This window comes from Aquarana catesbeiana, linkage group LG03 (genome assembly GCF_042186555.1).
Source record: "Aquarana catesbeiana isolate 2022-GZ linkage group LG03, ASM4218655v1, whole genome shotgun sequence".
Classification (NCBI taxonomy): Eukaryota; Metazoa; Chordata; class Amphibia; order Anura; family Ranidae; genus Aquarana; species Aquarana catesbeiana.
The window spans coordinates 409,022,793-409,166,971 of record NC_133326.1 but is presented as its reverse complement, the minus strand read 5'-3'; the positions used below and the strand labels follow the sequence as shown (position 1 = coordinate 409,166,971).

Sequence of the window (144,179 nt, the reverse complement as noted above, 5' to 3'; positions counted from 1 at the left end):
GTTTGCCATCCAGCAACACTTCCCGCTGCGACCAAAGACTCAGGATCTGTCTGTATACTTAGCTGATGGTTCCCTCCTCAAATCTGGACTAGTCACCCAAGAGACATCACCTATGCCTGTAACTACTCCGGCTCAACATAAGGAGCTACCAAGTCTGGAGGCTATCTCCTCTCCACTATTCCCCATCATCCTAGGCCTACCATGCCTTCAAGCCCATAACTCTCAGATCGATTGGATCACGGAAGAGGTAAGGTTCCAGTAACAGCACTGCCAGGAACACTGTTTCCCTCAGACCCCGGAAGGTCCCACCATGCTATTATGCATGAATTCCGACCCAGAGGTATGTCAGCCAGTTCCTCAGGACTATGAGAAATATCAGGATGTCTTCAGTAAACGAGGAGCAGACACACTGCCTTCTCATAGAACTTATCACTGTCCCATTGAACTCCTTCCTGGGGCTGAGATTTCCTTCGGACGTATTTTCCCCCTGTCGGAACAAGAGTGGGAGGCATTGAAAGAATACGTAGATGAAAACCTAAAGAAGGGATTCATCCACCATTCTACATCCCCCGCAGGAGCTGGAATCTTCTTCGTGGCCAAGAAGGACCACTCTCTACGACCATGTGCCGATTATCGGGAACTAAATAAGATCACGGTTAAAAAACAATATCCTCTTCCCCTGATGCCTGAGTTGTTTCAAAAGTTGAGAGCGACAACTATCTTCACCAAGCTAGACCTATGAGGAGCATATAACCTGGTCCACAACCGTGAAGGGGACAAGTGGAGGGCGGCGTTCCGCACCAGGTTTGGTCACTATGAATACGTGATCATGCCTTTCGGCCTCTGTAATGCCCCAGCCACTTTTCAACACTTTATCAATGAAGTATTACGAGACTTTCTGGACATCTTTGTCATTGTATATCTGGATGACATCCTGATTTTTTCCATGTTCCTGGATTTACACTAAAGACACATCAAGAGTGTCCTGCTCTGACTTCGCCAGCACAGGCAAACTGGAAAAGTTTGAGTGCCAGAGCATTCAGTTCCTAAGATTGAGGATTTCCCCAGCAGGAATCAAGATGGACCCACAGAAGGTCTCGGCCATACTAGACTAGCCCGCACCCACCGACAAGAAGGGAGTAGAACGTTTTGTGAGTTTTGCCAATTTCTATTGGTGGTTCATCAACGGGTTCTCTGCAATAATCACCCCCATCACACAGTTGACTAAACTACACATGCAATTCAACTGGAGCCCGGAAGCACAAGAAGCTTTCAAGGCTTTGAAAGGGCTATTTACATCAGCACCTATCCTGGGCCACTGTCATAAACCAGATGTGACCAGAACTGTGTGACTGCGACAGAGTGAACCGGACATAAACAGGTGAAAATAAATAAGTTTATTAAAGTAAATGCATATAAACGTGAACACCACCAATACAGAGTGAACAAACTGAACAACCAAATAGTGATAATAAAACCAACATATATATATATATATATATATATATAATCTATCAAAAGGGAGTACCAGAATCGTAGTCAAGCCAGGCCAGGGTCATAAACAGGAGATCAGCAGATGGGGGGGGCAGGAGTAAACAGAAAGGGAACAAGAAGGAAGGAATCAGGCTGCAGGGCAAGGATCCAGGAATACAGGAACAGAAACAAACAGGATCAGGGTTCAGGATACAGGAATCAGGGTTCAGGTCCAGGATCAGGATCACAGATAAACAGGCTGCAGGTCAGGGCACAAGGACAATACAAAAGCAAGGTGTGTGTGTGTGTGTGTGTGTGTGTGTGTGTGTGTATGTCAGGAAAAGCCTTCTTGCAAGCGTTCCAGCAATAGAAAGTTTAAAAGAATGCCTGTGCACAGAAGCGCCATCTGGTGCACGTGCATGCACAATAGCGCCAATAGCGGCACACGGGCGCGCGCGCGCTCCCTGTGACAGCACTTGGTGCCAAAGATAGGCTATTTAAAGGGGACTGTTCCATTGCTGCCTTGCTGTCTGGTCTACAGCGTTCCTGAAGACCCCTACTGCCTTGTTACCCATATTCTGTACTTGCTACCTGCTACCTTTTGGACTGTTCTTGACTACCCTGTTTGCTGCCTGCCCTGATCTCGGCTCTGGACTTTGACTATTCTCCTGGATTTACCTTCTGTACCTGATCTGCCTGCCTGTGTTTGACCCGGCCAGCCTGTACCCTGCTGTCTGCATCCTGCTGCTGGACTACAGGACACCTCCCAGCTGACTACCAGATCCAGCCCTCTGCTCCAGCTTTCCAGTCAGGCACTTGTGCCCCTTCGCACTCTCGAGCCCCTGTCATCACTACCAAGGGTTCCCGAGTCGGAGGTATATGAGAGGCCGTTCCCTGCATTCCGGGCTCTACCTACCAGGTACGTGACAGTGCAGTTGCCGGGTATCTATACTATAGCTGCTATCAAAGTCAGATGATGCCTAAATGCAGAAGGTAATGCCTGCTCCACACTGCCAGGATCCATACGCTTTGTCATCTTTGGGATGCCAGTACCAGCAGGAGAAAGCTCTGACCGTTCCAAACTTCCAGGAGACACCTGTTGGTGGACCTCAGTACTGCACACCAAATGATAGATATTAACAGCAGAGGGAACCTTTCCTGACAGCCACCCTAATCCAGTGTTGCCAACCTACCAGACTGAAATTTACTGGCACGACACCCAAAATTTACTGGCATATCCACAAGCTACAAAATTACAATTTTAAGTGCAAATTTCAGTATTTAAGCTACAAACAAGTACAATATATAATTAGAAATGCGAGTTAAGGTAGATATTAAGGTAAAAAAAAAAAAAAAATTCTCATGTTTTTTGATATAGTAAGGGCGGGTTATTATAACCCATCAGTTTTTGTCCCCTATGCCCACAGAGATCGACCGCTTTGCATTTGCCCCCACAGTAAGGGCCAAGAGAGCCCCTCAGCCAGTCTGCAGTGCCCACAAAACAGACCGCTGACCCCCCAAACCGTTTCCTGGCTCAGGAAGGGCATGATATGGTGCCTGGGCCCCCCTGGGCACAATATGAAATTGACTGCCTGCCTGGACGTTGGACCCCTCAGTGTCAGTGACAGTTTTCAGGCAGGTGCCAAAACCCCACCATCCCCCGGCTCAGAGACAGACAGGAAGGCAAGAAAATAGACTGACAACATGCACAGATGATGATGACACCTGAGTGCGACTCACTGTGACCTCATCAGACCAACATAAGCGGCACACACGTCCCCTCCAGTGACACTGACAGTTTCTCTCCACTAGTCTAGATGGATGGCACAGAGTGAGCAAATCAATCAATGATTGGCCGAGACTAGCATACAAAACTACCTGCCACTCAAAGGAGAAATGAACAAAAACAGGCCTGTTGTAATAGCACAAGTCTGTCTAAATTTACCTGACATTGTAAACCATCAAAAAGGTCACCTACCCAAAAGTAGGTGCCCGCTACATACACCCCCCACTTAAATCACAACTGTCCCCAGTTGTGGGGAATGAATTCAGAGTACCTCCTTAAATTTTAAGAGGGAAAGAGCATCTCATTATATCAAATGGAATGGGGAAAAAGGAAATATAACTTGAAGAACAATAACATCAATATCTCTGTACATAATGACAACATAACATATTTTATACAATTTAGATGGCCTGACTGTAGGTCCCTACAGCTAACATCCCATACAAGCGGAACCAAAGCACTGCTCCTGCGGGAGGTATACTCTGCTTACCACAGGCCTTCATCTGTGAGATAGACAGCCGTCATATCTTCAATATTCCTAAAAAAAGAAGACACAAAATATTTCTTACCAAACAGAGGGGGTTATCATCCTCTACCGGGTAATTGAACAAATATACAATTCTTTATGGCATGTACGTTTCTGTTGGGATAATTGCTCCCTCAAAAGGAGTCCAGCAGTCCACCTGTAAAGCGCATCCCAAACAGACATGCTCAGCAATTCAATCCGTCTGCCCGTTGGCAAATAAACTTTGTTTGGCTCTTAAACAAGAGTTCTTATAGGAGTACTTATGTAGCAAAGGGACTTAGCAAAGACAACACATCCTAGTGTCCATAACTTTGTCCTTGTTAGGCACCATGAATGTGAGTCTCCTGCTGAGCAAAGTATTTGGGGAAAACCCACCCTAACCCATCTGCCATCCTGCAGTCAATCTGGGCATAAAACACATTTGTGAATACACTTCAACAATCCCACTCACAAATACCTCGGGTCAGGCAACCTTTTCCGACTGTCCCCTGGTCCTCTCACAGAAATGGAGTAGCTACGGGTATTGTGTCCAGCCTTTACTACCAATACTCTATCTTTATGAATGGCTCTTCCAAGTCTCCACTCACGATGATTGTCTTTAAACCAGACCCAAACCTCAGTCAGGTGTCCTGTTTGGCTTAGGAACGTGGAGATAATCCCACACAAGATCGTCCTCACATGCTTCCCGGGAACTTTCAATAATTTCCATAATGTGTTCCATAACATAGGGATAGTCAAAGCCCCACTCCTGAGCTACTTTTCTCTGAACCTCTCTTTGGAATCTTGAGAGTCTAGGCAAGTCTTTAGCCTTTCCTCTACCAGGCAAAACACATGCATCAGTAGCTCTGCTGACCCATTGTTGAAACATAGCTGTCCTAGTAGGAAAGGTAGTACTCAAAACAATAAACAGGGGTACTGGAGTTTAAACTGTACCAGACAACTTTCCTGACACTCCTGTGGAAGCCTCCACTGAAGTTGAACTTTCCAGGAAATATTCCTCCTCACTACTTGAATCAAACTTTTCTGGAGATGACCACTCGAACAGATTGTCCATAGATCCATATTTTTGCAGAATCTGTGGCGATCCCCAATCCACAGCCCGGCCTCCGTCTACCCTGTCTGGCTCACCTGAGGGATCCCCCTCCTGTAACTTAGGCTCCTTCCGGACGGGCAAATCAAAGGGCTTACTGCTAACCGGCTCCTCAGGGGTTTCTTCCAAAGACTGGGCAACAACTTCAACAGTTCCTGGGTCCCCAGCCAGGCTACAGGCTTTTCCATCAGATCCTACCTGATCTTCTGGTGGCTCTGATTCAGCCGAATCAGATGGGAGCTCCTCCACTGCTGCAGGCGATACACGACCCTCTCTGGCCTTCCGAATCACCTGTTCTTGCGGCAGACAAAGTCCCATTGTAATATTAGCAGAATAAGCATACAGAGCCTCTCCACTCCGTCAATCACTCCTAACGCCAGTCCTCCGGTTAGCTCCAACCGAACACCGGTGTCAATCAGAACCCGGTCCTGCAAATCAGATAGCCACTGCATGGCAAGCGTATTCCCAACACCCTCCGCCATCTTCCTCCGCCTGTGTCGCTCTGGCGCGTGGCACGCTGAATGCTGAAAACTTTTCCTCTGGGGCGTGGCTCCACCCCCCACTTGTTGGTTCAGCGCGCGAGGAACTGTAGCTGCACATCCCCTGGTGGCAGGTACTGTTCTACTGCAGGCTATCTTGGCAGCAGTTACTGAAATGCAGACTTCGTTGCTATGGGGGTTGGTTAGTGGCAAACGTGAAACAGATATCCCGGACGACGCCCCCACATGTAGCGCTTACCCCCGAAGGAGCGGCTGAATAATTGTTATATCTGTGATTCACGTTTACCACCTAACTCATTGCAGCCCATAAAATCCAAACAGTCCATAATGCTTTTTCTCTTGCTTTGATAAATCAACATGAACTGGGATGGGAGAAGGACTTCTTTTGAGATGCTCTTTCATTACATTATCATCTTTTCACTGTCTTACGGGAAAACTAGAATCATTTGCGGATAATTAGGAAATCACTTTGTGTGATTTCTTCAATCAGGGAAGATGGAAGTAGATTTGATAGAGAATAATTGATAAAGAGTCACTCTGAATAACTTCATCTGCATGACTTTTCAAGAACAGTCCGTATCTCTATATGTGTGCTTGCAGCTTCACCACTACCTTTTTACCACTACTTCCTATCTGCATGGTACTTCCAGGTTGAGCTGAGAAAGAGTCACTCTGAATAACTTCTCCCCCCCGACTGATTGGAATCCTGGGGTATCGCTGAACCCAAAGTCACAGGCCGTCACTGCCTGTCTCACTGACTTGCGTACCAATATCCCTCAGCCTCTGGCAGTACCCTTCCCTTGGGATTTCACTCACGTGATCAATAGTCCATGTGCCACTCAAACGATCGATCGCCCAGTTTCCTTCCACTTTGTTGCTACTTCTCCCGCAATGATCCTTAGTTCCTCTTCCTTCTTTATGGCCCGCTCCTTTCCCCGCAGGGGCGGCCAACGACACCAGTGACTACATGCTGTAAGGTGTCGTCTCTTCCTCCATGGAGACCCATTCCCCACCCTTCTCGCAAGGGGGAGAGCTCTGTTGGATCCCCGGAGGGGGAACCTCTCCCCTCCAGGAACCAGGCTGGCTTCTCCACGCTCGAACCGGAAGACTCTCGCTCAACCATGTGACCCCGCTTTTATATGAGAGTCCCGGGCATTACCAAGCAAATCAATGATTGGCCGAGACTAGCATACACAACTACCTGCCACTCAAAGGAGAAATGAACAAAAACAGGCCTGTTGTAATAGCACAAGCCTGTCTAAATTTACCTGACATTGTAAACCATCAAAAAGGTCACCTACCCAAAAGTAGGTGCCCACTACACATAGTAGGCCACCCACAGTCCTAGCCTATAAAAAGGCAACATCCTACCACAATGGTGCACATCCACATGGGAGCTTTAAAATATATACAGTAAAGTTCAGTGTACAAAGTGTAGTGGTTAGCAGTAAATGAGGTACAGCAAAATGTACAGGATGAGGAGTATATAATGCACAATATGCAGAATAGAGCAAAGTGAAGTGCAAAATTTGTATACTGAGTGGAGTGGCTGTGCAGTATAAAATATACAACACCAGAAATTGAGTGCAGTGGTGGTGTTCTGTATAAAAAGTACAGTATAAAGGAGTGGTGTGGTATATCCAAAGTGCGTTGTATAATTGTAGTGGAGGTGTCAGAGAACAGACCATACAGCACAGTGCAGAGTGGAGCCATTCTGATTATTGAAGGCATGAAACACTGTACAGTAGCCAAGTCATGTGGAGTACAGAACAGACAGGTCATTATCTAGAGCAGAGTGAGTAGTAGAGAATATATCATTCCTTTTAGCGTGGTATTCATCAAGGTTATGGGACAAGATTTCCAGGAACAAATCTCCACAACATGGGTATATTGCAAATTATGTACATTTCAGCACTTACTATTTGCACAAAGGTATAATGGCTCGAAGAATGAAAGATATCTAAATGTGAAAGCCAATTCCACAATAACTTTCTGCCATCTCCAGAAGTCTTAATGCCATACCTTGCTTGTATTATCCCTGAGTATATACAGTCCAGTCTCCCATGCCAGCCAGGACAGGCGGCCACTTCTCCCTCCAGAGTCCAGTGCAGAAAAGTACTGCCAGTCTGCCACTGAGTCACTGACTCGCTCGTCTGTCTTGGCTTGCCTTGCTGAGCTCCTGAGACGTCTGGTCCTGTCCATTCCTCACAACACATGAGGCCACACTCTTCTTGGCTTCTGAGTCCTGGGGGATTTTTTAGCGGCTGGATAGCAGTAGTTGCAGGAAGTGCACCATAATGAGGACATCACGCTTGCTCAGGCACCCGCTCCGACCACCTCTATCAGACCCACCTGCACCGAACACACCACAATTTCGTCTGCCCGCATCTTCTTGTCAAATGTGGCAGGCTGCAGGAGTAGGGCGGGTTACAGTAATGCTGATTGGCTGAGAGGCGGAGCAATTATCAGAGGTGCAGATCGGATCATCTCGGCACTTGGCTCTCGGGCATCTCCGGGAATTGCGCATGCGCAGTTCCAAGCTGAGCTGGTCACAGCCATTTTTACTGGCACTTTTCCCATGCTACGGACATTTACGGGTGGGGAAAAGTGCCCTATTTTTACGGGCGGTTGGCAACACTGAGTGAGAGAAATGTACATTGGGATCGCTGGGCCAGAAATTACATTGGAAAACGCTTCTATATATTATGAAAACTGAAATTCTGCCTGAAAAGGTGAATTTATCCTTAAAACTATATTAATCGCTTCAGCCCAGGAAGATTTTACCCCCTTCCTGACCAGAGCACTTTTTACAATTTGGCACTGCGTAACTGACAATTGCTAGACTTATTTATTTATTTATTTTTTTTTTAAACAACAAACATGTTATACTTACCTGCTTTTTGCAATGGTTTTGCACAGAGCAGCCTAGATCCTCCTCTTCTCAGGTCCCACACTGGTGTTCCTGGCTCCCCCCTCCTGCCGGGTGCCCCCACAGCAAGCAGCTTGCTCTGGGGTCACCCAAGCAGGCACGCTCCTGACACCCAACTCTGTGTGTCCATTAACACACAGAGCTAAGGCTTAGCCCCGCCTATCCATCTCCTGACTGGCTGTGATTGACAGCAGTGGGAGCCAATGGCTGCCAAATGCCAATCAGGAGTCCTAGTATCCAGAGAGGCTAAGCTTTATTGGACATCGCTGGATCAAGAGGGGGCTCAGGTAAGTATTAGAGGTTGGGGGCTGCTGCACACAGAAGGTTTTATTCCTTCATGACCACTTTTAGGCATGCAGTGAACATTATATCCCTCATTTAACATACTCAGAACACGTTGTACTTTTAGCTTCTGTTCAAATTACATGGACACCTTTCTAGACCTATCATATCTAGGGGCTAGGCAAGACTGTCCCCTATCACCATCAGACTTCTTTCCCATTTGTTTGGAAGGATGATCATATTCCTTATCTAGGTATTCATCTTAAATCTTCGACTACTCAATTATATCGCTTAAACGATCCCCCTTACATACAAAGCTAAAGGAGGATTACAAAAGTGGACGGTATAGAATCTGTCCCAGATATGCAGAATTAATACTGTCAAGATGACCTGGTTGTCCAGAATTTTGTATTTTTTTCTGCTCGTTACCTATCATTTAATCAAAGGAAATACGTTATGTTTGGGGTGGAAAGGGACATAGGTTATCAAAAAAGAATTTATTTTCCTCGAAATTATAAGGGAGGCCTTATGCTACAGTATATGCTATATTATCAAGTTGCCCAGTTGGCCCACCTGTCATTTGTATACTCTTGTAGAGAGAAACTCGACTGGGTTACAATGGAAAGATTTCTATCCCTATACCATAGATTGCCTAAATTAGAAACTAACAAAGCAAAGAACACCATTGTTCAACGCTCTGTTTACATAAGCGAGTACATGTCAGGGCTGGGCTCAGCCCTTCCTTCTCTAAGCTGGCCGCTCAGCTGTCGGCTAATTGCCAGCTCCTATCTCTCCACAGCTACTCACCTGTTGATATCCTGCTTGTCAGTCCTGCCTACGTAAGCTGTCCAGCCCAGAGGATCTCTGCCTTCGCCTTGGTCAACATCATGTTTAAAAACTTGCTTGGCTGACATCCCTTCTGGCTCTAGATCCTGCTTGCTGTTCCACTACACTGATCCCTGACTTTCTGGCTTGGCTGACTGTTCCAGTTACCAAACTTTGGCTATGTTTTAACTATGTTTGTTCTATTTACTTTTATTATTAAACTAGTCTGATTTAACTGTACTTCTGTCTCGGTCTGATTTCATGGTTTCTGACATTAGGCGAAGGCCATAAATTCAGAAGATGCAGTCAATCCACTTGTTGGTAATATTTTTTCCAGATTGGATGAACAGGATCACCGCATGGATCAGTTTGCCATGGCGTTGCAAATGCTCCTGAGTCGCACGGCTCACCTGGAATCTCCCACTGTGGTCGCTCTGGTACAACCTGTGTTGCAGGCCGTCCCTGCTGCTGCTCCAGTCTCTGTGCAGGCACCCACCTTGAGTATTACCTCTATAAGAGGTATGTCTAGTTCCGCTTCCCCAGCGATTTGGGGGTGATCCAGTCCGATGCAGAGGGTTTCTCAACCAGGTTGAGATATACTTTGAGATGGTGCCCCAGGTTTCATGATATCTTTGCTTTTTGAGAGAGCCTTGGCCTGGGCAAACCCTCTATGGGAGACGCAAAAATCTGTTGTCTTGAGTTATCCTGAGTTTGTGGCTTCGTTTAAGAGGGTATTTGACGTTCCCACATGATCCCCTTCTGCTGCCAAGTGCCTCATGTCCATCAAATAGACTACGAGAACTGTTGCCGATTACACCGTTGAATTCCATACTCTGGCAGCAGAGGTTGCTTGGAACAATGAGGCCCTCACGGCTGCTTTTTCTCATGGTCTCTCGGATACCATTAAGGATGAGATAGCAGCCCGAGATATACCCACTGAGCTGGAGAAGTTGATCACGTTTGCCATCCTCATTGACTCCAGACTCAGAGAAAGACTCTCTTTTAAGGAGTGCTTGCGGAAGCCTCCTGTACGTTTGTCTCCGAGCTTTGCAGTCCCACCCGTGCCTCCCTCACCTCCCATGCCTCCTGGTACCGAGTCGGTCAGTGAAGGTGAACCCATGCACTTGGGTTTCATGCGTCTCTCTGCGGATGAGAGAACCTTTAGAAGGAGGGAGAGATTCTGCCTTTATTGTGGCCAGGCAGGTCACTTTTCCAAGTCTTGGCCTACCCACCCAGGGAACGCCTGAACCTTAAGGTCCTGTCATGGACAGACCTTAGGTGGCATTGTTTCATCCCCAGTTATCCAGAAGGATAAGCCCCTGGTTTCAGTTTCCCTTTCTTGGGCTGAGTCGTCCATCGAGATACAGGCTCTAATCGATTCTGGGGCTGCAGGCCTGTTCATTGATGCTGCCTTTGTATTGAAGCACTAGATTCCGCTGCAGCTGCGTGACATTCCACTTGCCATTGAAGCTCTTGATGGGAGATCTCTACAGCCTGCCCATGTGACTGATGACTGTTCTGTTGTCCATGGCCGTAGGGGTCTTCACCATGAGATAATCCAATTCCAAGTTATTTCCTCGCCTAAGTTTCCGCTGGTTATTGGCTATCCTTGGTTACAGAGGCACAACCCCTCTTTTGATTGGCCCGTGTTCAGGTTCTCTCCTGGTCGCCACAATGCAGTAAGACATGCTTCCAGAAGGTAGCCAAGGTCCTCTGCACCTATTCACTCTCATCCCTGCCGGAGGAGTACCGCAATTTTAGAGATGTCTTTGACAAAGGTCAAGCCGGTAGTTTGCCTCCACACCGGTCGTGTGATTGCGCAATTGACCTTCAACCTGGTGCCATACCCCCTTTGTCGGTCTTGGAGGAAAAGGCCATGAAGGAGTATGTTGCAGATGCACTTGAGGTTTAATCCGCAAATCCTCGTCTCCTGCTGGTGTTGGTTTCTTCTTTGTGAAGAAGAAGACAGGTGAACTGAGACCTTGTATTGATTATAGGGGACTTAATCTTTTCACGATCCAATTCTGTTGATTACGGAGTTATTTGACCGCCTTAGGGGAGCATCGGTTTTGTTGCAGTTATGTGTGGTGGTTTATCTCAATGATATCCTCATGTTTTCCAAGTCCCTGGAGAGCCACCACACAGATGTCTGTCGTGTGCTTCAGAAACTAAGAGAGAACAATCTCTATCTCTATTGTAAATTGGAGAAGTGTGAATTCCATCGTGAATGGGTTAAATTCCTGGGTTATGTCATTTCCACTGCTGGTTTTTTCGATGGACCCAGAGAAGCTTTCAGCAGTCCTACAGTGACCCCGACCCATGGGCTTATGTCCTCTGCAGCGTTTTCTGGGCTTTGCCAACTATTATCAGAAGTTTATTCATAACTTTGTCTCTGGTCAAGCCCCTGACTGATATGATCAGAAAGGATGGTAGCCCGCAGAGTTGGTCTCCAGGATCTGTTAAGGCCTTTGAGAATCTCAAGGCTGCCTTTGTTTCTGCTCCTGTGTTGGCACATCCTGATCCTACGTTACCTTTTATCCTTTTTTTAACCTTTTACCCTTCTGTCTCAACGTCCTTCCTCTTAGAACGCTATGCATCCTTGTGGCTACTTTTCGAAGAATTTGTCACCTGCAGAGTGCAATTACGAGATTTGTGACAGAGCTGTTAGCGAACATTTAAGCCCTGAAAGAATGGAGACATCTCCTCGAAGGTACCACTGTGCCGGTTCTCATTCTAACTGACCATAAGAATCTCACATTATTGTCTGAGGCTAAACGCCTCTCTTCCAGAACAGCGCGATGGACTCTTTTCTTGTCAAGTTTCAATTACATTGTCTCATTCTTACCCGGTACTAAGAATGCAAGGGCTGACGCTCTGTCACAACAATTTTCCTCCACTTCCAAGATGGAATTTGTTCCGGTTCCTGTGATTCCTCCTGATCGTATTCTGGCTACAGTTCGCACCAGTCTCACTTCTCCTTTGGGTGACAAAATTCTTGCTGCTCAGGTCCATGCTCCTTCTGAGAAACCTTGCGACCGCTGCTTTGTCCCAGAGAGTCTCTGTACTGCCGTGCTCCAGACTTACCATTCTCCCAAGGCTGCTGGCCACGCGGGGAAGAATCAACTCTTTTGGGCCATTTCTCAACAATTCTGGTGCCCTAGTCTATGTGATGATGTAACCGCCTTCGTAGCTGCCTGTTCCGTGTGTGCTCAGAGTAAGACTCCACAACATCTTCCAGTGGGCCGCCTACAACCCATACCCAATGGAGAGAGGCCCTGGACCCACCTCTCTATGGATTTCATTGTGGAGTTACCCAACTCCCAGGGCAACACAGTTATCCTTATGGTGGTGGACCGGTTCTCAAAAATGTCTCATTGTATTCCACTTAAGAAGTTGCACACTTCTTAGGAACTGGCTTCCATTTTTGCTCAGGAGATCTTTCGCTTACGTGGGCTACCCAAGGTGATTGTCTCGCACAGGGATAGTCAGTTTGTGTCCCGGTTCTGGTGAGCCTTTTGTGCACAGCTTGTTTTCTCTGCGTATCACCCGCAGTCTAATGGGGCCAGAGAACGAGCCAATCAGTCCTTGGAGCAATTCCTACATTGCTATATTTCTGACCATCATAACAACTGGTCAGACCTATTACCGTGGGCAGAGTTTGCTCACAATAGTACCTTGAATTCTGCTTCCCGATTGTCCCCATTTATGGCAAACAATGGTTTCCAACCTTCCATGTTGCCTGACTCATTTGTTCTGCAGCGTATTCCTGCATTAAAGGAGCATCTCCGTGGTCTTCGTTCCACTTGGGCACAAGTCCAGGAGGCTTTGTGACATGCTAATGATACAGACTCCAGGTACAGACTCCATGCTGACCGCAGACGCCTGCCTGCATTACCAGGTTGGGGACAGGTTTTGGCTGTCATCTCGCAACCTCCGACTCAGTGTTCCCTCTCTGAAATTTGCACCTCGGTTTATTGGGCCTTTCCGCATTCTTCGCAGGATTAACCCAGTGGCTTACGCATTAGATCTTCCTTTTAAAATGCGTATCTCAAATGTATTTCATGTCTCCTTATTAAAACATTTTGGTCTGCAACCACTTTACCACCTCGGTGCCACATCCTCACCCTGTACAGGTTGAGAACCATGAGGAGTATGAAGTACAGTCCATTGTTGACTCCCATAGGTTCCGTGGGTGTATACGGTACCTGGTGCATTGGAAGGGGTACGGTCCGGAGGAACGCTCTTGGGTCTCATCCTTGGACGTACGTGCCCCTGTCCTCCTCTGATTTCCATAGACGTTTTCACCTCAAGCTTGGTGGTCCTCCGAGGGGGAGAGGTCATTGAGAAGGGGGTACTGTCAGGGCTGGGCACAGCCCTTCCTTCTCTGAGCTGGCTGCTCAGCCGTCAGCTAATTGCCAGCTCTTATCTCTCCACAGCTACTCGCCTGTTGATGATATCCTGCTCGTTAGTCCTGCCTACTTAAGCCGTCCAGCCCAGAGGTTCTCTGCCTTCGCCTTGGTCAACATCACAGACTATCTCCTGCATTCCTGTTTAAAGACTTGCTTGGCTGACTTCCCTTCTGGCTCCAGATCCTGCTTGCTGTTCCTGACTTGGCTGACTGACTATCTGTTCCGGTTACCAAGTTTTGACTATGTTTGTTCTATTTACTTTTATTATTAAACTAGTGTGATTTAACTGTACTTATGTCTCGGTCTGATTTCATAGTTTGACAGTACACCCCTCACATTTTTGTAAATATTTTATTATCTTTCATGTGACAACACTGAAGAAATTACACGTTGCTATAATGTAAAGTAGTGAGTATACAGCTTGTATAACAGTGTAAATTTGCTGTCTCCTCAAAATAACTCTACACACAACCATTAATGTCTAAACTCCTGGCAACAAAAGTGAGTACACCCCCAGGTGAAAATGTCCAAATTCGGACTAATTAACCATTTTCTCTCCCCATCGTCATGTGATTCGTTAGTGTTTCTAGGTCTCAGCTGTAAATGGGCAGCAGGCATGGTAAATATGGTGTTATCACTCACATACTGGTCACTGGAAGTTCAACATGGCACCTCAAGACAAAGAACTCTGAGGATCAAAAAAATAAAAAATAAAAAATAAATAATAATCGTTGCTTTACATAAAGATGGCTTAGGCTGTCAGAAGATTGCCAAGACCCTGAAACTGAGCTGCAGAATGGTGGCCAATATTATACAGTGGTTTAACAGAACAGGTTCCCCTCAGAACAGGCCTCGCCATGGTTGACCAAAGAAGTTGAGTGCATGTGCTCATCGTCATAATCAAAGGTTGTCTTTGGGAAATAGACGTATGAGTGCTGCCAGCATATTGCTGCAGAGGTTGAAGGGGTGGGGGGGTCAGCCTGTCAGTGCTCAGACCATACGCCGCACACTGCATCAAATTGGTCTGCATGGCTGTCGTTCCAGAAGGAAGCCTCTTCTAAAGATGATGCACAAGAAAGCCCACAAACTGTTTGCTGAAGACAAGCAGACTAAGAACATGGATTAATGAAACCATGTCCTGTAGTCTGATGAGACCAAGATAAACTTAATTGGTTCAGATGGTGTCAAGCATGTGTGGCGGCAACCAGGTGAGGAGTAAAAAAAAACAAGTGTGTCTTGCCTACAGTCAAGCATGGTGGTAGAAGTATCATGGTCTGGGGCTGCATGAGTGCTGCTGGCACTGGGGAGCTATAGTTCATTGAGGGAACCATGAATGCCAACATGTACTGTGACATACTGAAGCAGAGCATGATCCCCTCCCATCGAAGACTGGGCCGCAGGGCAGTATTCCAACATGATAACGACCCCAAACACATCTCCAAGATGACCACTGCCTTGCTAAAGAAGCTGAGGGTAAAAGGTGATGGACTGGCCAAGCATGTCTCCAGACCTAGTCAGCATCTCTGGGACATTCTCAAACGGAAGGTGGAGGAGCGCAAGGTCTCTAATATCCACCAGCTCGGTGATATCGTCATGGAGGAGTGTCAACCTGTGAAGCTCTGGTGAACTCCATGCCCAGGAGGGTTAAGGCAGTGCTGAAAAATAATGGTGGCCACACAAATACTGACACTTTGGGCCCAATTTGGACATTTTCACTTAGGGGTGTACTCATTTTTGTTGCCAGCGGTTTAGACATTAATTAATTAGACTGTTATACAAGCTGTACACTCACTACTTTACATTGTAGCAAAGTGTCATTTCTTCAGTGTTGTCACATGAAAAGATATAATAAAATATTTACAAAAATGTAAGGGGTGTACTCACTTTTGTGAGATACTGTATAAAGAATGGCCAGGTTTCCACTTCAGTTCCAAGACGCATACCCTATGAAGAATGGTGCATGCAGGATTTGGGTCAGAGGTGAGGATTCTCTCTAAACTATGGGCTTTTACTAGATACTCCAAGTAAGCTATCCTATATGATGGAGTGGGAAAGGGATCTGTCATCCAATAAAGTGTTGGATTACTGGCATCAATTTTATCAATCTTCTTTTATGGCCATTTTAAATGTTTTGGTAATTTAAAGTGGTTGTAAAGGCAGAAGGTATCTTACTTCACTGCATTTTATGCAGTAATATAAAAAACCTTCTGCATGCAACTCCCCCCACAGCCCCCCCCCCCCCCCCCCCCAAATACATTTCTCGATCCAGCACTATATTATAGTAAAATGTTTGATCAACATTTGGATCAACCACATGCCTACTGGACACTTTTGCCCCCTTCCTGCCCAGGCCAATTTTTAGCTTTCAGAGCTGTCACACTTGAATAATTGAGGTCATGCAACACTGCACCCATGTAAACTTATGATTTTTTTTTTACACAGATAGAGCTTTTTTAGTGGTATTCAATCACCACTGGGTTTTTTAGTTTTTACTAAACAAACGAAAAAAAAAAGACCAAACATTTTGAAAAAAACCCACATTTTTCATAGTTTGTTATAACATTTTCCGAACAGGTAATTTATCTCCTTTGCTGATGGGCACTGATAGGCTGCACTGATGATGCGGCACTGGTGTGCACTAATGAGGTGGCACTGATGGGCAAGGATAGGTGGCAATGGGCACCGATGGGTGACACTGAAGGGCACTGATAGGTGGCAATAATAGGTGGCACTGATGGGCCCTGATAGGTAGCACTGATAAGCAACACTGATGAGGAGGTACTGATGGGCACTGATCGGTAGCACTGGTGGGCATTGTTGTGACTGCACTCATAATCAGGACACTGTCCCTTTAACACAAGCCGGTTATCGGCTCTCTTTTCCCTTCCTCATGCTGTCAGCGTGAGGAAAAAAAAAAAAAAAAAAAAAGCCATGATCAGCTGTCATTGGACACAGATGATCACGTGGTAAAGACCCGCTGTGGTTGGCCTTTTACTCCATCACAGAGCGCACCACCGCGTGGGCAGCAAGATCGGGGGAGGACATATACACCATGAGGTTGATTGTTGGCAAATAGATGGTTTACTTAGCAAGGTTAGTTTCACTATGCAAGGGAATTTGCCCAAGATATTAATAGATGTGGTGATGTTTCACTTTGCAAAGGTTACCCAGTCACGTGCAAGGAAAAAGACAAAAACAAAACAAATCGGCATTTTTGCTTTTATTTGATTGGATGATGCAAGTCAGCAAAGTTTTACCTCATTCATTTAACTCTGGGGCAATTTCCCTTTGCAAAGTAAACAGCTTATTTGCCTTTAGCAAATCAACCAACATGCCTCTAGTGAGGTTGGACACTGTAAATTAAAGGTACTTTCTGTTGTCCTCTCTAAATACTGAGCATCCGGAGTAGCAAACGGTGAAAAAAGTGATAACACAGCATAAAGTTCTTCAAAAAAACATTAACTGCAAAGCCACGTACACGCGATTGGACATTCCGACAACAAAACCATGGATTTATTTCCGACGTATGTTGGCTCAAACTTGTATACACGGTCGCACAAATGTTGTCGGAAATTCCGATCACCAAGAATGCGCTGACGTACAACACATGCGACGGCACTATAAAAGGGAAGTTCAATACCAAGTGCGCCACCCCTTGGGCTCCTTCTGCTAATCTCGTGTTTATCTCGTGTTAGTAGAAGTTTGGTGAGAGATGATTCACGCTTTTCGGCCTTGTGCTTTTCAGTTCGTTATTGCTCTTCAGTTTGTGGGTTAGTTTTTCAGTACTTGTAGTCAGTTTGCATCTGGTTTTCAGTGCGTGCTATTTATAGTACGTTCTTGTTTGCTCCTTTCTGATTTTCAGTTCGCTCTTCTCAGGCCTGTCTGATTTTCAGTGCGTTCTGTTAGTTCATTCTGACCAGCCAACCGTTTTGAAGCCATGTTGCGGGTACATACTCATCGTAGAGTTCGTGCTGTGCGGGGGCTTGGTGTTGGGGTTCTTTGACCCAAGCCCAGTCCATGAACAGGGTGGGGAGGAGTTCATGGACCAAGAATTGGTTGCTCCAGCGTGACCAATTCTCTCATAGGCCTTTGTTGCGTGAGAACCGTGAGAATAATCCTGATGATTTCAGGAATTATCTCCAGATGATGGACCCCGCTTTTCACTATTTGTTGACTTTGCTGTTCCCTTATATTATGAAGCAGGACACCTGCATGCGGCAAGCCATCACAACTGAACAGAGGCTAGTCGCCACGTTGCAGTACTTGGCAACGGGGAGAAGTCTGCAGGACATCAAGTTCGACAGGCATCTCCCCCCAGGCTCTGGGGATCATTATTCCAGAGACCTGTTCTGCCATCATACAGGTCCTGCAGAAGGACTATATTAAAAGGTAAGTTTTCTCCTTTAACATCACATTCTATGCATTTAATGTTTGCTAATGTATAGTATTTCTTTCATCAGTCCCTAATTACCATGATTGTATTATGCTGTAAATGTCCTCTTTATCCTCATGCATGCCGGAATTTTTGAAAGTTCTTTTTGTCCTTCATGCATATTTGCCTTCACTTACCTCCCCAGCATGCTATCCTGGGCCCATACACACCTAGCCTAGTCACTTAACAATGTATTTTGTCAGCTCCATAGTAGTACTTCACCCTAAACACCCCCTAAAATGTGTACAAATGTTATTTTTGTCCTTAAATTCAGGCAGAGTGCAAGAGGCTTTTTTTTGGGGTCTCAAACTCATTTGGAACCCTCACTCCCCCCCAACCGCTAAGTCAACCAATACCAATCCTCTGATGACTTTCCTAAACCCATACACACTATACCTACCTCTTTTGTGTTCATATTTATGGATGAATTCACCAAAGCATGTAGTGAAAGGGCCTGCCTGAATACTTTCAAATGGTACTGTTTAAATTTTGTTCTCCTAGTATCTTGATAGGTAATTGCAGAATGTAAAAATGTGCTTCAATTTGTACAGTGTGCATTTATATTTTTGTATTATGACACTTCTTACCTGTCCAGTGGTCTGCCAATAGTGTAAGTAAGGAGGGGCTGGCCAAAGTAAAAACACATTATTTATGCATTCAGCTCTCAATGAAGTGGAGTTACCTGGGTTACCTGTCCAAAACATACCCCACCCCACCCCACCCCCCCTCTAAAATTTTTACAATGGGCCATCAGAGGGGGTGAGGAATCTGATAAGTGTACCTTATTTTTTTGTCTTTAAATACTCCTTAAAATAAATGTTATACTGATGTCGGCCAAGAATGTTTGTGTCTAATCTGCTTGCAATGTTATGTGCAAAAGTACTATTTTTTTTTCTTGTTTCCCCCCACAGTTTCCTTCAACACCACAGGAATGGCAGACTGTGGCTTCCCAATTGGCCCAGCGGTGGGACTTTCCCAACTGCGGAGGGGCAATCAATGGGAAACACGTCCACATCGTCCTACCCCCAACTCGGGGTCATACTATTACAATTATAAGGGGTTTAATAGTATAGTGATGTTGGCGGTGGTGTCGGCGACATGAATTTCTCCATGTGGACGTGGGGAAGAATGGCTGGATGTCAGATGGTGGAGTCATCGCCCAGACCGAATTTTACAGACGGCTCCAGAATGGTGGCTTGGGATTGCCACCTCTGGAAGACAACGTGGGCTGATAAAGCGATTGAGCTTGGTGAACACCTGATGCATGAAATATAAAAAATAAAGTGCGCTAATTATATGAAAATACACACATAGATGTGAATACATGTGGGTGGTAGTAAAAACCCCAATCTACTGAGAGCAAGTAAATGACTTCATGAGTGGTAGAAATATATAAGTGCAAAACATAAAAACTCAAAGAAGAAACAAAAAATGTGTACATGTGAAGTACAATGATATTAATAGCGTGAAAATCTGAAAATCAAACAAACTCAGTCCATGGGTTCAAACATAAAAAGTTCATCAGTGAAAAAAAGCTTCCATCCACTATACAGCTCAGCAGCAACTAATCCCCCTATGAGTGGATTGACAAAGGAGAGAGATGTGCAGGATGGTGCAAATCCACTGACGGTGACTCCAATAAGTGAGAAAGTGATAAAGGTGGACTCTTACCCTCTGTGTTGGACCCCCTCCTTGGCAGGGTCTATCAGGCATGCAGATTTTTGCCCTCTGCAGGGACCGTGTAATGAGAAGATCTCCCCAGCAGCTGTCAGGAATGTTGTCTCCGATCCGGGCTGGTCCAAGTGAAACGCCTGGGTCGTTAGCTCTGTCCGCTTCTCTCTTAGGGCACGGTGACCAGGGTACATCCTTAGGAGGCGAAGATGTGAAAAATGGCACCATTCGTATTTTTCATCCTCCTCAGCAAGCCTTCAAAGCCTTCTCAGCGGTGATTATTCACAAACCACTGGGGATGAGAGGTAATTAGGACCGTCCGCTGTAGCATCCAGCCTCTACCAGCACTGGGCTCCTCTCTGCTGGGTGTCTGGAGGTGGGCTGGAAGCCTCAGGCCATGTATCCTTCACCAGGAACAAAGTGCACAGGAGGGTCAGGCTCTGCAGCATGCAATGCCAGGCTGGCAGGTGAAGGGCAGTGCCCAGCTGTCCCCTGCTTGCTTCTCGAACACCTGATGCGGCCATTCCCCATGAGGACCCTCACCTCGGACCAGAGGGTTTTTAACTACCGGCTGGCCAGAGCCAGAAGAGTGGTGAAGAATGCTTTCGGCATAATGGCCAGCCGGTTCCGCCTTTTCCTGATGCCAATCAACATATAATATAAAGTAAACCATATAATACTTGCATGCTGCATTATGCACAAATTTCTCAGGAGAAATGCTATGAACTATGTGGCCTCAGTTGGGCCTGATTTCCAGAACAAACAACCCTGACGGCACTTGAAGCTGGCCGTCCTAGCTTGCCCCCCAAAGCACCCATGAGGTCCGTCTAAAAATATATGGAATACTTTGAAGGTAGAAAGGCCATTGATATGTCAGCAAATATATTTGAGAAATATTTTTAAAATAAATTTCTTTTAAACTGAAATAATATTTCATTTGGGGGTGACAATCTCTTCTTCAGCTAACTATTATGTTGTGGGTCTGCTACATACACACCTTTTTTTTTGTTAATGTATGTAATGCATTCATGATAAAAAAAAAAAAAAAAACACATCCTTTTCAGCACCATGAATTAGTTGTTTTGAGTCCCGAAAATGGCCTGATTGGGCAAATTTTAGAGCACTGTGGGGGTTATTTACTAAAAGGAAAATCCACTTTGCACTACAAGTGCACTTGAACATGCACTGAAACTGCACTGAAAGTGCCCTTGTAGTGCAAAGTGGATTTGCCTTTAGTAAATAACCCCCATTGTCACTGTAAACACCAACTTACTTCAAAAACTGGTATTGAAGCATTGAAAGAAGAAGCCACACATTGTTGAGTAGAAAACATTTTACTCTGTGCACATTCACATGTGCGTTAGAAAAGGGTTTTTGAACAAATATTTGTTGTATAACATTTTTAAGTTTGACAGTACAAATAGTCTTTTTTTGGGTTAAACAGGCATGTTTAAAACCATAAAACATACACAACTCAGGAACTTACAAAGTTCAACTTTGACAAAGTGAAGGCAATATCAGACATTAGTTTGTAGCAAGAGATATACAAATAAACCGCCCCTGAATCTCTTACTCCACTGCGCCAAAGAAAAGTGCAAAGCTATATCAAAGATGTGTAAATGAATACAAAATATGTGTACATACACAGTGTACAGTGAAAAAAAGCTGCCACTTAAATACATAAACTGATCAAAATCCCCAAAACTATACCTCACACGTGTACAGATAGAGATAGCGGCACTAATATAAATTGTGTAAAATAATGGGTCAGAGCAGTATAATGCCTATGACCCTCTACTTATGCATAAAAATATTAATAATCATAGTGTCATGAAAAATATTAATTTTATCATGAAAAGAGATTTCTTTAACACCCAGTGAAAAGTGTCACTATAAATAATAAATTACAAGAAATGAATGATCAAGTTCAACAGTTGTTTTTCAATCTTCTTGTGAAAAATCTTCTACTCTTCCACCACACCACCGTGATAGTGACACCACTCCCTCTGAAGAGCGCACTCACCAGATTGTATAGCCTCCCACTCTCGTGTTTGGCAAAACAGCAATTGAACCACACCTGGGTTGCATGTGATGAACCGTGACTCCAATCAAGCCAGCTCCATATGTGAAAAAAATGAATAAAGTGCTCCACATAGCGTGATACCATTTTGACAGATTTATTAAAATCACTTCAAACACACTTCAATGGTTACACTCACTTTTAAACTGAAACATAAAAGCCTTTAAAAAGAAATCCACAGCAAGCACCAGGATCAGTGATCCAACGGTGCACCGCGGTCACAGCGGACCTGAAGTGTAAACTGGTGTATCTCTCACCCAACCTTCTAAGGCCCAGCCATCCGATCGGTGTAGTCCTCCTCAGACATTAGTATGTCCAAACTGTTGATCTTGCCTTCATCAGATGGGGTGATGTCACCCCTGTGAAAGCCAAATTTTCAAGATGCACACAAATTGGGAGTCAAAATGGGGATTTCACTCAACATGTGCTACCTCCCATCATGGGGGGATCAATGGACGTGTTTCCGGGGTACAACCCCTTCCTCTCATCTACTTTAGTTGCGAGGAAGGGGTTGTACCCACAAAACGCATACACTTATATCCCGTGATGGAAGATAGCACATGTTGACACACTGTGCATGTTCAAAATACTTTAAAATTGTTTGAAAAATAACAACTATAACAACAAACTTGAATCATTTTGGGGTATTTTAGATTCTGCCTAAAACATGAATGATGTTTGAGTCTTTTTTCAACATCATTGATGCCTTCCTTGATCTTCTGCAATTCACGATTGCATACCATTATCTCCCCAATGAGGACTTGTGCACTTTCACTTGTGAAATGAGATTCTTCTTCCACAACATCCACATTACCTACAATAAAAAAAAAAACAAAAAACCACCATGTATTATAAATATGCAGGCATACATCTATTACCTGAAGCTGGGGTCTCAGACACTGACCTGTTGTGTTTACTATTTCACCCACTTCATAAACCTCTCCTTCCTCCACAGCCTCAGATTGTGGTGTGCTGAGTTCCACTTCTTTAGGAGGTGTGGGGTTCCTGGTGTCCTCTGATGTCCCGAGTCTTTTCTCCCCTATGTGATTTAAAAAAGGTATACTTAGCATACAGATATTTGAGGCCAGAAATAGGAATATGAAACATTGCTTGGAAGTGTTGTACAATTATCTGAGTTCCAAGCTGAAGACATTATTTTTTTCCCTTTCTAAAGCTTTAATACTTACCTGTTTTGGTCACGTTTCACACATGGAGACACCCCTAGTATCCACTGGAGCACCTGTTTGGGACACCCTAAAAAGTTTGTTCTGGTGTCCCACATTAGTGCTCCTGCGTCCAGATGTGTAAACAGCTGCTGAGTGTCCTCACCTTACACTGAATCAAGTTTGCATTTCATTCTAGTTACAAACCCATCTAGACATCAAACTTCTTTTAATACAAATAGGCATGAACAAAATGTAGATAACCTGCATCTGCCAAAAACATTGTATTAGTGGGCGAACTAACAATGTTTATTACGAATGATTACTGTGCCCACAAACCTGAAACTTGCCATTTTAAACTGTACAACGGTAAAGAAAAGCACATGGACCAGCACAAAAGTAATAAATAATAATAATAATAATAATAATAATAATAATAAACAACAAATACTTACTTTTTTGCAGCACTCTTGATCCTTCTGTACGGATCCTGCTCCCTCAATTTCAGGTCTGACCAGAGTTTCCTCAATTGATCCTTGGATCGTCGTACCCCAAAATTCCTGTGCAGACTTTTCACAACTTTAGTCATGATCTTGGCCTCTCACATTTGGGTTTGGGTAAGGTCCATGCTTCCCATCATAGTCGGCCCTCTTCAAGATGTCCACCATCTCTACAAAGGACATATTTGAGGCCTTAAATCTCCTCCAGGATCAGGACGTTCATGGCTCCAGGCTTTCGTCATTGCTGCTGTTGTCTGCATGCACTTGCTCTTTCTTCGCCATGTGCTCTCCCACCTGCGCCAAAAGAGAAGGGGCAGGGAATATACTAGAAAGAAGGTCAGGGGTGGGCGGAGTGTCAAGCATGCACAGTGTATATAAAGCGTAACACACGTGCGTCGCGCATATGATCTGTGAGCAGAGGACGGAGTAGCGTAAGCGCCGATCGTAAAAAACGAAGGTACAATTTTAACTTGGGGCATCAGTGGCCTATACTGCTTATAGATTGAGGCCTATATTGGGACAAGATTATGAGAGTTTAGCCTGACATCAGGGTTTGTCTTGTGTCTTGCAGATAAAATGGATCTATTCAATGATCACAGCTTGCTCCCCCAATTCATTGATATGTACAGAGAGCTGCCCTGTCTGTGGCAGGTAAAACACCACTTTTATACTAATAAAATAGAGGCGGGCAGCACTGGATCAATTGCTGGAATTGGTGAAGCCGCAGTTCCCCATGGCAACCATTAACTATTTGAAGGTCAAAATTGGTGGCCTGAGGAGCACATATAATAGGGAGAGCAAGATGGTCCAGGATTCCATGAAATCGGGAGCAGCAGCAGACGACATTTATGTCCCCAGGCTTTGGTACTATGACAGACTGCGATTTCTGTCAGACCAGACTGAAATCAGGCCATCACTCTCAACCCTTCCTTCCACGGTTCCTTCCACCTCAGCTGAGGCTTCCGACGTCCAACCTGGGCCTTCCACCCAGGAAGAAGATGTGGAGGAGCCCAGCTTGCGTCAGGTATAGCATTGTTCACCATATTTCTCAAAATTGTGTGTGATTGATGAACAATAAAACTAAAACTATGTCCCATTTTCATACACAGGAAAGCCTCAGACAAGGAGGGCGGGGTAAGTGGCAGCCAGGAGGTGGCGGGGTAAGTGGCAGCCAGGAGGTGGCCGGGCCCAGTAGCCTGACCAAGTCCCAGGTTCCTCCCCTTCGCCTTCCAACAAAAAGGACCAGGAAGGGGAGGAACGTGCAGGAGTCAGTGCTTGCTTTGATTCGGGAGGCTACTGCGGCCCTACTGCGTACAACCCCCAATATTCAAGAGGCCTATGCCTGCATGGCTGCCAGCAAAATGCAGGAAATGGAGGTGGGCCAACACCTCATTTGTGAGGAAGTGATCTATCTGGCCCTAAATAAGGGGTTGAGGGGCAAACTCACAAGCAAAACCCACCTGTGTGAGTTGGACCATCCTCCTCCTTCTCCACAACTCCAACACCAGAGCCACAGCCCGGAAGCAAGCATAGAAGCAAGTGTGGAAGACAGACAAGAGTGTGATGGCCTGGGTTCTGTCTGGTCTGACAAAAGATGCAGGCTGTTGTATGACCACAGCCTGGGGACATATATTTCATCTGCTGCTGCTCCTGATCTCTCGGAGTCCTGGACCGGATTGTGCTCCCTATTAAATGCACTCCTCAGGCTACCAATTTTGCCTGTCAAATAACTGATATCTGCCCTGAGGTACAAAAGCTTTGCCAATTTCACCAGTTTATCCAGCGTTGCCTTCCTCTTTATTTTGTTATGTCTATTTTTTTTATCACAAATACTTCGCTATGTGTTTTAGTTCAAAAAGGACAGTTTGTGAGTAGGCAGGTACATTTCAAAAAGACAATGTCAATTTAACAAAGGACACCAACACCAACCAATCTCCTTGAGCTTAAAAAATACAAGATAATAATGGTGTTGTGGTAACCTGACACAAAACGAAAAAAATTATTATGGAGATCACTAGAAAAATAAAAAATCAGGAGATATTGATAAAAAAAAAAAAAAAAGTAGATCGCTATAAAAAATAAACATTATTCTGGAGATCTGGCAAAAAAAAAAAAATAGATTATTCAGGAGAAATAAAGAAATTAGTTTGTCAGAACTCTGTGAATATCAGCAGCAAAACAACTTCATTATTCTAGCATTATAAAGAAGAAAATGCGCTGCATTAAAAGATTACAAAATTTGCAGCGTGACGAATGTGCCATTTCTATTACGAACGCTTGTTTTACCAGACTGAGCGCTTCTGTCTCGTACTTGATTCAGAGCATGCGTGGAATTTTGTACGTCGGAATTGTCTACACAATTTACGACAACAGATTTTGTTGTCGGAAAATTTGAGATCCAGTTCTCAAATCTTTGTTGTCAGAAATTCGACAACAAATGTCCGATGGAGCCTACACACGGTCGGAATTTCCGACAAGCTCACATCGAACATTTGTTGTTGGAAATTCTGGCCTTGTATACGCGGCATTACAATATGCCCAACATGAAAAAGAACACAACACCAATGGGTGGGATTTATGTCTCCCAATAAGCTACTGAAATCAAGTTGACATTAAATGCAAAAATTTATTTTCCCCAGTGCTCACTGGGGGCAAATCAGAAACCTGGAACACCCATCACACCCAGCCACCTGTAAATTCTTGTGACAAAAACTTGCACTAACTGAAGCTATGACATCCACGTGATAGATTACAGAAAAAAAAAAACTGAAAACCGCAACCAATTTTGATTGAATAAGAATTCTGGAAATTTGGGTTAAATTTGAGTTCAACTCAGTTGTGATGTAAATTATCCCACAACATTCCTGCAGCAGGACCTTTAGTGAGTGAAATGAATTGTTATGGAAATGTCCTGAGGAATCATTGGTGCTTTGGTATCAGTTGACCTCTAATAAAAAATTTCTTTCCCGATTTTGATATGTTTCATAAAACATAAGCAACATACGTACATTACAAGAAATCTTATTCCTCTGTGCATTGACCATAGTGATAGAAAAAGTAAATCAGTTTTACCTTTGCATGTCTGTATGCTTCAAAACTGTGGTCACATTACGTAACAATGTGCCTGAGAATGAGATTGAGTTTACAGTGCCTTGCAAAAGTATTCACCCTCCTTGGCATTTTTCGTGTTTTGTTGCCTCACAACCTGGAATTAACATGGATTGTTTGAGGATTTGCATCATTTAATTTACAGAACATGCCCACAACTTTGAAGATGTTTATTTTTTTTATTGTGAAGCAAACAACAAATAGGACAAAATAACAGAAAAAGTCAATGTGCATAACTGTTCACCCCCCTAAAGTCAATACTTTGTAAAGCCACCTTTTGCAGCTATCGCAGCTCCAAGTCACTTTGGATAAGTCTCTATAAGCTTGCCACATCATACCACTGGGATTTTTGCCCATTCCTCCTTCCAAAACTGCTCCAGCTCTTTCAAGTTGGATGGTTTGCGCTTGTGAACAGCAATCTTTTATGCCTCATACACACACACACATCGGACTTTCCAACAAAACTGTGGATTTTTGTTCGAAGGCTCAAACTTGTCCTGCATACACATGGTCACACAAATGTTGGCCAACAATTCTGAACGTGGGAACACGGTGACTTACGACGAGCCGAGAAAAATGAAGTTCAATAGCCAGTGCGGCTCCTTCTGCTTGATTCAGAGCATGCATGAACTTTTGTGCGACAGACTTCTGTACACACGATCGGACTTTCCGACAACAAGTTTTGTTGGTGGAAAATTTGAGAACCTGCTAAGAAACATTTGTTGGCGGAAAGTCCGTCAGCAAATGTTCGATGGAGCATACACATGATCGGACTTTGTCAACAAGCTCCAAGATTTTCCGTCGGAAAATCCGACCGCGTTTACGTGGCATAAGTCTAAACACAGATTTTATATTGAATTGAGGTTTGGACTTTGACTAGGCCATTCCAACACATTTACATTTTTCCCCTTAAAACACTCAAGTGTTGCTTTAGCAGTGTGTTTGGAGTCATTGTCCTGCTGGAAGGTGAACCTCTGTATAAGTCTCAAATCACACACAGAGTGGTACAGGTTTTGCGCAAGAATATCCCAGTATTTAGCACTATCCATCTTTCCCTCAACTCTGACCTGTTTCCCAGTCCCGATTGCTGAAAAACATCCCCACAGCATAATGCTGCCACCACCATGTTTCACTGTGGGGATGGTGGGGATGGTGTTCTTTGGGTGATGTGATGTGTTGAGTTTGCGCCAGACATAGCGTTTTCTTTGATGGCCAAAAAGTTACATTTTAGTCTCATCAGACCAGAGCACCTTCCTCCATACATTTTGGGAGTCTCCCACATGCCTTTTTGCAAACTCAAAATGTGCCATTTTGTTTTTTGCTGAAAGTAATGGCTTTCTTCTGGCCACTCATAAAGCCCAACTCTACGGAGTATACGGCTTATTGTCATCCTATGTACAGAGACTCCAGTCTCTGCTGTGGAACTCTGCAGCTCCTCCAGAGTTACCTTAGGATACCTTAGGTCTCTGTGCTGCCTCTCTGATTAATGCCCTCCTTGCCTGGTCCGTGAGTTTTGGTGTGCGGCCGTCTCTTGGCAGGTTTGCTGTTATGCCATGTTCTTTCCATTTGGTTATGATGGATGTGATGGTGCTCCTAGGGATCATCAAAGTTTTAGATTTTTTTTCCTTTATAACCTAACCCTGACTTGTACTTCTCAACAACATTGTCCCTTACTTGTTTGGAGAGTTCCTTGGTCTTCATGGCAGTGTTTGGTTAGTGGTGCCTCTTGATTAGGTGTTGCAGCCTCTGTGGCCTTTCAAAAAAGGTGTGTATATGTAATGACAGATCATGACACTTAGATTGCACACAGGTGCACATCATTTCACTACCTATGTGACTTCTGAAGGTAATTGGTTGCACCAGAGCAGTTTATGGGCTTCATAACAAAGGGGGTGAATACATATGCACATGCCAATTATCAGTTTTTATTTCTGAAAAATAGTTTTATGTATACATTTTTCTAATTTTACTTCACCAGCTTAGACTATTGTGTTCTGATCCATAACATAATTCAGATAAAAAAAACATTGAACTAAAGGCTGTAATGTAACAAAATAGGTAAAAAGCCAAGGGGGGTGCATACTTTTGCAAGGCACTGTACATATTAACTCACTTTTAATCAAAGAAAAAAAGGCCTGGGTTAATGTTTATTCAATATGACTAAATGACTTACAGTGCACGTGTGCAGGGGTCCTGCAGTATTGGGGAGCATAACTGCTCAAGATGAGGAACCAGATGCAAGTTCCACCAGTGACTTCTAAGTGCAAAAGCCACACAAATGGTCAGGCTGACACCCAAAATAGAAGAGGTATGTATTGGCTTTTCAATAAACTAGGGACATTGATCACAGTCAGTTCCGATATAGATATATAATTTCTCTGGTATTTTGTTTGTCAGGCTTAGTTGATTGTTGCTGCGCTTTTCATCTGTATGTAAATACCTTATTATTTTTATAATAATAATCTGTTTTAAGTGTCATGATTTACTGCCATACCATCCACCACTATTTGGCAAACAAGGCAGGAGGGTTTTAGGTATGGCAAAAGTAGTTCATACAGCAGTCACCGATCCAAGCCTCCACCACTGCAAAGCTGATCTGGTAGTGGCCTAGGGAGCGGAGCAGTGTCTTGGTGGGGTAAAAGAGTGGCAAAATAAAAATTGACTGAACGAAGTGTCATCATTGGTGTGGGGCTTTTCATTTTCTGTTATATCTAAAAAACAATGATGATTGTAACATACAGCATCTATGATTATTGTGCAGTGAGCCCTTGTATGTCTACACATTTCACCGTTAGGCTTCTCTCTATCCAAAATGAGATATAATGTCATTAGACACACACAACTAACACATAAACAAACTTTTAACGATAAAAATCATGCGCTAAGCAACTGTGAGCATAGGAAAGAACACCAAGCCGGTCCCTTAAATTGGAATGCAAAATCATGCAAGTCACAGTAGCATGAGAAAGTCCAATCAGCAGCAAGAAAACTGAAATGAAAGCAAATGCAGCATCAGCGAGAATATGCATTTGGGCAGAGAAAACTTTAGGTTTATTAAAGAATGAGACTTACTATATTAAATATCTCAGCAGGGGCATGTAAACAATATTCCTAATTAAGGGAGCAGCCATTAGAGGGAGGAGGGCCAACACCGGATGCACCACTTAGATCCTGGATTTAGTATCAGCAATGCTGAAGGCTCAATACAATCCCATCACTGCATCTATAAGCATATAATGACAGATTAAGCTAAATCTAAAAACAGTAATATCATATAGAAATTTTTTTACTGCAGCAATGATAATAGCATATAGGGCGTTTGGTGCAGCAAGGGCCAAGTGATAGTATATAGCTAAGTACTTACATTCAGGATACAAATAATCCAGCATGCCCCTGGGAGACAGCAATTCACTGCACACAGGACCAGCAGCAGCTGACAGATATTTATATCCTTGATCAGTCACAGCTGATCCTGAGAACTAGCATCATGTGATTCCAGGATAGCAGATTGAATTATGGGGATTGTAGGCCAACAGCAACAGAGCTTTCTGCACATATGCAGGAAGATATGCCAAAAAAAACCCCCAAAACATCCTATCTGTGAAGAGAGCCGAACGAGTACAGCGTCCGAGTGAGAAGACCTCACACATACGCCGGCTCTTAGTGCATTGTGGGCATTGTAGGAAATAGTGCCTCTGTCCATTACTAGACTTTCGATCTGTATCGAAATAGGCGGATTGCCAGTGTTGCCATGACATCGCTATCTAGAAAACGCATGAATCTCCAGAACTCTGCGCAATCACTGTTGTCTCAGCTATGATTAGCAAAGGTTAGCAGGTGCTAGACAGTAAAAAATCTCTTTAAAAATACCGTGATCAGTATGCTACCCCATCGCTATCTAGAAAACGCATGAATCTCCGCGCAATCATTGTTGTCTCAGCTATAATTAGCAAAGGTCAGCAGGTGCTAGACAGTAAAAAATCTCTTTAAAAATACCATGATCAGTATGCTACCCCAGACATACATATCTGAGGAGCAGCATACTTGAAAGTAGATGAATAGCAGGTACTCAGCTTCAGATTTTCCATCAATATCGCTCACAGGTGGATAGCGCATGATACATCATAAAAACAGAACAAAGATGCATATAACACAGCATATGAACAAAATGATACACATATATATTAGAACAATGTGTAGACCATGCGTGAATTCTCCAAATCACATTCAGTTTATGATTAATGCTCATTATGCATACATGACATTATATCGGTATATATATCGATCTCTCCATTCAAATCATCTACCAAATCTTACAAATGATACAAATATGGACTAAGTCTGTTTAACATATGTTACCTCATCTAAAGGAACAAAAAGGGGAAAAGGGGGGGTGGGGGGGGAAATATGGAAGAAATTGAGGCGGGATACACAAGAGCTGCAAGTGAAGCAAATCGCATGGTACAACATAGGATGACCATATTAAAGAAAGGGTTTGAAACTGATCATGTCATTCATGCCTAGATAGACCGTGGCTCGTAACTTTGATAAAGTCACGTGCTGTGACGCAACGCGTCAGGGTAGGAGGAGCCAGGTGTCGACGCTTCTCGGGGACGGCCGAACCCGGAATCTATACTACATCTACTGTTCGTTCTAGTTCTATATGTAAGTTACTACGTCTATCAATAAAATTTGTATTTGGTATTACTACACTATGAGATCTTTCCTTTGTCCCTAACTACCACTACTGGGATTGCTGGGAGCGGCGGGAGGAGTTTCTGAGAACCGGACCTACTGATATCACTCCAGGAAACCCACCCTCTCCAGGACCATCTTTCTGCTCTACTTGGCCCACTGGGGGCCGCTGCTGGAGGTGAGAGGCTGGGGGAAACGTTTGGTGTGTGCACTTGAACCTTTTTGAAGATTAGCACCAGGCACTGCACACTTTGCACTTTACTTAAAAGTTCATCCCCTGTGGACATTATTCATCACAGCTGCACAGTGTTACACTTATGGACTGATACTGCACTATTGTCACTTTGGGACAGCACCTCTATTGTGGGACTGTTTGTCTTTATTATTTTGAGTTATTTATTTTTGGCGCATCAGTGCGGTATAATGGTATGACTGCACTGCTTTCACTATCTTCACTTGTGTCATTTTGCTCATAAGATTGTGAAGTGATTATTTATGAGAAATCGATTTGCACTTTGTATTTCCATCTTTAGCACCTTGATGCACATCTATTTATATATTTATATATTATTTCTACACCTTATAGATTATTTACACTAGGGTATAATATTTTATATTTTTTATTTTCCATTATTTATTTTGCATTTCCAGCTGCGATTTTATGCGTTTTCACGTCATGCAATAGTTGTCACTTTGCTGAGCACTAGGGATTATTTGTGTTCATTATACTTTGGTTAGATATTTTTAGCTCTGCATTACTGTCCCTTCCCCTTGAAGCGGGGTGGTTTACATATTTATTTTATTTGATTTTTCACTATGGCACGCCATTGACCCATATGTATGCCCTTTGTTCACTTATGTTCTTTATGGATTTCAATATGGAGTTTTTATATCATGGAGTATGGATCCTGAGCTGATCTCAACCTGGTTTTGGTAGGAAGTAGTATCTTGACATCATCACTCAGCGGAATGTTAGACAGTTTATCCTTGCCCTAGTTGATTATGGTCAGGTGATATATTGCTAGTTTGGTATCGATTGGCAGAGTAGCGCTACATATTGTATCACATATTCATTGCTTTACTGGGGGAACTGAGTGGACCCGTCTATGTTGGCAGCTTTCTACTCGATGCCTCACTAGCAGCATTAGTTCTAGTTTCTCCTTTAGAATTTTGGTTTTTGCGCACTAGTCCCCTTATCATTTCGTAACTTATGTATCCATTGTGTTTCATGCTAGAGTACTCTTTTATCAAAATCGCCCCCACGGGGGTCTGCGTAGACAATGTCAAGAGCTGCAAATGTAAACATCACGGGTCATACATATGCTTGAAGGCTACGTGATAACCCATTGTGGTGTTTAAAAGACCATTTGTAGCATAGAATACATGGTCTTTAATTCTTCTCCAGAAGGGCCTAATGGTTTTGCCCACATAGAAGGCTCCACATGGACAAAAGATGATGTAAATAACTCCTTGAGTTTGACATGTGATGTGGCGCCGTAGGACGTGTGTGTGACCATTTGGGAGAGGAACCGAAGGTCCTGTCAGTAGCAAATCGCAAAAGTCGCATTTGCCACATTTAAAGAGGCTCACAGGGGATTCTGTTGCATCAGTGGCTTTGCAATAGTGACTTTGTACTAGACGGTCTTTTATGGATCTTGCTTGCCGAAAAGTAATCTCGGGGCGGGATCCTATATATTTACTGATGGTGGGATCAGTAGTTAGAATGTGCCAATGTTTTTGGATAGTTGAACGTATGGTTTGATGTTGGTCAGAATAGGTTGTGATGAACCTAACTACCTCTGAATTCGTTTGTTTTGGTTCCGGAAACAGCAGGGCGTTTCTCGATTTGGTTATAGCTTTTTTAAAAGGTTTTTTGAGAGTGGTTTTGGTGTATCCTCTCGCTAAGAGACGCTGATAAAGCAGGTCTGCTTCATATTTAAAGTCAGCATCCGTTGAGCAGTTGCGTTTTAAACGTATGTACTGACTAAACGGAATACTCTGGACTAGAGGGCGTGGGTGCGCACTCCGCGCGTGTAGTATTATGTTCCCCGCTGTGGGTTTTCGAAACAGTGATGTATTGATTTGGCCCTCCTGATTAATTTTGATAGTAATGTCTAGATATGTAATTATAGAAGGGCTGAACTGCATGGTGAATTTCAGGTTGTAGTCATTCTGACTTAGAACAACCATAAATTCCTCTAGTGCTGCTGGTGGTCCCGCCCATAGTAACAAGATGTCATCTATGTAGCGGAACCACCGCAGCACATAGGCAAAAAGATTTGAGTGTCTATCATTGGCAAATAGGTCCCGCTCCCACCCCCCCCCAGGTACCGGTTCGCATAGGAGGGTGCACAACATGTGCCCATAGCGACCCCCTGTACCTGGAGGAAGTGGGAGCCATCGAAAGAAAAGACGTTTTTAGAAAGAATATGCGACAGAAGTCGCAAAACAAAGCCATTGAGGTCCAAAAACGTGGATCCTCTTTCATTAAAAAATCTGGCAACTGTGTTTAGACCTAATTCATGTGGAATAGATGAGTACAAGGTTTCCACATCAATAGTTACCAAAAGGCATCCATAGGGGACAGTTAGGCCCTCCAGATTTTTTAACAGATCTGGGGTATCTTTTATATAGGAGGTGTAATAGTGAGAGTCCCTGTCGCTATAAAAATGGGGTTAAAGTGGACATAGGGTATGCACATTTGCTTGAGGCAAGGCTTCAGAGCATAAATGTGGACTGGAGAAAACTGCTTTTGCAGCTTTCTCCAGGTTTTGAGATCCACCAGCAGATTGACTGGTCAGGTGTGTGTTGGGCTATTTGTAGACACCTGACCATAGTTCTGGGCTCCACCCTCCCGAGGAGTCCAGGCAAGCAAGGGAGAAGTGTGCATGTCTGCACAGGTCTGTCAGAGTAGACAGAGGGTTCAAGCCTATGGGCTGGAAAAGGAAGCTGAAAAAGAGTGCTGAGGTACTGGGTGTACAGGAACTCTGTTATAGAGCCGAGAGGGCTGAAGCATAAGCTTGAGCAGCAGTGCTGCTAAAGAGAGCCAGGTGGCTTGGTATTTCTGATTGAACTTACATTGTTGCTGTGGAAAGCTGAAACCCCTGTGTGGGCAACACTTCTGTTATCGGACATTTTCTTTCTTTAATAAAAGTGGGCCGACAAGCCCTTAAAACTGCGTATCTGGCGTGGACTCGGCTCACTGGTAAGCTCTACCTTTAAGCTAAACCAACCCCCGATGTTACAAGTGGTTGTTGGATGCGGGCAGAAGACGGTGGAATCCGGGTCCTTGCTCCACAGTGAGTTCAAGTCAGGAACTATTGGCTGTGTGTGGAAGTGCAGCCAGGCAAAAGGCATTGTGTGTTGCAGGTGGTGTACCTGTGAATGAAAAGTCAAACTTATTTTTTTTTTTTTCCTGCTATGAACTGTGTTTGTGTGCATGAGACAGCACAATCTGTGTGTGCACTGTGCAGGTGAGGAAATCTTGCATGAAGTGAAAAGCAACTTGCTTTAAAGTAACAGTGCTTCATTTTTTTTTTTTTGCTGGAAAGCGCAAAAGTGTGGTGGAAGTGAGCTCAGCGTGGCCTGAGAAGATGTCGCCACCTAGGAGGGCCAGTCCAGAAGGCCTAGTGATGTGCGATGCAGTAAATGAATGGTTCAAGCGGAATCGCAAAGAGTGGGCCGCAGTGCAAGGGGCTGAGATTGTGGCCTCTGACTATGTGCAACCTATGCTACCTACAGAGGAGGTTGGGGAATTCCTGAAAAAATTTGAAAAAGTTGCTGTAAGGAGAAAATGGCCTAGGGATCGGTGGCCAAAATTGCTGCAACCCTTGTTACGGATAGAGTTCCGGTCGGTTTACCATTTAATGGATTGGGAACAGGATGACTACTGCAAGTTTAAAGAGGAAATTCTTCTTAGAGGAGTGTTCCAGCGTATCATGGGCCACCAGCAATGCTCCAGGATGGGAGAGGTGTCACCGGAAGACCAAGGTTTTGGAAATGCAGAGAAACGCAAAGTTTCGTGTCATGGCCGCTTAGGGAAAGTGGTCAGCCCAGAAAGGAGGGTGCAACAGTCTACATCCTGCATGAGGTATAGCCAACCAGTTTTGGAGTGCAAGTCTGCTGTTATCCCTAGCAACAGGAATCGTGTGTTGCCTACAGGGGGCATCAGTGGGTCTAGAAAGGCTGCAGTATTGCTCCGTGACCACATGGGGGCGTCAGCCTGTGGAGACACCACAGATGAAAGACATCGCACTCAAGTGAAGGCTATGACACCAGCTGCAGGAACTGGTAAGACTGTTTCAGTTTATGATGCTGAACCCGGTGAAGTGGGAGTATGTCCAGTGGGAAGATCCGCAGTACAAATGGACATAGACTTGCTGCAGTGTGCTACCCAGAGCAGTGGGGAGGCACAGCGTAAAGCCCAAGTAGCTGCAGGGCTAAAGACTGGAAAGGACATGGGGACTCTGCAAGTGCCTGCTATAATCCAGCAGATGGCTGGAAAAATTGAGCTAGGGGTGACCAAAACAGTGTTGGTGCCATGTTCCCTAGTTACAGGTGCTGCAGGGTTGCCCAGGGAAACTTCCAAGGAGCTCGCAGTGACGGAGCAGAGAGTTTCCCAGGTCAGCTATGGAGCTGCCCAAATAGGTAAGAGTGCCCCTTTACAGAGAGCAGGCGCTGTGAAGAGTCACTCAGAGGTTATGGTGGCTCATAGACAACCCATAAAAACGGCAGTTGTGTCTACATGCAATGAAAAGGCTAATGATTGTTTTGACAAAAGTGTTACTATGGGTAAAAGTGATGTGGATTGTAATGACATTGAAACATGTATTTCTTGTAATGTCATATCTGAGAGTGAGGTTGGTAATGTGTTCACTACCAATGATGAGAGTAGATCTCACGTGACAGGCGGAGGCATAGGATTGTCCATGGAGGTCTCAGGGGGTCTCCATGTGATGAAGCCAGAGTTTGTCCAGGATGGTTCTGGTCCTACTCTGGTGGAACAAGGTTGGACTGAGTCACACAGTGAGTGTGTGTGGGCACAACCTGACAACCCTAAGTGTAGCCCAGTTGGCAAGGGGTTAATTCAGCCTGTAAAAGCTGAGAGTTCAAAGCTAGATGTGTTTGTAGCGCCACCAGAGCAAGGTGGTCAAAATAAGGCATTGCACATTGCCTTGGTTGAGGATGCAATTTCTCAAGTTGATATGAGTAAAAAAATATTGTCACAATGTGAGGTAGATAGAAGTGACAAGTGTGCTGTTTTGGCTAGTGAATCCCAGGTTCCTGTGGGGCCTTCTAGAGCAGTTGATGCAGCGCTGTGGAGCACTGGTGATGGAACCACAAGGGACTGGGATGATTGGTGCAAGGAAACACTTGCGGCGCTAGTGACAAAGAATTATGAAACAATGATGTGTAACAACGGTGTGGACAGAACACCTGCTATGCCCATTGGAGGGGTCACAGAATGGCCGATGCTCATGGGTACACTAGCCCCTGTAAAGACTGAGGCCCTCCAGTCTGAAGGAACGGTTCTGGGCGCAGGCATGGCAGATGGGTTGTCCATAACCCAGCAACTAAGTAATAGCAAGTGTCAAGGTGACAATGTGACTATTGTTGACCTGCAGAGGCTCATTGTTGAGTTGGAGGGGAAGAGGAGACATGTGGCTGACAGTGCTCCAGGGGAGCAACAGGCAGTGATGGTGAGTACCTCCAAAGAGGTGGAGGTCTCTTCCAAGGTCTCAACCTCTCAGACTACAGTGGATGAGCCCCTCCATGTCTCGGAGGAGGGAAAGGTCCCTAAAGAGGTCACAAATTTAGACTTGGAATGTATTGAAATGACAGAAACTTTACTTGAAATGCTGGAGTTGGCAAAAACACGCTCACTGTACACTTGGGTGTCTCCATCGTGGTCGGACCAGGTGGTGCTGCGTAGTACCAATGGGTGGAGCCAGGTGATACAGGCGGTGCTGGAAAACCTTGCCCAAGAGTGGAATTGGTGGAACCAATGTTTATTAACCATTTGGCACAGGATCTCTCGATTCCCGGTGAGAGTACTTCCAGTTGTTGATTGGTATGGAGGTCGCTCAGGGGAACTGTTGGAGATATCAGAGGTCTCTCCGCCTGGTGCAGTGACTGAGAACATCTTTGCTGGTGCAGTCCGAGGTGCGGCTGAGCAGTGGTCAGTAGAGGGCGCAGACACTGTCTCACCTGCTAGACCTCATGAAAAGGAAGGGCCCAGAATGGACGCGGCAGTAGTCGAGATGTTTTCTGTCACTGGCCAAGAGGTACAGGTTAAGGTACCCGGAGACACTGTAGGAGAAAGTGCTGAAGGTTGCTGTAGCAATGTAATGTGTACACCAGTTGGCATTATCGCAGTAAGGAATGATTTGTGCTTGGGTCTGTGTTTGTTAGGACAGCCGCCCATGGAGCGTTGGACAGCAGGTGAGGTGGAGCTTGGTGATAGTTCCATGGAGCATAGTCACTCGCCTGTGTGTGGTCCCTCCTCAGGACAGGTCCTAACAAACTCTGAAAAAAGCACTGGTGGTATCGGAAGTTGGAATCTCAAAATTGGTGATCTGATGATTGGTGCTGTTAATAATGACGTGGTTGCCGTAGACAACCAGAGAAAGATATTAGAACCTATAGTGAAGGTTAAAGCTGATGTCAGTGAGTTGAAAGAAAGGATCAGGGAAAGCAGAGTTTCCCCTAGAAAGATGAATAAGCCCAGGCACCCAAAAAGAAGAGGGAGAAGGCTGAGTATAGGGAAATGTAGGACCCTGTTAAGATCCAGGGTGGGACGTACCTGGAAGCGCACCCGAAAAAAAGGTTGGGCCTACGTGGCTGACAGCCAGCACAGAGGTGTCCCAACCATGACGGGTGCTGGTGTTCCTCCCTCCGGATCGAAACAAAGGGGGGGGATATGTAATAGTGAGAGTCCCTGTCGCTATAAAAATGGGGTTAAAGTGGACATAGGGTATGCACATTTGCTTGAGGCAAGGCTTCAGAGCATAAATGTGGACTGGAGAAAACTGCTTTTGCAGCTTTCTCCAGGTTTTGAGATCCACCAGCAGATTGACTGGTCAGGTGTGTGTTGGGCTATTTGTAGACACCTGACCATAGTTCTGGGCTCCACCCTCCCGAGGAGTCCAGGCAAGCAAGGGAGAAGTGTGCATGTCTGCACAGGTCTGTCAGAGTAGACAGAGGGTTCAAGCCTATGGGCTGGAAAAGGAAGCTGAAAAAGAGTGCTGAGGTACTGGGTGTACAGGAACTCTGTTATAGAGCCGAGAGGGCTGAAGCATAAGCTTGAGCAGCAGTGCTGCTAAAGAGAGCCAGGTGGCTTGGTATTTCTGATTGAACTTACATTGTTGCTGTGGAAAGCTGAAACCCCTGTGTGGGCAACACTTCTGTTATCGGACATTTTCTTTCTTTAATAAAAGTGGGCCGACAAGCCCTTAAAACTGCGTATCTGGCGTGGACTCGGCTCACTGGTAAGCTCTACCTTTAAGCTAAACCAACCCCCGATGTTACAGAGGGTAAAGTGGTGAAATGGGTTCGTAGATATTGATCTACAAAAATGTTCGCTCTTTCCGTTTTTGAGCCTATACTTGAGACGATTGGATGTCCGGGTGGTTTTGTAGGGTGTTTATGGATTTTGGGCAGAGAGTAAAAAGTGGGTACTCTCGGATGAGCCACTTGAATACCTTTAAAAATCTCTTGCGTGATCGGGCCATTGGCAAGGGCGGATTGTAATAGATAATTATACTGTTGATCAAATTTGGTTAGGATATTAGCAGTAATCGGTTTGTACCAGAGTCGGTTTTTTAAGATGTCCCAACACATGTTCCTGTATGATAATGTATCCATCAAAACCACATTGCCGCCCTTATCTGATGGCTTGATCACCACATCAGTATTGTTGCTTAAATTAATTAGGGCTGCTTGATGAGCCTCATTTAGATTGGGGTTTGCTATCTTCCTTAGTGGCATAGATTCAATGTCTTTAATGGTTTGGACCAAGAAAGTCCATATATTAGAATTAATATGTAAAGACGGAAAGTTGGTAGATTTTTTCTTTATTGCCTCTCCTAGAGACTTGATGTCTTCTAGAAATAGAGTCGTTTGTATTTGTTGGCCACGAATTACATCCGATTCAAGAGTATCTTGGGTAGTTGAGACAGATTAATTTTCCTCCAGGAGTAGGACCAAATTTTTTAGGGCTCTAAATTCGGCCACTGAGAAATTTTTCCAGATTTCCTGGTGGACGATTTGCGCTTGTTTACCTCATCTGTCACTATCATACATGAATTTTAGAGTCAGCTTTCTTGCAAACAAATACAGGTCTTTAATGATGTCAAACTTATTTGGTAGTGAGTTGGGACAGAAACTGAGGCCGAGCTGCAGGAGCAGTATTCAGGGGATATGATGATAAATTAATTACTTCCAATTTATCTTTCTTGGTTGGAAAATTCTGTTCAACTACTGAAGGTGTATTCGTTATAGGGTCAGAAAGTGGTCTATTGTCAGAGTTAGCGCTTACCTGTTTAGTGGTAATCGGGAAAAATTGGTCTATGCGTCATTTCTTAGTATCTTTCTGGATTGCTCCAGCTGTCGCCGTACTTGCTGGTCTAGATGCCATCAAGGTTTTAGAGCTGTCTATAATGTGTAATCGAGTATTCTGTTCTCTATTGGAGGTTGGAGGTATAGTGATAGAAGAGAGATCAGAAGAGACACCCAGTGCTTGATTCAGAAACATAGTTAACCCCGTGTTTCCCACTGCGGTATCAGTCTTTGCAGTGTTTGTATCAGTATTGGGGGGATTTAATTCACCCAGTGCTCTTTTCTTATCTGTACCTGTTTGGTGCCCACCACCTGTTTGTGTTCTCTTTCTTGAATTATGGCCTCTCTGTCGTCCCGATCAGATGTCCTAGAGCCTTGTGATAGATAAGAATTAACAGAGGAATCAGAGTCACTTGCTTTCTCATTAGGTTTCTGTCTATTTCTTTGTACACTGGTGAACTTACCTTACTTTGATTGACAGCAGCGGGAGCCAATTGTGCCGAGCTGCTGTCTCAGCCAATGAAGAGGGAAGTCCTGGGCAGCCGAGACACTCCTGCAACATCGCTGGATCTAGATGGATCTCAGGTAAGTATTAAGGGGGCTGTGGGGGACTGCTGCACACAAAACACTTTTTATACTAGTGAATAGAACGCATTAAGATAAAAAAACCTTCTGCCTTTACAACCACTTTAAGAGATGCATGCAATAGGCAGATGATCCTTGGCAGCATATTAAGGATTTTGTTGTTCGTGTAAAAATTAAACAGTTAACACTTTTTTTTTTTTTTTCTGTATAATCTGTTTATTAGTATTTTTCTTCATCGCAGATACATAAAACAAATCTAACATGGAAAACAAAAAAAAACATATTTCTAGAATTCATACAACACAAACATATTACATATCAAACACATTAATATATAGGAGAAAAAAAAAACACCCCTCCCCCCCAGCCCCAATTTTCCCCCCTCTCTCCCTACTCCCCCCCCCCCCCCCCATCCCCAATCCCCCTCCGTCCATAAGCTCCCCTCACCATTCCTTCTTTCTTGAGTCATCATACCTTAATTATTCTATAACTGGTAAATGATCTATTTACCCCTATGCTTCCATCTAGTCCTAAAATAAATGATGTCAATCCTGGTAACAACAGCCAGGGTCCCCACATTTCACCAAATGTATTTGTTAAACCCCCATTCTTATATATCTGCCATTCTTTTAACAATACATCATTCAGCTGTATCCGCCATTCCTCATATATTGGGCTTCTGGAGGATATCCATTTAATTGCTATTCATTTTCTTACAATATATAGTATCCTATTAATGATTAATCTAGTTGCCAGAGTATATACTTCTTTTTCTAAGCATCCTAACAAGCATATTTTTGGATCTATCTGTATCTGGGTTTGGTACCCCTGGTTAAGCGTTTCTGTCACAGTCTGCCAGTATCTAAACAATTTAGGGCAATTCCAAAGCATATGCATTAAGTCAGCAGATACTCTTGAACATTTCTACCCTATTGATATAGTTTAGGTGGTGTCCTGTAAGCTCTATATATTATGTATAATTGGGTTAAGCATTGCTGTGAAGATATTGATACAGTTTGTATGGATTCAAATATACCCTGCCATGTTTCATCTGTCATTTTTCCAAGATCTTTTTCCCATCCCTTTCTAGCTAAGCGGCTATTTGTTTCTCTTGTCTGCTCAGTTAGGCGACCATAAAGAGCGGAGATCAAACCCTTCTTAACCTGTTTCTTTGCTAGGGTATCCACAAGTGGCATATTTTGTATCTTAACTTTTTTTATCTTTAAACTGACTCTGCAGCGCATGGCGCAATTGTAAATATTAAAAAAGTATGAGAAGGCAGTATGTATGTTTTCTGTAAATCTTGATATGTTTTTAATAAATTGTCGGTATGAAGCTGTGCAATATATTTTATCCCCTTTTCTCTCCATACTCCAAATCCTTTTAATTTGTCTAGTTCCTTATAATTTTTATTTCCTCACAAGGGGGAGTATACTGATATGTAATTATATTGCATAATACGTTTCATTTCCTGCCAGACCTTTTGTATAAGTTCAAGAGTTGGGCATTGCCCATTAACCAGGCTACCTGAAGCTATTAAATGGTATTGTGAAGATCTACTCAGAATTATTGATTGAATAGGGTCTGTCTAATCTATTACTTCCCATCCTGCAACCTGTTGTAGTTGTGCTCTTTGGGAAGTTGTAATGTATTAAGTTTAATTCTAGCATTTTGCCCCTTTCATAGCAAGATTCGAATTTGGGGGTCTATTTTTTTAAAACCATTTAAGTGGTATCCAGATCGGTGAATTGTGTAAGACATAGAGTAACTGTGGGGCCCACACAATTTTTATTAAATTGGCTCGCCCTACAACCGACAACGTTAGTTTGGACCATACTTTACTCTTCATCTTAAACGTATCTAATATGGGGGCTAGCTTATAATTAATATATTCCTTTAAATTTGAAAAGACCCTTATCCCTAAATATTTAAATGATGTAACAACCTGTATTTTATGCACTATTTGTGGTAAAGCCACTGTTAACTTATCAACGGGGAGTAGTACTGATTTTTCCCAATTTATAACAAACCCCGAGAATCTACCAAAATTTTCAATCCACTTTATCACATATGTTAGGGATTGATCTGTGTCTCCCAAAAATAATAACGCATCATCTGCATACAATGAAATTTCATCGACCCTTCCTCCTCTCTCAAAGCCCCTGATAGCCATTGTCTGTCTGATTGCTATTGCCAACATTCTATAGCCAATGCGAATAGTAACGGTGACAGCGGGCACCCCTGCCTGATACCTCTAGTCAGAAAAAAATGCTTTGATATTCCTCCATTTATCTGTATACATACTCGTGGGGCTGTGTATAATAATTTGATCCACTTTACAAATCCTTTACCCAACTCAAATTTCTTCATAGCCTCCCATAGATATGCCCACTCGACTCAATCAAATGCTTTGGCTGTGTCTAGTGATAATATGGCTCTCTTCCCTACATTAACTGATGGTATCTGTAGGTTTAAAAAGAGTCTTCTCAAGTTCTTTGCTGTGGACCTACCCGGTATAAAACCTAATATATAGCCTATATGCCAAGACCCTTGCCAGGATCTTAGCATCAGAATTTAATAGTGAAATTGGATGATAAGATTGGTCCTTATCTGCTTGGGTATTACTATGATGCAAGCATCATTCATGGTATCCAGTAATTTAGATGATACATGTGCATGATCCAGTACTTTCAGCAGTTCTGGCAGCAAGATGTCTCCATAGCTTTTATAGATTTCTGATGGTAAGCCATCTAAGCTAGGTGCTTTACCATTAGAGGAATCTGAAACTGCCTCAATTAATTCATCAAATGTTAAGGGTGCATCGGTATATTCACTTTCCTGGTCTATCCTCACGTCAGCACACTATGGGTTACCTGTTCCTCATTAACCCTCAGGACTACCTTATAAATCCCTGTCCCCCCCCTCCTGTTCTTTTTTCAATTGTCCCCAGGCCACCGGACTGAATTCCAGCTTACACCCCCTGTCACGACTAGTACTTACCAAGGCCAAGATGCTGAGAGCGGCTCGCCCTTACAACCACGCGCTCCCTGTCCCCCGGAGATGATACAGGGAGCAGGGGGCATGCAGAGGCACGGGCCACCAGCGGGTGAGTACTCCAAAGGTAGAAGGACTTATAAGCAAGGTGGAAGTTTCCAGGAGCTGACTGAAGTGCCAATGCGGGATCAGGGGATCGAGTGCGGAATAACAGAAAGTCCGTTAAGCCAGCCAGGGGTCAGAACCGGGTAATCAGATTTAAAGCAAAGTCCGTTTGGATAGCCAGGGGTCAAGCACGGGTAATCAATATTGGAGCAGAGTCCGTTATGAATAGCCAAGGGTTAGTACAGGGTATCAGCAGAGAAGCAGAGTTCGTTATGGATAGCCAGGGGTCAGCACAGGGTATCAGCAGAGAAGCAGAGTCCGTTATGGATAGCCAGGGGTCAGCACAGGGTATCAGCAGAGAAGCAGAGTCCGTTATGGATAGCCAGGGGTCAGCACAGGGTATCAGCAGAGAAGCGGAGTCCGTTATGGATAGCCAGGGGTCAGCACAGGGTATCAGCAGAGAAGTACACAGCGAAACTGGAACTGGGAACAGCTGACGACAAACCAGCAACCCGACTGGGTGCTGGAGCCATCAGAAGTAGCCCACACAGTGCGTGCGTCAGCGTGACACGCAACCGTGCACCCGCACGGACGACGGCGCGCACTCGGGGACCGTTGTGCACCCGCACGCGCCGCACCATTGGGCCGTGCACGGGTGTGCGCCGAAGCGCCACTCCACCGCGCATGCGCCTCGGAGCCCGGCGAACAGAGGCAGCAGACGTCCTCTGACAGTGCCTCCCCCTAGGGGCGGACACCAGACGCCCAAGCTGGACATCAACTCTGGGTGTTCTTGATGAAAGGCTTGAATTAAGCGTGGTGCATGCAGATTCCCAGCAGGCTCCCAAGAATTGTCCTCAGGAGGGTATCCCTTCCAATGGATCAGGTATTGAAGCTGCCTGCCCCTCCTTCTGCAGTTTAAAATGGACTCCACTTCGAACTCATTCTCCCCATCCACGATAATTGGTGGGGGGAGGAAGTTCCCCTCTTCCAGGAAAAGGGCTGGACACAACAGGTTTCAACAAGGATGCATAAAAAACAATTCTGTAGGAGTTTGGTAATGCCATTTCAAACGCCACGGGATTAATCATCCTTTTGATCTGAAAAGGTCCGAGGAACCTGGGTCCAAGTTTCCGTGATGGCAGAGGTAATTTAAGGTTTGTAGTTGACAACCAGACCTCCTCACCTACATTGAACATTGGATTCTCCCTCCTTCCCTGATCATACTGTCTTTTATAATCATCTTGGGCTTTTTGTAGCATTTCCTGGATCCTTCGGAAGTTAGATTGTAGGGAGGTTATCCGATCTTGAACAGCAGGAACGGCCATCTCGGGGATGTCATTAGTTAGAAACGTAGGGTGAAACCCGCAGTTTGCCCAAAAGGGTGTTTGATTAGTAGCCGAATTAATAGAGTTGTTATAGGCGAATTCGGCGTACGGGAGAAGATTTGCCCAATCGTCCTGGGAGCCAGAACAGAAACAACGGAGGTATTGCTCCAAGGTCTGATTTGTCATCTCCGTCTGGCCGTTGCTCTGAGGGTGATATGCTGAAGAGAGGCAGACTTTGATGTCCAGGGTCTTGCAGAGTTCTCTCCAGAATTTAGACGTAAATTGCACGCCCCTATCCGACACAATACTTCTAGGCACACCATGGAGTCTAATTATCTCTTTAAAAAAAATATTGGCTGTGTCCACAGCAGAAGGGGTACCCATCATGGGTAAAAAATGAGCCATCTTGGAGAGACGGTCGACGACAACAAAAATGGTAGTAAAGCCTTCCGAGGCAGGTAAGTCTACAATAAAATCCATGGACACATCAGCCCATGGTCGTTCCGGGATGGGCAAGGGCTTGAGCAATCCCCAAGACTTGGTGTTTTGCCCCTTGTTACGCTGGCACAGAGGACAGGAGGAAACATACTCCTTACAATCCTGTCTCCACCCAGGCCACCAGAAGGAATGAGAGATCAACTCAGACGTCTTCCTTGTCCCAAAGTGACCTGCCAATTTATGGTCATGACACATCTTGAGGGCTAGAGGCCGTATTTCCCGTGGTACGAAAATTTTCCCCCGGACCCAAAATAGATCATCACATCTTTCCAAAGAATGTACCTCTGGTTCGGAACAAAGACTGGATGAAGACTTGATGGAAGTTATTAAGTCCGCTTGGGTAAGACCGAGGAAATTTTGTGAAGAGAGAATGGTGCCGGGTTCAGTCATTTGAGGGTCTACAAAAAACATCCGGGAAAGTGCGTCCGCCTTTCCATTCTTTGAACCGGGTCTATAGGATATGTGGAAGTTGAAACGGGAAAAGAAGAGGGCCCAACGTGCTTGTCTGGGTTTCAGGCGTTTTGCTGTCCGGAGGTATTCCACATTTTTGTGATCTGTAAAGATCATAACTGGGTGAAGTGCGCCTTCCAGTAAATACCTCCATTCCTCTAGAGCGAACTTAATGGCCAGCAGCTCCCTGTCACCCACATCGTAGTTGAGTTCTGGCGGGCTGAGCTTCCAAGATGCAAAGGCTACAGGATGTAGAATGGCTTTAGGCCCATGTCTTTGGGAGAGGATGGCCCCTGTTGCGATTTCCGATGCGTCCACCTCTAGTACAAATGGTCGAGTTGGGTCAGGATGGCGGAGAATCGGGGCAGAGCCGAACAAGGTCTTTAATTTGATAAAGGCTTCTTGTGCCGCTTGAGACCACTGAAAGGAACTGTGCTGACGCGTCAATTGGGTAATAGGTGCCACAATAGAGGAAAATCCGACAATAAATTTCCTGTAGAAATTGGCAAACCCTATAAAACATTGCACCCCTTTTTTACCATTCTTGAATTGCTTGAATCTTTTGTGGGTCCATTGCGACACCGTTGGTTGAAATGATGAATCCCAAAAATTGTACAACCGACTTCTCGAATTCACACTTTTCGGCTTTCAGGGACAACTTGTGTTGTTTAAGTATGGTAAGGACCTTTTTTACATGCCCTCTGTGCAGTTCAATAGTGGAGGAGAAGATAAGAATATCGTCCAGGTAGACAACAAGGAAGTCATCTAGGTATTCTCGGAATATATCATTCACCAGGTGTTGAAAGGTGGCCGGGGCATTGCAGAGCCCAAACGGCATCACCAGATATTCAAAATCTCCAAATATGGACCTGAAAGCCGTCTTCCACTCGTCCCCAGCCCTGATCCTGATGAGATTATAGGCACCTCAGAGGTCTAGCTTGGAGAAAATTTTGGCTGATCGGAACCGTTGGAATAACTCAGGAATGAGCGGCAGCGGGTACCTGTTTTTGATGGTAATATTATTAAGCTGTCGGTAGTCCACACATGGCCTTAGGGATCCATCCTTCTTTCCTACAAAAAAAATGCCAGCTCTGGCAGGTGAGGAAGAGGGACAAATGAAGCCCTTCTCGAGGTTTTTGTCAATATATTGTTTAAGGGCTACTAGCTCAGTTTCTGATAGTGGGAATATACGGCCAAATGGAACCTCTGACCCAGGCAAGAGATCGATCAGACAGTCGTATGGCCGATGAGGTGGTAGACAGTTAGCCATTTGTTTGTTAAATACTTCCTGAAACTCAAGGTATTCGGGAGGAACATGTTGGAGGTTGTCAGGTGTGATTGTAATTGCTGCACAAACTTTCGGAGCAGTGGGAAGGCAGTGTTGAGAACAATACTGAGAGGAGAAAGATACTGACTTAGTACTCCACTCGATCCGTGGGTCATGTGTCTGAGGCCAGGGCAGGCCGAGTATAATGGGGAAGATTGGAGAATGAATGAGGTCCAGCCGTAGAAATTCTTGATGGCCGGAATCCGTGGTCACAAGGATAGGTTGGGTCTCCTGGGTGATAGGACCTGAGCGGGGAAGCGATCCGTCTGCTAGGTGTATTTGTAAACCTCGGCCTTGGTTTGAAGGGAAATATGCAGACTGTAGGCCAAGGTAACGTCTAGGAAGCAACTGCAAGCTCCTGAATCAATGATGGCCGGTAAGCGAGTTTCCCCTTTCGTTAGCTGTAGGGAGACAAATAACATCACGTAAGTTTTAGGAACAGTGTTGACTTGACAGTTCATCAGATTTGGCCGATAGAACTTACTGGGTCTTACTGGGCAGCTGCGCAGGAAGTGTCCGGCACCCCCGCAGTATAGGCACAAGTTAGATTGCCGTCTGCGTTGTCTCTCTTCAGAGGTCAGTGGAGCACGGACCAGGCCGAGTTGCATAGGCTCGACTTCGGGTGCTGGTGTTGCAGCAGCAGGTGGAGGTGGCACCTGAGTTGGACTGGGTCTGGACGACGTCCAGGCTGGGCGTGGACCCTGAAAACGCTCTGAGCGTCGCTCACGCAAGCGCCTGTCTAGTTTAGTGGCTGCTTGAATTAGCTCTTCCAAGGAAGCTGGAGTTTCCATCCTGGCCAATTCATCCTTAAGAAGTTCGGACAGACCCTGACGGTACTGGTATCTCAGGGCAGGCTCGTTCCAATTTGTATCTGCCGCCCATTTACGGAATTCCACCGTATAGTCCTCGATTGGTCTTCTTCCTTGGGACAGATTGTGTAAGATCGCTTCGGCTGTGCGTTGCGGGTCGTCATAGAGTTGGGACATACTCTCAAAAAACGTATCTATCGTATTCAGCACTGAACTTTTTTGTTCCATCAAGCTGTGGGCCCAGGCTTGAGGTTCCTCGGTCAACAGCGAGTTCACAAATCCCACCTTAACAATCTCTGACGAGAAGGTTCTGGGCTGGAGGACAAAATAGAGAGAACAGGCGTTTTTAAAGGCCCTCTACTTCTTACGGTCCCCTGAGAAACGCTCTGGTGTAGGAACCCTGGGCTCCAGGAGAGCCATTACAACCGTGGGATTGGTGGTAGCCTGAGAGGGGAGACCCCCACTGCTTGGTGCGGGAGCTGCAGCTGCAGATGGGAGTGACCCCGTGATTTGTTGTAGGCGGCTGTCCATCTGGGTATATCCCTCCTGCAATTTTTGGACGGAGTCAGCTGGCACAAGATCTCCAGAGGAGAGCGCGCTCTGTCGGCCTCGGACATCTGGCTGGTTTGTACTGTCACGACTAGTACTTACCGAGGCCAAGATGCCGAGAGTGGCTCGCCCTTACGACCACGTGCACCCTGTCCCCCGGAGATGATAAAGGGAGCAGGGGGCACGCAGAGGCACGGGCCACCAGCAGGTGAGTACTCCAAAGGTAGAAGGACTTATAAGCAAGGTGGAAGTTTCCAGGAGCTGACTGAAGTGCCAATGCGGGATCAGGGGATCGAGTGCGGAATAACAGAAAGTCCGTGAAGCCAGCCAGGGGTCAGAACCGGGTAATCAGATTTAAAGCAAAGTCCGTTTGGATAGCCAGGGGTCAAGCACAGGTAATCAATATTGGAGCAGAGTCCGTTATGGATAGCCAGGGGTCAGCACAGGGTATCAGCAGAGAAGCAGAGTCCGTTATGGATAGCCAGGGGTCAGCACAGGGTATCAGCAGAGAAGCGGAGTCCGTTATGGATAGCCAGGGGTCAGCACAGGGTATCAGCAGAGAAGCAGAGTACACAGTGAAACCGGAACTGGGAACAGCTGACGACAAACCAGCAACCCGACTGGGTGCTGGAGCCGTCAGAAGTAGCCCACACAGTGCGCGCGTCAGCGTGACACGCTACTGTGCACCCGCGCGCGACGGCACGCACTCGGGGACCATTGTGCACCCGCACGCGCCACACCATTGGGCCGCGCATGGGTGTGCGCCGAAGCGCCAGTCCACCGCGCATGCGCCCCGGAGCCCGGCAAACAGAGGCAGCAGACGTCCTCTGACACCCCCCCTACTGAACCTTTCCCCCCCAGGTTGAGCCTCTCCTGGGGTTGGACGGTCCAGCATGGATAGAGGTAAAGCCTCTTATGACACTGGACGCCTTGTGCCAGACTGTGGGCATTTGTTGTCTAAAGGACACATTTAACTGTGGCGAGCTGAAGAGGATTTTACCTGCATCTTCCCCTCTGGAGTCTAGGTCGCCGCCGAATGACCTCACGGGGCGGGGCTTAGTGGGAGCGGCCGTGGGTTGCTGGAGTAACCAGCACACCATAAAGCTGGACACCACAGCGGTGGCAGGTGCCGATCGCTGTGTGTTGCAGAGGATTCTGGTAGGTGATTTCACTGTCCTTCTCCCCAAACTTTTTTTCATTTCAGTATTTTTATTGAGATAATACAGAAAAAGACATAAGCAACAAATATGCAATAGCTGTTCCAATGTCACTTATACAAACAAGTCAGTAACTTTCAATGGCTTACAACAATAGGTGGTTTAGGAAACAAGCAGGGTTCTTGTTTATCATTCTACCAACAGTGTTTTTTCTCCCTCGCTCCGACACTCCCATTGGGATCAGACTGTGTCGGGGGGAGGAAGACTTCGCACCCTAAAAGCAAAAGAAAAACACTCCCTATCCAAAGGCGTGGTTCCTTGTCCTGAGATACTTCTTGCAGAATATCGAGGAATCAAAAAGAACAAAAATAAAAGGAAACATACGAGTTTATCTTGTGTTCAAACCCTAAGGCTTGCCTGAATTAGGCTTGCATGTCCGTCAGTGACAGATCGTTCGCTGTTGTTTGCATTTTAAGTCACGCAAGAAGGTTATCAGGGAGTGTTGAGAAGAAAAGAGAAAGAGGAAGAAAAGAGAAAGGAGTGAGTGTGATAGGATATGAAGGCACCAGAGAGACACCTGGGGGTAGAGTGGCTGTAATCTGTTAAAGATATTGTGGGAGTTTGTGCATATAGGTTTTCCAGGGTTCCCATACTATGTCGTGGTTTTCTGTAGTGGACTGGAGGATAATGACCATTCTTTCTTGTACCATCACCCAAGATATTTTCCTTTTAACCGCAGCTAGGGACACTGTAGGCCGTTTCCAAGCTCGGGCTATCGTGATTTTAGTACCCAGTAAAATGAAATGAATGAGTGTCCGAAGAGGCTTGGAACAACCCACCGAACTTCCGTTCAGTAGAGCAATCTCAGGGGTTTTTGGGACAGGTATACCAGTCACTTTACGTAATAAGGAAAAGACCTTGTTCCATAGGCCCTGAATACGGGGACACTCCCACCATATGTGGTATAGGGATCCAGTCAGTCCACAACCTTTAAAGCATAGTGTGGAAGAGCCTGGGAAAATCTTAGCCAATCATAGGGGCACGTTATACCAACGCGTAATTATTTTAGCATTCGCCTCTATAAGGGTGGCATTGGATATGCCCTTAAAGGCTTTCTGGAATTTGGACAACCACGTGTTTTCGTTCCAAGAGACCTGAAGATCTTGTTCCCATCCTAGTGCATATGATGGTATTCTCCGTAAGTGAGGCGTAAATCTTAGAGATTCCTCCCCTCTGATCCATGACCCCAGAGCACCATTGTTCGTATGTTGTTATATGTAGAGGTTTGGGCCTCGTGGTCCATAATGATAAGATATAGTGTCGGATTTGATGTAAATGAAAGCTTTCGGAGGGTGGCATATCCAGGTCTCTACTGCAATGGCCTGCCGTAAGGGGGCCCATGTGGGAGAGGAAGTGACCAATACGGAATAATCCCCTGTTTGTCCACCACTGAAACGCCCTGATGTCTTGACCTGGGGGAAAGTCGGGGTTATTAAATATGTGCACTAGGGGGTGAATTTCAGATGTAAGATTGGGAGATTTGTATAAGAAGTCACATAGGGCCATGTAATGTGATAAAGTAGGGGCCATTATGGGGGTCTGCGTTTATGGGGGGTCCAAACTAGGTAGTCAATAGTGTGAAATAGCTTGCCTTTCCATGTCTACCCAATCAGGTCTACTACCCTGGGAATATATGACCAAAAATTGTGATAATTGGGCCGCTTGGTAGTATCTCCATAGGTCTGGCAGACCCAGTCCCCCTTGTGTGCGTCTTCCAAGGAGCACACTTCTAGGGCAGCGATAACCCTTATTACCCCAAACGAATCGTATTATCTGGGATTGAAATTTTTTCAAAGGGGGTCTCAGGATCAGGATGGGTAGTGATCTGAATAAGTAAAGGATCCTGGGGAAGAGTGTCATTTTTACTGCGTTTATTTTGCCTAACCAGGACAGATTACCCCTTCCCCAACACGCTAGATCTTCCTTCAGCTTTTTGTACATGGGGGGGTAATTAGCATTGTATAGTAGGTCCACACTAGCTGTCAATTTGATGCCTAAATATGGGATCGAGGAAGGTTCCCAGACAAATTCAAAGTGGTTTTTGAGACGCTCTACCATAAGTGTCGGGGTGGTGACATTCAGAGCTACTGATTTGGCCATGTTAACTCTCAACCCAGAGACCTTGCTAAATTCCTGGAGGAGTTTGAAAAGATTGGGGGTGGATATGAGTGGGGAGGTAATAAAGAGCAGCAGATCATCGGCAAACAGGGCGCATTTGTGTACACGGGGCCCGCATTTAACCCCATGTATATCTGGATGGTTTCTTATAGTGGTGGCTAGGGTTTCAATAGCTATGGCAAAGATGATGGGAGAAAGGGGGCATCCCTCTCTTGTGCCTCTGTGTATCGAGAAAGGGTTTGAATAGTGGCCCTGGAGTTTGACTTAGGCGCTCGGGTTGGAATATAAATTCCTTAGTAATTGAATGAAGTGAGGGCCAAACCCCCATCTGCGTAGCACTTCAAATAGATAAGGCCATTCTACAGTATCAAACGCTTTTTGCAGATCCACCGAAAGTATAAATCCTTCCTGAGGGGGCCCCCCGTCCCATTTTGATTTCAGCAGAGAAATGATGTCTACCACTCTGCGGATCTGATCGGGACCCACCTGGTCCTTGTGAACGTAGCCCCCTATGAACTCTGATAGTCTATTGGCCATAATTTTGGTCAGTATTTTGAGATTATTATTGATCAATGAAATGGGTCTATAGTTACTCACTTCAGAACTATCTTTGTCTGGCTTGGGGATAGCAGACACATAAGCCAGGTTGGCGTAGCTGTCCAGAGTAGAGCTACCCCTGAGGGCATTGTAAAATCGCGTCAACTGGGGGGCTATCGTTGTTGCAAATGTTTTGTAGTAACCGGTGGAAAATCCATCCGGGCCTGGGGCTGTGCCCCTCTTGAGGTGTTTAATTACTCCTAAAACTTCTGAGTCAGTAATGAGTTTATCAAGCTGCTTGCTATGTTCCTGTTTTAATGTAGGGAGAGGGATGTTATCTAGGAAGTCATGGAGGATATGGGGTTTGAGAGTCACCTTAGACTTGTATAAATCTGCATAGAAATCTTGAAATGCTGTCATGATCAGATTCAGGTTTTGTAAAAAGGGCCCAAAAAACATCCCTGGGAATTACAGACCAGTTAGCCTAACATCAATAGTATGTAAACTCTTGGAGGGGACGATAAGGGACTATATACAAGATTTTAGTAATAAGAACGATATCATTAGCAGTAATCAGTTGCCATCTAGATAAAGGAAGGCCCGTAGACGTGGTGTATCTGCATTTTGCAAAAGCATTTAACACAGTTCCCCATAAACGTTTCCTGTACAAAATAAGGTCCGTTGGCATGGACCATAGGGTGAGTACATGGATTGAAAACTGGCTACAAGGGCGTGTTCAGAGGGTGGTGATAAATGGGGAGTCCTCGGAATGGTCAGGGGTGGGTAGTGGGGTTCCCCAGGGTTCTGTGCTGGGACCAATCCTATTTAATTTGTTTATAAACGACCTGGAGGATGGGATAAACAGTTCAATATCTGTATTTGCAGATGATACTAAGCTAAGCAGGGCAATAACTTCTCCGCAGGATGTGGAAACCTTGCAAAAAGACCTGAACAAATTAATGGGGTGGGCGACTACATGGCAAATGAGGTTCAATGTAGAAAAATGTAAAATAATGCATTTGGGTGGCAAAAATATGAATGCAATCTATACACTGGGAGGAGAACCTCTGGGGGAATCTAGGATGGAAAAGGACCTGGGGGTCCTAGTAGATGATAGGCTCAGCAATGGCCAAGCTGCTGCTAATAAAGCAAACAGAATATTGGCATGCATTAAAAGGGGGATCAACTCCAGAGATAAAACGATAATTCTCCCGCTCTACAAGACTCTGGTCCGGCCGCACCTGGAGTATGCTGTCCAGTTCTGGGCACCAGTCCTCAGGAAGGATGTACTGGAAATGGAGCGAGTACAAAGAAGGGCAACAAAGCTAATAAAGGGTCTGGAGGATCTTAGTTATGAGGAAAGGTTGCGAGCGCTGAACTTATTCTCTCTGGAGAAGAGGCGCTTGAGAGGGGATATGATTTCAATTTACAAATACTGTACTGGTGACCCCACAATAGGGATAAAACTTTTTCGCAGAAGAGAGTTTAATAAGACTCGTGGCCACTCATTACAATTAGAAGAAAAGAGGTTTAACCTTAAACTACGTAGAGGGTTCTTTACTGTAAGAGCGGCAAGGATGTGGAATTCCCTTCCACAGGCGGTGGTCTCAGCGGGGAGCATTGATAGCTTCAAGAAACTATTAGATATACTGACACATAATCACACACATAGGTTGGATTTGATGGACGTGTGTCTTTTTTCAACCTCACCTACTATGTAACTATGTAACTATGTAACTATGCCAGTGGCATTGTGTACTTTAGGGAAGGAGAATGTCCTGGGCTTGGGTGTCAGTTTTGAAGCCAGACCGGGCCCGATCTTATCTTTGTGAAGATAAAAGCGAGCATTGGACCATCGAAGGCTTTTTTCTGCTTGAGTGGTCAGTGCTAAATTCAGGGCAACTCTGCTGGATTCCAACAGGGCTCTCCAAGCATTTGTGGGATTATGTCTGTGTGTTTTGGAGAGAGTCTGGAAATCCTGTTCTAGTTTGACTAGGTCAGGTCGTCTTTCCCTTTTGAGTTTAGTGGAGATTTGGATTATTTTGCCTCCTAGTACCGCTTTATGTGCGGCCCAAAGCGTTACAGAGGAGACCTCACCATTGTCATTGACCCTAAAATACTCTTTAATTTCTTTGTCTAGTATGTTGCATTGGACCGGATCGCTCAGCAGCGATTCATTTAATCGCCAACGAAAAGTACCATCTGATGCAGACTGATTTATGAGTTCAAGTAATACAGCCGAGTGGTCAGACAATGGTGAGTCCCTGATGGACGCTCTAGTGGCCTGGGGGATAGAGGAAGCCTTTACAAAAATGTAGTCAATCCTCGCTAAGGTTTGGTGGGGTGCTGAGTAGTGGGTATAGTCCTTCGTTGAAGGTTTAAGTTCCCTCCATATGTCCACTAAGCCGTGGGCATGTAGGGTTTTGGCTATCTTTAGGCTCTGTTTAGGGGGTCGGAGTATTCTAGAGTGGCCGTTTCCTGACTTATCTAGCATTTGGTCCAAAGCTACATTCGAATCACCCCCCCATGACTATCGTACCCACTAAGTGTGGAGATAGGGTGTCTAGCATAGAGGCAAAAAACCTGGCCTGATGTCGATTTGGGGTATAATACGAGATGAACGTGTATATGTTCCCATTCACAGAGCCGGATAATAGGATATATCTACCCTCGGGATCCCGAATAATCTCCTTAGTAGAGAAGGTGACAGTTTTAGACAAGAAGATACCCACCCCTCTAGTTTTGTCTTCGGCGTTTGCCAGGAAAAATTGCGGGAATCTAAGGTGGACAAACGAGGGATTATATGACCGGGGGAAGTGAGTCTCCTGAAGTAGGAGTACCTCCATCTGCTGAGTTGATGCGGTTTGGAAGTATTTCCTTCGCTTCAGTGGGGAGTTCAGGCCTTGTACATTATGGGAAGCTATTCTAAAGGATGAAACCTGTTTGTCATGTGGTGTCATGGATCAGAGGGGGTGTAAAAAGTGTCACTGAGCGGAGACCTACCTCCCACCATGTAGTTCCAGTCGGGAGCCACTGCGAATCAGGCAAGGAGAATACCCCTTCATGGATCTTCTCTGGTGTCTGGAAAAGTAAAAGTAACGGTAATTGGAGAGTGAGGAAGGAAAAGATAAAGAAATAAAGAAAAAGAAGGTAAAGTATTGTGGAGGAACGAGAAGGTTACGATGTACCAACATCGCCGAACTTCCCTGGACCTGCAGGAGAGGGGTAGTGCTGACCACTCCCCTCCTGTCAAGTCTTAACTAAGGAGTCCACCTGAGAGGCAGAGCAACTACTACATCTGCGCAGGGAGCCTGCCTGCACGCAGGGGCAGAGGGAGGCGCACTACGTCCACTCCGGCTCCGCCGACCACTGATATAGGCTATGTAGATGGAAGGGGGTATAACACATTAAAACAGGTTATGTCATTGCAGAAATGAAATCCCCTCCTTGCCCCTCCCAGTGGAAGCTTCACCTCCAGAGGAGCCCCCAAGGGCAGACCCGCCCCCTAAAGGGACGATGTCCGTACCCCGGGCCCCCCGAGTGCGGAGCACCCAAAGAGTAATATAACAATATTGTGCTCAACTAACTAGCAGAAGAAAACGAGAGCTATAATCCATGTCAACAAGAACTATGTAAATCAAATGAGTATAATGAAGAAAAGGGACCTTAAACCATGAGGAGAGTGGTGACCTGGACCTTCCAGAGGGGGGCACAGAAGCGGACCCCACCGCCGGACACTCCCCTCAACCACCCCCCCCTCCCGTGATCGGGGAATAGAGGCCCAAAATTTCAACCATCTGGCTGGTGTGAAGTGTTCACTTCTAAAGGTTGGGCCATCAATGGGTTGGGCCCGCATAGGGTACTAAATTATTCTTTGAGGGCCTTGCCCATTTTTTTTTTTTTTGGAGAATTGAGACTGGTTACCACATGGACAGTCAGGCACATGGCAAGGGATCAGTGTCCCTTAACTGCAGAAGTGCACGTGGTGTGCATGTGCCAGGTGTCCAAGAGGGTAACAGCATATGTAAATGTGGAAAGTTAGTAAGGATATGAGTCCTCCTTGATCACGGTGAGATTCCTTTGAACGCTTGGAATGCTGCTTTTTCTAGACAGGAGCGATCGGGCTCTGCGGTGGAGGTCGTTTAGCCGGGCCTGGGTTCTTTTGGCTCGCATTAGATGAAGAGTCCAGGGATATAAGACCCAAGTGTACCATCAGTCGTTCTCCTTCGTGGAGTGAAGAGAAGCCATAAGTTTTATCTTTGAAGGCGAACGACAGGCGAAAGGGGAATGACCACCAGTATTTAATAGTTTTTTGTGTCAAGATTTGTAGCAGCGGTTTCAGGGCTCTCTGGCATTGAATGGTAAGAGGAGAGAGGTCTGCGAAAACTTGGACGGGGTGACCTTGAATGCAAAGTTGCTCTGCATTTCTGGCCCTGCGCATGACCTCTTCCTTGACCCCATAAAAGTGTGGTTTAACCACCACATCTCTGGGCAGTCCATCCGAGCGAGGGGGTTGAAGAGCTCTGTGAGCCCTATCCAGCTCCAAACGGTGATCCTGGATGTTCGGGATAATTTCTTTGATGAAGGATGTGACTGCTTGGTGGGTGTCCTTTACTGCTTCTAGGAATCCTTGAATGCGGAAGTTGTAACGCCTGGCGCGGTTCTCCAGGTCGTCAATTTTAGCGATAGCAGAGTCCAGCTGGTCCTGTAAATCCTGAATGCGGGCTGTATTCTAGTTTGCTCTTGATATAGTTTGTTCCACTTTTTGTTCTGTGGCTTCAATCCTGGAGCCTAGAGTCTGCAGGTCTGCATGTATGGTGGAGGTAATTTGGGCAGCCGTCTGCGCCAGGCCCCTGGACAGCATCTTGGAGAAGGAGTCCATCAGGGTAGTAATGTCCAGAGGGCCTGCAGGTGACAGGGGGCTGAGCATAGCTGACATGGCAGGGCTGGCCACCTGTTCTCTCACTGGGGTGGCTATGAGTTCATCCAGGGTCCTTTCTAACAGCGATCCCGTGGATGCTGGGGACAGTATGTTAGAAAATAGGTGATTCCCTGGCAATGACTCAGGGCCCTGTAGAGGATCCATCAGTGTCCCTGTGTCTGTGGCTGCATCCATCTCCTCTCCCCCTTCCTCCCCTGTGTGAAGTGCTGCCGGCGCCATTTTAGAAATCTCCTCAGCTGACATGCTGAATCCCGGGTGACGGGAGAGGTCCCTCCTCACCATTCCAGCTGACATGGAAATGCTCCCGGGCTGCTTTTGACTCGATGCAGCCCCGGGAGAGGTGCGGGAGCTCTATCTGATGGTAGCTTTGTGGTCGGGGAGACCGGAGTGGGACGAAGCTCCGAGTCTATGCGTCCATCTCGGATGCCCCGCGCATGCGCACTCTCTCCCCAAACTTTTTTTAAATGACTTATGTGTTTCTTACACTCTCCTCTTGCTCTTCCTTTCCAGCCAGGTTTGGATGAATTGTTTGCTGTTACTACCAGTAGCCTCTCTGTCATCCTGCTTTTCTCAGCTTGTTTGCTGCAGGTAAGATGGCCGATGATTTAAAGGGGTAGGACACAAAAAAAGAGAGGGGAAGAGGATAGTTACTAGGATGCACCTATTGTTTAACTTATTGTTCTCTTGTTCCTCTGTAGCCATGAGTTCGCCACAGCAGGCACTAAGATCTGTGGAAAGGTAGGAGGGGTCTATGGGGCACAAAATACTGCAAAAGAGTGTCGCACACGCAAGTAACGTGTTGCTTAATCTTTTTTAGGAGCAATTGCCCTACAAAAATACATTCCCGGAATGAAAAGTCCCACCACCATTCTAGGTCCTACTCCAAACGGAGGGATCGATCTCCTAGTGGTCCAAGCTGCAGTAGATCCTCAGCAGTAGAACCACGACAGTCTGGGAGACTGGCAGAGGGCTTATGCTGGGCTTGCGCAGCACCAGCTATTGCCGGGAAACTTCTATGTGCCGAATGCATAAAAGATGTGGCCACGGATAAGGAAGCAGAGGCCCAGAGGGTTAAGGATTATATACAGGAGGCAGTGACCGAAAGTATGCAGCTAGCCTCCAGCGCATCCTGCTCTAAAGAGGAGCCTAGATCAGGCACTTCCACAGATCAAAAGCAAAGATCGTCAAGGATCTGTGAGACCTTATCAGGTTCCTCATCAGAGACAGAGGACATGCCCGAGCATTTGTTCGACTATCGTCTGATTGAGCCATATGTTACGGCCATAAAGGAGGCCATGGAATGGGATCAGGACTCAAAACCTCCAGAGAAGGTTAAGAGATTTTTTTCTAATTTAGAGGGCCATCCTTCCCATTTATGGAAGAAATCCGGAAAGCGATGGAGGATGAATGGGAGAAGCCAGAGAGAAAGTCGAGAATCCAAAATGGCTTTAATAAAGTCTATCCCTTTAACCCATCAGATGCCTCTTTTTAGGAAACGGCACCAGGGATAGATGCAGCCCTACAACGCCTTGCAAGGCATGTCTCCCTCCCGATGGAGGATTTCACAACATTAAGAGATCTGATAGATAGAAAGACAGATGCTGATCTTAAAAGAATTTATGCTGTTGCAGGAGCAGCCTGTCGCCCATCCATAGCCCTAGCATCAATCTCAAGAGCCCTAAAAGTCTGGTTTTCGAATGTGGAAACGGCACTGGGGGCTGGAGTTATTGATGCACTGGAGGAACTCAACCTGACTGCAGCCTTTTTGGCCGAGTCTTCGATTGATTTGGTAAGATTAATGGCGAGACTGATGGCACACGCACTGACCGCAAAGAGGGCATTATGGCTCAGACATTGGACCGCAGTTGTGGCATCTAAACAGGCATTATGCAATCTTCCATACAATGGTAAGATGTTGTTTGGAAAGACCCTGGAGGAGGCAATCAAGCGGGTCACAGGTGGAAAGTCAGGCCTGTTACCTCAGACCTCTAAGAAAAGACAACAACCTTTTCGGTCAGGTCAGTTTGATTCAAGAAGGGGCCACGAGACCAGGTCATATAGACCAGGCCAGGAATACAACAGACCGCAATGGAGGGGTACACAGAGCTCTTTTCTGTGCAAAATGAAGTCGACTGCAGGACAGGTCTGAAAAGTCTTTTTGATGGTCAATCCGTCCAAACCCTCCAGGTTGGAGCCAGGTTGGCAAGATACTGGAGAGAATGGGCAACAAATGTGAAGGACCGCTGGACCCGACAGACAGTCAAACATGGATACAAGATAACATTTTGAAGGCAACCTCCAAACATCTTTGTCCAAACTCATTATCCACAGCATCCAAAGAAACGCAAGTGCCTGCAGGAATACATTGCCGAATTATCTCAGAAACAAGCAATTATGTCAGTGCCACAGGAGTGTCAGGGGAAGGGTGTATATTTTCCAATATTCCTAGTACCCAAAGCATCCGGAGAGCTCAGACCATTGTTGGACTTGAGGTCCCTAATTCTTTTCATCATGCCCAAAAGATTCAAGATGGAATCAATATATACAATAACATCAGTAGTTCAACAAGGAGATTGACTAATCTCGATCGATTTGGCAGATGCCTACTTACATGTCCCAATCTACAAACATCATCAAAGGTACCTCAGATTCACAATAGACATTATCAATTCAGATGTCTGCCCTTCGGCATCAACACAGCTCCCAGGGTTTTCTCCAAGATCCTTTTGGAAACTATAGCATTTATCCGATTGCAGGGAATAAAGATTTTTCATTATTTAGACGACATTCTTGTAGTGGCACGTTCAAGCAAACAGCTGACACTACAATGCGACAAGGTGATAGCGATCCTGTCCAACTTTGGATGGCTAATTAACAGTCAGAAGAGCAATCTCATTCCTTCCCAGTGGATGGAGTATTTAGGCATGGTGTTCGACACTCAGTCAGGTCGGATTCTCCTACCACATCGCAAAGTAGCCGAACTGAAAGCCTGTGTCGACATGGTAATGGAGGCTCCGATACTGTTGGCAAGAGACTGCATGACAATATTGGGGATGTTCATCATGAGGACCTTACTGAAAATCGAGAAGGAAGAGGTGCATGCCATCTTAATAGTACCCTTCTGGCCCAGGAGGCCATGGTTTCTGCTTCTCCTGCAGATGGCATCAGCCCCACCAGTACACCTCCCCCTCAGGAGAGATCTGTTACAGCAGGAGCAATGGATGCACCCCTACCCGCAGAGATTGCGGTTGACGGCCTGGCTGTTAAATCGGCCCGACTGCAGGCACAGGGCCTCCCAGAGGAAGTTATTGCTACCTTACTAGGGGCAAGGAAGTCTACAACAAATACCACATATTCCAGAATCTGGAGATTTGTGGACTTTGCATTACAGCATAATTTCTCCCCATTAACGCCGGGTATCGCACATATTTTGGAATTTCTACACACAGCACTAACTATAGGCTTGGCATACAACTCGATTAAAGTCCAAGTGTCAGCCCTGTCCTGCTTCACCGGACATAGATAGGCTAAGGAACCTTTGATAATTCCTCAGAGCCGCAATAAGAGTACGGCCACCAAGGAAGAACCTCTTCCCAACTTGGGACTTGGGCACGGTCCTAAAAGTGCTGTTGCAGTCAGTCCAGCGGACTCATGCACACTGGGGTCTCTGACAATCAAGCTGGTCTTCCTGACAGCCATTACAACGGCCAGAAGGGTATCGGAATGATCCTGAGACCCTCTTCAGCTCTAGCCTCTAAGGTAGTGTCAAGTTTTCATGTAAACAGATAATGGAAAAGCACACGACTGGGTAGGCTTGGGGCGAGCCCACCCTTTTTTAGGCCAATTAGAGCCTCAGGCTCTAATCATGTGCCCAAAAAAAAAAAAACCCCATTAAACCCCATGCGTCCAGCGCCCTGCATGAAGATTAGGGACCGGCGCATGGATTAGGGGGGTGGTGCCCCTAATGGAACAGCCGCCACTGTAGTTGACACTGGGAACATCAGTGTATGTTTAACAGGAGGGACTGGGAAATCCTCATTTGACATTGAAGAGGTGTCTGACAGCTTGAGGCAAGCTGTCCAGCTTGGGCTACAGATGGGTTCGCTCAAAAAAAGGTTGATAGTGCAGTAATGCCACGTACACACGAGCGGACTTTACGGCAGACTTGGTCCGGCGTACCGGATTTCGTCGGACAATTCTATCGTGTGTGGGCTCCAGCGGACTTTGTTTTCTCAAAAGTTGGATGGACTTAGATTTGAGACAAAAAGACAAAAAAGACAAAAAGCCACGTTAGGGCAGCTATTGGCTACTGGCTATGAACTTCCTTATTTAAGTCCTGTCGTACGTCATCATGTACAAATTCGTCGGACTTTGGTTGATTGTGTGTAGGCAAGTTCGTTCATTCAGAAAGTCCGTCGTAAAGTCCGTCAAAGTCTGCCGGGCAAAGTCTGCCGTAAAGTCCGCTTGTGTGTACGCGGCATTAGGGGAACTTTCATGAATGATGCTGGGTGTGTTTGTGTACATGGCAGTCTGCTATTTTTAACAGATTTTTAATGTGGGCGCAAACAGCCCCAAAACAGACATTTTGTAGGGTCTCATATGTGAAATCTAGGTATGTGACACTTTACTTTTGGTGCCAAGCATCACACTAAGAATAAATTACTCCAAATCCTAGCCTACACAGCCTAGGTTACATGGTCTCTCTTTTCCAAGGATTACTGTAGAGTCAAACTCTTTTGATTAGCTGTACTCTAAGAGGACCAAAAAGATTTCCATTGCATACATAAGTATACACAAGTATACTTACAAACTTTTTAGTACAGAACACACACATTGCTAAGATTTCTTTTTCCGCAAGGGCCATTTACACCAGTGTGGTCCATTGGGGTGCATTAATCCGTGTTGTGCACCACATGCATTTGAATGAGCTGTCTATGCACCTCAACGGACCAATTATTGGACATGCAGCAATTTTCTCACTGCAAAACAACACATGTATGTGTGCTGTGATGTGGTGCTATATGCTGGTAGCTACTGTACTGTGCATTGGGGTGCCAATGATGAGGATTAACACTGCAGCACAATGCACAATTTTACATGTACACTATATCCAAGAAACATTAAAAAGGCTATCGTTCTACTACTTGTTGCAAATAAATTTGTCACATATTTCAGTAGTTTTGAAACCAGCACACTTAAGATGGTACATAAACTTTTAGGAATCTTATTAATGTCAGTTAATATTACTTAGAGTACAATAATACAATGTTGTCCATTTAGTGACAGATTATTATCTCAATGTTTAATTAACTTTTAAAATGAATAGACTAGTACTCTCTTTCAACCATTTTAATTATAGTTGTTGCAATGTTATTTTAGTGTCTCAGTACAACATAGTTATTGTTTAAAGAACACAAGTTAACAATATTTCTATTGAGATGCAACAAAGTTAAGTATATCAGACTATTCCAAGAATGTTTGTCAGTAAGAAGGGTACATTAGAAATCTCTTATGGCTGTTTATAGTACAGAATCCATTATTATTTCACCAACGTATAAATACTATTTATGGGAATTACAATATACTTTTTTAAACTGGATGTAAAGTTGTAAATTAAGAGCATACTTTTCTACAAGCATTTTTCTGATGGAGGCCATGCACTCCAGAGGTATTCTAAAAATAGGATTTTGTTTTCCATTTTTAGCTTGAAATAAAAAGCCTCCTGACTACGCCACACAAGGATTTTCTCTGATCTTTGAATTATTCAGAGGCTTTTATAATGGATTGTTGGGATTTCAGGAAGATCATGGACTTCTACTTCCTTGATTCACAGCACCCGCTACATCCTGAAAGCTACTAAATTCTGATAATTAGTCCACATTAAGACATTAAGGCTATTCACATCTATGCATGTTGCTTTTGAGCGTTTCTGCAGTGCTTTTTGCGGTACTTGCCGCGTTTTTGAACATGCGTTTTTGCCACGTTTTAGCCGCGTTTTTGCCGCATTTTGCGTTTTTTTTTTTATACAGTTTTTTTTTATACTGTATACAGTGTAAAAAAAAAGAGAAAGAAAAAAAACTCAAAACGCGGCAAAAACGCGGTAAAAACGCGGGAATTGCGTTTTTGGATGCGGGTCCATAGAATTCTATTACATGCAAAACGCTGCATTTTGCATGAAAAAAGTCCCCGACCCTTTCCAAAAACGCAGAGGCACAAAAATGCATTGATGTGAACATGTTCCATAGGAACCCATGTTAAAAAATTCCCATGCATTTCTGCAAAATGCAAAATGCATCAAAAAACGCATTAGTGTGAATCGAGCCTTAAAAACTGATTAACAACAGGGTCAATTTACTGAAGGCAAATAGACTGTGCACTTTGCAAGTGCAGTTGCAGTTTGCAAGAGAATGCAAGATTTATAATGGATTTTGTCTGGTCTTTTACCCCTTTTAAATGCAAATGTATTAAGTTGGTGATATATAAAGGTTCTGTTATATTCTTTTAGAATGTACAGGGTTAAGTGATGCTACTTAACAACAGGCTATTTTTACCCCCCTAAACAATTCTCTACAGCTGTGGTCTGCCTGTAAGAGACTCAACTCCGTATGGATACACTGCTATACTAGAAGCGTGCCCAGTATCGCACACAATATCATTCGATACTTACCCCATATTCTAGGGGTATCAATCTTGATAGCTAATAATGTGGAATATACCTGCAGACAGACCAAGCTGGATAGCTTGGGGCGCTATGTATATTTATAATGTGTGTTTTATAATCAATCATGCATAATAACTATTGGTTAGGGATGAGCCGAACACCCCCCGGTTCGGTTCGCACCAGAACCCGCGAACGGACCGAAAGTTCGCACGAACGTTAGAACCCCATTGACGTCTATGGGACTCGAACGTTCGAAATCAAAAGTGCTCATTTTAAAGGCTAATTTGCATGGTATTGTCCTAAAAAGGGTTTGGGGACCCGGGTCCTAACCCAGGGGACATGTATCAATGCAAAAAAAACTTTTAAAAACGGCCGTTTTTTCGGGAGCAGTGATTTTAATGATGCTTAAAGTAAAAAAAAAAAAGTGAAATATTCCTTTAAATATCGTACCTGGGGGGTGTCTATAGTATGCCTGTAAAGTGACGCGTGTTTCCCATGTTTAGAACAGTCCCTGCACCAAATGTCATTTTTAAAGGAAAAAATCTCATTTAAAACTGCTTGCGGGTTTAATGTCATGTCGGGTCATGGCAATATGGATGAAAATCAGTGAGACAAACGGCATGGGTACCCCCCAGTCCATTACCAGGCCCTTTGGGTCTTGTATGGATATTAAGGGGAACCCCGCACCCAAATTAAAATAAGGAAAGGTGTGGGGCCACCAGGCCCTATATACTCTGAACAGCAGTATACAGGCGGTGCAAACAAGACAGGGACTGTAGGTTTGTTGTTAAGTAGAATCTGTTTGTAATTTTGAACATTTTTAACGTGTTTAGCTCCAGCCAAAAAATCTTTTCTAAGCTTTTTGGAAAACATAGGGAAGGGTTATCACCCCTGTGACATTTGTTTTGCTGTCTTTCCTCCTCTTCAGAAGATTTCACCTCACTTTTTTGTCCCAATGAAAAATGTTTTTTGAAAATTTGTTTTTTTTTGTGGAACAAGGATTGGAAAGCATCAGTGGAAAGGAGAAATTGTTTTCCCATATTAACTCTTACAGGAGAGAATTTCCCTTCCTAGGGGTAGATTTCATCTCACTTCCTGTTGTCTCCTTCCGTTTGCAAGTAGGAGTCGTTTGTAAGTTAGATGTTTGAAAGTAGGGTCCTGCCCTATATACTCAGCAGAAATTTGGGCCTTAGGTGTTGCTGTGGCCACAACACTGTAAGCCCTCACAGGGCCCTGCTGTGAAATATTAGATCAAGAATTGTAATTACATGCCCCTGTTGAACAGGAGCTGAAAAATTAGGCCTTAGGCACTGGTGCTGGTGCCACAACACTGCAACCCCTCACAGACACTCTAGTTGGAACGCAGGAACGAGCCCTGCTGCAAATTATTGCTTCAAAAATTGTAATTACACGCCCCTGTTAGACAGGGGCAGAAAAATTGGGCCTTAGGCACTGGTGCTGGTGCCACAACACTGCAACCCCTCACAGACACTCTAGTTGGAACGCAGGAACGAGCCCTGCTGCAAAGTATTACATCAAAAATTGTAATTACACGCCCCTGTTAAACAGGGGCTGAAAAATTGTGCCTTAGGCACTGGTGGTGGCGCCCAGAACCAAAAATGTTCTTACAAGCTATCAGCGTGATGATTGAGGAGGAAGAGGATAATTACTCAGGGATAGTCACTCAGCATCAGCATAGGCAGTCTTTGAAGGGATCTGAGATTTCAAAAAAAATTATTCGGTTACATCAGCATCAGGTGCTTGGTAGCTGGTGGTGATCCAAGACTCATTCATTTTTATAAAGGTCAGCCGATCGACCAAGTCGGTGGACAGACGCACCCTGTGATCGGTTACCACGCCTCCAGCAGCACTGAATGTGCGTTCCGAAAGAACGCTGGATGCAGGACAGGCCAGTAGCTCAATTGCATACTGTGCAAGCTCTGGCCAGTGATCCATCCTCAAGACCCAGTAACCCAGAGGATTTTCGGTGGGAAAGGTGTCCAAGTCTGATCTTGCCCCTAGGTATTCCTGCACCATGTAAAACAGACGCTGGCGATGGTTGCTGGAACCGATCATACCTTGGGGCTGCGGACCAAAAAATTGTCTGAACGCATCGGTCAGACGGCCACCTTCTCCACCGCTCCTTCTTTGACTGACCGAAGCCTCAGCAACACGTTGTCCAGAAACAGGAGTTTGTAACCTCCCAGTCTCTGGGAACGCGTTGCACAGACCTTTCTGCAAGGCCTCCCGAAGATGTTTCATCCTCTGCTCCCTCTGCGATGGCAAGATAAGGTCCGCAACCTTACCCTTGTAACGTGGATCAAGGAGGGTTGCCAGCCAGTATTGGTCCTTCTCCTTGATACCACGAATACGAGGATCCTTACGCAGGCTTTGCAGGATCAGGGAGGCCATGCAGCGTAGGTTTGCTGAGGCATTCGGTCCGGAGTCCTCTGGGTCACTAAGAACGACATGGTCCGCAGCCACCTCCTCCCAGCCACGTACAAGTCCATGTGTTTCTTGGGACTGATCCCTTAAAGACTGCTGCTGATGCTGAGTGCCAGGCTCCACCTCCATACTGACACAATCTTCCTCCTCCTCCTCTTCCTCCTCGTCCTCTTCCTGTGTGATCGGCGGGCACGCAGGAACACTGTCTGGATAAAGGGGGCCTTGAGAGCTAAGGAAGTCCTCCTCTTCCTGCCTCTGTTCTGCCTCAAGTGCCCTGTCCATTATTCCACGCAGCGTGTGCTCCAACAGGTGGACAAGGGGGACAGTGTCACTGATGCATGCACTGTCACTGCTCACCATCCTCGTGGCCTCCTCGAATGGTGACAGGACAGTGCATGCATCCCTGATCATGGCCCACTGGCGTGGGGAAAAAAAACCAAGCTCCCCTGACCCTGTCCTGGTGCCATAGTCGCACAGGTACTCATTGATGGCCCTCTGCTGCGTGTGCAGCCGCTGCAGCATGGCCAACGTTGAGTTCCACCTGGTGGGCATGTCACAGATTAGGCGGTTCTTGGGCAGGTTAAACTCCTTTTGGAGGTCCGTCAGCCGAGCACTGGCATTATATGACCGGCGGAAATGCACACAGACTTTCCTGGCCTGCCTCAGGACATCCTGTAAGCCCGGGTACCTGCCCAAGAACCGCTGCACCACCAAGTTAAGGACGTGAGCCAAACAGGGCACATGGGTCATTTGTCCCTGTCGGAGGGCAGAGAGGAGGTTGGTGCCATTGTCGCAAACCACCATTCCTGCCTTAAGTTGGCGTGGCGTCAACCACCTCTGAACCTGCCCCTGCAGAGCTGACAGAACCTCTGCCCCAGTGTGGCTCCTGTCCCCCAAGCACACCAGCTCAAGCACTGCATGGCATCTTTTGGCCTGCGTACTTGCGTAGCCCCTTGAACGCCTACGGAGCACCGCTGGTTCCGAGGAAGAGGCCATGGAGGAAGAAGAAGAGGAGGGGGTGGAGGAGAGAGGTGTGTCACAATCAGCATTTTGGAGGCGTGGTGGCGGAACAACCTCCAACACTACTGCACCTTGTCCTGCATCCTTCCCAGCTGCCAGCAGAGTCACCCAATGCGCCGTGAAACTTAGGTAACGTCCCTGTCCATGCCTGCTGGACCATGAGTCAGCGGTAATATGCACCTTACCGCTGACCGCCCTGTCCAGCGAGGCATGGACATTGCCTTCCACATGCCGGTAGAGAGCCGGAATCGCCTTCCGTGAGAAAAAGTGGCGTTTGGGTACCTGCCACTGAGGAACCGCACATTCCACAAACTCACGGAAGGGGGCAGAGTCTACCAACTGAAAAGGCAGCAGTTGAAGTGCTAGCAATTTTGCCAAGCTAGCATTCAACCGCTGGGCATGTGGATGGCTGGGAGCAAACTTCTTTCGGCGGTGCAGCAGCTGGGGCAGGGAAATTTGCCTGGTACAATCTGACGTCGGTGTACCAAAAGCAGATTGCCCACAAGTACTTGGCTGTGACACACCTAATTCTACACCTTCATTCCTCTCACTGCAGGTCTCAGAGAGGACTGAAGGTCTAGTGGGGTTGGAAATCTCAGCTGATGAGGAGCAAGGAGAGATCCTCTTTGTTCTTTGGTGTGGGTCTTTTAGATACGCTTGCCAACGAACTGCATGGCAGGTCAACATATGTCTGGTCAAGCATGTGGTACCCAAGCGGGAGATATTTTGGCCACGCGAGATACGCTTGAGACATATGTTGCAAATAGCAGCGGTGCGATCTGATGCACTCGTCTCAAAAAAGGCCCACACCAAAGAACTTTTTGAATAACGCGCAGAGACTGCAGCGCCCTGCACATGTGGAGCTTTGGGGTGTGATGCAGTCAATGTGCTGCCCTTAGGCTGGCCCCTGGAGGGCATCCTGCCTCGTTGGTGATGTGCTGCCGCCTCCTCCTCCTCCTCCTCTCTCCTATCAGGCACCCACGTTGAGTCAGTGACCTCATCATCCCCTCCCTCCTCATCACTGGAGCAAACCTGGCAGTATGCTGCAGCAGGGGGAGCATGACTGCCAGATTGCTGTCCTTCTTGGGCACCCCCTCTGTCCGCGCTCATGTTACTGCCTTCATCGAGCTCAGTATCGTCATCAGAGCCTTCCAAACGCTGGGCATCCTCCTGGAGCATGTACCCAACACTGTGGTCAAACAGTTCGAGGGAATCCTCATGAGGACATGGTGGAGCTAGGGAAGGAGTCACTGATGACATTGAGCTGAGGGAAGAGGCCGCTGCTTTGCCAGACAAAGCACCCTGGGCATGGGTGAGAGAGGATGAGGAGGATGAGGACGGCTTGGTCATCCACTCGACCAAGTCTTCCGCATGTTGCGGCTCAACATGGCCAGCTGCCGAAAAAAAGGCCAAGCGTGTCCCATGGCCACGTGCTGATGAGGATGCACCGTCTCCACGACCAGCACTAGACACAGAGCCTGCTTGCCCTCTCTTATTGGCTTGTGACTGTCTGCCTCTCCTTCTTGGCCTTCCAGACATACTAATGGCCTGTAGCTGTACTAAGCTGGGATAGAACACCTGTAATTTTCTTCAAGTAGCTTTATATACTGTAACCAGACAAGCCTGCCTGTCAGTAGGAAGATAACAGGAACGGATCTAGCTCAACACTGTGAGCAGGACGCACTGTACTAAATGTAAATAGTCTAGCTGCCTGACCGTGGTACTAATAGGATCAAATAGAACACCTGTAATTTTCTTCAGGTAGCTTTATATACTGTAACCAGACAAGCCTGCCGGTCAGTAGGAATTTAACAGGAACGGATCTAGCTGAACACTGTGAGCAGGACGCACTGCACTAAATGTAAATAGCAGGAACGGATCTAGCTGAACACTGTGAGCAGGACGCACTGCACTAAATGTAAATAGTCTAGAAGATAACAGGAACGGATCTAGCTGAACACTGTGAGCAGGACGCACTGCACTAAATGTAAATAGTCTAGAAGATAACAGGAACGGATCTAGCTGAACACTGTGAGCAGGACGCACTGCACTAAATGTAAATAGCAGGAACGGATCTAGCTGAACACTGTGAGCAGGACGCACTGCACTAAATGTAAATAGTCTAGAAGATAACAGGAACGGATCTAGCTGAACACTGTGAGCAGGACGCACTGCACTAAATGTAAATAGCAGGAACGGCTCTAGCTGAACACTGTGCGCAGGACGCACTGCGCTAAATGTAAATAGCAGGAACGGATCTAGCTGAACACTGTGAGCAGGACGCACTGCACTAAATGTAAATAGCAGGAACGGATCTAGCTGAACACTGTGAGCAGGACGCACTGCACTAAATGTAAATAGCAGGAACGGATCTAGCTGAACACTGTGAGCAGGACGCACTGCACTAAATGTAAATAGCAGGAACGGATCTAGCTGAACACTGTGAGCAGGACGCACTGCACTAAATGTAAATTGCAGGAACGGATCTAGCTGAACACTGTGAGCAGGACGCACTGCACTAAATGTAAATAGTCTAGAAGATAACAGGAACGGATCTAGCTGAACACTGTGAGCAGGACGCACTGCACTAAATGTAAATAGCAGGAACGGATCTAGCTGAACACTGTGAGCAGGACGCACTGCACTAAATGTAAATAGCAGGAACGGATCTAGCTGAACACTGTGAGCAGGACGCACTGCACTAAATGTAAATAGCAGGAACGGATCTAGCTGAACACTGTGAGCAGGACGCACTGCACTAAATGTAAATTGCAGGAACGGATCTAGCTGAACACTGTGAGCAGGACGCACTGCACTAAATGTAAATAGTCTAGAAGATAACAGGAACGGATCTAGCTGAACACTGTGAGCAGGACGCACTGCACTAAATGTAAATAGCAGGAACGGATCTAGCTGAACACTGTGAGCAGGACGCACTGCATTAAATGTAAATAGTCTAGATAGAAGATAACAGGAACGGATCTAGCTAAACTGAATACAGTGTATATATATATATGCAACACCTGGGATGCATATATATACACAATACACTGTAAGTGCAGCTAACTGACTGACTGTTCTGCCTAATCTATCTAACTCAAATCAAATGACACTCTCTCTCTCTCTCTCTCTATCTCTCAGCACACCGGAACACACACTACACAGGGCCGCCGTGCAGGCGGCCTCATATAGTGTGGGGTGTGTACTAAATCCCCTGAGCCATAATTGGCCAAAGCCACCCTGGCTTTGGCCAATTACAGCTCTCTCTACTGACGGCGCTGTGATTGGCCAAGCATGCGGGTCATAGTGCATGCTTGGCCAATCATCAGCCAGCAATGCACTGCGATGCCGCAGTGAATTATGGGCCGTGACGCGCCACACGAATTTAGCGCGAACGGCCCATAACGTTCGCATTTCGGCGAACGATCGAACAGCCGATGTTCGAGTCGAACATGGGTTCGACTCGAACACGAAGCTCATCCCTACTATTGGTTATGTTCATCCTCTATATTCCTCAGGAGTCCTTTGAGATTTTCAGCAATTTTTGACAGATAAACCAGATATTCCTATTGTGGTCATGGGGAATTTTAACAATTATTTAAATCCTGCACTTGATAAGTACAATGTGGTTGACCACCCTACTGTTAATTCCCGTACTCCCTTTGGGTGTTTTCTTCAAGAAATAACTAATTAACATTTGGTGTTTGAGGAACCCAGAGGGGAAATGTTTATTCATATTTTTCGGGCGCATACTGTATATCTTTGTCAATAATTGACAGGCCAGGTGGGGGGAACACTTTAATTCTACCTTTGATTGCTAATGCAGCCTATTATGCTAGGGGTCTGTCAGATCATTCCCTAAAATTTCTTACTTTACTTTTACAGTCTCCAGTTCGGAAGGGATATTGGAAAATCTACCATTATTGGCAGTGGCGGCCCGTCCATAGGGGGCGCCCGGGCGCCACCCCCCCCCCCCTCCTGTGTAGTCAAAAAAAATAAAAATTAAAAAAAAAAAATTTTTCTTAAAACTGCCCCTTTAAGAAAAAAAAAAGTCCTTTAACATAGTGCACTGTGTTCGAGAGCCGGACACAGTGCACTATGGGAAGCGCCATGTCAATGCAATCATGAAATTGCAGACGCGGTGCTTCATTTGCGGGCCTTTATCACACCTTGGGGCGCTTTCCGAATCGCTGAGTAGCTTCCGCCCGACGCTATTACTATGGCCGTGCGGTTTGATTGACATCTGAGGTTTGATGTCACTTCCTGTTTTCTCTCTCCCATTGCGCCAGGGACAGAGAAAACAGGAAGTATGAAGAGCAGACCTCTCCATTGCTTCTGGAAGGAGACACCATGGGAGAGGAGAGGACAACACAGTCAGCAAGGTAAGTACCACTGCTGTGCTCCGGGGGGGGGGGGGAATCTGTATAATTTTTTAAACCTGCTGGAGTTTTTGTGGTTTTCTTTCTCTGAGATACATTTTGGCATGGGTTTGCTCAGCCTGTCTCTGACAAAACTCTAGCTCTGCAGCCGCAAAACAGATGCCTCTGATCCTTCCACGCGCTCCCCCTTCCTCCCCCTGTGCTTGATAATGGAGGTGAAGTCTACTCCAGCTAGCTACTATCTCTGATGTTCTTCCAACCACTGCACAGTGCCTCTCTAAACCTCCCTGTGCTCTCCCCCTTCTCTACTTGGGCTTGATAACAGAGGACACTGCAATGGCTCCTTTTCAGCCTCACAGACTGCACACCTCCTGTCCCTGTTTTCTCTGCATGCCTGGTTGCTGTGAATATCCCTGAGCTCCCTCAAACACCACAGTAGAAGAGGGGGCACATTTAGGGCTGGTTCATACTGCTCCGATGTCAGACATCACATGTGATTCGCACTGCACTGCCATGCAAATCTCATGTGATGTCTGTGTGATGCAAATTCAGCCATACAAATAGTATGGCTGAAATCGCATTCGGACCAAACTCACACAGGACCCATTTTTTGATCTGCACCAGAATCGGATCACATGGGTGTTCACATTGTATTGACACCCCCAGCAGTTCGCAAAGGGCAGTGAGAACTGCCTGCGAGTTGTATGCGATGCAGGAACCCATACTGGATTCGCAGGGTTCCCGCATCGTTGCAGTGTGAACCAAGCCTAAAAGTACCTGTCTTGCTCAGCAGTAACCTGACCTGTCATCACAAATTCTGTCATCACCAATTCTGGCCTTGCTACCCGCACTATCTGCACCTGCGATTTCTGTGGGGAAGCAAGCAGCGAGTACTTCTGGCTCCCTTGCCAGCCTGGGCAACCACAACTCACAAATTTTTCCCTTCTCCTCCCCTCCTTTATCCCCCCCCCCTCGTATTCAGCGGCAGTGCTCAGCGGGGATCCGGTTCTCTCTCCCCGCGGCGGACATGTGTTTGCCCTGGCAGCCCTCACTAGACTGCTTGTGTCCGTATGTCGGGGTTTTCCATGCCTGTTGACATCGGCGCGCGCTTGCGCAGTAGCACGAGTCCGTGCACCTGCGCAGTGCGGGCAAACAGACCCGGGACGTCAGAGGCCGCCCTCGGCGTGCTCTGACTTCCGGGTTGGGGAGCCCATATAGCGGCCATTCCCGGATCGCTGTATGGGCTGACGGACGTAGCTATTAAGCCTAACTAGTGGACCGGTTCCCCAGGTCAGTTTTCCCCTCCCTCCACACCTCATACTTTCTCACCCCTTCCTTCTCCTAATGCCTTTTACACTTATGTGAGTCGCAGAGGCATGTCTCTATTGGCTCTGGGTTACTCTCCCTTGTTATTGTGCAACTCGCACAGCGGTGGTTCTCCTTTTCACCTAGCTTCCTTTATCAACTTTCCACATGTACACACTTTATCCTTGACTCCCTGTCCTGCCTCGGTGTGACTGGCAGTCTTACTTTCTTTTTTTCTTTTCTGGTCTGTGGGGATATGGTCCATTCTCATCAGCCATCCGTTCTGATTATTACCTTTATCTCCCCTTTTTTTTTTTTTTTTTATCCATAGCTGGATGGGCTTTTCTGTATGGTGACCAGCAGCATTGTAATTTTGAATTCTCAAAACGTGATTACCAAACATATTTTCACATTACTCTTATAATGCTGCCCATCGATACCTTTTGATAACATCCACAGCTTATACACATTAAGGTGGCTTATTTAACATCGGTAAGTGCCAGTCGTGTGCTGTGTATTCGCTCGCACAAATAGCTTACCTGTGCGCAGCACATACCTAATTGGGTGCCCCGCGGTGGTGTTCTTTCTTTTTCCCCTCCCTCTCATCCTCTCCCTCCTTACCTCCCTTCTTTTCCACTCCCCCCTTCCCCCTCCCTCCCCTCCTTCTCCCCCCTCCTTTTTTCTTCCTGCTCACCCTTCTTCCCTCCCTGTTCCCCTGGGTCTGTCCCCCCCTCCCCCCCTCCCCTCTCCCCATCCCCCCTCTCCCCCCTTTCCCTTCCCCCTTCTATTTCCCCCCCCCTCTCCTCCCCTTCCCCTCTTCCCTTTCCCTCCCTCTCTTTTCCTCCCTCTATTCGTTTCCCTCCCCCCCCCCCCCAGTTCCGTCTGGCTCCCAACCCACTACCCCCTTTCCCCCACCCTTCCCCACTCACCTCCCCCTCTTCACCCCGCAACTTACGTTCTAACCAACAAATCATTTTAATTACTATCATTCTATTATTATTTCTCATCAACTAGAGTCCGGTCATAGATCCCCCGTGTTCGCCGCGGGGGGGGGATTCTGTGTTGGGTCCCGCTGTCCCACTGCTTCCGTTCGAGCGGGTGAGCCTGTCCTTAATGTTACTATGTTTGTACTTTGATCTCTGACTACAACTGTGACTTATTATGTTTGCTGCTTCATTCTATGTATGTAAATTTCTATATATGTATTCAGCTAAACTACTTTAAAATTACTTTATAGAGTTCTCCTGAAGAAGCGGTTCCTGCCGCGAAACCGGTCGAGACAAAAATTCCACACACATGCTCTGTATAAATTTGCGGGTTATCCTCGCTGTATCTAGTGTGGTACCTGTTTTTATGACTATATGTTGTATTGTTGTGTTGTATTCTGATATGTTCAATCATTAAAATTTATATTTATATATTTTTTAGAATGTGGTAACTGTAATATTTTATCAAGTACCGCAACAGTCCCAATTTTCAAATCATGGGGGTGCAGGTGTGAATAGGCATGAGAGCAGCACTGCCGTCGCGTCTCCACCTTCATATCTCTCTCTAATATACAACCTCGGGATGATGGTACCTACACCATATTTTATTGTTTCATAAACCTAGGCCTTACTACTCTTTCTCACAACTCACAAATGGCTGTGAGTAAAACACTTTGGGAAAAAAAAAGTCTGTGATTCTGAACTGTGCATGCGCAGTCTGAAGTCAGCCGTTTAGAGAACTGCGTTTGATGGCATAGTGGCTGTGTTTGATGGGCACAGTGGCTGCATTTGATGGCACAGTGGCTGCGTCTGATAGTACAGTGGCTGCATTTGATGGCACAGCGGCTGCGTTTGATGGTACAGTGGCGGCAATTGATGGGCACAGTGGCTGCGTTTGATGGCACAGTGGCTGCGATTGATGGTACAGTGAGGCTGCAATTGATGGGGGTTTTTTTCAGAATTATTCAGTTTGTTTGCGCCCCCAAAAAAATTTTGAGCACCAGCCGCCACTGCTTATTGGTTAACTATCTTAGACCCTCCAGATAGTATTTCTCGAGCCCTACAGGTCTTTTTATTAATTAATAAGCCCTTTGCACAAAATTTGTAGTATGGGACTCACTGAAGGCATATTTAAGGGGTATTCTTATCAAATTTGTAAGATAAAAAACTGATCTAAGATATGGGAAATTAATATTATTAAGGCTGTCAAACAGGCAGAGGCTATATATATTACTGGTCCCACTTATGATAATCAGGTGACATGGTTAGAACAACAAAAATTGTATGCCACTATAGCAATGAAAAAGGCAGAGCAGAAACGATTTTTTCTGCAACAACCTTATTTTGAAGAGGGAGAATGTACGGGTCATCTTCTAGAGACAATTGCAAAAGCCCGAAGACCTTTAAGCTATATAGGGGAAATAATAGATAATATTGGTGAGAGGATAACTACTACTACTACCTGAGGATATAATATATATGTTTCTGTGTTTTTACACAGATTTGTATAGTAGTAAGGTAGGGTATGAAATCTCTGAACTACCACAATTTTTAGATTCTACATTTCTACTGACTTCATCGGAGGAGGTTTGCTCTCCGTTAGACTTTCCTCTTACCGTGGAGTTAGGCTGCCTAGTGAGAAATACAAAACTTATGGGGAAACTCTGTTGCCTGAGTTCTTGGCCATGTTTAATCAAGCATCTGAAGTTGGCTCATTACCGCATTCTATGAAAAAAGCTTTGATAGTTGTATTGTTAAAACCAGATAAAAACCCCTTACTGCCAGAATCATACCGCCCGATTTCTTTACATACGGTTGATGCGAAAATTTTAGCTAAAGTGTTAGCCAATCGATTGTCTACTCTACAAGAGGGCAGCAGCTATCCAAATGTTATATACTGTATATCAGTACATGATGCTGGTTTAAAAAGACAGCCATATTGAAATATTCTATTCAATACCCTTAAATCTTGTGAAAATATAATTTTCTATCAATAAAGTGCAATAATTTATAATACAACGTGCTCACTACTCTCCTAAAACATAGCTCTAGTCACAAAGAATGAAGTATATTAATGTGCAAAAATAGCAAATGTGCAACACAATTATTCAAAAAGTGCTTAGTGCTGTGCAAAAAAACAAACAAAATAAAAAAATATAAACATCTGTGCAAAAAAATAATAAATCAATACATATGACTCTCTTAAAAAACTAATAGAATTCATATAAAAGGTCATGCAAATAATTCATAATTCATAAATGTCCTACATATCCAACATACAATTCTACTGTGCTCTCCTTAACCACTTCAGCCCTGGAGGATTTTACCCCCTTCCTGACCAGAGCACTTTTTACAATTTGGCACTGCGTCGCTTTAACTGACAATTGCACGAACATGCGACACTGTACCCAAATTAAATTTGCATCCTTCTTTTCCCACAAATAGAGCTTTCTTTTGGTGGTATTTGATCACCTCTGCGGTTTTTATTTTTTGCGCTATAAACAAAAAGCGACAATTTTGAAAAACAACCCAATATTTTTTACTTTATGCTATAATAAATATCCCCAATTTCTTTTTAAAAAAAGAAATTTCTTCATCAGTTTAGGTCGATATGTATTCTTCTACATATTTTTGGTAAAAAAAAAAATCGCAATAAGTGTATATTGATTGGTTTGCGGAAAAGTTATAGCATCTATGACACCGGATATTCTCCACGCCATATACCCCTCTAGCTCCGATCGCTGTTGGAGATGTCAAAAAGACAGAGGGACCCTCCACCACATTTATTGGAACTGCTCACTGATCACCCCTTTCTGGGACACGGTCCAGCAACTGCTGGCTCGCCTTCTAGAGATACAGATCCCCATGGTCCCCAAATTCTTCCTCTTAGGAATCTCACAGTTAAAGATCCCCGCATCTTACAAAAAACTAACACGCCATATCCTCACAGCGGCACGTTGTCTTATTGCTTTACACTGGAAAAAAACTCTCCCCCCCACTCCTGAAGCTTTATACGCTAGAATTAAAGATGTGGAGTTGATGGAGAAGATGACGGCCCGGTTACAGGACAGACTGGAAGCACATAATAAAGTGTGGGAGTTGTGGCATCTTCGAGAGGACCCACCATGATCAAGTAAACGAACTATAACAATACTCTTTCTTCCTTTTTATTTCCTCCTTTCCCTCCCTCTTTCTCTATCCTTCCACTTTATCTTGAGTTTTCTAGTGATTCGCATAGTTCTAAGAAGAATAGAAGAGGAAAAAAAAAAAAAAAGAGAGAAAGGACTTGGTATATATATATCCTTTATTGTGTATTCTTTCTTTTTATTGTTTCACACATATTATGTACTCTTGTACTGCAAATACTACAATAAAATGTTATTTAAAAAAAAAAAAAGTTATAGCATCTACAAACTATGCAAAAGATTTATGGCTGTTTATGGCATTTTTATTATTATTATTATTTTTTTTACTAGCAATGTCGGTGATCTGCGATTTTTAGCGGTACTGCGACATTGCGACGGACAGATCGGACACTTTTGACACATTTTGACAGTTTCAAATCACTTCACAAGTTGCACCTTATTGTCCGCATTGGAAGTGGTCAAATCGATCTGACTCTGACTCTGATGGAGTCGCACCGGTTTTGAAAGTAGTTCCTGCACTACTTTTTGCAAGTTCTGGTGTGACTTGCATAGACATCCTGTGCATGAAGTCACACAGATGTCTTCCAAAAGGCACCTGAAATAGCACTGAAATGCTACTTTGAAATCGTGCTACTTCAAATGAAGTAGCATGAGTTCAATGTCGTGATTGGTGTGACCAGGAACTAAAACTCAGAGGGACAGTTACAGATAGTTTGTAAAAAAAAAAAAAGGCGATTTTCTCCTGTCCGTAAATGTCCATAGACAGAAAAGAGCGCCTGTAAATTGTTCGGCTTCTCCCCGACTCTGTTCTGCGTATGGACAGTTTTAGAGCCGGCTGATTATTAGACAGCTGAGCTTGGCCTGACTCACAGTGGGGCAGGTATGGGAGGGTGTACAGGACATCAATTGCTTGGCGCTTGTTTCTACTAGTTTGAAGAAGATGGGCAGGAGGGAGAGGAAGGACCAACAGCCTGCCTGAGCCCAAACAAGCTTGCAGTGCCCTACAACCCACCCTCCCACATTGCCCAGCAGCCTGCCCACAGTGCCCTACAGGCTGCATGCATGGAATAGACAACGATTTAAGAGGGAAGTGTGACTAGGGACCCTAAAGTAAGGGGGGAGTGAGGAGGACACTGATATAAGGGAGAACTCTGCAAACTCCGGTGTAAAGAGGAACTCTGATATGATGGGGGCTCTGTCACCAGAGCCGTCTTAAATCAGAGTTGCCAGCGTCCCCCCTTAAATCCAGGTGCCTGGGCCCCCTACATTAGACCCTTACAGTTTAAAGGGAAACTTTACAGATTCTGAGGAAGGGGCTCATTCAGACAGGTGCCCACTCCCATCCTCCACACCACTGCTGTCTGCTGTGTGGCCATCCATCTTGGAGCTGCATGCAGGTAGCCCATAAAAGTGGATGCAGATGTAGCAGCTGCTTTAGCTGCTGACATCCGCTCCTGCCCACAGGTTAAATTTTGATATGCAGTTTTGTCTATGCAGCTACTGCGTCTGCATCCTTTTCTATATAATGCCTGCATGCAGCTCCAAGGTTGATGTGTACACAACAGACAGTGGCTCAATATGGAGGACTGGTCTGAATGAACTCTGAAGACTATTATGTAAGGGGGATGATTTATACGGTATTATTTAGTGGTCAAAATTATTTGTGCCCCCCCAATTTTGACTGTGGTATTTTATGTGTCCCCCTATATATTGTTCCTAGAGCCGCCACTGAATGTAATCTTAAAACTCTGGGACTTGGTTTATTTAGAACCATCATAACACCCTGAAGTATATAGATTTTTAATATGACATCATATGAGAGCGGGTTTACAGGGGAACTTTATGTTATGTACCCTGATTTTTTTTGGTGCTATTTATATGTGCTAAAACTTATCAATCACACACAATTTTGAGAAATCTGTTTAACAATGCTATACCTGACTCAAGCTGGGCTCCTCCACATCTTCTTCCTGGGTGGAAGGCCCAGGTTGTACGTTGGAAGCCACAGCTGGGGTGGAAGGAAGCATTGAAGGAAGGGTTGAGAGTGATGGCCTGATTTCCGTCTGGTCTGTCAGAAACTGCAGTCTGTCATAGTACCACAGCCTGGGTACATAAATGCCATCTGCTGCTGCTCCTGATCTCTGGGAATCCTGGAACTTCTTGCACTCCCTATTATAAGTGCTCCTCAGGCCACCAATTTTGCACTTCAAATAGTTAATGACTGCCGTGGGGATCTGCGGCTTCACAAATTCCAGCAATTTATCCAGGTCTGCCTTGATTTAGTCGATTTGTATAAAAGGGGTGTTTTGTCTGTCACAGACATGGCAGCTCTCTATACAAATCAATGAATTGGGGTAGGAAATCATGATCGTTGAATCTATCCATTTTATCTGCAAGACACAACACAAGACAAACCCTAATGTCAGGCTAAACTCTCCTAATCTTGTCCCAATTTAGGCCACAATCTATAAGCAGTATAGGCCACTGATGCCCCAAGTTAAAATTGTACCCTCGTTAGAACGATCGGCGCTTCCGCTACTCCTTCCTCCGCTCACAGATCGTATGTACGACGCACGCGTGTTCCGTTTTATATACACTGCGTATGTGTTAAACTCCGCCCACCCCTGACCTTTCTAGTATTGTCTCGCCCCTTCTCTTTCGACGCAGTGGGAGAGCACATGGCGGAGCGACAACAGGTGCATGCAGACAGCAGCAACGACGAAAGCCTGGAGCCACAAACGCCCCTATCCCCCAGGAGATTTAAGGCCTTAAATATGTCCTTTGTAGAGATAGTGGAGATCGTGGGCATCTTGAAGAGGGCCAACTATAATGGAAAGTATGGACCTTACCCAAACCCAAATGTGATAAAGGCCAAGATCATGACTAAAGTTGTGAAAAGTCTACACAGGAATTTTGGGGTACAGCGATCCAAGGATCAATTGAGGAAACGCTGGTCAGACCTGAAATTGAGGGAGCACGATCAGTACAGAAGGATCAAGAGAGTTCTTCAAAAAAGTAAGTAGTTGCCGTGTGTTCCTATTATTATTATTATGTTTGTGCTGCTCCATGTGCTTTTCTTTACTGTTGTACAGTTTAAAATGGCAACTTTCAGGTTCGTGGGCACAGTAATCATTTGTAGTAAACACTCGTTCGCCCACAGTTTTTGGCAGATGCAGGTTAACTACATTTGTTCAGGCTTATTTGTCTTAAAATAAGTTTGGTACATTGTTGACTAGATGGGTTTGTAACTAGAATGAAATACAAACTTGATTGAGTGTAAGAAGAGGACACTCAGCAGCTGTTTACACATCTGGACGCAGGAGCACTAGTGTGGAACACCAGAACAAACTTTTTAGGGTATCCTACACAGGTGCTCCAGTGGATACTAGGGGTCTCTACATGTGTGAAACTTGACCAAAACAGGTAAGCATTCCAGCTTTAAGAAAGAGAAAAAATCATGTCTTCAGCTTGGACTCTGCCAAAAAAGACAATTGTATGACACTTCCAAGCAATGTTTCATATTCCTATTTCTGCCCTCAAATATCTGTGTGCTAAGTATACCTTTTTTTTATTCACATAGGGGAGAAAAGACTCGGGACATCAGAGGACACCAGGGACCCACAACCTCCTAAAGAAGGGGAAATCAAATCACAAAACCACAACCTGAGGATGTGGAGGAAGGAGAGGTTTATGAATTGGGCGAAATAGTGACCACAACAGGTGAGTGTCTGAGACCACAGCTTCAGGTAATAGATGTATGCTTGCATATTTATAATACATGGTGTGTTTTTTTTATTTTCGGTGATGTGGATGTTGTGGAAGAAGAAACACATTTCACAACAGCAAGTGCACAGATCCTCATCGGGGAGATCATGGTGTGCAATAGGGATATACAGAAGATCAAAGAAGACATCAATGATGTGGAAAAAAGACTCAAAAACATCATTGATGTTTTAGGCAGAATCTAAAACACACCAACATTTTTTAAATTGTTTTTATTTTTCTAACTTTTCTCAAAAAATTTGAAAGCCAAATTTTGAAGATGCACACAGTGTGTCAACATGTGCTATCTGCCATCACGGGATATCAATGTACACGTTTTGTGGTTGCAACCCCTTCCTCGCAACTAAAGTAGATGAGAGGAAGGGGTTGTACCCCCGAAACACGTCCATTGATCCCCCATGATGGGAGCTAGCACATGTCGACATTAGGCATGGGATCAAGAGGGAAATCCCCATTTTGACTCTCAATTTGTGTGCATCTTCAAAATTTGGCTTTCACAGGTGTGACATCACCCCATCTGATGAAGGCAATATCAAAACAGTTTGGACATACTAATGTCTGATATTGCCTTCAATTTATCAAAGTTGAACTTTGTAAGTTCCTGAGATGTGTAGTGTTTTATGGTTTTAAAAGCATGCCTGTTAACAAAAAAAGGATATTTCTACTGTCCAAAAAAAAAAGTTAATTCCAAAAATATGTTAGTTTGTTCAAAAACCCTTTTCTGAACGCACATGTGAATGTGCACAGAGTAAAACATTTTCTATTCAACAGTGTGTGGCTTCTTCTTTCAATGCTCAATAGTAGTTTTTTGCTTAAGTTGGTGTTTTTGCTTAAGGAAAATCCACTTTGCACTACAAGTGCACTGCAAAAGTGCACTTTCAAGTGCACTTTTGCAGTGCACTTGTAGTGCAAAGTGGATTTTCCTTTAGTAAATAACACCCACAGTGCTTTATAATTTGCAACAATCAGGCCATTTTCGTCACTTCAAAAAATTAATTAATTCATGGTGCTGAAAATGATGAATATTTTTATCCTTAATGCATTACATAAATTAACAACGAAAACAAGGTGTGTGTAGCAGACCCACAACATAATAGTTAGGCAAGCCAGGACGGCCAGCTTCAAGCACCGTCAGGGTTTGGTCTTGAAACCCGGCCTCAGGCCCATCTGAGGCCACATAGTTCATAGAATTTATCCTTAAAAAGTTGTGGAGAATGCAGCATGCAAGTATTATATGGTTAAGTTTATATTCCACCATGTTGATTGACCTAAGGAATAGGCGGAACCGGCTGGCCATTATCCCGAAAGCATTCTCCACCATTCTTCTGGCTCTGGCCAGCCGGTAGTTAAAAACCCTCTGGTCCGGGGTGAGGGTCCTCATGGGGAATGGCCACATCAGGTGATCACCCAGCCCAAATGCTTCATCAGCGACAAAGACGAACGGCAGAACAGCCACGTTGTCTTCCAGAGGTGGCAATCCCAAGCCACCACTCTGGAGCCGTCCGTAGAACTCGGTCTGGGCGATGAATCCACCATCTGACATCCGGCCATTCTTTCCCACGTCCACATAGAGAAACTCATATGTCGCCGACACCCCCGCCAACATCACTATACTATTAAACCCCTTATAGTTGTAATAGTATGACCCCGAGTTGGGGGGGTGCGACGATTTGGACATGTTTCCCATCTATTGCCTCTCCGCAGTTGGGAAATTCCCACCGCTGGGAAAATTGGGAAGCCACAGTCTGCCATTCCTGTGGCGTTGAAGAAAACTGTGGAGTGAAACAAGTAAACATTGTAAAAAGTTTAGGGTGGGGGGGATGTTTTGGACAGGTAACCGTCTCAGCTTCATTGAGAACTGAATGCATGAATAATGTGTGTTACTTTGGCCAGCCCCTCTTTACTTACACTATTGGCAGCCCACTGGATAGGTAAGAAGTGTCATAATACAAAAATATAAATACACACTGTACAAATTGAAGCACATTTTTATATTCTGCAATGACCTATCAAGATAATAGGAGAACAAAACTTTAAACAGTACCATTTGAAAGTATTCAGGCAGGCCCTTTCACTACAAGCTTTGGTGAATTCATCCATAAATATGACCACAAAAGAGGTAGGCATAGTGTGTATGGGTTTGGTAAAGTCAGCAGATAGAGGATTGGTATCGGTTGACTTAGCGATTGGGGGGAGGGTTCCAAATGATTTTGGGACCCCAAAAAAAAGCCTCTGGCACTCTGCCTGAATTTAAGGACACAAATAACATTTGTACACATTTCAGGGGGTGTTTAGGGTAAAGCACTACTATGGAGCTGACAAAATACATTGTTAAGTGGCTAGGCTAGGTGTGTATGGGCCCAGGATAGCATGCTGGGGAGGTTAGTGAAGGCAAACATGCATGAAGGACAAAAAAGTAACTTAAAAAACTTCCGGCATGCATGAGGACAAAGGGGACATTCACAGCATATTACAATCATGGTAATTAGGGAATGATGAAATAAATACAATACATTAGCAAACATTAAATACATAGAATGTGATGCTAAAGGAGAAATCTTACCTTAATATAGTCCTTCTGCAGGACCTTAATGATGGTAGAACAGGTCTCTGGAATAATGATTCCCAGAGCCTGGGGGGAGATGCCTGTCGAGAACTTGATGTCCTGCACACTTCTCCCCGTCGCCTAATACCACAAGGTGGCAACTAGCCTCTGTTCAGGAGTGATGGCTTGCCGCATGCAGGTGTCCTGCTTCATAATATAAGGGGACAGCAAAGCCAACAGACGGTGAAAAACGGGGTCCATCATTCAGAGTTATTTCCTGAAATCATCAGGATTATTTTCACGGATCTCCTGCAACAAAGGCATGTGAGAATTGGTCATGCTGGAGCAACCAATTCATCGTCCATGAACTCCTCCCCACCCTATTCATGGACTGGGTTTGGGTCAAAATAAGAACCCCAACACCAAGCCCCTGCACAGCACGAACTCTACGATGAGTACGTACCCGCAACATGGCTTCAAAACGGTCAGCTGGTCAGAACGAACTAACAGAACGCACTGAAAATCAGAAAGGCCTGAAAAGAGCGAGCTGAAAATCAGAAACAAGCAGACAAGAACGCACTTAAAATCAAATACATAATATAAAAATACGCACTGAAAACCAGATGCGAACCCACAAGCACAAACTGAAGAGCAGTAACGATCTGAAAAGCACGAGGCTGAAAAGCGCAAATCGTCTCTCACCAAACTTCTACTAACACAAGATTAGCAGAAGGAGCCCAAGGGGTGGCACACTGGCTATTGAACTTTCTCTTTATAGTGTCATCGTACGTGCAGTGATGCCCAGAAAGAAATACTAATAATAGTTCTATAATGCAGAATTTGTCAATCTCACAACATCAGGCAACCGAACAGATGATGGAAGCACATGCACTTTTTATGTACAATAACACTAGTTATTTTAAACTAACACTGGTCAAACAAAAAAAATGCATTTAGATTGAAACCTGAAATGTAGAAATTGTTCTAGTCCAATATCTTTGCAATATTGACAACTGATAAATAATCCAATATAGTAGCACAAAGTACTGCTATAATTAGAACATCACTAAAGTGGTGTGCAATATTAGTGAATATAGTGAATATAAATCACATTCACGACTACTGACAATCAGCTAGGTTCACACTGATACAGTGCGTGCTGATTCAGTTTTGCAGTGTGATTTAATCGGTGCGAATTGATGCAATTCAGAGGCGATTCCAAAGCTATTTTCATGTGATTTGGATACAGCTACGATTTTTGGTCTCTCTTTACCCAGGGATAGGAGATAAGACAGAAAGCAGAGACCAATGTTGTATACCTGATTATGTGTGTGCAAAACAGGGAAAGCATTACGTCTATGGATGAACTCGCTTTGTTTTACCATTAATCCCAAACAGGACTGACCATGGCTGAGCACATCTGCAAACCCAACAGCATTGAGAACCTGAGGGTTACTGTTCTGATGGGGAATTTTTAAGACACAGAGGGAGCTGAATCACCCTCCCAGACTGGGTGCGCAATGGATGTCATCCCAGACCGAACCTTGCTGGGAAAAAAAATAGCTGCTGGGTACCTGCCACTGTGGCATAGAACAGTCAATAAATGCATGGAAGGATCTAACTCTAAGAGCTGGAACTTGACCAGTTGTAAAACAAGCAGTTTTGCCAAGTTGGCTTTGAGACCCTGGGCCTGCAGGTGATTATCACCAGGCAGTCAAGGATGCTGCTGGAGACAGTGGGTGGGGGTTAGGAGACTTATGATGAGGTTCAAGCCTACACTTGGCCTTATGCAGCATGGCCCCATGTTACACCTCCATGGTTAACAGAGGACAGAATTAAAATTAGACTTGGGAAACTTTACATTAATAAATCACCGGGACCAGATGGCTTGCACCCGAGGGTACTTAGGGAACTCAAGTAATTGCCAGACCATTGCTCCTAATTTTTACTGACAGTCTACTGACTGGAATGGTACCAGCTGATTGGAGAAAAGCCAAATGTAGCACCAATATTTAAAATAGGGCCCAATATACATCCCTGGGAATTATAGACCAGTTAGCCTAACATCAATAGTATGCAAGCTCTTGGAGGGGATGATAAGGGACTATATACAAGATTTTAATAATGAAAATGGTATCATTAGCAGTAATCAGCAAAGATTTGTGAAGAATCGTTCTTGCCAAACCAATCTATTAACCTTCTTTGACGAGGTGAGCTGCCATCTAGATAAAGGAAGGCCTGTAGACGTGGTGTATCTGGATTTTACAAAAGCATTTGATACAGTTCCCCATAAACGTTTACTGTACAAAGTAAGGTCTGTTGGCATGGACCCTAGGGTGAGTACTTGGATTGAAAACTGGGTATAAGGGCGAGTTCAGAGGGTGTTGATAAATAGGGAGTACTCGGAATGGTCAGGGGTGGGTAGTGGGGTTCCCCAGTGTTCTGTGCTGGGACCAATCGGGTAAACAATTCAGTCTCTGTATTTGCAGACGATACTAAGCTAAGCAGGGCAATAACTTCTCCGCAGGATGTGGAAACCTTGCAAAAAGATCTGAACAAATTAATGGGGTGGACAACTTCATGGCAAATGAGGTTTAATGTAGAAAAATGTAAAATAATGCATTTGAGTGGCAAAAATGTGAATACAATCTATACACTGGAGGGAGAACCTTTGGGGGAATCTAGGATAGAAAAGGACCTGGTGGCCCTAGCAGACGATAGGCTCAGCAATGGCATGCAATGCCAATCTGCTGCTAAAAAAAGCAAACAGAATATTGGCATGCATTAAAAAGGGGATTAACTCCAGAGATAAAATGATAATTCTCCCGCTCTACAAGACTCTGGTCCGGCAGCACCTAGAGTATGCTGTCCAGTTCTGGGCACCAGTCCTCAGGAAGGATGTACTGGAAATGGAGCGAGTACAAAGAAGGGCAACAAAGCTAATAAAGGGTCTGGAGGATATTAGTTATGAGGAAAGGTTGCGAGCACTGAACTTATTCTCTCTGGAGAAAAGACACTTGAGAGGGGATATGATTTCAATTTACAAATACCTTACTGGTGACCCCAAACTAGGGATAAAACTTTTTTGTGGAAGGGAGTTTAACAAGACACGTGGCCACTCATTAAATTAGAAGAAAAGAGGTTTAACCTTAAAATACGTAGATGGTTCTTTACTGTAAGAGTGGCAAGGATGTGGGATTCCCTTCCACAGGCGGTGGTCTTAGCGGGGAGCATCAATAGTTTAAAATAACTATTAGATACGCACCTGAACGACCGCAACATACATGGATATACAATGTAATACTGACTTATAATCACACACATAGGTTGGACTTGATGGACTTGTGTCTTTTTTCAACCTCACCTACTATGTAACCTATATAACCTACATACTTACATAGTTTATAATGTTAAAAAAAGACACTAGTCCAACCAGTTCAACCTGTGTGTATGTTTATGTGTGTGATTTTTATTCTCTAACGTAACAATTGTATATTCCTATATATTCTGCTTTTTGAAAAGGACATCTAAAAACATTTTTAAGTTGTCGACACTCTTAAATAGTACTACTTCCTGGGGGAGGGAATAGCAATTTTTTACATTTCTAGCAGGAAAGAACCCATTCTAAAGTTAAACCACTGATTGTCCCAGTGGAGCTCCTCCTAATGTGTAGTTTTCATGTGTATTTTTTGGCACTCAAATGCATAAGTTTACATTTTTTAAATATTGAACCTCATCTGCCATGTAGATGCCAACCCCCTATTTTATCAAAGTCTTCCTGTAATGATGCTTTAGCCTGTGCTAAAGTTAATTCCCTGCATAATTTGGTATCATCAGCAAACACTAGAATGGAGCTCTTGATTTCAACCTCTATATTATTAATAAACAAATTGAACAGCATTGGCCCCAAGACATAACCTTGGGGCTCACCACTCATAACTTTAGACTATTTAGAGAATGAGTAATTTCTCACTACTGTCTGGACCTATTTATGTAACCAGTTTCCTGGCCACATGAGACACAAAAAGACTCAGTTTTATAGATTAAATATTGCCATGGCAAAATCTAGGATAAACTACCTCCACTGGACTTCCAATTTTTCTAACTTCCTCATACAAAGATAACAGGTTGGTCTTTATAAATCTATGCTGGTTGTCACTTATTATATCATTATGACAGACAAATTTCTATGTAGAGTCCTTTACCATTCAATTAAAAACCTTACAAACATACTATTGATGTTGACCCTCTTTCCCACTTAGGCCTCATGCACACTGGATATTTTTACAGCTGCTTCTAGGGCAGTTGTTCTCAACTCCTGTCCTCGGGACCCACTAACATGCCCAAGGTATTATTTAAATTCTGACCTGTTAGTGGGTCCTGAGGACCGGAGTTGAGAACCACTGTTCTAGGGGCTTTTTTCTCTTGCCTCTAAACCCCCCTACATGTTAGACAATCTGTCCATGCACACATAGGCTTTTAGCAGTGTTTAGTGGAGGCTTTTGGAGGCAGAAAAAAACCCCACTACCAGTGCGTCCAGAAGCAGCAGACAAATGACTACTGTGAACCCTGCCTTTCAGAGTGAGGGTTCCAAAGGGATACAGCCAAGAGGCACTGGCATTTCAATGCCTGTTTATACAGAACAGTAAAGGTATAAGACAGTCATGCAAAGAGCTTACTGGCTCTGATTAGATGGCTCACATGCAAACAGGGCTCCCCTCCAATGGGTATTCAGGAACAACAATCAGAGCATAAACCAACAGATGGAGCACCAGACCAAACATATAAAAAATTTGAAAACACCTTTAAAGCTGAACTCCGGGAAAAGGATTAATTGCTCGTTCATGTCTTTGGGGGACCAGGTAAAGCAGTTGTACGAGAGCCTTACTTAACTGATCCTCAGCTTCTGCAGACTTCTTTGCTGCTAGACTGGCCCTTGCAGGCACTTCTCCCCTTCACTAAGGTTATTGAATGGCTCTGATGTCATCAGAACTGATGCAAGGACCATAGCATTGAACTTGAGGAAGCCAAAGGATGGTCCACTGCCAGACCATAGGGGTGTGAACGATTAGGTAAGTAAAAGTGCTTTTACCATCCCCTAGACTAAATGAGCATTTAAACCTTGCAATGCAGGTGTAGCCCCACCACAAGGGAGGACTTTTACTTTTCCCAGGCTTTAATAATTAAAAAAAGCAGTAGTTTTGTTGCAACAATTTTACTGGCATAATTCTGCATACAGGCAGTCCCCGAGTTATGATCACCCGAATTACGAACGACTCCTACTTATGAACGGCCTCAATGCCGGCTTCTTGTACTCCACGCTGGTCCTGGATACCTTCAAGCAGCTATCTTGCAGAGCCGGACACATCCCACACTGCAGTACTACAGGTACTGCATGGCCAGAAGAGCCCCAGATAACATAACTGCATGCCCACAAGCGCCCGGCACATCCCACATCCCTGCACAGGCTGAAGTTACACTTAACCACTTGCCGACTGCTGTCCGCACATATACGTCGGCAGAATGGCACGGCTGGGCAAAGTAACGTATCTGTACGTTACTTTGAATTTCCTGCCGTGCACGCGAGCTCCGTGCCTGTGCCCGCTGGACCCACGGACTCGATCGCCACTGGGATACCCCCGATCGTGTCACGTAGCTGAAGAACGGGGGGATGCCGATGTAAACAGCATTTCCCCGTTCTGCCTAGTGACAGGACACTGATCGTCTGTCATCAGGAGCAGCGATCAGTGTCGTGTCACTGCTAGCCCATCCCCCAGACAGTTAGAATCACTGCTCAGGACACACTTAACCCCTCCCCGCCCCCTAGTGGTTAACCCCTTTACTGCCAGTGACATTTTTACAGTAATCCATGCAATTTTATAGCATTGACCACTGTATTAATGTCAATGGTCCCAAAAATGTGTAAAAATTGTCCGATGTGTCCGCAATAATGTCGCAGTCACGATAAAAGTCGCTGATCGCCGCCATTACTAGTAAAAAAAAAAAAAATGAAGGGGGGTGGGGGGAGGGGGGAGAAGGAATAGGGGTGAGGGGGGTTAAGAAGTGAGAGGGTGGGAGGGGTAGTGCTGGGAATGGGAATGGAGGTGACTGAGTAGTGAGTGGAAGGTGAAAAAACGCCAAAAATGGAGGTGATAAAGCCAAAAAAAGTGATAATGAGTGTATCAAATTTACCTTGTGAGGATGAGGAACCGTATTGGGAGGGAACCAAGGGGGTCAGAAAGCAACCAATTCATGTGGGGATCTGTGTGAAGGAAGTCTCAAATGCTGAGGCCATCTGAGGAACGCCCCTAAATAAGCCAGCCGCGGGAGAGTCCACCAATGTCATGCCGTGTAACAGGGGAGCACCATGCATCGGATAGCCGGAGCTCCGGCACCGACACATCGGCAGTTCCCCCATTGTACACGAGCGTGGTAACCACATCCTGTGCGTGGCTGCGTGAAAAGGAAGCCACGCGCACAGCGTGATGTGCGTGACATTGACGTGCAGTAACGGTGCATCCGTCCTCCCCGACAGTCTGAAAGGCAAGGGGGAGGGGGATGCCCGGAAGAAGAAGAAAAAACAGAAGCAGTGCCGCCCACTATTGACCCACTATTGGCAATGTCAAACCTACCATAAACCATAATGGGACATTGGTGAACAATGAGATTAATTGGGAATAAAGCAAGTTAAATATTGATACAAAATTAATCAGTTGAAGCAGGGGAGACTAAACATAGGTCATCGAGAGCAGGGGAGATACTATAATTGAACTGATGGAGCTTGTCCGTGTGCTTCTATCCCTAAATATATTCAATAAAGTGAGAAAGGTTTTAAGGTGATAGGGACTTTCAGGAATCCATGGCATGGTAGGGTCATGTGTTTCTATCCCTAGGGACTTTAAATGATATCATGATCTGGTAAGGTCATGAATATCCATCCCAAATGTAACTAGAGAAGAGGGTATATTAGCAAGGAGGGTGGGACTTTGAATGAAGCACCGGGCAGCAAAAAAGTACTTGGATGAATAAAAAGGAATTTTATTAAAAGGCTAGATAGAAAGCAAACATATTCCTGGTAACAATGGTACAAAATAACATACATATACTGATTGGACCATTTGATGCAATCCATGTAAACATGTAATGATAACAATGGTATACACTGAACAACATGCTAAAATTGATGGTGATCTCTCATGGTATGAACACATTTAGTTCCTTAATTCATCTAAAAAAAAAAAAGGTAAATACAGTATTAGAAATAATATAACCTGCAGGACCTATGGCCTCACTGAGCCTGAAGGGATAAAATTGCATAATAACTTGAAGGATCTTGATAGAATTGGTAAAGACACGGAAGCCGGTAGCTCTACGCGTTTCGTGGCTTTGTGCCACACGTCAGGAGCAAGCGCGTGTAATATCTAGAAAAGTTAATGTAAAGGTAAGGGAAAGATAACAAATATAAAGAAAGACAAGGTTGGGGGTGGAGTATCATCCCCCATAACCAGCTTACTTGCTGAGGTATGATATATTGCCAATATGGTGGTAGGGCCACACAGGCAGTCCGGAAGTAACTCCAACCGGAAGCTGAGGTGGAAAGTCCCGCGGACTGGGAAGGGGCGATACCAAGGGCAGGCACGGCAATTGAGGACATTCTGGGGGAAAGAAAAACACGATGTGTGAGCGAGGGAAATGGGGAGGGAGAAGGGAATTGGGAAAGAAGAAGGGAGGGGAAGGAGGAAAAGGGGGGAGGAAAGGAGAAGGAAGATGGGGATGAGGGGGGAGGCAGAAAGGAGGCAAGAGAGGAGAAGGAAGGAGGGGTGGGGGGGGGAGGGGGGTTGAGAGGTGAGGGGGTGGGAGGGGTAGTGTTGCGAATGGGAATGGAGGTGACTGAGTAGTGAGTCCCTATCCCCTTAAAACCTTTCTCACTTTATTGAATATATTTAGGGATGGAAGCACACGGACAAGCTCCATCAGTTCAATTATAGTATCTCCCCTGCTCTCAATGACCTATGTTTAGTCTCCCCTGCTTCAACTGATTAATTTTGTATTAATATTTAACTTGTATTCCCAATTAATCTCATTGTTCACTAATGTCCCATTATGGTTTATGGTAGACTTTGACATTGCTAATGGTGGGTCAATAGTGGGCGGCACTGCTTCTGGTTTTTCTCCTTTTCCGGGAGCTGCGATGCACCTTCCGGGCATCCCCCCCTCCACCTTGCCTTTCAGACTGTCGGGGAGGACAGATGCACTGTTACTGCGCATCGATGTCACGCACATCACGCTGTGCGAGTGGCTTCCTTCTGACGCTGCCACGCACAAGCTGTGGTTACCACACTCATGTACAATGCGGGAACTGCCTATGTGTCGGTGGCGGAGCTCCGGCTATCCGACGCATGGTGCTCCCCCCCTCCCCGTTACATGGCGTGACATTGGTGGACTCTCCCGCGGCTGGCTCCACCATTTTTTGGCATTTTTTCACCTTCCACTCACTACTCAGTCACCTCCATTCCCATTCCCAACACTACCCCTCCCACCCTCTCACTTCTTAAGCCCCCTCCCCCCTATTCCTTCTCCCCCTCCCCCCACCCCCCTTCCTTCTCCTCTCTTCCCTCCTTTCTGCCTCCCCCCTCATCCCCATCTTTCCTCTCCTTTCCTCACCCCCCTTTTCCTCCCTTCCCCTCCCTTCTTCTCTCCCAATTCCCTTCTCCCTCCCCATTTCCCTCGCTCACACATGGTTTTTTTTTTTTCTCCCCCAGAATGTCCTCAATTGCCCTGCCTGCCCTTGGTATCGCCCCTTCCCAGTCCGCGGGACTTTCCACCTCAGCTCCGGGTTGGAGTTACTTTGGGACTGCTTGTGTGGCCCTACCACCATATTGGCAATATATCATACCTCAGCAAGTAAGCCCTGGTTATGGGGGATGATACTCCACCCCCAACCTTGTCTTTCTTTATATTTGTTATCGTTCCCTTACCTTTATATTAACTTTTCTAGATATTACACGCGCTTGCTCCTGATGAGTGACACAAAGCCACGAAAAGCATAGAGCTACCAGCTGCTGTGTCTTTACCAATTCTATCAAGATCCTTCAAGTTATTATGCAATTTTATCCCTTCAGGCTCAATGAGGCCATAGGTCCTGCAGGTTATATCATTTATATTACTGTATTTACCTTTTTGTTTTGAGATGAATTAAGGAACTAAATGTGTTCATACCATGAGAGATCACCATCAATTTTAGCATGTTGTTCAGTGTATACCATTGTTATCATTACATGTTTACATGGATTGCATCAAATGGTCCAATCAGTATATGTATGTTATTTTGTACCATTGTTACCAGGAATATGTTTGCTTTCTGTCTAGCCTTTTAATAAAATTCCTTTTTATTCATCCAAGTACTTTTTTGCTGCCCGGTGCTTCATTCAAAGTCCCACCCTCCTTGCCAATATACCCTCTTCTCTAGATCACACACTAGCACAGGAACAAGGGGGGACTGAAGATAATCCAGCAATTTGGCAGTGTCTGGGCTGGGCTCATATAGGGAAGTTTGAGGTCACTTCCTGTGTGCCTCCTCTGTATTTTCCCACTTTTTTCCATCAGGCTGAGGTCACTTCCTGTGTGTGTCCTGGGCATTTTCCTGCCCTTTTCCATCAAATCTTCTGCGCAGGTGCGAGTTGGCGCCCTGAGGCGTCTTTGGCACATGCGCAGTTGGCACAGATTTCTTCTTGCGGCAACGTGCCATTGGTGCATGCGTAGTAAGCCCTGGACTCTTACAGAGGCCCCCCGAAGGGGCGGCCTCCGGACGCCCGTCTGGTAAAAGCTCACTGAAAGAACTGCCAAAGAAGATCTGGAGCATGGATATGCGACTTGGGTTCCCAGGGATTCTCTTCAGGGCCGTAACCCCTCCACTGTACCAGAAATTGGCATCCGCGGCCCCCTCTACAGCAGTCCAGGATGGCCTCCACTTCTTATTCCTCAATCACTTTAATCATAGAGGGAGGTGGAGGACGGGCCCCACGTTCCTCAAAGGGGTTCGGGGCCACGGGCTTCAGGAGGGAGGCATGGAACACAGGGTGGATCCGGTAAGTTGAAGGCAGTTTGAGTTTGTAGACAACAGGGTTGAAACGGGACAGGACAGGGAAGGGCCCAATGAACTTAGGGCCCAATTTCTTGGAGGGACAGGCCAACTTTAAATGCCTGGTAGACAGCCAAACCTTGTCTCCTGGTTGAAGATCCAGGTCCCCCTGCTGCCTTCAATCATAGATGGTCTTGTAATCCAGCTGTGCCTTGGCCATGGTACCCTTTAAGTTGTTGTGTAGAAACTCCACTCTGTTCCAGACAGCGGACAGACCGAAACGGAAGTGGGTAGGACAGGAGAAAAAGAAGGGTGGTACCTCAGGTTGGCGTAGAACGGTGATTGCTTAATGGTAGAATGTATTGCGTTGTTGTATGCAAATTTTGGACGCCCAATTGTCTTGGACAAAGGTGGAGAAGCAACTAAGGTACTATTCAAGAGTTTGGTTCGTGCGTTCCTTTTGTCCATTGGTCTGAGGGTGGTAGGCCGAAGAGTAGTGGTTCTCGATGCCTAGAGCAAGACAGAGCTCCTTCCAGAATTTAGAGGTGAATTGGACCCCACGATCTGATACAATATTGCTGGGGACCCCATGGAGGCGTATGATCTCCTTAATAAAAGCCTGAGCTGTTTCTGGGGCGGAAGGAGTGCCAATCATAGGAATAAAATAAGCCATTTTTGTAAGGCGGTCTATAACAACAAATATGGATGTAAACCTATCAGAAGGTGGTAGCTCCACTATGTAAAACGTGCTGATCTGTTCCCAGGGTTTGCAGGGAACAGGCAGGGGGTGTAGGAGACCCCATGATTAATTATTTTCCATTTTGTTGTGATTGCATACCGGGCAGGAATTGACGTAAGCGTGGCAGTCTGCCTTGAGGGTAGGCCACCAAAAGGTTTGTAAAAGCAGATCGGTGGTTTTGGTCATCCCGAAATGCCCTGCTAACTTGTTGTCATGGCAGAGATTGAGCACAGGAACTCTCAGTTGAAGGGGCACAAACACAGCATGGTTGTAGATGAAAAGTCCGTCCTTTTCTTGCAGATGTTCTCCTGAGGGCAGTTGGTCTAGAGAGGAGACCAGCTTTATCCTGGACAAGAGGTCACGCGTAAGTAGGAAGAAATTATAGGCAGGGAGTATCCCGTCTGTTGTTGGCGAGTTATCTGATGTGGCATACATGCGGGATAAAGCATCAGGTTTACAATTCTTGGATTCCGGACGGTATGTGATATCCATTTGAAATCGGGTGAAGAAGAGAGCCCATCTGGCTTGTCTAGGTCTGAGACGTTTAGCTGTACGGAGGTATTCCAAATTCCTATGATCAGTGTAGACAAGTATAGGGTGCAAGGCTCCTTCCAATAGATATCGCCATTCTTCCAGAGCCAGTTTAATAGCAAGGAGTTCCTTGTCCCCTACATCATAGTTCCTTTCGGCTGGGGACAACTTCCTGGAAAAGAAGGTGTTAGAGAAATTAGATTTTTATTCTATAATCATTTAATGAGTGCTTGCATAAGATTGCTTAGAAGTAGAATAATTTCAAGTTAAACAGAAGTTGTTTCAAGTCCTTGAAATGCATATAAATCACAGAGATAAGAATAGGGATGAGCCGAACACCTCCCCGATTCGGTTCGCACCAGAACCTGCAAACGGACCGAATGTTCGTGCGAACTTTAGAACCCCATTAAAGTCTATTGGACTCGAACATTCAAAATCAAAAGTGCTAATTTTAAAGGCTAATATGCAAGTTATTGTCCTAAAAAGGGTTTGGAGGCCCAAGTCCTGCCCCAGGGGACATGTATCAATGCAAAAAAAAGTTTTAAAAATGGCCGTTTTTTCGGGAGCAGTGATTTTATTGATGCTTAAAGTGAAAAAAAAAAGTGAAATATTCCTTTAAATATCGTACCTGGGGGGTGTCTATAGTTAGTCTGAAAAAGTGGCGCGTGTTTACCATGCTTAGAACAGTCCCTGCACAAAATGACATTTTTAAAGGAATAAAAGTCATTTAAAACTGCTTGCGGCTTTAATGTAATGTCGGGTCCCGGCAATATGGATGAAAATCAGTGAGACAAACGGCATGGGTACCCCCCCCCCAGTCCATTACCAGGCCCTTTGGGCAAAATACTCACTATACCTCTCAGGAAATAGCTTGGGGTGTCTACTTTCCAAAATGGGGTAATTTGGGGGGCGGTTTGTGCCACCTGGGCATTCCATGGCCTCCGAAACTGTGATAGGCAGTGAAGAGGGAAATAAAAAATGTACGCCCTTAGAAAGCCTGAAGGCGGTGCTTGGTTTTCGGGGTCCCGTATGCGGCTAGGCTCCCAAAAAGTCTCACACATGTGGTATCTCCGTACTCAGGAGAAGCAACAGAATGTATTTTGGGTTGTAATTTCACATATTCCCATGGCATGTTTAAGCAATATATCATTTAGTGACAACTTTGTGCAAAAAAAAAAAAATTGGTCTTTTTCCCGCAACTTGTGTCACAATATAAAATATTCCATAGACTCAACATGCCTCTCAGCAAATAGCTTGGGGTGTCTACTTTCTAAAGTGGGGTCATTTGGGGGGGTTTTGAACTGTCCTGGGATTTTATGCACAACATTTAGAAGCTTATGTCACACATCACCCACTCTTCTAACCACTAGAAGACAAAGCCCTTTCTGACACTTTTTGTTTACATGAAAAAATTTAAAAATTATTTTTTTTTGCAAGAAAATTACTTTGAACCCCTAAACATTATATATATTTTTAAAGCAAATGCCCTACAGATTAAAATGGTGGGTGTTTCATTTTTTTTCACACAGCGATTTTTCAAATGCATTTTTTTGGGAAAAAACACACATAAGCGTTGACACCAAGTCCCACACAATCTTGCCAGCGCTTCCTATGTAGTCAGGGCAGTTTGTCGGCTCTACGTGGCTATCTTTTCCCTCGTAAACCAGAAAACTACATGTATAGCCTGTGGCCCTGTCACAGAGCTTATACATCTTGACCCCGTATCTGGCACGCTTGCTGGGAAGGTACTGTTTGAATGACAAGCGGCCAGAAAACTTAATCAGAGACTCATCAACGCAGACAACTTGATGGGGAGTAAACAAGTCTGCAAAACGTTGGTTGAAGTGGTTTACGAGGGACCGAATTTTGTAGAGCCGATCGTATCCAGGGTCTCCACGAGGACGACAGAGTTAATTGTCATTGAAGTGCATGAACCGCAAGATCTGCTCGTATCCTGCCCTGGTCATGGAGGCAGAGAACAAGGGCATATGGTGAATTGGGTCAGTGGAGCAATATGACCGCAACTCGCTCTTTTTAGTTATGCCCATGTTGAGGGAAAGGCCCAGAAAGAGCTTAAATTCGGAGACCGTAATTGGTCTCAAATCTCTGGCAAGGAGGACTGGGGAATAGTGGCAATGTGTTGACCAGCGTACAAATTGCTTTGGTCCACAATAGATCTATAGAGATGTTCGGTGAAAAACAGCGAATAAAAATCAAGTGACGTAAAATCAACTGTTTCCACCTGTATGCCTGGTTGGCCAGTGAATGGGGGAAGTACGGGTACTGCAGAAGTGGTGGGTTCCCAATTAGGATTGGCGAATGCAGCAGAAAGGGCACTATGGGCACGACGGGCCTGTGTTCGTCTTCATGGTGGCAGCGGGACACTACTTGTGGTTGCCACCTCACCAGCTTGATCTGCACTTATGGAACTCGCCACGTCACCACGTGTTACTGCAGTGCTGGATGTACGACCAGGGTGTACTAGGCCGCTGGTGATTGCCAGTTCACCAGAAGGAATAGCGGCGCTAGTACTGCTTTGCTCCATACAAGGGACCTGCGGTTCTTGCACATCAACGACAGAAGAAGTTCGGGGTCTGGTACGCCTGACCTTGGCAGGGACCACAACTCCGTCGTCAGAGCTATCTGTCATGGAGTCGCGGTCGTCCACAGGATCGTATTCTGAGCCTGAATCTGACAGATAAGTGACTTCCTCTTCACTATCTGTCATGCTCAGAAACGTGTAGGCCTCTTCACTAGTGTACCTTCGATTTGCCATTTTGGGCTCTAAATTTAGTGGTACACTAGTGAGACTCACAGGTAAAAAAGCTCCTGACTGTTAGCGACTGTATCAAACGCTACCAAAAAAACTGTTGGCGATCGCAGGGATCAGGCCTGACTCTGCGAACACTGCAGTTATGTGTGTTTAGTGTTTTGTAAGTGACAGTGATTGATCGATACTGCACTTGGGTGGGCTGGGCAGGGCTGGGCCGAAGGGAAAAACGCAGGTGATAGTGGGTATCTGGGCTGATCCCGCTAACACTGCGTTTTTGGGAACCCTAAACTGCTGGGGACGCTAGTATAGATCTGATCAGATCAAATATTGTTCCGTTCAGATACTATACCACTAAGGGAGGTGTATGCTGCGTGCGTGGGTGTTAGCGGTACTGGCGCTAACCTGACACTGCCTGGTGCGAAGCAGACCTATCTGACCTAAGACCTAACTTATATCACCGGCGGGCGATCAGGGGGTTAACCTTTATTAGGTAATAAACGGCGGGTGCCCTGAAACTATAAAAAACAAACTAACTAACCAGCGTCACCTGTAACAGTTATACGGTGATCACTGGTGAAAGGGTTAACTAGGGGGCAATCAGGGGGTTAAAACCTTTATTAGATAGTATATGGGGGTCCCTGACGCTATAAAACACTGACGGCGAACCTAAATGCTTACCTCCCTAACTAGCGTCACCTGTGACACTAATACAGCGATCAGAAAAACTATCGCTTAGTGACACTGGCGATGGGGGGTGATCACGGGGTTAAACCTTTATTAGGGGGGGTTAGGGAGGTATCCTAGACCTAAAGGGGGCTAACACTAACTGCCCTACCACTTATAACTGTCACAAACTGACACCAACGCAATAATCAGAAAAAAAAAAATGCTATTGGTGTCACTGTGACAGGGGGTGACAGGGGGTACAGGGGGGTGATTGGGGGGTGATGGGGGGTGAAAAGTGTGCCTAGAGTGTTCTACTATACGTGTAGTGTTTGGTGCACTTACTTGATGTCTTCTCTCCTCGGTGCCGGAACAAAAAAGACCGACACGAGGAGAGATGACATCACTTCCTCTGCCGCTATTTACATTACAGAGGTAGAGGAAGATTGTCATTCCTTGGGAGCGATCGTGAGGGGGTGGCCATGAATGAGTGGCCTCCCCCTCACCTCGGATCACTCCCCTAACGATGCAGTCCGCCTCAGGCACCGGGGGGGGGACGATGCACCCCCTGCCCGCGGGAGGCAAATCACGTACCAGGTACGTGATTTTGCCTGCCCGTGCCATTCTGCCGCAGTATACCTGTGTTAGGCAGTCAGCAAGTGGTTAAGGGGAACCCCACACCCAAATTTAAAAAAGGAAAGACGTGGGGCCCCCAAGCCCTATATACTCTGAACAGCAATATACAGGCGGTACAAACAAGACAGGGACTGTAGGTTTGTTGTTAAGTAGAATCTGTTTGTAATTTTGAACTGGTACATTTTTAAAGTGTAGCTCCAGCCAAAAAATCTATTTTTAAGTTTTTTGGAAAACATAGGGAAGGGTTATCACCCCTGTAACATTTGTTTTGCTGTCTGTGCACCTCTTCAGAAATTTCACCTCACTTTCTGTCCCAATGACAAATTTTTTTTGGAAATTTGGGGTATTTAGTGAAACAAGGATTGGTGATAAAACATCAGTGAAGAGAAGACACGTTTTTCCCATATTAACTCTTACAGGAGAAAATTTCCCTTCCTAGGGGTAGATTTCATCTCACTTCCTGTTGTCTCCTTCCGTTTGCAAGTAGGAGTCGTTTGTAAGTTGGATGTTTGAAAGTAGGGGCCTGCCCTATATACTCTGCAGAAATTGGGGCCTTAGGTGTTGGTGTTGTAATTACATGCCATTGTTGAACAGTGGTAGAAAAATTGGGCCTTTGGTGGTGGTTCTGGTGCCACAACACTGTAAGTTCTCACAGTTACTCTTGTTGGGCGCTGGAACGGGCCCTGCCGTGAAATATTAGATCAAGAACAGGGGCAGAAAAATTGGGCCTTAGGCACTGGTGCCACAATACTGCAACCCCTCACAGATGCTATAGTTGGAGCGCAGGAGTGAGCCCTGCTACAAAGTATTGCATAAAAAATTGTAATTACACGCCCCTGTTAAACAGGGGCTGAAAAATTGGGCCTTGGGCACTGGTGCTGGTGCCACAACACTGCAACCCCTCACAGTTACTATAGTTGGAGCGCAGGAAAGAGCCTTGCTGCAAAGTATTGCATCAAAATTGTAATTACACTCCCCCGTTAAACAGGGGCAGAAAAATTGGGCCTTGGCCACTGGTGGCGGTGCCCAGAACCAAAAATGTTCTTACAAGCTATCAGCATGAAAATTGAGGAGGAAGAGGATTGTCACTCAGCATAACAGGATAGTCACTCAGCATCAGCATAGGCAGTCTTGAAGGGATCTCACATTAAAAAAAAAAATCAATCGGTTACATCAGCATCAGGTGCTTGGTAGCTGGTGATCCAAGACTGATTCATTTTTATGAAGGTCAGCCGATCGACCGATTCGGTGGACAGGCGCACCCTGTGATCAGTTGCAAAGCCTCCAGCAGCACTGAATGTGCATTCCGAAAGAGCGCTGGATGCAGGACAGGCCAGTAGCTCAATTGCATACTGTGCAAGCTCTGGCCAGTGATCCATCCTCAAGACCCAGTAACCCAGAGGATTTTTGGTGGGAAAGGTGTTCAAGTCTGATCTTGCCCCTAGGAAGTCCTGCACCATGTGAATCAGACGCTGGCGATGGTTGCTGGAACCGATCAGACCTTGGGCCTGCGGTCTAAAAAATTGTCTGAACACATCAGTCAGACGGCCACCTTCTCCACCGCTCCTTCTGTGACTAACCAAAGCCTCAGCAACACGTTGTCCAGGAGGACCAGGAAATTGTAACCTCCCAGGCTCTGGAAACGCGTTGCACAAACCTTTCTGCAAGGCCTCCTGAGGATGTTTCATCCTCTGCTCCCTCTGCGATGGCAAGATAAGGTCCGCAAACTTACCCTTGTAACGTGGATCAAGGAGGGTTGCCAGCCAGTAATCATCCCTCCCCTTGATACCACGAATACGAGGATCCTTCCACAGGCTTTGCAGGATCAGGGAGGCCATGCAGCGTAGGTTTGCTGAGGCATTCGGTCCAGAGTCCTCTGGATCACTAAGGATGACATGATCCGCAGCCACCTCCTCCCAGCCATGTACAAGTCTATGGGTTTCTTCGGACTGTAAATGATCCCTTGAAGACTGCTGCTGATGTTGAGTGCCAGGCTCCACCTCCATGCTGACACAATCCTCATCCTCCTCCTCCTCGTCCTCTTCCTGTGTGATCGGCGGGCACGCAGGAACACTGTCTGGATAAAGGGGGCCTTGAGAGGTAAGGAAGTCCTCCTCTTCCTCCCTCTGTTCTGCCTCAAGTACCCTGTCCATTATTCCGCGCAGCGTGTGCTCCAACAGGTGGACAAGAGGGACAGTGTCACTGATGCATGCACTGTCACTGCTCACCATCCTTGTGGCCTCCTCAAATGGTGACAGGAGAGTGCATGCATCCCTGATCATAGCCCACTGGCGTGGGAAAAAAAAACAAGGTCCCCTGACCCTTTCCTGGTGCCATAGTCGCATAGGTACTCATTGATGGCCCTATGCTGCGTGTGCAGCCACTGCAGCATGGCCAACGTTGAGTTCCACCTGGTGGACATGTCACAGATCAGGCGGTTCTTGGGCAGGTTAAATTCCTTTTGGAGGTCAGCCAGCCGAGCACCTGTATTATAAAACCTGTGGAAATGCACACAGACTTTCCTGGCCTGCCTCAGGACATCCTGTAAGCCCGGGTACCTGCCCAAGAACCGCTGCTCCAGCAAGTTAAGGACATGAGCCAAAGAGCGCACATGGGTCAGTTGTCTCTGTTGGAGGGAGGAGAGGAGGTTGGTGCCATTGTTGCAAACCACCATACCTGGCTTAAGCTGGCGTGGTGTCAACCACCTCCGAACCTGCCCCTGCAGAGCTGACAGAATCTCTGCCCCAGTGTGGCTCCTGTCCCCCAAGCACACCAGCTCAAGCACCGCATGGCATCTTTTTGCCTGCGTGCTTGTGTAGCCCCTTGAACGCCTATGGAGCACCGCTGGTTCCGAGGACAAATCAGCACAGGAAGAGGCCATGGAGGAAGAAGAAGTGGAGGGGGTGGAGGTGAGAGGTGTGGCAGAATCACCACTAGTAGAATCTTGGAGGTGTGTTGGCGGAACAACCTCCAACACTACTGCACCCTGTCCTGCATCCTTCCCAGCTGCCAGAAGAGTCACCCAGTGCGCGGTGAAAGATAGGTAACGTCCCTGTTCATGCCTGCTGGACCATGAGTCAGCGGTAATATCATCTTCCACATGCCAGTAGAGAGCTGGAATCGCCTCCTGTGAGAAAAATTGGCGTTTGGGAACCTGCCACTGAGGAACCGCACATTCCTCAAACTCACGGAAGGGGGCAGAGTCTACCAGCTGAAAAGGCAGCAGTTGAAGTGCTAGCAATTTAGCCAAGCTAGCATTCAACCGCTGGGCATGTGGATGGCTGGGAATTAACTTCTTTTGGAGGTGCAGCAGATGGCGCAAGGAAATTTGCCTGGTACAATCTGACGTTGGTATACCGATAGCAGATTGCCCGCAAGTACTTGGCTGTGACACACCTAATTCTACACCTTCATTCCTCTCAGTGCAGGTTTCAGAGAGGACTGAAGGTATAGTGGGGTTGGAGATCCCAGCTGATGAGGAGCAAGGAGAGGTCCGCTTTGTTCTTTGGTGTGGGTCTTTTAGGTACGCTTGCCAACGAACTGCATGGCAGGTCGACATATGTTGCTCAAGCATGTGGTGCCCAAGCAGGTGATGTTTTGGCCACGCGAGATACACTTGAGACATATGTTGCAAAAAGCAGCGGTGGGATCTGATGCACTCGTCTCAAAAAAGGACCACACCAAAGAACTTTTGGAATAACGCGCAGAGACGGCAGCGCCCTGCACATGCAGAGCTCTGCGGTGTGATGCAGTCGGTGTGCTGCCCTTAAGCTGGCCCCTGGAGTGCATCCTGCCTCATTGGAGATGTGCCTCCTCCTCTTCCTCCTCTCTCCTATCAGGCACCCATGTGGAGTCAGTGACCTCATCATCCCCTCCCTCCTCATCACTGGAGCAAAGCTGGCAGTATGCTGCAGCTGGGGGAACATGACTGCCAGATTGCTGTCCTTCTTGGGCACCTCCTATCTCTGGGCTCACGTTACTGCCTTCCTCTAGCTGGGTACCATCATCGGAGCCTTCAAAACGCTGGGCATCCTCCTGGAGCATGTACCCAACACTGTGATCAAACAGTTCGGGGGACTCCTCAGGAGAACATGGTGGGGCTAGGGAAGGAGTGACTGATGCCACTGAGCCGAGGGAAGAGGCTGCGTTGGCAGCTGCTTTGCCAAAGTACCCTGAGCCTGGGTGAGCGAGGATGAGGAGGATGAGGATGGCTTGGTCATCCACTTTACCAAGTCTTTGGCATGTTGCGGCTCAACACGGCCAGCTGCCAAAAAAAGGACAAGCGTGTCCCAAGGCCACGTGCTGATGGGGATGCACCGTCTCCGCGACCAGCACTGTTGCCTCTAGACACAGAGCCTGCTTGCCCTCTTTTATTGGCTTGTGACTGTCTGCCTCTCCTTGTTGGCCTTTCAGACATACTAATGGCCTGCAGTGAGATGTAGCTGCACAAAGCTGGGATGTATATATATACTGATACTGCAGCTAGCAGAATCAACTGCCTGCCTGTAGTATTATTAGTATGACAACACCAGCAATTGTCTTCAGGTAGCTTTAGGTGCACACTGTGCAGAGGACACAGTACACTAACTGTAAATACTGCAGCTGCCTGCCTGTGGTATTAATAGGAACAGAACAACAGCAATTGTCTTCAGGTAGCTTTAGGTGCACACTGTGCAGAGGATGCAGTACACTAACTGTAAATACTGCAGCTGCCTGCCTGTGTTACTAATAGGATCAGAAGAACACCACCAATTTTCTTCAAGTAGCTTTAGGTGCACACTGTGCAGAGGACACAGTACACTAACTGTAAATACTGCAGCTGCTTGCCTGTGGTATTAATAGGATCAGAACAACAGCTATTGTCTTCAGGTAGCTTTAGGTGTACACTGTGCAGAGGACGCACTACACTAACTGTAAATACTGCAGCTGCTTGCCTGTGGTACTAATAGGATCAGAACAACAGCACTTGTCTTCAGGTAGCTCTAGGTGCACACTGTGCAGAGGACACAGTACACTAACTGTAAATACTGAAGCTGCCTGCCTGTGGTATTAATAGGATCAGAACAACAGCAATTGTCTTCAGGTAGCTTTATGTGCACACTGTGCAGAGGACACAGTACACTAACTGTAAATACTGCAGCTGCCTGCCTATGGTATTAATAGGATCAGAAGAACACCACCAATTTTCTTCAGATAGCTTTAGGTGCACACTGTGCAGAGGACACAGTACATTAAGTGTAAAAACTGAAATTGCTTGCCCGTGGTATTAATAGGATCAGAACAACAGAAATTGTCCTCAGGTAGCTTTAGGTGCACACTGTGCAGAGGACACAGTACACTAACTGGAAATAGTTCAGCTGCCTGTCTGTGGTACTAATAGGATCAGAAGAAAACCGCCAATTTTCTTCAGGTAGCTTTAGGTGCACACTGTGCAGAGGACGCACTACACTAACTGTAAATGCTGCAGCTGCCTGCCTGTGGTATTAATTGGATCAGAACAATAGCAATTGTCTTCAGGTAGCTTTAGGTGCACACTGTGCAGAGGATGCACTACACTAACTGTAAATACTGTAGCTGCCTGCCTGTGGTACTAATAGGATCAGAAGAACACCACTAATTTTCTTCAGGTAGCTTTAGGTGCACACTGTGCAGAGGATGCACTACACTAACTGTAAATACTGCAGCTGCCTGCCTGTGGTACTAATAGGATCAGAAGAACACCACCAATTTTCCTCAGGTAGCTTTAGGTACACACTGTGCAGAGGACACACTACACTAACTGTAAATACTATAGCTGCCTGCCTGTGGTACTAATAGGATCAGAAGAACACCACTAATTTTCTTCAGGTAGCTTTAGGTGCACACTGTGCAGAGGATGCACTACACTAACTGTAAATATTGCAGCTGCCTGCCTGTGGTACTAAAAGGATCAGAAGAACACCACCAATTTTCCTCAGGTAGCTTTAGGTACACACTGTGCAGAGGACACACTACACTAACTGTAAATACTATAGCTGCCTGCCTGTGGTACTAATAGGATCAGAAGAACACCAGCAATTTTCTTCAGGTAGCTGTTAATACTGTAAAAACACCTGCCTGCCTGTCAGTAGGAAGAGAACAACAGTAACAGATCTAGCTAAACTGAATACATGATGGACCAGATGGACCGGGGTGGACCTCAGGAGCTGTGGCCTCAGCTGATGTGGAAGGGAGCGTTGACAGCGATGGCCTGGGTTCTGTCTGGTCAGTCAAAAACCGCAGGCTTTTGTAATACCACAGGCTGGAGACATAGATATCATCAGCTGATGCTCCCGATCTCTGTGATTCCTGGACCTTCCTGAGCTCTGTTTTAAAGGTACTACTCAGATTGGAGATTTTGGTCTTGATATACGCAATGTCTGACCTGGGTTGCACTGGTTTGACCAACTTGAGGAGTTTTTCCAACGCTGCCTTCCTCAAGATTTTATTCGAGTAGTCTCGACTTTTGAGGTTCCTCAGACAGGGCAACTCCTGGTGCAGGTCAATGAAGCGTGGCAAAAAAATCTGGCAATGTAAATTTATCAAACATGATAAATGATCAGATGCCTGCAAGACAGAACACAAGATAAAACGTAATGTCTGGCATAACTCATGAACTGGTCCCAATATAGGCCTCAATCTAAGCAGTATAGGCCACCAACCACCTATACCCCAAGTTACATTTGTCCCTTAGTTTTCTGGCTCCTTTCATGTGATGGCGATGGCGATCGTTCGACCTCCACTCCAAGATCGTTCCTACGGCCATTACATCAACCGTGCATTATGGCTTTATATACACTGCGCATGCGTGAAACTCCGCTCTCAGTGCGTCATGACGCTGGGAAATGACCGGCAGAAAATTCAGGAGGGACAACATGGCGGATTATGCAACTTCTAGACAGCCCCATGGTGGTGGAGCTTATAGGAGTCACAAAGCCACCCCCATGAGCAAGGGTGAGATGGTGGAGATGGTGCGCATCCTTGAGAAGCATGACTACGACTGCAAGCTGCGCAACTACGAAAGGCCCAACAGCCGAAAGGATCTAATTTTGGAGAAGGTCATCGCTGTTTTGCAGGGAAAATTTTCGGTGCCACGAATGAAGGACCAAATCAAATAGCGATGGTCTGATCTAAAGCACCGCGAGCAAGACCAGATGGAGTCCATCCATCACATAATCAAACGAAGTAAGCAATATTTGTATCTAACCAATATGTATATGTGTAAATTAGCTGTCTGTATATGTGCTTTCTCCAAGTAGGTCTCGATAAATCGAGATAATGTTTTCTCTAATCTTTGTCTGAATTTGTATTTTAAAGATGAAGTTAAATATAAAGCAGATATGAACGTTTTTTAATTTTTATTTGTTTTGCCATGTATTAATTTTTTAAACCAATTTTTTTCTCTTCTTTCAACAAGGAGGCACAAAAAAATTAGGCTGCAACAAGGCCATCTTCCCCCCAAACACGTAAATGACAACTTCAACACACTCATTTAGCCACCGATTCTAGGTGGGCCAAAGAATGATTATCATATATCCCCTATCCCATAGGAGACAAGAGGGGTGGGGGGCAACTGCAGGAGTTTTTCAATGTTGGCACTTGTCCAGTGTTTGCCCTCTGTAAAATGACATCACCTTTCTTTTTCAATGCATTTTTCACTGAAAAAAAAACACAGTGCAGCATGGTGGAGTCCACTAGTCAGGAGCAAACATTGTCATTAGACCAGGTGCAAGGTTGGTCAACTAATGCAGCAAAATGGATGGTAGAAACAGATGTGACTTGGGGTGGCCTAATGAATGGTGCATTGTTTTTTTTTTTAGAGGAAAGTGAGTGTGGTTAGCTCAACCAGGATGTTGGTTTTGAGGCGTGGGATCTGACACCTGGACCCAGCACAGACCTTGCACTTGTTGAAATAACATCCCCTGACGCAAGTCAAACAGAGGGACAAAGAGACCCAGAAGTGGAAGAAACTATTCGTGAGCCTGTTGTTTGTGCAAGTAAGTATTCTTTGAATCTGGCTTCAAATGTGTATACATGTCAAGTGTTTAGATGTCCAAACCAAACATCCACTCCACACATTAGCAAAGTATGTAGTGCCTTAACATTAATATGGAGAAGGAAGAGGTGGAAAGAGCTGGCAGTGTTGCTAGCAGTGGCGGACTGTCCATAGGGGGCGCACAGGCGCTGACCCCCCTCCAGGCAGTCGAAAAAATTTTTTTTAAAAATGGCCCTTTAAAAAAAAAAATAGAAAAAAAGTCTATAAGTGCACTGTGTTTGGACGCCGGACACAGTGCACTATGGGAAGCGCCACATCTATGCAATCACGGGATTGCAGACGTGGCGCTTCATTTGCGGGATTTTGTCCCGCCTTGCGGCGCATTCCAAAGCGCCAAGTGTCTTCCGCCTGGTGCCCGTAGTATCTATTACTACGGTCGGGTGGTTTGATTGACATCCGAGTTAGATGTCACTTCCGGTTTTCTCTCTCATTGCGCCTGAGAGAGAGAAAAGTATGCGGAGCGGAGTCCTCCGTCACCGCTGCCAGTGTCCACTGAGGGAGACACAGCAGGAGAGGACACCACAGCAAGGTAAGTGCTGCTGTGCCAGTCCGGACCTCCCGCGAAGGGGGGGAGGGGGGTTCTATGGCACACAGGCTGCATTTGATGGTACACAGGCTGCATTTCGTAGGACACAGGCTGCATTTGATGAAGCACAGGCTGCATTTCATGGGGCACAGGCTGCATTTGATGGGGCTAAGGCTGCATTTCATGGGGCATAGGCTGCATTTCATGGGGCACAAGCTGCGAGTTATGTTACACAGGCTGCATTTCATGAGGCGCAGGCTGCATTTGATGGGACAGTGAGACTGCATTTGAAGGGACACTGAGGCTGCATTTGATGGGACACAGGCTGCATTTGATGGGACAGTGAGACTGCATTTGATGGGACACAGGCTGCATTTGATGGGACACAGGCTGCATTTGATGGGACACAGACTGCATTTGATGGGACACATGCTGCATTTGATGGAACAGTGAGGCTGCATTTGATGGGACACAGGCTGCATTTGATATGACAGTGAGGCTGCATTTGATGGGACACAGGTTGCATTTGATATGACAGTGAGGCTGCATTTGATGCGACACAGGCTGCATTTGATTGGACGCAGGCTGCATAAGATGGGCACAGTGGCTGCATAAGATTGGCACAGTCGCTGTATTTGATGGCACAGTGGCAGCATTTGATGGCACAGTGGAAGCATTTGATATGGCACAGTGACTGTGTTTGATGGGCACAGTGGCTGCATTTGATGGGCATAGTGGTGGCAATTGATGGGTACAGTGGCTGCATTTGAAAGGCACAGTGGCTGCGTTTGATGGGCACAGTGGCTGAGATTAATGTTTTTTTTTCAGAACTTGTTTGCTTGTTTGCGCCCCCCCAAACATTTTGAGCACCAGCTGCCACTGGTTGCTAGGTACCCGAGTTTTGTAGACCCAGGCACCAGGGCCAAGATTACAGAGTAATTGCAGTGTGTACATTCCTAGTAGTGTAGGTGTCTGAAGGGCAAGCAGGTTGCAAGCAACAATAGACTGGATAGGTAAGTATTTCCAGAAATTGACTAGTAACTTGACCATAATTCACTATGTAGGGCCTCAGCCACTTGACCATCGTCCCCTTAAAAACTTTTTTCTCTTCTTACACGGTCACGAACTTCCAAGATGTACAATTGGCCGAATGAGTGCAGATATGATGTAGTGTTTGAATGATCTTGAGCAAATAAAGGAGGCTGCCACTGCTTTACAGAGAAGAATATGTGATTATGTAGACATGCTTGCCAAATTTTAAGTTCGTCTGGCATGGGCTGAAGTTTCTTGTTCAACTTGTTGGCTCCTGTTTGCACTTTTCATATGTACATGTTTTTAGGACTTTTGAGCCTTGGTTCACATTGATGCTACTTTGAAATTGCGCTACTTCACTTGAAGTAGCGAGATTTCTAAGTAGCAAGGTCAGTGCGATTTCAGGTGCTACTTGATAGACATTTGTGTGTCTTCATGCACAGATGTCTATTGAAGTCGCACCTGAAATCGACAAAAGTAGTGCAGGAACTAATTTAGAAAAATCGGTTTTGCACCGATTGGAACAGTAGCAAATAAGGTACATTTGCACTATTGCAGAAAGTGGCCAATATAAATCCATTTGTGAACATATTAGACAGATAAGAAACACAGACAACAATATTTCAAATGAAATATGAGTTTATGATCTTAAAATTAGATTAGGCATAATCAGCTACAATTTGCTGCTAAGCCACTACTCCTCTACCCACAAGATATTCCGGGTATTTTTGTCGGATATCTCTGGCATCTTGGGAGGGCAATCCAGCAACGCCAGTTTATAGAGCCATCATCAAGCCCACAGACAGACGTGCTGCAGCCTCTTCAGCTGGGCCTGACACTGCAGGGTCCATATCAGTTGGCACTGAGGCAAGGTAGGTGCTAGCATTCCTCCGTAAAAAATTATGGAAGATGCAGCAGCACAATACCACATGGTTTATTTTGTATAGTGCCAGGGTAATTGGTGTTAAAAACAGCCTGAAACGATTGGTGAGGATGCCAAAGCATTTTCAACCACCCTTCTGGCACGAGAGAGCCTGCAAATGAAGATTCTCTGCTCTGGGGCGAGGTTCCTCATAGGAAACAGCTTCATAAGATGTTCCCCCAGAGCAAAGGCTTCATCTGCAACAAAAACAAAATTTAGGCCCTCAACATTCTCCTCAGCAGGTGGCAAGTTTAAGGTGCCATTCTGGAGCTGCTTGTAGCTGTCTGCATAATGACTCCCCCATCGGAGTTGCTGCCGTTCTTCCCAACATCCAAAAACAAGAACTCATATGTGGCAGAAAATACAGCTAGCAGGACTATGCTCCAAAAGCCCTTGTAGTTGAAATAATATAAGCCGTTGGGTGGTGGGACAATCCAGACATGTTTTCCATCAATAGAACCACCACAGCTGGGAAAAGCCCACTGATGCTGGAACTGGGCTGCAACATCCTGCCATTGCTGTGGGTTGGAAGGAAACTGTGGAGTAAAAAAGGAAAAAGAAATTACTACTTCTGCACATAACATTCCAAGCAGATTTGACACAAACATTCTTGGCCAACATAAGTATAAAACTTAAAGGAGTATTTAGTGACAAAAGTGTAAGGTCAACTTATCTGATTCCTCACCCCCTCTGGTGGCCCATTCTAAAAATGTTATGGTGGGGGGAGGTTATGGGTAGATGTTTTGAACAGGTAATCCTCTCCACTTCCATGAGAGCTGTTTGCATAAATAATGTGTGAGACTTTGGCCAGCCCCTCCTTACTTACACTATTGACAACCCAGTGGACAGGTAAGAAGTGTCATAATCTAAAAATATGGATACGCTATGTCCAAATTGAAGCACATGTTGACATTCATAAATTACCTATCAAGATAATAGGAGACAAAAAAATTCTATGCTACAATTTGAAGGTAATCAGGCAGGCCGTTGCACTACATACTTTGGTGAATTCATCAAGAGATATGACCACAAAAGAGGGATAGTGTGTATGGGTTTTGCAAAGTCAGCAGATAGAGTATTTGTCTCTAGTGACTTTGCATTTTGGGGGGGAGGGAGGGCTCCAAATGAGTTTGGGCCACCAAAAAATGGCTTATTGCACTCTGCATGAATTTGAGGAGAACAATAACATTTGGACACATTTTAGGGGATGTTTAGGGTGAGTCCAAAAATGTAGCTGACAATAAACATTGTTAAGTTACTAGGCTAGGTGGGTATGGGCCCAGGTTAGCATGCTGGGGAGGTTAATTAAGGAAAATATGCATGTAGGCCAAAAAAGGAGCAAGAAAAGACTACAGCATGCATTAGGACTTAGAGGACATTCATACCATATTACAATATTGCTAATTATGGAATCAAAAAATTAATACAATACATTAGCAAACATTAAACACAAAGAATGTGGTGTTAAAGGAAAAAACTTATCTGAATATAGTCATTCTGCAGCACTTGAGTAATGACTGAACAGGTCTCTGGAATAATGAGTCCCAGAGCCTGGGGAGAGATCCCAGTGGTAAACTTGAGGTCCTTGAGACTTCTCCCCATTGCCAAGTACTGCAAGGTGGCTATGAGCCTTTGCTCTGGAGTAATGGCAAGCCTCATGCATGTGTCCTGCTTCTTAATATAGGGGGTCAACAATGCCAAGAGTTGGTGAAAGCAGGGGTCCGTCATCCGGTGATAATTCCTACAATTATCAGGATTATTCTCCTGGAGCTCCCGCAGCAATGGCATATGACATAATTGGTCACAATTAAGCAACCAATTTTTGGTCCAAGAACTCCTCCTCCTGTTCCTTGGGTCAAAGCAATAACTCCAAGCCCAATAATAGCATGTTCTCTCTTCAGAAACAAACTGAAAAGCACGATCTGAAAAGCGCAAATCAACACTCACCAAACTTCTAATAACACGAAATTAGCAGAAGGAACACAAAGGGTGGCCCATGACAATTAAACTTCCTCTTTGTAGTCTCGTAGTACGTCTAATACGTCACTACGTTCGTGTTTGTTGGCCAACAATTCCTTGCTGTTTGTATGCAAGACAAGCTCCTGGCCAATGCCCTTCGGACAAAAATCTGACATTTTGTGTGCGGAAAATCCGATCGTGTGTATGAGGCTTTATATGGATTTAATTTGTGTATTTAGCTGTTCCCTGGAGTCAGCTTTAAATACCATGGTATTTCTAAATTTCTTGGTGGTGTTTTCTTTTTTTAATCTGAAATCTACACACATGTTTACCTTCTACATGCCAGTATGATTTGTTTGTAGTCTAAAGCATATGCTGGGTTTTTGTAATCATGATTAATAGGAGAAATATAGAAAAAAGCTTGCAGCAGTATTATCTATTCAAAAAAGTTATACAATAAATGGCCTAAAATACTTTTTTACACCATTATCCATTTGTCTGCTTATAGTAAAAAATATATGTAGAATATGTGTTATATCAGTAAAAAAACACCAGATGTCCTAACTAAGTCATGATGCAAAAACTATTTTGCATGTAAAGAAATTAGGAAAGTTACTTTTAAGGTAAAGTGACGCAAATAAAAATATTGTTTGTGCTCTCTTCATAATTACATAAAGGAGGATAGCCACTTATGAATTTATAAATAATTTTAGTATACACATTTAAATCTTCTTCCATGTTTGTTTTTCCCATTACACTGTAATGCCCCGTACACACGGTCGGATTTTCCGATGGACAATGTCCGATCAGAGCGTGTTGTCGGAAATTCCGACCGTGTGTGGGCGCCATCGGACATTTTCCATCGGATTTTCCGACACACAAAGTTGGACAGCAGGAGATAAAATTTTCCGACAACAAAATCCGATCGCGTCAATTCCGACCGTGTGTGGCCTGTTCCGACGCACAAAGTGCCACGCATGCTCAGAAGAAATTCCGACACGGGACAGCTCGTTCTGGTAAACTTAGCGTTCGTAATGGATAAAGCACTTTCGTCACGCTGCAATGTTCAAAATGGTTTAATACAGCGCACTCTCTTCTTCTTTATAATGTGACAAGAATTAAGTCGTTTTGATGCTCATATTCACACACACTTCTCACAAACTTTTTTCGTTACTATTTATCGGGATTCCCTCAATATATTTTGATTTCTCACATCTGACAACATTTTTTTTTTTTTTTTTTTTTTTTTTTTTTTACTTTAATGTAGAATCTTTTTTTGTGTTTCTCTTTTTATTTTATTTTTTTTTGGTGATTTTGATTTGTACTCCCGAAAATGTTTGTGTGTTTTTTGTGACAAGTTCCCACAACACCATTGATATGTTGTTCTATTTAATCTGTAGGAGGAGATTGTTTGGTGTTGTTGTCCCTTGTTAATTTCACATTGTACTTTAGAAATGTACCTGAATACTCACCAACAAACTGTCCTTTTTGGATGAAAACACACACAGGAGAGTAGAATTTACCTAAAAATATTTTATTAAGGGGTCACAACTATAAACAAAGAGGGAGGCAACGCTGGAGAAACTGCAGAAGTGGGCGAAGCCTTGGACTCCCAGGGCAGACATCAATTATTTAAAAGCAAAATTGGTGGCCTGAGGAGTCCATATCTAAGGGAGGCAGTGTGGTCCAGAAGTCCCAGAGATCCGGAAAGCAGCAGATGACATCTGTGTCCCCAGGCTGTGGTCATACGAGAGACTGCATCTTCTGTCAGACCAGACTGAACCCAGGGCAATCACTCTTTGGTCTTCCTTCCACGCTTCCTTCCAGCCTTTGGCTGTGGTGGTGGAGTTGTGGCAGCAGGAGGAGGAGGAGGAGGAGGAGGATGGTCCATCTCAATGACATCCGTCTTGGGTGTCAGTTCCCCACTCTCCCCCTTACGAAGGACTTTATAAATCAGGTCCTCAGAAATCTTGCGTTGGCCCTCCTGCATGCCCTGCAATTTGGTGGCAGCCATGCAGGCAAAGGCCTCTTCAGGACTGGGGAAGGCTCTGAGGGACGCAGAAGCCTCCTGGATCAGCCTGTACGCTGAATCCTGCACAGGACTGGGAGTGGCCTTCCTGGCCCTTTTATATGGCAGGCGGAGGGGAGGGACCTGAGACTCAGTCAGGCTGCGACTTGTCCCTGGCTTCTCTTGGCTGCCACTTAGCCCCGCCTCCTCCTGGCTGCCACTAATCCCCGCCTCCTCCTGACTGCCACATTCCACAGCCTCCTCCTGGCTGAGGTCTTCCTGTGTATGAAAAAGGGACATAGTTTTAGTATTGTTTTCATCAATCACACACAATTTTCACCTCCTGACTGCTGCAAATTCAATGTTAACAAATATAACAGACTATCCTTCTGAGCCCAGCATTTTGCATTCTTGTCCCAATTTTGGGTGCCCACTACTGTGTATTGATATGTAAAACACTTTCAAGCAGCAATTAGTGATCAATAATAACATCTAGTAAACATCATTTATTTATTGCCCAGAAATCTGTAGAAGAATGCTATACCTGACTCCAGCCTGGCTCCTCCACTTCTTCCTGGCTGGAAGGCCCAGGTTGGACATCGGAAGCCTCAGCTGGGGTGGAAGGAAGAGTGGAAGGAAGAGTAGAGAGGGATTCCCTGACTTCAGTGTGGTCTGACAGAAATCGCAGTCTCTCATAGTACCACAGCCTGGGGACATAAACGTCATCTGCTGCAGCTCCGGACCTCTGGGAATCTGTGACCTTCTTGCGCTCCCTAAGATACGTGCTCCTCAGGCCACCAATTTTAGCTTTTAAATAAGGGATGGTTGCTGTGGGGACCACCGGCTTCACCAACTCCAGCAGTTTCTCCAGCGCTGCCTGCCTCTTCTGTTTGTGGTTATAGTGGGGGTGTCTGACCTGCCACAGACAGGGCAGCTCTCTGTACTTGTCAATAAACAGGGGCAGGAAATTGTGGTCGTTGAACCCATCCATTTTCTCTGCAAGACACAACACAAGACAAACCCTAATGTCAGGCCAAACTCCCCTAATCTTGTTACAATATAGGCTTCAATTTCGAAGCAGTATAGGCCCAAGTTTAGATCCCACCTTCGTTAGCACGATCGGCGTCTCCGATGCTCCTTCCTCCGCTCACAGATCGTACGTAAGACGCGCGCGTTACGATTTATACACACTGCACATGCGTATAACTCCGCCCGCCCCTGACGTTCTTTCTATTCTATTCCCCGCCCCTTTTTGTTCGGCGCAGTGGAGGAAGAGCACATGGTGGATAGACAGCAGGATCGTGCTAATTACAGCAACGAGGAGGAGGAGGAGGAGGAGGAGGAAAGGCCGGAGCCTGAAACGTCCCGATCCAGAAGGAGATTAAAGGACTCAAATATGTCCTTTGGGGAGATGTTGGAAATGGTGGACATCCTGAAGAAGGCCGACTATGATGGAAAGTATGGGCCTTACCCCAACCACAATGTCCGAAAGGCCAAGATCATGGCGAAAGTGGTCAGGAGTCTGCACCGGAAATTCAGGGTACGACGATCGAAAGATCAGCTCAGGAAGCGGTGGTCGGACCTGAAATTACGAGAACATGAGCAGTACAGAAAGATCCGGAGAGTGCTGCAAAAAAGTAAGTAGTTGTGCTGTGTTCCTATTGTTCTTGTGTTTATTACGTTCGTGCTGCTCCATGTGCTTTTAGGAACTGTTGTACAGTTTAAAATGGCAACTTTCATGTTCATGGGCACATTATTCGTTCGGATCACACATTTTTTTTTCGGACTATAAAATACCATTGTTTAGCCCATATGCATTTGGCCACCATTTTGAGGCCCTATACTTGTCTTCAAAGAATTGGGTTGTGTAGATGGCTTTGTTACTAGAATGAAATGCAAACTAGATTGTGTGTAAGGAGAGGACACTGAGCAGCTGTTTTCACATCTGGACACTGGAGCACTAGTGTGGGACCCCAGAACACCCTTTTTATTAGGGGGGCCACACAGGTGCTCCAGTGTATACTATAGGGGGGTCTCCATCTGTGAAGCTTGTACAAAACAGGTAAAGTATTGCAGCTTGACAAAGGACACTAAAAAAGCTACATCTTGGAACTCTGCTAAAATAGACAATTGTACCCCACTTCCAAGCAATGTTTCATCTTTAGAGTTCTGCCATCAAATATCTGTGTGCTAATTATACCATTTTTGTTTTACATAGGGGAGAAAAGACTCGGAGGACACCCCTCATCCGAGGAGACCAGAGCCCCCCCCCCTCTGGAAGAAGGGGAAATCCCCCCAACACAAGATGAGCAGGAGGAAGAAGACGTGGTGGAAGTAGTCACCACAACAGGTGAGTGTCTGCAACCACAGGCTCAGATAAGAGATGGATGGCGGCATTTTTTTTAGACCTAATTTATTTTGGGTTTCCTCTCTTTTTAGGTGATCGTGAGGTTGTGGATCCAGATCCTTTCACATCAGAAAGTGCCCAGATCCTGATCGGGGAGATCATGGGGTGTAATTTACAATTGGAAAACATCAAGCAAAACATCAATGATGTTATTCCAAAATATAAAAACATCATTGATGTTTTGGGGCGAGTTTAAAGCCCCTCAAAATCACTTTCTTCTTTTGTCTGCTACAATGTGCAAAATGTTTTTGTGATTTTTCCCAAAGCCAAATTTGGAGGATGCACACAGTGTGCCAACATGTGCTATCTGCCATCACGGGAGATCAATGGATGCGTTTTGGGGGTGCAACCCCTTCCTCAATAATAAAGTAGCGGTGAGGAAGGGCTTTCTCCCCCAAAACACGTCCCTTGATCCCCCGTGATGGCAGATAGCACATGTTGACATTGGGAAATTTGTGTGCATCTTCCAAATTTGGCTTTTCCAGGGGTGATTTCCCCCCATCTGAACGCAATATCAAACACAGTTCCTAAATACTCATGTCTGATATTGCCTTCAAGTTCTACCAAATGTGAACTTTGTAAGATCAAGATTTGTGTCTTTCTTGTGGGTTTTACACAGGCCTGTTTTCTATAAAATGCACATTTTGATTTTGGATAATGACACCACAAAAATTGTTATACAACAAACATGTTGGTTTGTCAGAAAAACCTTTGGTAAATGCACATGTGATTGTGCTGGTATTAAAAAGATTGTTCATCAAGAATGTGTGGATTATTGTCTCAACGCTACAACACTTTTGGGGTGATGTAATTGTTGTTTGATGAGAAAATGGGGGTAATTTCCTAAGGGCAAATCCACTTTGCACTACAAGTGCAGTTTCAGTGCAGTTGCAAGTGCACTTGTAGTGAAAAGTGTCTTTGCATTTAGTAAATAACAGCCAACAGTGCTTTGTATAAGGTTACACAATCACGACATTTTCTGGACTCCACACATTTCTGTCAGGGTCAGCTAAAACAAACACAAGCAGTAAATGTCCACAAAGAAGAGCCTGGGGGGAGATGCCTGTCGAGAACTTGAGGTCCTGCAGGCTTCTCCCTGTCGCCAAATACCGCAGGGTAGCGACGAGCCTCTGCTCCGGAGTGATGGCTTGCCTCATGCAGGTATCCTGCCTGCTGATATAGGGGGTCAGCGAAGCCAACAAACGGTGAAATACGGGGTCAGTCATCCTGAGAAAATTCCTGAAATCACCAGGATTATTCTCACGGATCTCACGGAGCAAAGGCATATGACAGAACTGGTCACGCTGAAGCAACCAATTCTTGGTCCATGAACTCCTCCTCGCCCTGTTCATGGACTGGACTTGTGTCAAGGTCAGGACCCCAACACCAAGCCCCCGCACAGCACGAACTGTACGAGGAGTACGCATACGAAACATGGCTAGAAAACGGTCGGCTGCTCAGAACGAAGTAACAGAACGCACTGAAGAACAGCAAGGCCTGTGAAGAGCGACCTGAAAAACAGCAACGAGCGGACAAGATCGCACAGAAAACTCCGATACGAACTGACTGCACGCACTGAAGAGCAAATACAAACCCACAAGCACAAACTGAACGGCAGAAAACGATCTGAAAGCCACGAGTCTGAAAAAGCGCGAATCGTCTCTCACCAAACTTTTACTAACACGAGATTAGCAAAAGGAGCCCAAAGGGTGCCGCGCTTGGTTCTGAACCGGCCTTTTCTAGTCTCGTCGTACGTGGTGTACGTGACCGCGTGGTTGTCGATCGGAAATTCCGACAACTTTGTGCGACCGTGTGTAGGCAAAACAAGTTTGAGCCAACATCCGTCGGAAAAAATCCTAGGATTTTGTTGTCGGAATGTCCGAACAAAGTCCGACCGTGTGTACGGGGCATTACAGTGGACAGCACTTATGTTTCCTGGAAAGTCCCCTTGCCAAACTGCTCATGATTATTTTTTTTAGCTATTTCACTAACGAATATGCATCTGTCAACAATTTTACATATTTCAAAAATGGTACTATTTCTTATATGCAAAGTACTGGAATATAGTAGTGCTACATTTAAATAGAAATCTAATACTTTACACTTTATTTTAAAGATGTTATGCAGTGTTATACAGAGTTTTTGGCCCATTCCATTTTTTACTGATTAGTCTACTGAAGACTGACAAAATATGTGGCTTGCTCGCAATACTAGATTTCACCAGTAGGTGGTGCAGCAAATAACATCTGAAATTATCATATTGGCAAAACTTCTGAGCTGATGGATTTCAAGATTACTGTTGTCAGTGGGGAGCAGGGTGAGCATTACATGTACGTTCTGAATCATGAAAACACTGTAGCCTTGCATGAAAAGTCTTGCATGAAAAGGTAAGCTATCATTTTTTGTATACATCCTCTGCACAAATTGAAGTTTATTTGTTTTAAATGGGGGTTGTGCCTTGTTATAAGTCAATCTCAAGTCAAAGCAATAAGCAGTTTTCTCCTTATTTTTGAGTATATACAGATAGCTAATACTTTTATTGTCTATCAATGTTTCACAACCGCTTACAGCAGTTATTTCTCAATAGTACTGATAAGCATCTGTTTACATTGGAATTGATGGCTAATGGAAAACCTGCTGAGCCAGTTTTTCTTGTTGCACGTGCACAATTATTAAACACACAGCACCCATATGTACAAGGAGATATGAAGGAATTTGTCAGGTAAGGCATGTATTTTCTTGACTGACATAGACTGAATTGTAGTATGTATCTCAGTTTACATCTAAAAACCTTTCTGAGATTAAATGTCTCTAAAGCAGAAAAATGCAAAATATATCTTAAAAAATCTACCCTACATATTTAATTAAAAGGAAGCAAAAACTGGTAAAACTTTAGCAAATGGTAAGTTTGCCATTTACTGCCTGTTGGGACCCTGTTAAATTGCTTCCTGTATTTACACTAACGTTCAAAACTTTTTTTTTAAGGTGTCATTGAACTGGTTAAAAATTTAGCCAATGCATATCTAATATTGCAAATGGCGATTACAGATTACAATTAAGGATTTATGGTATAATATACCCGCAAAAGTATGTCAAGGTAGTGCAAGCTTGGGGAAATGTCAAACTTTGCTAAAGAAGTGTCTTAGTGAGTAGTATGTACAGTAGAGGAGTGTGGAGGTTATGATGGTGGTCAATATGTGCAGGAGAGGAGTCTGGATGGTGTTATGGTAGGCAGTATGTAAAGGAGAGGAGTGTGAAGTGTATGATGGTGCAGAATATGTCCATGAGGTAAGAATGAAGGGTATGATAGAGTGCAGAGGGTGTGATGGTGGGAAGTATGTGCAGGAGAGGAGGGTGCAGGGTATGATGGTGGGGAATATGTTCCAAAGAGAAGTGTGAAGGATATGATGGTGGGCAGTGTGGGCAGGAGATGAAGACATGAAAGAGGAACCAATCATTTACACAGTAGAGATCCACACAAATGACTTGTAATTGTCTGCATTTTTATTCTAAAAAGTTAATGATTTACAATAGTATATCAGCAGTGGGATAATAAACATACTCTTTAGATTGTGTTCACAATGTTATAGGTCCAGTGATATCTTTCTGGAGTGTATTGAGCATTACCCTATTTTCAACATTTATATATACAGTATCTACGGTTCCCTCAATGAACTGTAGCTCCCCATTTCACTGGGCAGTTGATATATAGCTGGGAGGTGATATGTTGCCTCCTCACCACCTATTTTAACCCTGCAAATACCACAATTGCACATCACAGTTGCAGGGCAGTCACAGTGTGGCCACATTCACTTGAATAGGTTATGTTCAGTGGTGGTACTGCTTCCGAATGCTACAGGGAGTTATATTTGTCATGGCAAAGTGTCACATTCACAACATGTGTGCAACCCGAGCGGCTGCATGTTCTTCTTCAGGTGGGCAGTTGGAGAGTCGTAAAACTACAACTCAACTGCTTGTTTTTTCTGCCCGTGTGAACAAGGTCTTAGGGATCTGGGTGGCTGTGCAGATAATTTTTACAGTACAGTTACACTCGGCACCATTGCTTGGAGTTTTTCAACCGATCACTATGAGTGGTTACAGTTGTGTAATGGTGAGGCAGTGAGTGGGTTACCTATCTTGATCATTTAATTGATAACCATAATGATTACTGATCAAATATTCCAGACCACCCAAACACAGTCTGCATCTCCTTCCTGATGATCAGATCGATCTCCAGAGGGTGCTGTAGCTAAAAACACAGGACATACGGTAAATTAATGCTTGCTGGGGAGGAGTTGTTTACAGCGGGTCTTAGGCACACATGATTCCTCCCCACAGCATTTGATTGACAGCAGCAGGAGCCAATGGCAGAGGAAGAAGAAGAGAGGAGAGAGAAGAGATGTAGCCATTCACAGTGCTGGTCGATCGAGGTAAGTATTTAGGGAGGTGGGGGAGGACAGAAATCTCTAAAACATTTTTTAACTTAATGCAGGGAATGCATTAAGGTAAAAAATGGTTTGGCTTTAGAACCAGTTTTAAAAAGAAAAATGTTTTGGCTTGACATTAAGGAAGAGGTTTGGGTTTGCTGCTTTCATGTGTTTGAGGCGAATCATGCGCTTTTGTGATTCGCGTCCAGGCCAATTTATGTGCAGAGTTGCCCAGGAGAAATAAAAAAAAAAAACATAAAGCACTGCATGGTCCTCAAATGACCAACAGGCTTAGATTTGGAAGCTGTAGCAAGAGGAAGATGACAAACTACATTGGGATAGATTAGGATCAGTTAGGAAACTGTACTTTATTTCTGATGGTTCTTTGTGAAATCAATCTCTTTGCTGTCTGTTTTGTTCCTATTATTAATAATAACAGTCATTAAAAACATACACCAACTTATAAATACAAAAGAAATAGTTCAGCACTACTGTAATGCAAATTAAAAATCTAACCCTGCTTTTATAACAATATTTCCATCAAAAACCCTATGCAGTCCTACAAACATGCACTTGTGCAACCCAAAATCGAATATGTCCTTGCGTAGATGAATCCCCCCCCCCATTAAATGTTGTTTAACATTAAATAATCTTCTGTGCTCCCATATATGCAATCTCCCATGCATCCATTCCACACTCCTCCATGAACCATGCTCAAAGGACAAGATGTGCTCTCACCCTTGTTAAATGACAGATATGTTATAATCTGTATCTGACCTTTATAACATATGGTTCATTTAACTAAGGAATTGAAACATTATTTCTTGTTAAACAACACAGAGAGAGACTTTGTGAATGATCGAGAGAATTAATCTGCACAGGGACATATAAGATTTTGGGTTGCAAAAGTGTTTATAGCACATGTTTTTGCCACTACATAGGGTTTTTAGTGGAAATCCTGCTACACAACTATGGTTATCCTTTTAATTCACATTACAGTAGCATTACACTATTTCTATTGTATGAACAGCATGGTTGATTTTGGATTTATAGTGTATTTTTATTTTTATTTTTATGTATTTCCTCAATAAAGGATTTTTTCACAGTGTGGCTGGTTTTATTTGCTTTTTCATTTTTTTTTTAAATGAGTAACAAGGACACTAATTCACACGGAGGTAAAGATTTGGGGAACATTTTAATGGCTTGGTTGACCCCCTTGCAAGATACTTTCCCAACATTAAAGGCATGTGACCTGATATGGTTCAGAGCGAAGGTGGGCACATACTGGCTCCTCTATTTTCTGGCCAGTCAGACTGTATACCTGGTGTAATATGGGGGTTGGTTAGCGCAGATGGTAGATGCATTTTTGGTGTAGTCCATGCCAGGCCAAATTGGGTTTTTGGATCAATGTTTTTTTACTGAAAATTTTACATAACAGAGATAAAAAACATATAGTACGAAAGAAGAGCTTCACTTAGACATGAATATCCTAGTTTATAACACAGTATTGAGGATTTTTCAATAACAGAAGCTGTACATAATAGACAGGCAATCCTAAGGTAGTAAGACACCCCAATCGGGAACAAGCTGCGTCTGGGAGGAGAGCGGCATCATCCATCCCTTCACTGAGGGTTGTTGCACTGTTTTCAATCGTATATCAAAACTTGTCTACATTGGATATTTGTATGGACTTATATAACTTTTTGTTCATAACCATTATTGAATGGTGTCTAATGTTAGTCTAAGTAATAAGAGTAGAATAATATTCAATGAATATTAAAGGATAAAATAAAATAAAAGTAGGAAAAAACACAATCAGTTTGTTACTGTTCTCCAAACTGGCCATTTAAGTGTAAGTATCACTCATGCAAAGTGTTAAAAAAAAAACAGAACCATCTGCTGTGGATGTGAAATAAAAAAACAAACGGAAGTTTGCCCAAATTAAGGATGCTGCAGCATTAATGGTGAAATTTACCCTTGTGTTATAATCATCTGGTACTTGCTGTGCTTCCTTATAAATACACACTGTGTATAATAAGGTTCTAACGTGCTGTATCAATCACTTATACATATATGCACATATTCAGCAATACATGTGTTATATACGATGCTCATACATATACAAAAGCTAAAAACTGAATCCAGTCCATAGATGCCAAAGCAAGTATTTTGCCAGTGAAAGTAGTACAAGAAAAGTTCATCAAAATAACCAAAAACTATAAGTGCTTAGTGTTTGTGCAATGCCACTGCAAAACCAAATGTGCGTGCTTCCACCAGGGTGTGTACTCACCTGCAAATATGGACCCCCTGGGCTTATGCCGAGGTAAGTCTACAAGGCTTGTATGGATATGTGTCTGCCCGATGGCATGGGATCCCTCTTGTGTGGTCTGGTTCATGGAAAAAAAGCAATATTGCAAAGGAACATAGCATGATACTGTTTATTAAAAATTCACTTAAAAGTATGCAGAATGTCACTCACATATTGTAGTGCCGTGTACCAGCACTGAGAATGATCTGCCAGCTGCTGCTCCATGACTCCCTGGAGCCAGCGTGCATTCCACTTAGCGGTAGTGATGTCAAAACGTGGCCTATGTGCCGCGCTCCTATGCGTTTCATCATCCAGACATCATCAGGAGGCTTGTTCGCTCAGTTTCATTTAAACAAGAAGCAAAGTCTTTACAAGGTTACCCATGCACAGGTTTCAGCTTCACAAAGCAACAACAAAAAAATTCTCCCTGACCACAGGCTCTTTAGGCTCACTCAGCATATTATCACAGCACCTCGCTGTATGGGCCCACTCCTGGCCTCCAGATGGATGGACACAGGACTCCCTCTAGCCCCCTCTGTGGACTCGCCAGTCATCTCAGGTTTCTTGGTCTCCTGGGCCCGTGTAGCTGTCCTGACTTTCCCAGTCCTATGGGCAAGAAGTCCCCCCAGCATGTTGTCCCCGATCTAGGATTAGAAAACCTGGAGAAAACTTCCAAGACAACTTTTCTCAGCTCACAATAAACACCTAGAAGCTTCTTAAACTGCAAATTGGAGAATCCTGTGTCATCCTTACCTCCCTTTCCTAATCTCACATCGTGGCAGGGCCTAACACTGCTACACTGGATAGTGGTCTTTTAAAAACTGAATTCTAAGAGGACTGTATGCTGTTGTACAGGCATACCCCGTTTTACGTACCCTCACTTTACATACACTCGCGAGTACAGGCACATTGGTGTCTATGGGAAATCTTGGTCAGCTTGACATGGCACTGCTCCCGAACCATAAGTGACAGGGACACCAAACTTGGGGAGCACCGAGAGGGGAACCAGGAATACAACATATCTGATTTTGGGGTTGGCCAGCTTGCCTAGGTAATCAGTTATGCCTGTAAATGACTATTTCAATGCAGTGCATGCATTGAGAAGTGAAAAAAGGTATTGCTTCACTTTAAGTACATTTTCGTTTTACATGTATGCTCTGGTCCCATTGTGTACTTAAAAGTGGGTTATGCCTGTAGTTACATTTTTTAAATGTATGTTGGCCTTTTAAGAGAAAAAATGGTGTGGGGACCCCAGAAGAACTTATAAAAGACCCTTATCCAGGTGTGCAGCCTGGATGGCCAAAAACAATGTGGCTGCAAGCATGTGCACTATATGGCTAATTATTAGAGAGATAAATTAATAAATCTGCTAAATTAGAGATTTGACTGATATATTAGGGCCTATTTACTCCTTTATGTTATTGTAACATGAACTAAAACATGTAACACATATATGTAAGTCGGTCCACATGGTAATGTGTGTTGTGGTACTTTCATTTTGAGTGTAGTGCTCAACACACACTACAGCGCACCACATTGCACATGTTGTAGTGCATTGCATTAAAAAAACAGGACGAATGTGTTTTTGAGTGCTCTAAGAAGCCCAATAGTATGAATAAGCCCTTAAAAATATGTGGCTGGTAGATATCTGGTAATATACCCCATCAGCTGGCCAATTTAGTTGCCCTAGTGTACTACCTTTTTTCTTTTCTTTTTGTAGTTGCAGGCCCAACAAAAAATGAAATAAAAGAGAAATACACAAACTTCAGGTTGAAAAAAAAAATGATTAGAATCAAAACTCTCTCTACCAGTTCCACTATAGAATGAAATAAAATCATGAAAAGGAGTCTTCTTGCAACATTTATCATGCGCATAGTCTACTGTGAAAAAAGAATGTGACAAGGATTAAAGCTTGGAGCACAAAATTCTCACAAAAATCTTTACACCATGACTTTCAGCCCCTATATGACCACATCTATAGTGGTAGCTGGATAACAATCTTCTCATGGCCAGTCCCTTTGTTGCTATTGTTAATTCCAGTTTTACTTAAAAAAAAATCTGTTCATCCTTTGCAAAAAAAAACAAAAATGCAGATTTAGCTACAATACTCACCTTTTTGTCAGACCTCTTTTTGGTTGAATGATGTCCAGCATTATTCATTCCACTTCCTGTGAGCCCAAAGCATCATGGACCCACCCACTGGGGGTATGTCATCACGGTGCCCTGCCCTCACAGTACAATGAATGTCATTACATAAGAGGTGCCCTGAATCATTAAGGACAGCTCTGCGCCAAAGAAGATGCAAAGGAAGAGAACTTTGTGTATCGTGTGACTGGCCAGAGAACATCATAATAAATAAAATAAAGATTACCATTTTGATACCATCTGTATCTTCCTGGCCTATTAGTTTTGGCTTTATTTTCTGCCTGAGTTGTGGATAACTATGCAACTTTACTATTTTAAGTTTGCTGGACTTTATTGCTTTGAATATAAAACTTTACTAAACACATTAAGGCCCCTTTCACACGGGGAGGATCTGCTCAGCGGACTCCGTTGATCCCCGCTGAGCCGGCGTATGCTCCTGTCCATTTTCATCAGATCCGCTGGACAGATGGCGAACGTATCACCATACGTCTGTTTTGAGCAGCTCTTATCAGATCGGATGGCAGGCGGGTGTCAGCGGACACATCTCCGCTGACATCCGCCTGCCCCTACAAGTCAGTGAGTGGCCCGCTTGGACAGGTGGATCCGAGCGGGTTTATCATGTGAAAGGGGCCTAAGACAGAAAATGCTTGTCTATGGAAGGGTCCATTCACATGTGTATGTTGGGCTAATGCTCATTTTAACACATGTTACTGCAATGCATGCCAAAATAGCTGCTCCCTGCTCTATGTATGGCGCATTGTGGTGACAATGTCCAGAATATGATACTATGTGGAAAATCAATGGTCTACTGCAAGGATCAATGCGCATCAAAAGGTAATAAACCTATGATATGGAGGGACTCAGAAAAACAAAAACTGCTCTGTTAATGTATTTATAAACAAAAGGCTAAAAGTTCCCCTGTACTGTCTCACTATATAGAGAAGCGAGGGTGAGAATTATAACAATCACCCTTAGCTGTGTGTACCGGATCACCCACTCGTAATAAGTAGGTGTGATCCTAAAGACTCAGGAATATGTCAAAACAAGAGAACTAGAGGTCCACAAGGTAGTCATAAAAATGATCAAATGGTTAAAATATAAATAATCACAGCTTTATTGAAATCAATCATAAAACAATTCTCAAAGAAAAACCTCTACTTGTCATATGCAGGTCTAGCAGCTGCTCCATCATGCATTCACAAAAACATACTCCCATTAGTTGTAGACTCGGGTATAGGGGCTATTTGGAACTGCTCCAGAATACTGGCAGTGGTTAAACATAAATAGTAAAGTCCCTCTATGCACTCCAAGTCTTCATAGAGTACATGAATAATGAAAGGTATAAACAATTCTGTCACTATGGTGAAAAAAACACATAGGTTCCAGTCCTCTTATTCAGGGTTATATATGGGATATAAGTTCCGGGTAGGCATATGCGGACCAACATGGTGTGGCAGGCTTTGGTGCCGAGATGATATCGCTGTACTGTATGTGCTAGGGGATTAATGCCGTGTCCTTATTCTACTGTCATGCACAGGTCCATGAGACACAATAGCTCCCCCGACACGACAGCGCTTCTCCTTCCACATACACTGTTGGTGTGCCCAAGTCCACCGTGAACTTCTCAGCTCAGATGTGCATGCACTCATCATTCAGATCAAGCTTCAGAGCCAGAGCTCAATCTGATTGGCAAGCGATTTGCATCAGCATGACATCCTACACATGCATGACAGTAGAATAAGGACACGGCATTAATACCCTAGCACACCCAGTACTGCAATATCATCTCAGCACCAAAGCCTGCCACACCATATTGGTCCACATATGCCCAACCGGAGCTTATATCCCATATATAACTCTGGATAAGAGCACTGGAACCTATATTGTTTTTTACCATAGCGACAGATTTGTTCATACTGTTCACATCATTCATGTCCTCTATGGAGACTTGGAGTGAATAGAGGGACTTTACTATTTATGTTTAACCACTGCTGGTATTCTGGAGCAATTCCAAATAGCCCCTATTCCCCAGTCTACAACTAATAGGAGTATGTGTTTGTGAATGCATGATGTGAGTAGCTGCTAGACCTGCATAATAACATTGTCAATTTTAACACTTGGTTTAGTGGAGGTTTTTTTTAATGAGAATTGGTATTTAATTATATTCAATAAACCTATGATTATTTATACTTTAACCATTTGATCCTTCCTATGACTACGTTGTGGACCTTTAGTCTTCTTATTTTGTGTTAATGTATTTGACAGACTGTCTCATAAATGTAATTTGTGATTTTGCTTGTTGCACTGTAATGCAAATACTGCACTTACCGTACAATATTTAGCAAACATCTGTGTGTGTATGAGCTCCTAGTGTTGTTGACAATGAGTTAAACTCAGCTTCTAGTACACTGTGCACAACAATGAAGAGTTTCCACTTTAAAAGCACTTAAAGAAAATTGCAGCAATACTAGAATGACTGGTAACAGATACCTAAAGACTGAAGGCAGAAACAACAAGGTAAATTACATTGTAAATGTACTAATGATTGTAATGAAAATATAGGGATTACAAATGTAAACATTAGAAAGCTGCAATATAATATAATCAACATCAGGACACATTTTGTAATAGATTCACTTTGTTATTTTTATTCACGAAATCTTATATTTTGTATGTCTAATTTGTCATTGCAGGTTAATTATGATCAGTCATTGATATATCATTTTGTGTATTTCAAATTGTAATAATCAAGTAGTGAATTGGTATAAGCTATGGCCTAAACTTTCATTTATGATATAATCTCAGCAAAGAAGTAAAGATTTCAAATCAGTGTTTGCATTTTTCAAAACATGGTACTAGTGAGTGTGTTTTTTTTTCAGCTTTTATCAACATAGAATTAGTAAACGCCCAATGGAAAATCCCAGTTCATAACAAATTTGCAAAGTAGGTTTGAACGCGCTTCTGCTTGTTAGTGAATGAAACGACCCTATCTGTCTATGTTTGATACTGCAGTGGTAAAAAGCATTTCTGAATGGTTAGTACTGAGTATATCACTTAACCACTTTAAAAATTTGTGATCTTTTCAGCACAGACTCATGCTATCTGATCTGTAAAGTCAAATGTTTAGTTCATGAGAAGACCATTCTGAAAGCACAACACCATGTTAATTAGTTAATTATGGACCATAAGTTCAGCAATACTGGGTCTGTAGTTATGATTGTTTTCATGGGTCATCTGGCACAGGAAAAACGTATTGAGAGTGGGGCCAAAGACCTGGGTACAGCTCTGTGCACTTGATAGTTTAAATTTGCCACTGCTTCAGCTGCCAAATGTAATGTAAGACTTACAGAAAAACAGATCCATGTACATTCTATGCAAGCAGATATTGAAGTACAGTAAAAAAAAAAAAATCCAGTAATATATAATTACATATATATAAAAAGGAAAACGGCGCTTAGTGTGTGTAAAGTGAAAATATAGTGAAACAGCGGCACTCACATTAATGTAGACAACATTATAATCAAAATATATAAGCAAAAGTGTTGCGCTGTCACAATTGTAATATATTAACCTCCATGGTTGATAAGTATTAAAGCATAAAGTCCACAAAAATGAATAAAAATTAACAAAATAAAGTGTCCAAAAAAACCCAGCAAAAGTCCTTTTGTGAAGAAAAAGAAGTGTCCCTCAATTCTCAACAGGTGTAACACCCAGTGCTCCCCAAAAGATAGACAGGGCAAACATATCCTCTAACCAGATAATTAGACCCATCAAGGTCTGTATGCGCATCAGTGAGTATTCACCCCTCACTTTGGGTATAAGCCGCCTCCCCTGTTCAGCCTGCTTATTGGATGCCAAGTCATCGCACGCATTGATCCTTTAGGGAACTTCGGATCAGATTATGTGATATGCCAATGGAAGAGGAAAAGACTCATTGCGCAATAAGTCTGTTCCTCTTCCATTGGCATATCACATGATAATTACAAACTGCTGATGGGAAATTAAAGGGCAGCCTGCATACCACAATGCATTTTTGCAGGTTCTAGTCTATCCAAATTCTTGTGCAGGAGTGAAGGAAATCAGAATCATGGTCATGGGAGTGCTTTTCCTGCCAGTAATTTCATCCTTGCTTCCCTTTTCAATAAGATAATATCTCTTTATACCCTTTGATGTTTTAATTTTTAAGTTTGTATACTATTTTTAAACTTTTAAATATGACAAAGGACTCCCAGAACACTTTGGAATAAATAAAAATTACCTGTAGACACTATTTGCACAACTGAAACCATGGATGAATCCATCTGAGATGAATCACTGCTCTGACATATTCAACTGTATGTAAATTGCAGCTTGTGCTACTAAGCACTGTAAACACTTTTTTTTTTCAGTAAAGCGAAAAGAAACCAAAAACTCCAGTAACTGACTAAAAATGCGGCCCTGTGGAGGCTGGGGGCACAGTGGATTTCCCACCCTGAGGTGGCTGACACTATCCCACCCAGACTAGTTGAGTTTTGGGAACTTAATGAAGGCTCCTCGACCCCACAGACGGTCTGGGACACCTTCAAGGCCTATACAAGAGGGCAATATATCTCTATTATCGCTAGTGTCAAGAAACAGCAGGGCCGGGAAACTTACAGGTTACAACAGATGGTAGAGGATCAAACATTAATCTATAGTACAGATCCTACAGCAGCTCATTTTGACGCATTAAATGCCGCCCGCAGTTCACTAAATTTACATTTAACGGAAGTTACAAGATTGGATATGCATAAAGGTAGACAGCGACTATTTGAACAGGGGGACAAGAATGGTCGTTTCCTGGCCATGTTGGCACAGCATGAATATCCATCCACAGTGGTTTCGGGCCTGCGGTCTTCAACTGGGGATAAGGTGACCTCTCAGGTAGAAATCTTACAAATGTTTAAAGCCTTTTACCAAACTCTTTATACCTCTGCTCTTCCCCCCGACTTCCAGCCAGAGATGTTGCAAAACCTTTTAGATCCACTAGCACTTGGCTGGCTGTCGAATGAGGAACGAGAATCGTTGGTACGCCCTATTTCGGCCTTAGAGGTTTTAAAAATTATACGGTCCTTCCCTTTGGGCAAGGCGCCAGGGCCGGATGGTCTTCCTATAGAATTTTATAGGGCACATGCAGCATTTTTGGCACCCATCCTGGCCCAATTATACACCCTCTGCCTATCCAAGGGTGATCTGCCCCTTTCAATGCACCAGGCCTATCTTACTTTGATCCATAAGGACCTTAAGGACCCAGAGCTATGTGCCTCATATAGGCCAATAGCCCTATTGAATAATGACCTGAAAATCTTAACCAAACTGCTGGCTACCCGTCTATATCCATTATTACCTTCGGTTATTGACTCTGATCAAACAGGATTTATGCCTAAAAGGTCAACCGACGTTAATCTTAGGAGACTCTTTACCAATATTCATGCCCAACACAATAACTCCGGTACCAGAGCTATTGCCCTACTAGATATAGAAAAGGCATTCGACACTGTGGAGTGGCCCTTTTTGTGGGAGACTCTACGTCGAATGGGTTTTCCACTACGGTTTATATCATGGTTGCAGGTGATCTATAGGTGTCCCATCTCATCGATTCGTTTGGGCTCCAGACTCTCAACTCCATTTCAACTGTTTCGGGGAACTAGACAGGGCTGCCCTCTTTCTCCGGCTCTATTTGCTCTAGCTATAGAGCCAGTTGCAGAGGCTCTCCGTACATTGCCTCATATTAAGGGGCTTAGGATAGGCATGCTGGAGGAGAGAGTAGCCCTGTATGCTGACGACATGGTTTTATTTTTGGGGGACGCGGGTCCATCACTTCAGGGTGCTCTGTCACTCCTCAACACTTTCTCCATGGTAACGGGCCTCCGGGTAAACTGGCCAAAATCTACTCTATTTCCAATAGATCAAGCAGCCAAATTGACATCCTCTCCAGATAGCCCATTAAAGTGGGTTGACTCCTTTAAATATCTTGGGGTTTGTGTCTCTGCACAAGCCTCAGATTTTCTTAAATTAAACTTGGATCCGGTAGTGGGGGATATGAAAGCTAAACTCAAGGCATGGAATAATCTCCCCCTATCGGTATGGGGAAGGGTCAGCTTGCTTAAAATGAAGGTCATCCCCAAATTCATATATTTATTCCACCATTCCCCGCAGTGGATTCCTAAATCCTTCTTTACTAAACTAAACCAACGCTTTTCAGAGTTTCTCTGGGGCTCCTTACCACCGAGATATAAGTTAACTACACTAATGAGGCCACTATCGCAGGGTGGTATGGCCTTTCCAGATTGCTATAAGTACTTTTTGGCGACACAGCTGGTGACAGTGGTCTGGTGGCTAAATCCTGATAAAACCAATGTGGCCTCCGCTTTGGAGGCCACTGTGGCAGGCTCCTGGGAATCTCTTCAATACCTAATTTACAGAGGCCCATGTGCCCCACACTTATTAACTCCGTCTATGCTTACTACTTTACGGGCCTGGAAAATGGGCTTGGCTATTGAAAAACACAGCCAGATGGGAATTTCCCCTAATACACCCCTATGGCTAAACCCCAATTTACCACATTTTTACAAATCTATTGACCCCCAGATATGGACTAGATATGGTATAAAATTAATCTCACAAGTGGTGTCTTGCACCTCACTGCTTTCTTTTTGTCAGCTTTCCTCCCAGTATAATCTTCCGCAGCACTATCAGTTCCGTTATCTTCAACTTTCGCATGCTTTCGAAGCCCAATTCCCACGTTCGTCCTGTATATTAATACAGTCTAAACTGGAGACTACTCTTAGATCCGGTTGTACAAAAAAACCTATATCTCACATATATCAGCATTTAATCTATGAGTCCTTGCCTCCGTTGGACGGCCTTTTGTCCCGTTGGCAGCGTGACATTCCAGCTTTGAGTGGCGAAGATTGGGATGGTGTTTGGGACTTCCCTTTTAGTTCGCTAGTCTCTATACGTGACAAGTTAGTCCAATTTAAAATAGTCCACCGGGCGTATTTCACTCCCCACAGACTTCATTTGATAAATCCTGCCCACTCCCCTAAGTGTTGGAGATGTAGCTACACCCCCGGAGATTTTTCCCATATCTTTTGGCATTGTCCAAAGATACAACAATTCTGGGGGGAGGTACTAGGCCTAATCAATAAAATTGCATCCACTAATCTACCACTGCCTATGGAGATTTGTATGTTGGGCCTTATAAAAAAATTAGTTCCTGCTGTAGCTAAACGCACGATGATTGGCTTGCTTCTATTTTACGCTAGGAAAACCATAACATTTCAATGGAAGAAGCCCTATCCCCCCACAAATGTCCAGTGGAAACGTTTGGTTAACGATAATCTTCCACTATATAAAGATACCTATCTTAATAGAGGCTGCCAATTGAAATTTAATAAGGTTTGGAGTGGGTGGCTGGAGGAAATGAACATTGCTTACTAATGTTGGACTAGCTTCAGTTACGATACCAAGAATCGACGATTAAATGTAATTCCTAGTTAATAGGTATAGGCCTTTATGGGCAGTGGGGGGGCGGCCCAAAAATTCCAAAAATCCCCTTTTCACTTACATGTTAAAATTGTATTGCATGGATGTATTCCTCTCTTTTTCTTTCCCTTTCATTTTTTTTTTTTTTTTTTTTTTTTACCTGATGTACTTGCGATATTACCTGTACAAGCTAGACAACCAATTTGTATATGTCTTTATGTCTTTGTGTCTTATAAGGAAAATTTGAATAAAAATAAATTTAAAAAAAAAAATATATATATATATTAAAATGCAATATTTCATTGTTACTTTTGTAGAGTTCCTTTAAGATTAGAGAAAAGAAAATATGCACAAAATCACCATACTCTCTGTTCAAACTTAAAGTAGTATTAAACCCAAAACCAAAAATAGATTATATTGCAGCTTACTAGTTTTTAGATGCAATCCCTGCATTCGTTTTCTTTTTTCTGCATTTTCCCTTTATTTTCACCTAGTGATCTAGCCAGTTAGTCTGTTATTTTTTCAACTTTCAACAGACCAAGATGTTCAGCAAGAATGAAGGGTCATAGCATTATGCTGGGGCCCACATGGAATGGCTCAGAGGGGGCTGCAGTTTTCTCTCCTCCTTTTCTATTTATTTCAGGTTGCCATTGGTTGCCACTGTTTCTCCAGGCAGCAACAGCCAGGGGATTGGTAGCAAGGGCCAGCGTCGATTGGAGGGTTTTGGTGGGCGCTAAGCCAGCGCAGAAGGAGCCTATATAAGGGACTAAGAACAGCGGCTCACTGACCGTTTGGAACCAGGACAAGCGACGCAGAGCTCCACAGCATGAAGCGCCATTCACCAAGCAGACGGGAAGCACTCCTGTGTCACCTTCTCGAGAAAGCCAAGGGGGAAGGCGGTGAAGAATGGCTTCTGCAGTGCTTAGGGGAGGAGCAAGGCTCGGCTCCTCTGGCGGGGACACCCTTTGCAAACCCGAAGGCAGAGGAAGGTTTGGTCTCAGTCGGAGGCGGGACTCGGCAACAGCCGGGAAGGAAGAAGAAACGCCAGAGGATAGCGGCTTCGCCTCAGCTGATGAGTGAGAGCTGGCAGTTCCATAACACAGAGTGCGCCTTGTCTGAGGGAGAACAGCGCTACCCAGCTTCCCCATAAGGCAGCAGACAGTGAGCATCCGTCAGTTCTAAATGATGGTGAGCAGTGTCATTTTTCTAATGTCTCTGAAGTGTCACTTCTGATTAATTCTTTGTCAAATATTTTGCAACAGTTTAAAGGGGCACAGTCTATTGGTGCTAGTAATAGTGAACAAGGAGCACAGGTCACTGGTGCAATGAATGTTAATCAACCAAACATTAATGTTGGTCAGTTTCCAGGGGCACAAATGGTTGGTGCAAAGCATAATATATATGCAAGTAAGAATTGTCAGAGGGCACAGTTATCTGGTGCTTCCAAATTTGTTGGAAATGACACTAAAAAAACTGTTTACAGGGGCACATTCTTATGGTGCTATGGAAGACTTACCAGTTAATGATTATATGAATGAAATAAGTTCAGTATGGCAAAATTTAAATGAGCCACAAATTGAAGATGATGACAATTTAAACAGCAATAAGGCTGGTAACCCTCCATTATCTTTTGATTCCGTCCTACCTCTCAGGCCCTCAGCTGTTGCAGTCGGGGAGACTTCTTTTAAGGAACCCCTGCCATGCAAACTATCACCTCTGGGGTTCCATTTAGCTAAGCCTGTTAAAGAAAAGATTTGGAGGGGGGAATTCATTGACATATATAGATAGATAGGACATATATAGATTTTCATTGAATTTATTGACATATATAGATAGATAGGTCTGAAGAAGACAGAAGGAGGGCTATACCAAGGACCTTCCAAAACTGGTTGCAAGCTTTCTGCATTTATGCTGCAGTCATGGGTGAACGTTTTCCTGCGAATTGTTCAGGTTTATTCCAACATTTGGATATTGTTGCCAAGGCTTTTCGTCATTTCGGTGGCTCTGCATGGTTCACATATGATGAGAATTTTCGTCAAAAAATGGCAGTCCACCCCTTCTTACATTGGGGGTCTAAGGACGTGGGTTTATGGTTGAACCTCATGTTACCTCCTAAGCCTCAGTTCACTCCAAGGTTGGTGTCTAACCCTCAGTCTGCATTTCGTAAAGGATTTTGTGTTTCCTTCAATGAGGGACAGTGCAAGTTTCTCACGAATTGCAGATATAAGCACTCATGCTCCTATTGTAATGGGAGCCATCCGGCTAGTAGATGTTTTCACAAATCTGCAGCAGCAACCTTTCAACCACTTCCCGGTCACGCTCATGGGAAGAGCCTTGACTCCGGTGAACCTAACAAGCATGCTCCTGTGGTTAGAGCGTTATCCAGATCGCAGGATGGCGTCTCTGCTAACTGAAGGTTTCAGAGATGTTTTTTTGGTCCCTGCTTTCAAGGGCACAGGCTGTTCCATGGTTCAGAATTTGAAATCTGTTTATACTCATGCGTCGGTGGTTCAAGACAAAATTTCCAAGGAACTGGCGGAAGGGAGAATTGCAGGCCCTTTTTCTTCTCTGCCATTTCGTAATTTTAGGCTCTCACTGATAAGGTTAGTTCCTAAAAAAGAACAGGGTTATTATCGTATGATACATCACCTTTCATATCCAGTGGACTCCTCTTTGAATGATGAAGTGGCCGGTGTTGAAACTCCGGTTTGTTATTCATCCTTCGATGAGGCTTTGGTTATTTTAAGGTATCACGGACAGGGTGCTCTGCTAGCCAAAGCAGATATTAAGCATTTTGGCTGCTCCTGGTCCATCCGAAAGGATTCAATTCTTTGAGTTTTAAATTTTTCAAAACAAACTGAAAAATTCAGAAAAAAAAAATCAATTGCTGCCACTCTGCCATCAAGCACAGCTACTGTGCCCATCAATTGCTGCCACTGTGCCCATCAATTGCCGCCACTGTGCCATCAAACACAGCTACTGTGCCCATCAATTGCCGGCACTGTGCCAACAAACACAGCTACTGTGCCCATCAATTGCCGCCACTGTGCCGTCAAACGCAGCCACTGTGCCATCAATTGCCGCCACTGTGTCATCATAGGCAGTTACTGTGCCATCAATTGCCACCACTGTGCCATCATACGCAGCTACTGTACCCACTGGCCCACAGGAGAAACTGACAGGTGGACCTGATTGCAAAGCTTGGGTGAAAAATTATCAAAGGAGAGTGGTTTGGGGGGTGGTAACAATGCAGCTTGGCTGTGTGTTTTCACTGTCCCATCCCCCCATCACATGTGTAAAGTGGCATCTCATTGTGTGCTCATGGTCATTATCATTATGATGATCAGAGCACAGCAGGTGCTGGTATGGCTCTGTCAATGTAACCTGCCGTTGGGTGCTGACTTTGTTATGGCTGTGCTGTGTTATAGTCTGTAACACACAGTACAGCCATATATTAAGAAAGTCAGCACCCAACAGCATGTTACACTGACAGAGCCATACAGCACCTGCTATTCTCTGATCATCATAATGATAATGACCGTGAGCACACAATGGGGAGTCTGGGGACTGAGCCTCAGCCTATGTAAGTGTGTGCAGGGGGATTGCTTGCCTGTGGACCAGCGTCGGGATTACTCTTTCTTTCAGCCTCCTCAGTGATTATTCTCTCCCTCAGGCTGTAGCACGGCACTTACTGAGGGAAGGGAGCCGCATTACATTGAATCCATCCGCCGAGGAAAGCATACAGTGAGCACAAGGTACACTGATGCAGAGCAGGGATTGTATGCTTCCATATATATATTATGCCCAAAAATGGAGAAAAAGTCCCTCTTCTTCTCTTACCTCCTGGGCCCCTCTATTAACCTGATGGGGCCCAGGAAGTTACTATATACCTTGCCAATCAAGCAGGTGCAGGTTAATAAAGTTATTTAGCTAATTTGTTTTTTTTTAGCTAAAAATCTGCTCGAGCCCCCGCTGCTGGCCAGGCCCTGTACAATAGGGCTGGCTGTACTGCCCTATCAGTGGCCCTGGACATGGGCGTCGCCAGCATAAGAGAGTGCAAGAGTTGACAACAGAAGCCAAAGCAAAATTACCGGAGCTAGTTGGGGATATCAGGCAGGAGAGAAGACAAAATCACGTTTCCCTCAACCTGAACAATCCCTTAGTGAGTGACATTTTGTCAAAGCTTGTATATGTTTCTCAAGTAACTTGATGTGGACAGGGAGAAGCATTGCATAGAAAGTATATGCCACTCTTTCAAGCTGCTCCTGGTGGAAGCTTTCTAGGCACTGCTCTTCCCGGTCCACACATGCACTATTCTACAGCAGGCACTGTTCCTTCTGGTTTTCCTATCCACCAATCTGCAACTGTGGCATGTCAATCTTCATCCTTCCACCAAGCCACACCTTCTCTATGTCTGTCAACACCTTCATACCATACATATTTGAATCCTGATCCCTCCCAATCCCCATCTTTCCCCAACTATGACCAGTTTAGGTTTATTTATTTTTGTTTATTTTTGTAAAAGGAACTTTTTTACCTATTGGCCAATTGTTCTGGCCTTTTTTCTTTTTGCCAAATGTTCTGGCTAACAATTCTATTTAATAATATACTTAAAATATAATATAATATTTAAAAAATAGCCTTTTTTATATTTATTAAAGGAATGCTGTTGTTGTCTATTTTTTTTCAGTGAAATTTCAAACACATTACATCATACATGTTTATGCGTATGGAGTAATGTGTCTATTTGAATGGCCGCTTTACCTCACACGAATGAAAACTACATTATACATGTTTATGCATGTGGGGTAATGCATTTATTTGAATAGCTGCTTTACCTTGCATGCATGAAAACAACATCACACATATTCATGTGTTTGGGGTATTGTGTCCATTTGAATGGCTGCTTTACCTCACATGGATGAAAACCACATCACACATGTTCATGCAGAAAGAAGAAAAACACGCAGATCTGTACACCCAACTATTATCACATACAACCTCTTCCCCCCATCCTATAAAACCAAACGGGAAACTGATCTAAACCTCCAACCAGATACACTAAACTGGGCTCACATATAGCAGGCTACTAAATCGGCTACACCAAATATAGTAGCTCTAGAGACTGACTACAAGGTGTTTACCAGATGGTACCTAGTACCCGCTAGGATTTCAAAATTCCTCCCTCAGTACCCCGCTAACTGCTTTCGAGGATGTGCCAATTTGGGTACACACTTACAGATTTGATGGTATTGTCCCATAGTCAGTGCTTTTTGGTCCGAAATATTCAAAATTCTCACTACCATATTCAAAATCACAATACTACCTGGCCCAATGGTAGCGATCCTGAATAACAAACCACAAACCCTAACTCACCGCCAATTCAAACTCCTACTATTGATAACCTTGGCTGCAAAACAAACTATTGCAAAAGCATGGAAAACACCCACATTATGTATGATATCAGTCAAACACCGAGTAACACAAGCAATGATTCACGCCAAAATAGAGGTCGATCTTATTAGATAAAGTTCCCATGTTTGAATCATTATGGCTTCCTTGGATTGAACACCACCTTCCACCTTGTCTTGATCACTCACTTATATTTTCCTGAGGATACTTACCAATCTCACATATTACCACCTGTGTACCATTCTGAATTTACTAACATATCGCTCTCATCTGGAGCAATCTCCCCCTCAATTCCTTCATACATCCCCTCCCTTTTTTTTCACACCTTTCCCCCTTCCTATATATATGAATCCAAGATAATTAATTAGCTATATATTACCTAATGATATCTCTACAAAGGAGATTCTTGGGACGGTCTGATTAGTTATCCTTCTTCCCGGGAATAACCAAGCCACATGGATGGATCTTGGTCCTGGATTGTTTACTTACCTCCCCCTGCTATCCCGATGATAACCATTCTTTTACTCTATAAGACGCTGGATCTCCTCCAACCCTGAGTCTTGATGTTATCATTCTTTCTTTGGATTCAATTTATCTCACAATATTGTACATGTTTATTCTTACTTAAGAAATATTTTTAAAAGTATACTTCAAGTTACAAACTCATATGAAAATATTTACCTTCTGTTAAGATATTGGGAAGCCTTATTTCATATATTTGTACATCTTGTTTACCTACAAACTCATTGTATGATTTCTTCTATTGCATTATTCTCAATAAAAATATTTGAAAAGGAGAAAGAAGAAAAACACAAAAAGGACAAACTATATTATTTTATAGAGCATTGAGAACATTCAAAGGTAACTGGTATCAAGAGGAATCAAACTAGAAAACATCAGCGAGCTGATTTATAATGTTCCTAACATGAGAAGTGGAGCGCAAGTATATGAACTGAATATTCTGTGCAGGGTTTGTGGGGCAGGTTCAGTGTAGATGTGCTCTTTGTCAATTAGAGAACTACGGTATCTCACAAAAGTGAGTACACCCCTCACATTTTTGTAAATATTTTATTATATCTTTTCATGTGACAACACTGAAGAAATGACAATTTGCTACAATGTAAAGTAGTGAGTGTAAAGCTTGTATAACAGTGTAAAATTGCTGTCCCCTTAAAATAACAACACAGAGCCATTAATGTCTAAACCGCTAGCAACAAAAGTGAGTATCCCCTAAGTGAAAATGTCCAAATTGGGCCCAAAGTGTCAATATTTTGTGTGGCCACCATTATTTTCCAGCGCTGCCTTTACCCTCTTGGGCATAGAGTCCACCAGAGCTTCACAGGTTGCCACTGAAGTCCTCTTCCACTCCTCCATGACAACATCACAGAGCTGGTGTTTGTTAGAGACCTTGCGCTCCTCCACCTTCCGTTTGAGTATGCCCCACAGATGCTCAATAGGGTTTAGGTTTGGAGACATGCTTGGCCAGTCCATCACCTTTACCCTCAGCTTCTTTAGCAAGGCAGTGGTCATCTTGGAGGTGTGTTTGGGGTCATTATCATGTTGGAATACTGCTCTGTGGCCCAGTCTCTGAAGAGAGGGGATCATGCTCTGCTTCAGTATGTTATAGTACATGTTAGCATTCATGGTTCCCTCAATGAACTGTAGCTCCCCAGTGTCGGCAGCACTCATGCAGCCCCAGACCATGACACTCCCACCACCATGCTTGACTGTAGGCAAGACACACTTGTCTTTGTACTCCTCACCTGGTTGCCGCCACACACGCTTGACACCATCTGAACCAAATAAGTTTATCTTGGTCTTATCAGACCACAAGACATGGATCCAGTAGTCCATGTCCTTAGTCTGCTTGTCCTCAGCAAACTGTTTTCCGGCTTTCTTGTGCATCAACTTTAGAAGAGGTTTCCTTCCAGGATGACCAATTTGATGCAGTGTGCGGTGTATGGTCTGAGCACTGACACTGACCCCCTACCCCTTCATCCTCTGCAGCAATGCTGGCAGCACTCATACGTCTATTTCCCAAAGACAACCTCTGGATATGACGCTGAGCCCGTGCACTCAACTTCTTTGGTCGACCATGGCGAGGCCTGTTTTGAGTGGAATGGTCTTGGCCACCATGCTGCAGCTCAGTTTCAGGGTCTTGGCAATCTTTGTATAGCTTAGGCCATCTTTATGTAGAGCAACAATTTTTTTTTTCAGATCCTCAGAGAGCTTTTTTGCCATGAGGTGCCATGTTGAACTTCCAGTGACCAGTATGAGAGAGTGAGAGCAATAACACCAAATTTAACACACCTGCTGTCCATTCACACCTGAGACCTTGTAACACTAACGAGTCACATGACACCGGAAAGGGAAATGGCTAATTTGGCTCAATTTGGACATCTTCACTTAGGGGTGTACTAACTTTTGTTGCCAGTGGTTTAGACATTAATCACTTGCCGACCGGCTCACGCCGATATACGTCGGCAGAATGGCACTCCTGCGTAAACTGACGTACCTGTCAGTCCGCAAAAGCAGAAAAGTGGGTGCGCGCCGCAGGAGCGTGCCCGTGGGTCCCACAGACTCCATGTCTGCCGGCGACCAGCAATCGTGGGGAGAAGAGGCATAATGGGGAAATGCCTATGTAAACAAGGCATTTCCCTGTCTTGCCTAGTGACATGACAAAGATCTTCTGTTCCCTTTCATCGGGAACAGTGATCTCTGTCATGTCAGTGGTAGCCCATTCCCCCAACAGTTAGAACATGTTGAGGAAACACACTTAACCCCTTGATCGCCCCCTAGTGTTAATCCCCTTCCCTGCCAGTGACATTTATACAGTAATCAGTGGTTATTTTTAGCTCTGATCACTGTATAAATGTCAATGGTCCCAAAATAGTGTCAACAATGTCCGATCTGTCCGCCCCAATGTCGCAGTCCTGATAAAAATCGCAGATCACCACTATCACTAATAAAAAAACAATAACAATAAAAATGGCATAAATCTATCCCCTATTTTGTAGACGCTATAACTTTTGCGCAAACCAATCAATATACACTTATTGCAATTTTTTTTACAAAAAATATGTAGAAGAATACATATTGACCTAAACTGGGGAAGACATATATATATATATATATATATATATATATATATATATATATATATATATATATATATATATTTTTTTTTTTTTTTTGGGGGGGGGATATTTATTATAGCAAAAAGTTAAAAATATTGCTTTTTTTCTTTTTCAAAATTGTCAGTCTTTTTTTTGTTTATAGCGCAAAAAATAAAAAAGAGATGATCAAATGCCACCAAAAAAAGCTCTATTTGTGGGAAAAAAAGGATGACAATTTTGTTTGGGTACAGTGTTGCACGACCACGCAATTGTCAGTAAAGCCACACAGTGCCATATCGCAAAAAATGCTCTGGTCATTAAGTGGATAAAATCTTCCAGGGCTGAAGTGGTTAATGGCTTTGTGTTAAGTTACTTTGAGTAGACAGCAAATTTACACTGTTATGCAAGCTGTACACTCACTACAAAAAAGTGAGTGTAATAACACGCAAAGTGTTATTTTTTCAGTGTTGTCACATGAAAAGATATAAAAAAATATTTACAAAAATGTGAGGGGTGTACTCACTTTTGTGAGATACTGTATGTAGCATGCAGCAGGCCAGCACTATTTTAATTCCCAACATCCTATTGAATGACAGATAAATGTACACACCTCTTTGCAGTACATACTCCAAATGCGCATCCCTTGTCAGGCACGGCTTAGTCTATAGTTGAATATTTTTTGCTTGTAACTAAGTCAATGTCCACTCTAGTGCCACATTAGATTTTCTGCTAGTCTAAAAGCTTCATCAGTTACGATCACAAGTAGAAGACTTGGCTCTGTTGTGCACGGAAGAGGCCTCCTTGTCGGAATCCTGAGACGCCTTCATATGTGCCCAATTACAGACTCTCAGAAGATCCTTGCATCCCCTGACTCCCGTAGGCCCCCACATCAATGCATATGAAGCGCAGGTGAGCATCCTCCAATCCCAAGAGTACTATGGAAAAGTATTTCAAATAATTGAAATAGCGTGAACCAGACTTGGGTGGTATTTTCAGTAGTGTTTTCTGTCCAGGGCTCCTATGCAATTGGGAAACTGAGTCTTCTGCCAAAATTAATCAGCAACCTTTTTCCACATCTCTTCCATTGGCTGAGACATACTGTAATGACGTTATGTACCTCCTCCCATAGTTGCAAGTAAGTTTCCCCAATCATTTTTGCCACTGTGTTCACACCCATCAGAAAGTAATGGTATACGGATGAAAAAGTTTGTCCTGTTGCCAGATAATGGTGCAGGGATGCAACAATTTGTCCTGTTGCCAGATACCTATAATAGAAAAAAATTATCATAAAAAATTGACCATATACAAAAATTGACCATGGAAAAAAAAGAAAAAAATATTAAAAAAGGAGCTATTTAAAAAAAAATACCAATTTAAATTGTTATGGGAAAACAGGACCATTTATTAAAAAAAATATGAACACCCCAAAAAATGCAAAATTAATTAAAAAAATTATTGACGCAAATATAAAAAAAAAAATTTGACTTTTACATAATTACATAATTAAGGTACCTACACACATCCTTGTAAAGCTGAAGAACTTTTTGAGATAATTCCACAGCTGAACGTACATGTTAGCGAAGTATTCTGAAGAAATTCACTGAGACATCAAAGGATGAGTCGAGTAGTGACAAACTATGTTCCTCTCGTGCAATTCTCTCTGTCTTCTGACCCACCGCAACAGTATCAGCAGAAGTATTTCTTCAATCTTGTTCATGACTGTATCATACTGAACGCAGCCAAGAAACACAGATAGTGTATAACCCTGATAGTATTATTGTTAAGTAACTATTTAATAATGCATTGTGGGCATTTGGGAGTGATCAGGGTGTTATTTTAGAAAAATGCTTAAACATGTCAGCAATGTGCATATAAATGTGCTAATCTAACACTACCCTCGCCCCAGACATACAGTGCTGCTTTACACAGGTGCCTTTGTTGCTCCTCCAAAGAGTGGAGATACACGAAGGCACTGCTGAATATTAGACCCCTTTCACACCTCGGGCGTTTTTCAGGCGCTACAGCGCTAAAAATAGCGCTTGCATAGCGCCTGAAAAAAGCAGCTCCATTTACTCCAGTGTGAAAGCCTGAGGGCTTTCACACTGGAGCCGTGCGCTGGCAGGGCGACACAAAAAGTCCTGCCAGCAGCTTCTCTGGAGCGGTGAAGGAGCGGTGAATTCAACCGCTCCTCCACCGCTGCTCCCCATTAAAATCAATGGGGCAGCACTGCGATACCGCCGGCAAAATGCTGCTCCGGCTGTGTTTTTCGGGCGGATTTAACCCCTTTTCGGCCGCTAGCGGGGGGGTTAAAACTGCCCCGCTAGCGGCCGAATAGCGTCGCTAAAACGATGGTTAAAATAGCGCAGCTTTACCGCTGACGCCCTAGGTGGCTCGGTGTGAAAGGGGTCTAAAGGGAAAAAAAAGAATACTAAAGTATTGCAGCCACCACATCTAAGGAATGGGAAGCTGCAATACTTTATACTACTTTTTTGTCTTTGGTGTTAATATCACTTTCATTCCCAGACACCTGCAATCTGTTCCACTGGTCATATGGTGGGGAGGAAGCCGGATAGGTAAATCGTTTGGGAAATCTAAACAAGATTCTAGAGAGATTGTAAAATGGGATTGTAAAAGTCAGCTTCAGTGACTATGTATACCTGCTTTTGTTCACATTCTTCCTATAAAAGTAAATAGCTTAGAAGGAGGTCAAATGTAGGTCAGAAGGAAGTCAACTGCAAGTCAAATTTCACCTGTGAAAGAACTTGGAACTTGTGTCTCAATCTGATCTTAAATGTAAGCACACAAAATAAAAAGCACAATAAATGTGCAAGTCTATTCTAGCACGTAGGTTAACCTCCCTCACAATGGTTCCTGTATGACAGTCTAAACAATTCCCATATATGGACATACCATACTTCCTGCTTACTTATTTGATTCCTTCAGCCATGTGCCTGATCCTGACCTTGGCCTGTTTCTCACATGCGGTTCTTACCTGCCTGTTATTACATCCTGAACTACCAGCTCTCCCTTCACTTCCTGGCTCAGGCATCCAGCTGTGTCAAGCATTGAGCTGTCTGCTTGCCAAGGTTCAGCATGCCTTTGCTTGGTTCTTTACAGACTTCAGCATTCCTGGAGATTCTGCAAGTTTTGAGCCTACTTTCAG

At 44.5% G+C, this 144,179-nt stretch overlaps 1 long non-coding RNA gene across 1 annotated transcript; it reads right to left on the bottom strand.

The window, feature by feature from the left end:
• Positions 1-55,365: 55,365 nt before the first annotated feature.
• Positions 55,366-142,847, bottom strand: LOC141134575 (uncharacterized). The gene is made up of 3 exons (XR_012243215.1): positions 142,533-142,847; positions 141,627-142,281; positions 55,366-55,620 (listed from the first exon to the last, which is right to left on the bottom strand). It is a non-coding gene; the product is annotated as an uncharacterized lncRNA (long non-coding RNA).
• Between the last annotated feature and the right edge of the window lie 1,332 nt (positions 142,848-144,179).